The following is a 144,179-nucleotide window of genomic DNA, read 5'->3' as shown; positions in this document are numbered from 1 at the left end:
ACTTACTGGTCTCCAATGCTGGCCTATATGTATATAAACCGCTTAAATTAACTCTAGGACATACAAAGTCACCAACTGTTTCCATCATGCTACCCAGCTGCTTCTTTCAACTTGTGCCACATTAATTTGTAGAGTTTGCTGTTTGCGGACAGATTAAATAAGCCTTTGTGCTCTTGACACTGCTCAATTCCTCATATTGCACTTCTTTCTAGAGTGCACCTCTGACTCATTGGCTTTCTTTTTCCACAACTCTGTCCTTGGTTTTTGGTGTGGGTCTACAGGAAGCATGAACAGCTTACAAAACATGCTGAACAGGTATCAAACACTGAACAGCTACCAGCTCAACAGGTATCTGGTGAAAATTTCAGAGCTGCCTTACATTCTCTCACAGCTCATAGGGCTTCTTGAGACAAATATTGTTATCGTTCTTAGGACCTGACATTGTTAAGCTTTTGCATGTTTACAGAATGTATATATTGATTTTCACAAAGAATCATGGCCAGGTGGGGCAACAGCAAACTCAGAAGGGCAATTCAAACAGTTATACTTAAGAGGCTCCGGAGTGGCTCAGTCAGCAAGACAATGTCATCTGTGATAGGGATGGGTGGTACGTCAGTCAGCAGTTCCACCTTCTGCCACTCTCAAGCACTTTGTGATTTGTCAGGCACTTGTGAGCTGCTCAGCCAGCCCTGATGGAACAGTGGTAGGCACTGTTCCATCAGGCACCTTCAGTTTAATGTGGTTTGCTATATGAGGAAAAAAAGCTATTGGCTGTGTGCAAGTGAACCAGAGAATTTCATTTGCCTCACTTAAGCACTCCTGCATGAGTGTAGAGGCTGTCATAGAGAGACAATTAGTTATGAATACATACTAGAGGTTGTAATAATTTCTTCCAGGCAACAATTTCTGCCCCCTTGTCTGTAGAAAGACTGGCTAACATTAGCCTCACATAGTAAGTAAACTCTATTAGCAGTGACATATGAAATAAATGAAGTCAGGAACAATTTTGGCATTGAACAAGAAGTTTTCATTTGCTGTTATGTTAGGATCCTTGACAATAAGATCATCCTATGTCAACGTGCAATATACAATTTCTTCCAAATATTTCCGGACTGTGTGCAAATACCTATATAATATATAATATATCTTTCACTGATGTATTATATCCATGAATGAAAAGAATCCTACAGTATGTGACTATCTCTGTGCTGTCATCACTTCTATATTTCTGTGCTGGTGAAAATTAATACCAATGTTTTCCAGTCTTGTTGAACTGAGGTATTCCCCTGTCTAAACTTGGCTGAGACTATTGTTTGCTTTAGAGCACAAAATGTACTTTCTCAATATAACATTCAGATTGAAATTACTACTACTGAGTTTCAGTCTATAATGTAAAGTATGGTCTAATTTAGTTGTCATGAAATGTATGCTTTAGGAATTATTTCATTATGCGATTTTATTAAATCTGAAATATGATGAAGTCATCATTTTATAATGAAGATGAAGCAGATTAATATAATCTACAGTGGGGCTAAAATCAGAGTGCATTCACACAGAATTCAACCAATTCTACCAAATTAAAACCAACAATTGCTCCTGCTGTGTGTTCACACACACACACACATACTCCTCTGGCATCAGCTTCGTAGTCATTACTTTTTTTCATTACTTTTTCAATAACTTTATTTTATTACTTTTGGTGACTGCTGAACTAGCCAAACTCTGTTCAGGTAATAAAAAAATTGCAGTTGCTGTAACTCTGAGCCAAACAGACAAATGTTCACTATGTCCACGTGATGGTCTACTAGAGATAATGGGACATAATAAATCTCAAAATAAAATATGATAAACAGAGATTGTGTTGTTAATGGCTAACTACATTTTTCTGCTGGAGCTCTGTCATCTTCAGTAATTGTCCATGGAATGTTCCATGCAAGCAGAACAAAATGTGCAATATTAAGAGTATGATGTCTGATGTTTCAAAATGTATGGTTATGGTGAAAATTACACACTGAAATGGTTATAGCATGTTTAATCCTATACTGTAAGATCATCAGAGAAGTTTTAACAGCTTTTCTGAAGAAGAAAAATACTTATGCGTTTTCATTTTTACGTATAATGATTTCCTTTATCTCTTTGCTTGCTTAGTAACAGGCAGGCTAATGCAGTATTCAGCTAAAAAGGCACCACATTTTTCAGAATACTTAAATGCAGAGGCTCTGAATTTTTTTCAGAATACTTAAATGCAGAGCCTCTGAATTTTTTTCAGAATACTTAAATGCAGTGGCTCTGAATTTATTTCAGAACACTTAAATGCAGAGGCTCTGGCTGGTGAGAGAAAGAGCCTCCACTGGTTGAACACCAGGAGCAGAGAATTCACAAATGGAAAAAGGACACCTTGTAAATGGGAAACAAAGAGAAAATCAGGTCAGGCTAAAAACCGAGACTGAGGAAGTGTCCTCATTCATTCAGGATATAGAAAAAACAGTAATGATTTCTTATCTCATGGAAAAAAAAATCCTGATAAACAACACAAAACCTTGCTTCCAAACAGTGAGACTGTGAGGGAAGTTAATCCCCAACGACTGACAGCACATTACATGAGCATCATGTTTTCCACAAAACATTTGTGCATGCTGTCTATTTTCATTTGAAAAGGTTTCTCGGAATTACCTCAGGCAGCATTAGTAATACAGAGCGCACAATAAAGACAAAATAGTGGCATTCAGTGAGCAAATTCAAAGAGCATCGAAGAGCTTGCTGTCACAATCTAGAGGTGCATGTCACCAAGCAATTATCTACAGCCTGCATGGAAGTCACTGAAAGTATATAACATTTCTCTGCAAGAAAGTATGCTTCTGTCAAAATCAAAAATCATATGAAAGACAGCTGTAAACCTTCAACTTTTTTTCTTTAACCAAAGGTAGAATACGAAACTAGATCAGTAAGAAAGTTATTGCTCCAGTCATCTGGTTTCATTCTGTTAATGACCTTCAACATCTGGGAAAATATTGTGAAAAGCTAATTTTGTTTGCACTGAGGTGGTGCAATACAGTCACTGGCTGTTAGGGTAGGATATGCTGTAAAAGAAAATTGGCCTTCTGGGACTTGGACAAAACCCTACTGTATGGGCTCAATTTAGAAACTACATATTACTCAAATATGCCAGAATCTATCTGAGGTCAGCCAGTACCAGTTAACAGTAGTTGTGACTTTAGACTGGTTTAAGGGTTAACAACAGTGTTTGACTTGCTTGCTTTCAAGTTGAAAAGACACTGCAGGCTGACTTTCTGAATATTACATTAATCAAATCAGAGTACATGCACAGGGTGTATATTTCCTTGGACGGTAGTTACAGGCAGTCACTTGCTTAATCACCCTTCGTAATGAAAAATTAATACATTTTTATCAGGACATTAATCATTATTATTTTTCCCCAGAATCATACCCAACCATCTTCTGCGTTCTGATCTCTTCATCTTTTGTTGGCCAAAGTGTGGTGATGAGCTGGCACTGCGAGTTGTGGCGCTAACACTGGGTCTCTTCAGGCCTGGGCAAAGGGCCAGCATGGGCCTAAATGAAACGGTACATTCTGCCCTCAGCTGACAGCAGTCAGATTCACAGACCACACTGTTGGCCACAGCTGGTGTAAGAATGATTTTCCTGAAAATGCTGTATCCAAGCTGTAGTGTTATAAAACTGCAGCAGTATGACATGTCAGGAGTGCCTCATTTGAAATTTTCATTGCTGTCCTAAACATAATGTGATACATTTGTATATTTTGCATACCATATAACTCCAGAGTTATAACTTAAATTGCAGACACAGAAATTAATAAATTATATATATATATATATATATATATATATATATATATATATATATATATATATATATACACACACATATATATATATAATTTATAGAATATAATGTATAGACACACACACACACACCTAGGGCTCTGACCGATTGCTTGCAGCATAATGAACCATTGTTTTTATGGTTAAACAAAATCCAAATGGAAACGTTTTATAGTATATGGGAAAGTAGAATGTTTGTATTTACTAATGGTGCTACTTACGACTGATGGAAGTATCCCTACAAATGGTAAAGTCCCTCATTCATTCAATCACTCACTGTAATGGATAAATAAATGTTTAAAATATTTACCTGCCAGACAGATTATCTTGTACCTACCATTACAAAGTTTTGAGAAAAATAGCATTCCACTTCCCACACATAAACCAATCAGTTTTGGAATTTTAGAAGCTTCATGAAAATGTTGTTGGTTCCTTAATTTCATTTCAGGAATGCTGTTTTGAGGGATAATGAGAATTTGATGTTAACATAATAATGTGGAAACTTTGAGACAGTAAAAAAGTTTTTCCATTGTCCACTTGAATGTCTTTATCTGTTCAATCATATTTATCCACATATTTGTATGGTTTGACCACAGCTGGGAATTACCTTTCACATTAATTTACTTCTGTGAGGAGGAACCACATCTGCACACTGAACCTGAAATCTGTCAAGATGGATGCATATAGAGCAACCCTCATAATCATGAAAGACATACCTTTAGAAATGGGAATGGATCATTCCTTATTGTTTACGGATTAGCAATAAATCTGTTCCCCGCCCCATCCCGCTCTGCCATAATCAAAGTCGTCAACCTCCAAAAAAAATTAAAAATTTCTGTTCAAAAGCGTTAGATGTTTAGATTTGTGAAACAGTAGATGTTTTTGTTTGGCTGCATCCGTCACTTTTACATCTGTTGTCTCTTGACTTATCTGACTTGCCTTTGTTTTTAAGTTGACTTTTCATAAAAGTGGTTTGCTAGTTCAACAATCTGAAAATGTCACTTTTAAAAGAGTTCCATCATGCATATACAGGGCACACCTGATCACAGCACACTCTTCATTCCTTTCCAGAAAATCCCAAATTCAGTTCAGCTGATTTTTAAACAAACACAACCTGGCAACAAAATATAAAGTCGCTGTGGCAGAGGTGTGTAGAATTCAGTGGAATCAGTAAAGTGAACGAACAAATTACTTCCACCTGAATCTAAAACAACATTTCAATAATGCGTGGGATGGTTGACAGGATTGTTTTCCCCGGTGTCATACACATTCATGGTCATCTTGTGAAAATCTCATGTTCCATTCTGCTGTTATTTAATGTTCCAGGCACCCTCTGTACACTATGTCTAGCAGCACTCAACAAAAGCAAACCACTGTATACAATACAAACCGAAGTCAAACAGTCCTTGGAAAATGTTTAAAATTTACATCTTTCAGTTCATAATTCAAACATTACATGACAGATATGGAGTGCTTGGTTCTGAAGTAGTGTGACCCTGAGTTATATCGATCAATTGTATAACATTTCAAGCTATCCTGTTGTCAAAATGGGTCAGTGCTGTCGAAACAGGTCAAAATAGGAGTAATCACGAGACGTGAGAGTGAAAAGAAACACCCATCTGAGTTGGTGGAATTGTGTATGATGAGTATGATGACATCTTCAATTTTCACTAACAAATTGCTTTGCTGCACACGTGTCTGACACTATTTTAGTTCAGCTTTAGACAAAGACATAATGTTGCAGAGTGTCAAATGAAAATACAATTTCAGCAAGGACAGAGGACATACCAATACCTTTGGTAAGGCAGGGAACTGTTGATGAAGGAGTAAACTGAATCATGGGAAAATGAAATCTTTATATCTTGCACAGATGCTGTTTTCAGTGGAAGAGAGATTCAGACAGCAAACAGCAAACGCAATTGAAATTCATGGGATACTATATACAGGTTTGTTTGTAGATGAAAAATCACTGCAGCTGCTATGTTCAAGAATCAGAAAACCATTAGATTGCACCTTTAGCAAAAATATATCTTGTAATTTATATGAATTGAAAGACTACTAAAAATCTGACTGTCACACAACTATTCTTTGCCATTATGAAGAAAATTGCCCATTTTGATTTAATAGCAGATTACCTGGAAATATAATTTAATTTTTATCAAGTCAAAACAAAAGCTCTATTCAAATGAAATGAACTACATCATTTGTTGCTTATAATACTCAAGAAATAAAAAATACAGATGCATGATTCTATGACTTTTTTTTTACATAAGAAGTATAAAATATATATTTAGTATTGTGACTCACAATGTTGGACATTCATGAATGGCAGAATACAAAGAAGTGCAAGTCACAAATCTTTGGACAGGTGTTTATTGAGGCTTCCAGGGCGAAGACAATATGCACAAATCTTCCTCAGCTTCCATTGGATTGGATCATTGGATGAAGACATACTAGAATAATAAAGACAACAAAGCAGACTAAGGTAGGAAGGATAGGGAAAAAAGAATCTTTGGTTGTGTTCACACATGCACGATGTGACTAGACAATGGTAATAGCTATCCTCACATGAACCTGTTGCATGCCTGTTCACATACACAGAATAATGTGGAGCGAAGACTCTGACCATGTCAACTAGGAAAAGGACTCGCTTAGAGCAATGCGCAAGCTGTAGTCGTGTGAAATTCTAAAAAAAAAAAAAATGGAGCTCTCTCATTCCTACAAGTATTACTGAGTAGTGAGTAGTACTAAAGTGAGATTTAAAACATAGAGGCAGCATTGGAACATTTGTTGTTCGCTGTCTGTTCTGTTGTTCATTTCACATACAAATCAAAGATGGTACTTGTAGTTATAAGTGTTGCTAGTGTTTACAGTTGAACAAATCCCCTACCACCATGACAGATATATCTGATTTTCTGAGCAGAATGAGAACTCTTTCTGGTTCAGACACATACAATAAACCAATGCCTGTGCGCTGTGCTAAGCATAACTATATGTAGCTTCCTTGTGAACGGGGCCTTTGTTGCCTTTTTTCAGCTTTTAAGGCTTTTTCCTCTTAATGCAACTCTGTGATCAAATTGCCAGTTGTATACAAGGCTCATCTCACCACGATAACCTGTGCACTTGCATTGTGCAGGAGTGTGGAGGTGAGATAAATGCAATGTGCTGTCACAATTGAATGCAGCCAACAGCTCTTTTTCACACTGCGAGTTGCACAGTGAAATGCCATGTGAGTGCGGCTGTTGAACGATAGCCACCACCACCACTCCTCTGGCGTCACCCAAGAAGCTCTCAGGCACCTGACAAATGACAAGGTTGCAGAACTAATCCTGAGCTAATTTGTGTGGGATTCCAGTCTTTGTCAACAAACGACATGGCCAGTTTCTAACACAAGCTATAGGGCTCAGCCTGCACTCAAAGTGAACACCTTACTGACTGAACTATTCAGAACCTTCTTCTTATTATTTTTATTTCACCTTCTCCCCTTGCCAGCTCTTTTTCCCTTAATCTTTCTCACTCTCCACCTTCTCCTTCATTATAAATCTCAATGTTGTCTCATAAAATAATGAACATTTTTAATCATTCGCATAAGTGAAAATCATCCATCATTGAAAATGGGCACTGCACATAATCACTTTTAGAAATCACACTAGAAATGTAAATGAAATTACATGTAAATCAGGAATCAAGAGTTAACTATTTACAGTAAAAATAACAATACATTTATGCATCCAGCCAATGAAATTCTTTTATATGAACCATTCTAATGAAATGACATAGACCTTGTGAGGGAGGCAATTTTACCTAATTCTCCCAAAAAGATGTTTCAATTGATAATTGTTTAAATTCATGACTAAATGAGTTAATGAATTGTTTAAATGAATGAATTTTCAGCTTTGTCAATAATTAAAGCCATTTCAATCAAAAGCATTCAAGTGAGTTAATTATGTTATTGTTAATTGTCTGATTAATTGTAATAGTCTTTGCGTATAAGAGCCAGCAATTGGTTAATTAGCCACACATGTCTGATTGGCCTGTGGATAAATACAGTTGTGTGGCTGCAGAGCTTGCTTTCAGAAGTTTAACTGTGCATTATGCTCAAGGCTTGTTCTTGTATTTGTTGGTTTAAGAAAAAAATTGGCAATGGGTGGTTAGTACTGCTCCTTTTTTGTGTGAGAGGCATCAGCTCGTTTCTCCACAGGCCCTCACTTTCTCTTATACACTAATTTGACTCCCTCTTCCCTTCTCTCAGGCTTGCATTTCAACATTTTGTAATTCTGAGCTTTATGGGATCCACGGGACACAAGGACATTGTTTATAATTGTATTAGTAGGACCATTATGTTCTCAAAAATGAACAGCTGACATACTTTAATGATTTAATTGTAGTAGCTTAATTGTCTCAATAATTCTAAAAACCTTGTAAGCGGTTTTAGAGTGGTGCTAAATATTCACTGCAGGGAGTTGTCATGTTTACTTAATTACTTCTGTCCTCAAGGTTATCTATCATATGCCTGGAGACATCTCTGACATGAGGAACTTTGATTTTTAAAGTAAAGGCAGAAGTGTCCACTGAGAATAGATGGTTTGCATTCCTTTGAAAGGGTTCATTTAAAACGAGACCCATGTTATATATTATTCATGTCAAACCCCTCCTCCCCTCAAAAACGCATGTAATGTGAATGTCATTTCTGGTTCCAAATACGGGCATAAAATCTATCTGCAGAGTCCTGAAACAAAAATGTTTGAATCTGTTTAGAATATGTCATGCTAGTAAAAGCTCTGAATAGGCCTTGAATTTTCTTAGGAAAACAAGGTTTGTCTTTAACATAAATTACTTTCCCTATGTGTGTACAACATTAGATTAGTGCAGTATCCATTTGTGATAATGTCACATTATAAGTTTAAGATATCAAAAGTCTTGAGTTCCTTCTCTTTGAGTGCCAAAACTGTGACATGATTTATACAAGAAATTATTTGAATGAATGAACCTATAGGTGCTCTCACCAGAACAAAGAACAGACCTGACAAAGACCAGATTCTGTTCCAAATGTCATCCTGTCTCACTTAATAAATCACTTATTTTGGGAGCTGTATACCACTTTGGGAGCTGTATACCACTGTATACCTTTATTGCCATTTTCCACTTTTACCCTACACCTGAGGATTGGATGTGTATATGCTTTTGTAAATTTCATTAATTGACATGACTTATATAACCAACACATGTATTTTGCAGAGGATGTTACTTCATTTGTAAGGGAGTTACATCACAAGAAAAGTAGGTTTTTTTTTTGGCCTTATCCTGTCTTTCCCCATCAGTAGAGATGTTACATTATGTTCTTTAATCATTCAGTTCATGTTATTTTCTCAGTTGCAAACACTGCTCAATTTGTCCCAAACCTCTGATCTCCCTATCGCAACCTTTTGTTCTGTCATTTTCCATGGGTTCTCTTTCAGCTCTTGATACTATGTGACGCCTGCCGTACGTGTGCATGTTCATGTGAAAATGTCCAATTTAAAAAGTCCTCTAACAAAATATCAAAACCAGCTACAGTCAACGGCTCTACAAGTAATGGAAATTTACACCGAAAAGAAACCTGACACTTCTGCCTCATTATAAGGTCCCATTTCTTTGATTAGAATCTCTTGCGTCGACAGACTAAACCCTTGGCTTACTATACAAAAACTGGCTGTTTTTTTTTTTCTTTTCTTTTTGTCTGTCCCTTTTGAAATGAAATTACTCAGCAGTGCAAATGAAACGAGTCAGCAAATGAAATGAGCTGAATGTAACAATGTAATTGTTCATATTAACCAACAGAATTACCCTAGCATATCCACAATGGCACTCAGGAAACTCAGAGAAATACTCAGGGAAAAGTTCTTCACAGTATATCAAGCGAGGAAGCATGACAACATGGAAATTAGCCAAAAATGAAGCCTCCATTTTAGTAGTCATTACAATGGTCGGTTTACTTTTTCAGTCTTATAAATACTACCCAGGACACTTGTGGTTATCAGAGTCTGATTTTTTAGTTGTTTTGCCATTTCATGTAATAAAAAAACAACAAATATATCTAATCTTTTAATCCAAATTTATCACCACAGATGGAAGCTTCTGTTGAGCTAAAATGCATCATCATTTTTTTCAATCAAATAAATACTGAAATGATACAGATTTAAACCTCTATTTTTGTTCCAAATGTTTATGTTGATTATGGTTATGTTCCAAAACTTTAGTCAGCATCATGGCTTGGAGTTTTTTGATATAGTGTTGCAAAGAATATTTACATTAGCTAGAAAGTTAGCTACACATACAATGTGTTGAAATGAATGCCACTTCTGTCTAAATGAGGTTAAAAGTACTGGCGTGCCCTCTTTGGAGAGTGGCTCTTGAAACTGAAAACACATGCCTGTAGAGTTCCTCAATCACCTCTCACTATGGGGATAGACTATTGAGGCTAGTTGACATGTGTTCTTAGATATTCAGAAAAAATACTAAGCAAATGAAATAAATTCATGAATACAGTATGTTAAAAGTATTGACGAGGCTCCGATGAAGAAGATAAATTAGTGTTATCAATGAAAAATAATGTTCATAATAATGATATACAGTACATTTGTAACTGACAGTTAATTTTGCTGTGTTATTTTTACAGTCGCTGAAGCTCGGAATATTTATTCTTGCTGAATCTCACAAAAAAACCACACAGAAACAATATGTCATGGTTTTCTTGGATTTAGAAATTAACATTCATTTAATAAAATGCACACATAGCAGAACTCTAGAGAAATGCATAATTAATGTACATTATGAAAGCGGTATTAAATGATTGCTGAGAAGATTTTCTGAATATCTTAATGCTTCCAGCTTCTTTGATCTTCTTGGGCGGAAGATCTTTGATCTGATTTGCAAAGAAATGCAAGGATTCTCTTGAACATTAGCTTTTTGTGGAGAGAGCTTAATGCTAACAGAGACTGGATCCCATTTGTATGTGAGAGGAAACAAATAATATTCAGATTGATAGTGAAATATAACAGTAGTCATGAGTTTTAGGCCCATGGAGAGCACTAAGGCTGGGTGCTTCACATTGCAATAAACAGTTACCCTACCTGACCTAAAACACAGACAAACAGTATCTGTTCATAGTTTTATTCTCAGCGAACATATGGCAAAAACTTTTAAAAATAAACACTAAAACAACTGCTATCAAAACACTGCCATAATTAATGTCAATATGATGTCTCATGTTAATTTAGTGTCGACTATCCTTGATAGATGCCAAGCAATACAAGTACTTTTTTCTGAAGATTGAATTTGTCTTAACATCCTTCTGGTCTCTCCACATCAAAATAGTCCATGGTAGGTCACACTGCAGTCATCATATTTGAATCCTGTGGCCAAGGATTAGTTGAGCCAAATGTATAGTTAGTGCCAAAGTACTACCAATGTATAAACATTAGCTTTCTGCAGGAGTGCCTTCCTTTTTTACTTTATTAATACTTGACCATAAAATGCCATTCAGTTTATTTCACCTATATCATCCAGTTCCACACAGTCTGTACATGGAGTTGTGAGTGCCGTTGTAGCAGAAAGTGGACGAATCTGTGATCCAGTAGAGTGCCGGCCCCTATGGCCTAAATGAGGAAGAGCAGAGGACATGGAGGTTCTGCATTCACAAGAGGGAGCTGAATGTCTATGCACAAGGATGTCTGCCTCTGCTCAGGACTGAGAATCTACTGACGAGCTGGAAGCAAACAGAACAGCAGTACACTGGATCTTGCCAGTGGCTACTGGTAGGTTAAGGCTGGCCCTACCAACAGGGACAAGATATCTTACATGAATATACCAATATGAGCGACTTGGCTTATATTAATTCTTTAAAATGCCTTTTGGGTTCTGTAATGTGCCAGCTGCATTCCAGAGACAAATTCGGCAAAGCCTTAAGGGTTAGGTAAATGAGTGCCTCTTGTATATTTAGATTATATCATTGTCTGTTCTCAAAACAACAACTGTTTCTCAAGCTATGGCAACATGGGCAAAAGCTGCAGCCATATGAACTTTTGTAGCATCCATACGCAAGCTCAGCGCCTGCGTGAATCAGATGAACTCCAATGAGATGTTAGACATCTTTTAAGTACACTGAATCCTCTACAGTTTGGGTATGTCAAATATGTTAACATTAACATTATACATAATCTCTTGGTTACATACATGGCAAGTAATGATTACATTAATTTTGCTAAGTAGTCAAACAAATTCAATGATTAATATAAGTTGAACTGTAAACTGTTGAATTGGTCATAGGGTGGATGCTGTAAGATTTCAGTTATATTAATTGAGGTGTTGCTCAATAGGTAATTACATCCCACTCACAACCATCCTCATCATTCACAGACAATATTACTGTAGAGTGTCATCATTTCACATGTAGCTTTTTGGTATTGCTCATTTTGTACAAATGTTGCTCTAGTCTACACCCATCCCAAAGTCTTCTTGTTTATAAATAGATTAAATTAAATGAGGTTTTGATATATCAGTATGCTTCTTTCCCTTCATTTTCAAGCTAGCTCATCCTTAGAACTCACATTACAAGACTGAAAAATAGAGTGATATTGACAGGCGCTTTTCATGAATAATTGAAAATGTTGAGCACATGGATCATTTAAAATTTAAAAAACATGCAATAACAAATAAAATGTATTAACACTTCAAATGTAGTAATATTTTCCACAGTAATACACGCTTACCACAGCTTCTTGTAAAGCATCACAGGTGTTATTTCCAAATCCTTTTCCCAAAAGTTTTCTTTCAGCTTTGTAATCATTCTGAAATTAAAATTGTTTTTTGGCATAACCAGAGTTGAAAGCAAATCTGCACTCTAAAACATAACTTTCCTTAACGGTGCCAGTGAAGGTGCAGATGCTCGTTTCATCGGATAAAGAATAGAGAATTTCATTTATGGGTTTAGGTGGTCCCGCCGAGAGCTACAGGGAGGAAATGAAGGGGTCCCTCAGCCCCATGGAACTCCCTTTGGCCTTCTTAAAACCATTTATATGTTATTTTGGAAAGACCTTCAAAATTACTCATCAGCAACCACATTTTGCTGTTCAGCAATGTAAAAACAGAGTGTTATCCAAACATTGTTTTTACATTAACAGAGAACTGTGGTGTGGTCATTAGAGATGCAAGCAGAAAAAAGATGTTAGACTTTGGGCCAAAATTAATCAAAGGTACTTGCATGCTCACAGGATAATAAATTTGGTTTGGAAATTCCAACACACGACCTCAGACCTCTGAACCTCCTCAATGTAAATATCTAGTGGGGGGGGGGGGGGGGGGGTCACAACTGAACTTCTTTTATAAATTTCCAGCCAAGCTTATGGCAGCGTAGAAAGAGTAGTTGCATTTTATATTGAATTTGGCTCAAAGAATACTTTTAAATAATTAATATAAATAGATGTTGGAGAATGCTGTAACTTCTAAGAGGTGGAAAACGGTCAGACATTAATGGTCACATGACACCAGGCAACCCTCACCAAAAAATACGTTTCTTCATCGACCAGTGCCAGCATATGTCAAACTTACTTGAATCGACTATGCAAATTGCAGAATGCCATGTCTCTTGATGAGTGGCTGAACAACGGTCCCTCGATTCCCAAAAAACTCATATTTGTGCATATGTTGGTCATTTTTTCAAGTCTTACCATAGGAAAGTGGGCATATAGTGTAAAATTCAATGTTAATTTATGAAGTAAATGTCTACTGTAGAGTAGAAATGTCTTGGTATTGATAGAAACTACCATTCTGTTAGGTGATTGCTTAGTGTTATTTTGTTGTGAACAGTTTCTGTCAGTTATTTCCTCTTTATATCACATTTAAGATAGTTTTACACGAATGATATCCAGAAATATTGAATGTTACTTAGTGTTGTTATCATCACTGTTGCAGAGTGACAGTTTATAAGCATGTGTTAAAGATAAGCAATTGTCTGTTCAATAAAACTGATACTGTTTGTTTTACAAGAGACCGTGGTTACCCAGGAAGTTCAGGAATGGAAACCTTGACCTTGAAATAAGGTTACAGTTTTGATTTTTTTTTTTTTTGATAGTTGTAGGCACATGCATTTCTTGAATCTCAAGGCTTTGTAATGGAATGAAAACATTACATGCCCTGATACATGTATTATACCAAATGTATTACTCAGATTATTTACTCTCCTGTAAGTCTGGGTTCACTATAAACACATGGAATTTGAGAGCATCACTCGAGATAAAGATTCACAAACTGGTTGATTGAACAACTGACAAGCTACTTAACAGTTCTTAAACATAGCTCGTAATACACAGAGTTGTAAAATGCAAAGGAATAGAAAAACAAGGACCTCGGGAGTAAATTCCTATTTCGGAATTTTCTTTTCAAGTTCCATTATCAGCACTCGTGCCACAAAGCCAGTGAATAGGACATTGTCCTCCCAGAACTGAGTCTCAATAACTGGACATTTTCTGGGTCCCTGCTTTCACACAATCAGGTATCAGCTCCAATCTGTCTACATAATGCTCTGCTGGCTACCAGGAATGGCTGCAATATTGAAGGCTTTCAATTTGCATCACATCATTTGCGTGGTGGCGTTCAATAAGACAAGTCCCAATATAAAACAAGGTTTGATTTTTCGACTCAAAGCAATTTATTTGCATGCTTCACTTTTCAGTGGTCAAGTGAAGGAAGCAGTTGCTGTGTGTTCATTGATATGCTTATCGGGTCACATCTCTGAAAAACATGGCCAAAGCTCACACGGAGGCCCTTTAATAATAATATGTTTGGTTTTACATTTAAATCATGGAGGACACCATTATGTAAAAAGGAGTGTATTTCAGCAAGAGGGAAGCTTGTGAACGGCAAAAGTCTTTGTTCTCGGACAATAAGAAGTTCTGTCTTACATATTCATAGATCTCCTCAGGCAATTATGCGTTTATAAAAAGAGGGATTACATGAGGGAGTCAAGGGAAAGGTAGAGAGCTACACGAACCTCTGGGTCTAAATTTATGTTTTCTTGTGTTTCTTCAAGGGTTCCTTTCGGTTGTATGAGGTCTTGTTGCTATTTCAGAATCAGACACATTTGTGTCACAGCTGATTTCTGTTACATGTGCTTTCCCATGCATAATTCACTGGTACAATTCAGACAGTCTAATTGGATTGCTTGTGCTTCTTTTCATTGGCTGTGTGCATGCTGAGCATCAAAATAAATTATGTTAAATCTATATTTGGAAAACTAAAGCATACAAAGTTTGGATATTGATTAGATGTGCCTGGCATCAACTGATAACACATTCCTGGATGTGACATACTCTAATTGCTGTTGCATAAGCATTACGTCACCTCATGTGTTAGAAATGATTGGGCATAGGTGATAAGGTGACAGACTGCACTTGGCATTTTTTGGCCAGGTTAGATGTTCCTGGTTGATAGAACCAAAGACAGCGTGATAGTGAACTGAATTAGTCAAGCCTCAAATATATGGATATACCAATGGCACAAAAGCTTTGTTCTCTAGATAAACTTAGAAATTTAGCCACTTTCTGTATTTTCTCACTTGGTTTTCAACAGGCTTGGCATTCAGATGGTTTAATTACCACATTACCTGTGTCCAACCATCTCTCTGACCAATGATGTGATGTAGTACACATGCAACAGTCAAAATCACTCCAGCTTATCACGATGAGAAATTTAATCAGCAACCAATATCTCTAGTCTTTATTTTTCTTAAAACATACATGTGCAAATAAAGTGATATGATATCCTTTTCATGCACAACATATTTCATGAGACTAAAACGATTTAATGTAATCAAAAAGATGTTTTTGATCATTCTGGTTGTCGTTTGATCTATGTCAGCGTTAAATATTATAACTAATTTATATAGGTCTGTATGAATTCATTTAATCATTCTATTATGCATCCATGCTAAGTATGTCCAAGATTAAGTTATTAGAATAAATATGATCACAGACATGCAAGTCATTTCATGGGCATTTATTTGGCTGGCATTTAATTAATGAAGTGAAGGGTATACAGTTTTACAGATGTGTTTCTAATCGCAAAGTAAAAGGAATATTCAGAATAAGCCTGCTGCCTTCACCGCAAGGGGCTTAATCACTTGAGGTTGATTCTTGCTCTGCTGTATTTGGGGGGGAAAATCATTTGGATTATCATTCATAATTCATAATCACCTTCTCTTGTTATCTTAGGCTGTATGGTTTCTGTGTATGTTTTTGTTCAAATGTGGCATCTCGGTTTTAAACGCTTGTGGTGTCGCATGTGGTCTAATGTCTTTTACTAATGTGAGCATTATGTGCAAAACGAAGAACCTGGAAAAAAATCAGTAGTTAAAGTCGTCTGGCACTTTGTGACACCTTGCCTAGCAGCTTTGTGAAAAGGGCAATACTGAGCCTCTCTGTGCCCGATTCTCTTTTAACTGCTGAGCCCTCCGCTCTAGGGTGTGGCCTAAAATAGCGAGAGATACATAGGGATCTCTGCTTTATATATACTGTGTGTGTGTGTATGTTTGTGTTTGTGCTTGTGTGTGAATGTATGCACAGTAGTATGTGGTGATCAGATTGGATCATTTAGGATTTGAGCAGATTTCTTTCTTGTGATTTGGCATCGATATCAACACTTTGAGTGGCAGGGCTATTTTGCAAATGTGCATGTACTGGCATATGTTGAAAGTTTGATTTATCCTTGAGAGAAACAGCTGTGTTTGTAAGTGTTTTTTTATTAGAGATTGATGACATTATATAGATATATATAGACTTCAGTGTTTTAAAATAATGTATGATCTAACAGCCACTGCTTATATAAGAGGATGTGCTTATTTTCACTTAAAGTTGATGCTGCAACCCTGACAAAACATTGTAAACAAAGGGGAAATGCCTCTCTGAAAGTCCAGATTTAAAACTTTAAAAAATACATTTTTTACTTAGTTACACTAGGACTGTGAAAGGTAGTTTTTCTTTGCTTATAAATATTTTCTCAAAGTTTACAGCTGTAACTTTCTGCCTCGCTTGCATACTCGCTAGCATTACTTGTTGGAAGCCATGGTACAGCTCTATTGCAATAAAGGTGGTAATAGGTTGTTTAAGAAACACCATCAAAAAAACCTTTGAATCAGTTGAAGAAGGACATTGACACCCTACTCTCGTACATCAGAGCCAAATTATTCCTCTTTCTGCAAACAAGTCAAAACATACATACAGCAATTAGTCTGTGGTAAATAATGAAGTAGAAGCTATCACTAACATGTATACATACCTTTAAACCATGGCATAAAATAAAACATATATATAAACATATATACCTTTTAACCAATACGTGCTGTAAAATAAAACGTGTATATATAAGACACGTATATACTGTATGTATTTGAACCAAGACATAAATGTCTCATTTATGTGTAATGGCTGTCTGCATGTACAGTTAGTACAATTTGAAAGTTTAAGCCTCATATTCCATTATGTTCTCCTGTCAGCAATAGTTGACATTGCTATATTGCATAATGACAAAAATTCATGGTCTATCATGTAAGTGTAAAGTGATCAAGGCAGTGCAGAAAGGATAGATCATATGATTTAACCTAAAGTACTTTTTAATTTGTAATTTAGTGTATCTTCACAATAAGAGGACATTATTTTTTCAGCATGTCATGTATTTTACTTTAGAAGAATTTTAAGTACAAATTAATGAATGAAATAGGCCACTTGTTCGTGGACAGTATTCATGATCTTTTAAACAAATACTAATCTAGTTCTGCAAATCAGATGACTGTAATAATAGAAATGTCAAATAAGACACAGTCTATTGTCACTGATATTTGCCTTCCATCCGTGAAAGGCCATGCTTGATCTGAGAGCAAGATGCCCTGCGGGCCTTATTTTCCTACCAGCGAGGTTCTTGGTGTGCCCACAGTGCCCCCTAGTGTACAAGAAGCAGAGTTACAACCTACACACTGATAGGCAAGGTCCTTGCATTACTGAAGCACCCCCCACCCCCCCTTGTTTTCTTTGGAAGCATGTTGCCAAGGTCACATTCGCACTTCGCAGCAGGTTAAATAAAGAGGAACCGCAAAATGTAATTTGTGGCAACATCTGTTTTAGGTTAACCACGGGAAGGCGCACAACTGTTGCCATGTGCTGCATTTTTATTTGGTGAAATCTTAACCCTCACGTGTATCTGTGGCATAGAAAAACACTTCGAAATAAGATGTGTAAGGTTCAGTGCTAGAATTGTGCTTCTCAGCATCGAGTTGGTTTAAATGTCACAGACGCTGTGATTTAGCCTTTCATTGTCTGTTTTCCATTACAGTTATTAAAATAACTCAGTACTGTGGCATGGTCTCATGAGCAAACTGTCTCACTTTGTTCATCTCATCCATGTCTTTGATTTTCTCTAAACAACAGTAACCCACTCTGAGTGCTGTTCTAAATGAATTAATTAGGCTGTAATTGTGTTTCACTGGTCCAGATGTACTTACCCTTAAAACCTGAATTGCTTCAGCCTAATCTGTGTAACTAGATCACTTTTAGGAAATGTAAGCCATATTCGAAGTAAATGAATATTTTAATGGTTCTCTTTTTTCTGTTACCATTAAAGACTATTTAGTCCATTCCTGTTTACTGTTGTTGAAACAGCATGTCCATAAACATTCCTAACTGTGGTCCAACTGATGAGATTTCACAGCTTGTGTGTGTGCGCATGTTAATATTTCAACCAAGTAAAAATTACAGCCTAAGAAACACTGAGTTAACCAGAGATATGACTCTCTGCATATTTAGTTGACATCATAAAAAACACCTGTATCAACAAGAAAACATTGACAAAGTAAACTTTCCGTATTATTTCAACTGATTATTACATTGTATATAGAAATCTGAGGTCTGCAGTCAGTCCATTTTACACAGTGAAAAGAGATGCTACACACAATGTAGTATAGATGTCTCAGAATATAAAACACTCAAGTCAGTGGTGAGACTGGAAGATTATATGCCTGTCTTGTGTTACAGAACCCAAGTACGCTGAGAAGTTGTATTGTTTTAATGTGCCCTGTGGAGGCCCCTGTCAGAATTTTGCATTCAGCTTGACGTAATTCACTCCAGAGAGCACAATGTGGCACTGGCTTGGGTCCAGGTACAGTATGTACAAGCATACTATTCCCAGGACAGAGAGGAATAACACACTGATAGGATAACAGATCTCAGCCCTTTTAGTCCTGAACAAGGAAGGCTTTGAGGGGTTTTGATCAAAATGAGTGTTGGCAGATCTAGGACTGTGAAAGAGTCAGCTAATAAGACATGTTTCAAAGCTCTGTGGTTACTTCCAATTCATGGCCACGTCTTATTTTGTTCTGTCCCACTCTAATGTGAGTAGCTCAAAAAAGACATTGAAAGAAAAGTTAATTTTGTTAATTTGTTAATTTTGTTCTTCCAGATTTGGTCTCTGGTTAACTGAGCTGCTAATGAGTGGCAGCAGCTGTGGTTCAGATGAGTGACTGCAAGAATACTATTTATCAGTGTGTGCATGTGTATGCGTGTGTGTGTGTGTGTGTGTGCGTGCGTGTGCGTGTGTGTGCGTGTGTGTGTGTGTGTGTGCGTGCATGTGCGTGCGTGCATTAATTACGGGAGGTCTTTGTTTTAAATTAAAATCATAATTCTTCATTTCCTGATCAGGGAGGGAGACACTCACACAGATTCCTCATGTTGCTTGTTTATTCAGCATGCTTCTGAACTATCTTCGCATTTCTCCTCATTTCTTCCTAATTAGGTCTTAATGATGTTAAGGAGAATCAGGAATTAACTGTGATGAGCACAGTGTGAATGCTCTTGATCAGAGGAACGAAGCACTTAATTTAGCATGACACACGAGGTCGCATTAATATGACAGCCCAATTAAGCGCTCACTGTGAAGTCAGAGTAATAAACACGTCTCACTAAGCAACTCACATGGTAAAAAAGTCAACCGTAAGTATCGCCACCAACAAATCAGAAACAAATGCATAAATGGGGTGCTGGAACACTTTAACTGCTTTGAAGGTCTTTAAGAAGGACTAGTACATACACTTTGTATAAACATAAGCACTGGTGCACATCATCTCGCTATAAACTGGGGTGTCTGAGTCATGCCTTCTGTAAACCAGGACAGGACAGGAGTCACCATGGCAACCTTTGACTGAACTTCTTACTGGTTGAAAACACATATCCTATTCCTGGTGTAATGCATTTTAAGCGTTATCTGATGGGTGAGTGTGTGTGTGTGTTACTATATGGCATACAGACAGCTAAGGGTAACGCTTTTTCATGTTTATTATTAATAATGTTAGTTCATCTCAGTACTTATGATTTGCATCCCTGTAAAACATTGTTTTGGCTCTTGCACTTATTCAGAATGACATCAAATCCTCTCCATCTTCAAACATGTTCTTTAATTAAACTGTGCTGTTACACATTTATTTATTTATTTTTTACATCACATCACAGTTACAATGTTATTAAATAGCTTCATTAAAGTAGGCTTCTAAAACAGGCCTGGAACCCAACAACTGACAATGCAAAAAAAGCTATTTTTGTTAACAACTTTTTATAGCAATGAAATTACTTCAAATAAACAAGTTTGAATAAGATCTTTCATTCAGATTTTTACAGCAACAACCAGTACACAGCACCTTTGCTGACACCGAGGTCACTTAATGATTACATGAAAGCATCACCAGGAAATAAACATACTGCTAATAAAACAATAATTGCTACTACAATGGGTAATAAAGGGACTTTAAACAATCTTGACCAAAGCAGAATGTCTGGACACAATTTACATGATATTCTATTAATACTTGATAATGTAATGTGTTCTCAGATTTAAATAACTATGGTGTTAAACGTATTTTTGCCTGTTTTAAGTGAACAAGTGAATGAAAAGAGCAGTCTGAGAGTGGTATCAATGTAAATGAAAAGGTCTGCATTCTAATGCCCTTTTCCCTTTTTGCCAAAGCCGAGTGGTAAACACTGCCCTCTGGTGTTATCCATTTTTTGTGCATGTACTTTCTGGGCAGGTTGTTTTTGTGTGGCTTCCAGATCGGGTTTATAAGTATTTGTCCTGTCCTTGTCCTTTTCTCCATCTAGCCACATAATTCAACCCTGTAGAGTTTTGCATCACAAGTTCATGCAAGTGAAAAGAAAGGTTTTGCTGAACATGTGAATTAGCACTTTCATTTCTGCTCTGAATCCATCTCAAACCAGATCCTGGGCTCAAAAGTGTTCATCATGGAGATATTTATGCAAATAAAAATCTCACTAAATCATGACTATTAATGCTGCTCTGTTGTAAGAGATGACAAAGTTTTTAATCAAAAGATACAAAAAAACTCTCTTTGTATTATTGTTCTATGATGTTACACATACACGCATGCGCGCGCGCACACACACACACAAACATCTGTTAAGATTAACACAACTCAGATGAAAACATTGTTTTAATGGGTATAGCTTGAATGTTACTGGAAATTTTATTAGATGCTTTTTGTAACGTTCATCAGGACAAAGCTGGGTTCTGCACAACACAAAGTATCCTTGGAAACGTGTAAACCCAGTCAAGTGTCCCGGAGTATGGCGGCACGATGCCATGACCTCCCTGCTGTTCCGGCGAGAGGTGAAGGCCAGGGTCTGGAGGATGTGACTCTGTGCAGGACATATCTTCTTGTTTGCCTGCATGGGACTCGGGCGCTTCCTCAGTCTGCCCCCCCGCCCCCTTTCTCAAGGCAGACCACGGTGCAGTAAATCTGCCCTGTCAACAAAGCTTCCTCCGTAAATCTCACAGATAAAAACATTTACCACACAGAACCTTGCAGTCAACAGGAGGGACACAGAGAGGACAAAAATCGAAATAGTGCCATTCACGACCCCACAGAAGAAAAGGTCAGAGGATGCTCAGGTGTAGTGGAGACTTATCAATGTGACGCTCACTCTACGTTCAAATCTTACAATGAAGCCACATTTTCAAGGGAGAACACATTTACAAGTAGCGACATTTGTGCGGCCTTAAATCCTACAATAATTTATTATATTACAAAGCTAGCTATATTACATTATGTAGAACACATGATACATAACACCTAAACAGCAACACTGCATTTTAAGTAATAAAATACATATTCCTGGCATCTTGCCACAGGCAGTAAATACTCTGATCTATGACTCTGGATATCTATGTGGATGCTGCTCTCTACAGTAGGTGCTTTTCCAGTCCCTTCAGCCCGTCCGTCGCGAGGGAGAATGTTCCTGGAATCTCTCTCTCTCCCAGGCCACAGCTGTCTGAGCTGGAGACATTACTTTTAAACAATACAATGCTGTCTTTGTGAGGCGAGTCAAGGAGGCCCGTTTTACATCCAACAGGGCACTATGGAACCATTGTCTGTCTGTCTCTCTCTCTCTCTCTCTCCCCTCCTCTGTGAAAAGAAAAAAAAAAAGATACACTGATATTGGAGACATTTCTGTGGAATGCAGCACTCGAACGCACTGCAGTGAGCAAGGTCGACGAAGAGCAAGGCAGGTGGCCGGTTCCGTCTGCTGTCCTTGTTGTTTTTTGAGTAAAGTATTTTGGGGAATGTCTGTGGCACATTAGTATGGAGAGGAGCAGGCCTTTCCTTCCTCACAGGCCCCCTCAGCTGCCCCCCCCCCCCTCCCCCCAGGCTGGCCAGAGGCCCACTCACACATCCATCTCAGGGAGAACACTGCCTCGCTGACTCTCCTCAGCTTACTTCCTCCCTTTCACTGCAGTGAAGCCAGCTCACAAAAAGAAATACTTCACCACTGCAAGGCACCTTCATTTCACTCATGGTCACATGGAAGAATGCTTGCTCAGAACCTGAACTTGCTTGCTGTCATGAGGATGAAGTAAATTCAAGAGTCTTCTGTTTAATGAACTTTGAATATTCTAGAAGTATGCTTTCAAGTTAACCTAGTACTAATCACAAACGAGTAATGAGAATTCAGTACAAATAAGCACCATATAATCATTTAGTGAGAGGACGTCTAACTAATCAGACGGTGCTCCTCTGTGAATAATGTTTTAATTAGTTAGTAGTAGTGCCTGTTTTCTTACTTGTGGAGGTGAGATATGTGAATAAACCTTATTTCCCTGGCTCTGCTAATTAGGTCTTTAAGAATGCAAAATTGTAAAAGACCAGTTAAATCTAAAGGCAGTAACTATCACAGAGACACCACTGGCCATGCGTTATCAACATCCTCTCACCAATTTCACTGCCCTGTTGTTCTAGCGCTCCACAGTCAGGATGCATCTGGCCTTGTTATTATTGTTACAGATATCCTCAGATCTCTGTTTTCCCGGTTCAAAGTCTAATCCAAATATAGTGTAACCTGTTAATAAACTCTAACATTGATAAAAAATTATTTATTTTTCCCAAATAAACATCTTTCCTAAATAAACAGCCTTTCTGTTTTGCAAGGTACAATAGGACCAATTGACACAAGACTGCAAGAAAATTGTGATAGGGAGTTTTTGCAGAAATAGGCACCTAATCCACATGTCGTTTCAGTGAATTACTTTAAGAAAATCAACATTGCAGTTTGTTTGTGTGGTGTATAAAGCATCCGCACATCAAATTCACTCTGATTCAATGACCAGAACACCTGAGAAGGGCATGTCAGACAATATAACCTGCCACTGTTCCCCACAGCAGGAAAGACACAGACACTACCACCACACTTGTGACAGGCACTAGGAGTTTATATAGCAGAGCTGAGATAGTCACCTCAGCAGTGAAGGTGCTGAAATGGCGAAAGGGCTCATTCTCATCCTGGGCGTTTTCAGTTTGGGCCTGTTTATTATTTTGGCCTTGCCGTTTATTTAACTCTCTCCCCTCCCCTGTGTTTTTTCAGCCCTGGCCCTTTTCACAGAGCTGTGCCCTGCTGCACACTGGAGGTCCTCTTACAGAGCTGTTGCGTGCGGTCGGGTTGCCCCACTCTCCATTAAGAGCACGGGAGCTCTTCAGCCACCCGGGCGGAAAGCAGTGCCCGCTATTAGGTTTCTGAATCTTCCCGCAGGTTAATGCCACCTTTGTCGCGCGCTCATTAACTCAGCCGGCAGCAGCGACGCGCGATGCGCGTCACGTTCAAAGTCAGCGGGCACGATCGGGGCAGGGTGCTGACGTGGCTTGCGGGTCTTAGGTCGCACGTCTGCACGTGCGGAATGTGTGAATAAAACCCTGCGATTCCCTTTCTCATTCACTGTCGCCAGGCGCGACGTGATGAGACGCCGGCTTCTGTTCTGATTCATAGATGAAGCTGACATCATTTCTGTGTGCCCTCAATTGGGAACAAATGATTTCTATTTTAGAATGGTAATTCTGCACACAGACTTCAGGTGTTCCCCTGTGACCTCTAAAATAGATAGCCCCCCATTCAACACTGAAGAAATTCAACACAAGCCCTAGATAAGAAAGAAGTGGGTTATTCTTCTACTACAGACTTGACCCCGTTACATTGTTTTCTCATGCCAGGCACCTATGGGAGCTTTTGACCTCTTTTCATTAAAGTAAGACTCCCATAAGAAGTGGTGAAGTTATATATTTTTTTTTAATTATAGCTGGATTCGTTTGAGATATTATCTTTCATGTTTCACCTCTTCGTACATATCATATCTAAACACACTGATAGTTCTTAAAAATGTTTTTCGTGAGACTGGAGTGTTGTTGTAGGTTTCATTTGGCTGTGTTGTCAGTTGGCGAATAGACTACTAGGTCATAGTGTATCATTTAATTATTCAAACCACTTGATGGAATCAACTGACCTATATTCAGCCATGGAGGATAGCGCAGAGGATCTCCGATGACTACTGGAAGGCAGCCCTGACGACTCTGTCACTGAGGGGCTGGGTCGGCCTGAAGTTGTCCCCCAGCATGCCGTCACTGCCCTCCGGGAGGTCAGCCCCTTTGACGTGTGACCTTAGTCTCCGAAATTCCTCTATCTGGAAGTGAGAGGACAAGACACAGTCTCGTTAGCTCATCACATATCTCTGATAGACAGTATTTCCTCAGGTCTCCACAGATGTGCAAGGTCATACAGCATCCATAATATTTATTCATACCTCTGATTAAATTGACAACGAAAACATAATACAGCAGAAAAAATATATATAATGTACCATTTTTCCTGCTGAAAAGATAATGGAAATGTATATCTCAGTCATAATATCATTTTACAAAGCAAAGCTGTATCGCTCCCAAGTTTTGCTGAAAAAAAAAACATGAGGTTCACATTTATTCACACCCCTGCAGTTAGTATTTTGTGAATCCTCCTCTGGTATGGATTACAAGGTGCTTCCTTCTGGCAGAATGGCCCCAGGTTCTTCAGATCTTTAGGTTTTCTTTTGTGAACTGCTTTTTTGAGTCTGAGCCACATGTTTTAGATTGGATGGAGGTCTGGAAATTGAGATGACCAGTTGCAAACATTAATTTTGTGGTCAATTAAATCATTTCTTAAAGCTTTTGATCATTGTCATGCTGGAATGTCCATTTTTTCTCAAGCACCTTTTCCCAGGTAACTGAGTTTTTGACCAAAATGTCCTCGTATGTGGCGTTGTACACTTCTCCCTCTATCTTAAAAAAAAAACCCAGGGCCCATACAGTAGCTTCAAAACCACACCAAATCATAACATAACCCTGCCATATTTTTTCTCAACATATGCATCACTTTTTTTGGTCAGACATTAATCTGATGAGCAAGTCCAGAAAGTTCCGTTTTCATTTCATCTTTCAGTAAGGCATGTTCTGAAGTGTGATACAGGTATAGTTTGGTAAATTCAGGGTGCCTCTTTTTGTGGATTTTATTGAAATAATTACTTAACATTGTGAACAAGTGTGACCCTTGTGTTTTTGAGAATAATATGTATTACTTGTGAACAATCTGAATTTAAACTGTGCAGAGATATTAAGCATACAATGTAACATAACACAATGTTTAAGTCAGAAAAAATGTCCAATGTACACATTCTTCTATACTGTATATATTTGTAGGTATATTTTTTCCATGGCATATTTTCATAACATGTATTTTTGTTCCTGTTTAATCAGGGGTATGAATCATGTGTGAAGTATTAAGACTGTGAATGTGAGCAGTTTAAATAAATTGCATATGGTAACACAGGCAAAGGACTGTGGTATTTATTCCCGGAACCATTGTGAAAAAAAAAAATGTGTTTGCCGTCAGAGTTTACTGTAAACCCACGACACATGGGAGAGCAAGTCGCTAAGAGCTGAGTGTGTACTTGCAGTGAGTATGACTTTAATAGGAAGCAGCAAAGCCCACAAGTCTGCAGATGCCCAGTTTTCTCAAGCAGCCTGCTGCTTCTCTCCTTTACACACTGAGCGCAAATGGAATATTTTCATATTGTCTTTTCTTGACTGCCTTTGGTTTATCTTTCCTATCAGTTATGCCAATGACTGTATGTGATATCCCAAGGTCATCGCTATCAATGTCTGTGACTGTCTTTTCATCCTTGCTTCTGCTTCATGTTGTAATTTGTGACGATGTGGAGATGATGACACAGCACTGCAATTTTATATCAACACATCGGGTTTCAAAAATTATTTGTTGGTTGAAGCCATTTTAAAAAAAAATAAAATGGCATTTGATTTTGTGCATAAAAGGCTATGATGGATAGGGGATTAAAGCTTATTATTGAGACCACACGACAACGATTCCCGAAAGATGAAGCTGTAGAGCTTTGTACGGTCCATAAGAAGAATGGAAATCATTCTTCCTAATTTCCTACACTGGCTCAGTAAAAGAGTTTTACAGCCTCAATAGCAGCGCCGCATGAAACAGTCTCTCTTCCGGTGACAACTCTGCAGAGCAGCACTGCCCAAGGCCATCAGAAAGCCTGATCAGATGGTCAGCTGGGGGTGGCAGATTTATTAATGTGGATACTCACAGTAACCCATCAATAAAAACCACTAGAAGAAGCTATTCACAGTGATACATTTTACAGGCCGCACCTGGACTCCCATTGTTCCCGCATAACAGCTGTGTCAACGGTAATAAAACACTGGAATCACCCCACCAGCCACAAGGACAAGCAAACACCGTCCCCACAGTGACTTTCAAACTGCAAAAACTGCCTACTCACTTACTGTTGCAGTTATGGTCATTTAGCTTTTTTTTGTTTTAATGCGGGTGTTTAGCTTCTTTTCATAACTGTTTGGACTTCTGTGTGGGTGTCAGCTGGGGCAGTGGACAGTAAATTGGTCTGATGACTGCTTCTCTTGTGTACCATCCTGCAATCACACTGTCATGTAACATTCGTTTCCAAAGTGCAAAGCATCCATTTGGTATTTGTCGCATGGCATTCTACATGATTAAAAATTGATTATGATTAAAAGGCTTGTGCTACTTACATTAATTTGAAACGGGGCCTGCAAATGCTTCCTCAAAGCAAACCGCAAAGCCGTGATCTGATTTCTGCCACTTTAGCAATTACCCTAGTTTTTTAATCTTTTGTCCCAAGTGTTTTTCATTGATCACAATCTGAAACTTTTCCAGTGAGACACTTTAAAAAGGGTCGCCGGTTGTTTATTTCATCTGTGACATTTCGGCCTTTCCTGATTCAAAGGGACGGCAGTAACCTTCTCTTGAAAGAGGTGTAATGATCGTGGGCACTTTAAAGAGGGTCCAGCTGATCCGTGGGGGCGCATGTTCGACCGGCAGGCCCTGTGAGTCACGCGACCTGCCAGGGGCTTGAGTCACAGCTCCTACCTGCATCTGTGAGACGGTCAGGGGATAGCGGTAGAGGATCCAGGTGACATTCTCGCTGCAGGGTGGCATGGTGAGGGAGCCTTCGTACACCCAGTAATCCCGCAGGAGGGGGTCTGGGGAAGGGACACACAGGCACGGATCAGAGGCACCCACTCGCCCTCCTGCTCCTGGACACTTCTGCTTTCTTGCAGTCAAACTGTTTCAGGCATTCCTTTCCACAGCTCACAAAGGGCCATTCTTACATCCAGAGGATAGAGAGGTATGGAGGTATGGTCACACCTAAGATTCTGTGAGGGCATTAAACCCAGGGCAAGTGTTTGATTGGACAGCTCATTTATGAACTAGTCTTCTCAGGACCAAAGGCTTGCTGTATGATTGTCATCTCCATTCAAACACTTTTCCTAGGGTTCATTTTCAAAATGCACTGTATGACTATGATGAGTTAGCAACGTATTGCATTTTCTCTGTGAATTTATTTCCATTAGATCCGAATTTGAGTTTAATCTGCACTGATTTTTAGGGGTTTCACAATATCATTCAGCACAAGGTTGTAGCAGAGCCATACAACATGACAAAATAAAGATCATCCCTAGTGGCTGATGAAGTACTTACCAGGGAGCAATGTGTTAGGATTAAAGCAGGGTATTGTTTTAGTCTTCCCCTATTGAGAATAAATAGGAAAAAAGGGTATTCAAGCTCAATTTCAGTTGTTTATCAGAAACAATAGTCTCCCCACTGCCTGGAGATGTTATTGTGAAATACATTGTATGGAAATGCATTGTCATGGTCTCTCAATACCCAAGAGAATGCGTATTACACTAGAAGAATTCAAAGTAACCCGAGGCCTCTAATGACAGCAGACAACTCAGACTTGCAAGTAAAAATTTGGCGAGACCAAAGCCAGGTCTTCCCAGAGAGAAATGACTCAGTGCAACCCAGACATTAGCCTGATTATTATCAAAATCTCAGCGTGAATAATACATACTTTTAAATATCATCATTAATTTTTTTTCAACATTTCATATTCAGTGGTCATCCGCCTGTCCTATGCTGAAACCTTCATGTGGCGTTTGCAGCATATGTGCCGCAGTGCATGTGCATGCAAACTCTGTTAGGGCTCACAGCTTTGACCCGGTCACCCCTTGTCATGCTCCTTCTGTACACATCCAGAGAATTTAATCTCACACGTCTCCCATTGATCATAGATCCAATTCAATTATTGCAGGGGGGATGAATCCCTTTGCTGTTTTTACCGTGGCTCGTTAGGCAAGCTCCCTTGATAAGATTAAACAGAATATCTTGAAGATCTCTAAAATTTTCATCCGGCTGGTTTGTACAGACTAAAGCCTCTTTATGGTTAGGCACTGGTGGCTTTATGGATTTGCAGCAGCGATGGTAGTTGACAGTTTTTCCGGTGCTCTTCTGTTGTCAAGGAAAACTGCTTTTTTTTCTGAAATTAATTGCCTTATGAAAGCCTGTTTTGCCGCCTTATCTCACAATTCAAACACTAAACAGCAGATTCTTTAGTTACTGTGCCATTTCCTATTCAGCCTAGTTCTCACATTCACTTTGTCTATTTGCTGTAACAACAAAGAAAAGTTAAAATGAATCATTCACCTTGTACTGTAAATCCTGAAGGACCTCAGTTACTGCCTTCAGTCCTAGATGTTCCTTCCCTACCTGTAAGAAAATGGGCAGCATATTGAGAATGTTTTCAATCAAGAACATCACAACAAAAAGGGACTTCACAAATAATACTCCACAGTCTGTTTCTCTGTCAAATGTGATATGGACCAGGCCCTTCAAAGAGAATATATAAACAAGGTGATTCTCAAATGCCGGATACCAGAGACTAAAGTCTGCCTTCAGGATCTAATCGAATATCATTTTTGTGATTGTGCTGAAATAAGTTATATGTTCTGTGCGCTGAAGTGAGTTATATGTACTGTAAAACTGATATGGTTTGAATGGTTTGTCTGTATCCATTTCTGGACTGCTATAGATTGTTGCTGGAACATTTGTGTTGCTTTTGATTATGGATTTGAACAGATGCATAGTGCATGGAATGAGTAATCAATCTTCAACAAAAAAAAAAACATTTAAGATCAAATGCAGTTCCATTTGAAAGCAAAAAAACATGAGAAAAAAGTAATTTTCCCAGAATCATTATATTTCATTTTTCATTGTAAATGATTTTTCATCAGCATGCCAGCTCATACTACAAAGATTGAACAGAAAGTGAAGCCATACCTGAACAAATAAAGCTATAATGAGGATCCCATTTCTTTTCCCCAGGGCCTCATCAATACTGCTGAATAGTGTGCTGTTCCAGTGGATGAGATGCAGCTGAAAAAGACCAGGCATTTTATATTCAGCTTACGGCCCAACCATCTCCCAGGAGATGGCTTTCACGGTTTCAATGGAGAAGGAAATCACAGCTGACATTTTGTGGAGAATCTACACAGAGGTTCCACAAAGAAATATTTGAGGAAATGTATTTATTTATGGCAGAGGTGTATCTGCTCACTGAGATGTATGTATGATTTTATCAAATAAGGCACAGCAGACAAACAGGATGGGAGAGATATGGCGGGTACTAGTCTGCAGTAAACATAACATGTTCGCCGTTTGAATTTGTGATGGATAGGATTTGTAACAAATTTTGATTTCCTAGTATGATTGTGGATGTCATCATTAATCATTGCAAAACTTAATTGTGAAAACTTTCTATTTCTATGTCAGGGAACCTGGATCCCAATGTTAAGGAGAAGTAATTGGTAATACGTATAAACAGTAAGTAGAAGTAATCCTCTGACCCTCAGACTGGTTTATTATTGTGGCCTCTTTTGTTAACTTCTTCAAGTCAGCTGTACCCATCCATTAGAAGCTGGAGTTGACAGCTTCAAGTGACTCCATTGTGCATTAGAACTGCTGTTGATGGCAGGTTATTAAAGCCGTTCAAATTTATTTTTAAAAGGCTTTTTCAGACTCACTTTACCCATGCCAACACAAATAACATTTTGGCATGCTCTGTTTCCAAAATAAGTTTGCATATTAGTGAATCTATTAAAAGGGTATTCAAAGGATCAAAGGGCAGTTTAAAAGTCAGTATTTTCTGAGCTGAGGTTTATGTCAGCTTGGTGGAGGTAAGACCAGTCTGGGAACAGGAAGACTATTCTGACTATTCATGCCTTTGTGTTGGTTTGGTTTCAGCCAAAGCCACAAGTATAGTGCTCTCTCCATTCTTCAGCTGGCTTTGCAATGCATTTTTAAGCAAGCAACAGGCTTGCAGTGCAATTGAGACATTGAGAGAGTGCAACATCAGTGCTGCCCCCCTGTCTCAGTCTTAAGTGCCGTGGCGACTCTAGAAATGGTCCAAGACGGGGCCTCACCTCCATGGGAAAAGCCTTGAAGTTGACGGTGTGCTCTGAGCCGCGCTGGTTCTCCCTGCCCCAGTGGAAGCGCACCTCGTGCAGCTCATACTCATGGTCACTGGGAAGAGGGCCTCCAGTGACCACTGGAACCAGAGAAAAGCACCAGGAAGTACTCAAACATTATTTTTGCTCCTTGCATTATACAATAAGATTACTCGGTCATATGATTCCATATAGAATTTTCACCATTTGAGTATGAGACTTGAGCAGAAAGGACAGTCAATGCATGCTATTCTGACTTTTTAAGGTAAAAAACACAAAGCACACACGCAGTTTAGATTTAATAAGTGCAAAATCCAACTGTTAAATAACATAACTGCATTTGTTCGTTTTCGTGGTAATAGGCATGGTAAGGACACAAGGATTCCTTTTAAAGCCCAGATTCTGCCATTAGTTAGAGGACATAATGTTGTTGGATCATTCCATTAGTTTGGCAGAGGACATTCTGTTGTTGGATCTGGGCCTATTTCTCAGAAAGTGCCACTGAAGAGCTGAGTTTAACAGACCTGGCCTTGTATGGCAGGACATAGCATGGGCCTCATGGTAAAACACAACTGTGGCATGTATCTATTGGAAACACACATTCAGAATCTTAGGGACTAAGGACTTTTCCATGATTCTGGGCTCCATCGGCACATGGTTGCTGTAAGTTCAACAGTTCTCATGCACAAAACAATGGATGTCATTTTGAAGCAGTCAAAACAATAAACGTTTAAGTCATTTGAACGCCCACGAGAAAAACCCACACTGGAGAAAAACAAGGTTGGCTTTCCTGATGATGACCTTCACAAGCCTGTCTGTTCTGCTGTTCACACTTGAGGTCACAAAAGCGGCCAGACAAGAGCCAGGGGGTTTTTTATTCCTTGTCATCTTCCTCTCAATGGTCAAGGCTTCATCAAGCCTGAAGAGGTGGGGTTTTTTTCTGATGTCAAATTGTTTACCATTGGAGGTCTTGACCTTACCTGACTTTGATCTTAGCATTATCCGCACGGTGTGTCCATCGTTAATGACCTCACAGTCGCGGCAGACCACGTAGTTTGGCGAGAGTCGCACCTCCAGGAGCCTGGGGTCATAGCGGGCCTCCCTGGAGTTCAAGTTTATAGGAGACTGGTACTCTCCATTGGCCTCGGGGAACAGCAGGCCCCATTCCACACCTGGAATACAAATGTTCCACTCAAAGGGTATCGAACTGAACCACACGGCAAACAGTTCTTTCTTAAAAGGTCTACAGTCAGATGTTTCCAGGACTGAAACTAAAGGGCTTGAAAGTTTCTCATCATGTAGTATCTGTGATATTTTCTGTCAAATAAATGTAATCACACTTCATCAAAGCACAATCATTGCCTCTTGAGGGCTTCACAGATACAGTAACAGAGCACAGTCACTGCCATGTGTGTTAACCTAGTCATCTCACACTGTCCCAGAAACACAGAGCACAGTACTCAGAATTGTACTTATTTCCCATGTATAATGTATGACTTCCTAAATGCTCTTTTCCCAGCAAAGAAATAAACAGTTTAGGGAACCCAACATCCAAACTATGAATATTTGTATATCATTTAATAAGGTCTCTTCCAAGCCTCAGTCTGTTGGCTGGAGGGAGAGACCTAATAAGGTAAAAAAAAAAAAGCCAGCTTTTACTTATAGCCTGAGAGGAAGTCCACGAAAGCATGTGGTGAGAAACCAGGTTATAGAGAATTTTCATCATTTCCTTTGTGCTAGTTAAAGTAGCCAGGCCTCCTGTTGCTAACCTAATTTAAAGCCCCTTTGCACAAGTCCTGCAATACAGCTACTGCTTTGACAGAGCATATATGAAAGGAAAAGTGTTTACTCATCTACATGAAACAAAAAATGCTATTGATTTTGTTTGTGTCATATCCACATAGTCCCACATGACACCAATTTAAAAGTTATTGCCATGTTCTTTGCATGGTAACAAAGCAGTCAGCAGTAAACTTCCTCTGATGGTACTGGAGTGTAAACATTCAGGATTTCAGTGTGTCCTTCCTGGCCCTTCATCTTTCAGGGGAAGAGGCCTGCACAAATAGGGTAAGCCTAACCAGGCCATTTGAGGCTGTAGCCTACAATTTTGCTTGTTTGCTTGTTGCTGCTGAATTGAGATAGTGTATGCATTGACCCTGAAAGTCTCACCTTTATATAAACAGGTGTTTTGTTTGTTAGCACAGCATTAAACCTGTTAGTGTTGTTTTCATGACCTTGATGTTGAACCAGTTCTCAAAGGGAAAAGAAGAGTAATTTATCTCATTAAGAGGTTTTCCTGTTTCTTTTTAAATTGATAAGCATCTCATTGTGAACAGCTTGTTTAGAAATCTTCAGCAGTATAGGTACATTTCAACACCCTAATTAATATAATGTGAAATGTAAATGTCCAGAACTGTTTATATGCATTTATGTTTATTATATTCTTTTCTCAACAACCTTTGTGACAGTGATAAAAAGGACATTTGGATACATCTGTATACCCACCTTAGGTTTATCAGTGGCCTGATGTTCTGCAAGCTCAGGAAAAACCCAAGTGTATTTTATGATGTGTGAGCGTGCTCACTCATAAATGCTTTTAAATATTACATTAATCAGAAAATGTCACAAAATGAATAAATGGGACCACAATGGTATAGATATATAGATCAATGTTGCTGTCTTTGTATGGCCACGCATACATACTACAATATCTTACTTAGAAATTGTACCCCATCACTAGTAACACATTTTTTATGCATGAGTAGGATATATGCATGATTTTTTTGTTTGAGTAATTATTTAGACTTCCTGTTCATGTGTATGGAATTTAGGGTGGGCTGATATGTGTTTGATATGGGCTAACTGCTAGTACAAGTTCATGTTCTGTTACTTTTTCTTAATATGAAACTCTGTTTTGTTCCATGGGACCATGGCATGGCCTTTATTGCCAGACATGGTTGGCTCAGCCCATCCCTACCTTTCCAATGTGCATCCTATGATAGGGACCAGGTGTCAGGTGTAAACCTATAACTAGGGCAAGTATCACTGCATTCTGTCCACAGATGTGCCACTCCGTGAATGCAAGGGTTCATTCTTCTACAATAGTAGAGTTACTGCAAATAGTGCAAATACTGTGGCAAAAACAAATGCTTAATACTAAGAAAAAACTACACAAACACCGCGACTCGGAAGTCATACAATATTGTTTGCTCATTTCTTTACCTTCCACTTGTGTTTTTTTTTTTTTTTTTGGGGGGGGGGGGGGGGGTCAACTTTGTATGTTTTCATGTTCTTGCCAAGGAAAAAGTGTGAGAGCCTCCCCTCTTGTGACAGCAGGGGGCGCTCATATTCGTTATTGCAAAGAACGTGCTGAGACGAGGCATGGTACACTGTTAAATTGTTTCATCTTTTTCTTTCTGTTCACTTCTCATTGATAGCGAATGGGAATTGAAAAACAGAACTGAATTAGATTTGCCACTTTTCTGTTTTTTTTATATACTATACTTCTCCTTGCGCTTTGTTACATTTCTGGTTGTTGCATTTCAGACTGTCAGTGAACAGTAAAAGTTCTCTCAGAAGTATTAGCTGCCAACAAACAAATTGTCATGGCATAAGGTCTGTAGTGGAACAATCCACACATTGACTTGACCATGTCATCAAGAAAATCAGGGTCATTTAGAAGGTCCCCAGGAAAAATTCTTATTAAGCATTCATTCATTTTACTTGAACAGAGCTTTGTGTTAATGAGCAGGTAATGATGGAAAGACAGGTCACCAAGAGGAGGAAAAACATCTCCAGGAGAAATTAGTAAATTCAGTGAACTTTAACTCTGCTCACTGGAACATACAGACATTCATCTTTGTGATGTCTTGTTATTGCCCGCACAAACACACCCTTGTCCTTGCAGATCTATAATTTAGAATGTCAGTACACACCAGTGTGAACTGTGTAAAGAATATTTTTTTGTTGGTAGCGTTGAAGTTGTAAAAGAGCAAAAGAGAGCTCTGAACAGTATGGTTACACATTCTCTCCTTTGTGATTTATGTCTCCTGTGGTAACTCCTGTATGTGGGTCACTTTCACTGGATTTCTGAAGGACATTTATGGCATCCCCGGGTAACCACAGTGGATGTAATCAATTAAAAAAAAATTAAACTCATGTCATTAACTTATGATCCCAGTCACTGCTTAATAACAAGTCACTGATTAATAACAAAATTTACACTTTACTTTGAAGTTAATACAAGATACAAGGAAAGCTTTGTAGTAGAAGAAATTGATCTGATCTGATGCGAAGGGCAAAAAAAAGCCATCTGAATATAACAGATCCTAGATGCGATGCCAAGATTCCTGAACAGATTATGTTATGTGAGAGACAAAGCAGGGTAACCAACTGTGAACTTTACAGATTAAAAAAATCACTTCTTTCAGTTAACCAGATGGCCTTGCCTCTCCTATACAGTTGTTTGTCTTTTTCAATTAAGATCAAATTAGTGAACATAGTCATGAATTTCATACGTAAAGTCAAAAATAAAAACTGCATATTGCTGTACTGTTTAAGTGATTTTCCTCACTCTTTTCAACCATGCTGTTGTAGAGCTAAACGTCATAATTCACAGACTGTCCATTGAATATCAGGGCTGTGTCTATTGAAACCACATGCTCCTCATGGCCGGAGGCACCATTTAACTAGCATCCCACTGGAAATATTAAAATATTTGAAATGCAAAATACACAGCCAAGCCCAACTACGTAATTCAGTTGAAGACAATATGAAGGGCCTTGGCTAGAATTTCTCTAGTTACTTGCCATGGTAAAAAAGAGAAATTTTACATTCACTGTTACCCTCTTCATATTCTAAACCACCCTTCTTATAATAGTAAAAAAGGGGAGATTGATATATTTCATTCAAGTAAAATTCTTACCTTCTTCATATCCCCATTCTAAATCAGCCTTCTCTGGATAGTAATCAGACTCTTCAATCATGTTGTCAGCCATCAGGGTGGATGCTTGCGAGCGTCCTTTAAAAAAAAAACAAGCACAAAACTTTGTTTCCTTTCTTCCTTTTGTACTTATCAAAAGTTCAAAAGAGAACTGCTGGCTGATGGCGATAGCAGGCACACTTCTCTGACTCCTCTCCTGGCGCTTGTGCAGGTCACCTGTTGATGTATGACGTATTTAATCTTCAGGGAGAGTCTTGTAGAACCCACAATGCTGTTGTTTCTTTTGTTTTTTTTTTTTAAGAGAAAGAAGAGGAATTCTGAGAAGCTGGTAATCTGACAGACTGACTGCTTTCTCTCTCTTTCTTTCTTTTCTCTCTCTCCCTCCTTCTGTTGGTCTCCTTCTCTCTGTCAGTACAGTTGTACAGAAACTGCGGCGTAGTACCACCCTGGAGAGAGTACAGTACAATAGATCAAGCTGTAAACCTGTGTGCACTGTTTAAATCTCTCACTGAGGAAGTAGCTCACAGTCTGCCACCACAGGCTGCAGGGGAGAAGTGCTCCGATTGGCTGGGTGAGGCGTCTACTCCTCTTCAAACAGCAGCTGCTTAAAATATCTCTGCAACTTATTTTACAACTATGTAACAATTGAAAGGGCTACCTGTAGGTAAAGTGTAGACCAGAGCCATTGTAAAGAAATGTTTCTCTTGGCCAAGAGACCAGAATCACTCACACTGAAAGGAAACGTGATGTTTTTAAAAGATACCCTTTGAGGTGGGAACACACAGGAAAAAAAAATACCTCTCTGTTGTGTTATTGTTATCTTTGTGTAATTTTGAAATGGCTTACTGGAAATTAAACATGAGGATACATTCCCAGCCTAATTTTAGGTTGTTGATTACACAAGAGTGCTGTTTAAATTGAGCTTAGAGATTGTTTTTCAGAGTGAAGTGGTTGAAAAACAAGTACATATTAGCTATAATGCAAAAATACCTTAGAAGCACAGCACAAATTATATAAAACATGCAGTCCCTCTCTCAGATATGTGAGTGTTTGTGTTGGTGTATTTGTGTGGTTGGAGGGGTATGTTTTTATTGAATATCACTTTAAAAGATTACTTATAGGTGTCATTAAATGTGACCCTAGTGTCTCTTTGATAAAATTCAGTATTGGCACCAATTTGAATTTGTTCTATGCTCTCTGAGTTTTTAAGCAGAAAGAAAATTATTCAATTCATCCATGAATGATTAGAATGATGTTCTTAAACAGGGGTATGTTTTTACTGATATCTGAATATGAAATGTAATATGTCTCTAAATTGCTTTTATTTACTCAAATTAAATTATATGGAGTACCCTAAGGAAATGGAATGTTTTAAACTGTATATAGAGTAATATTCATGGGATGAATTAAAATATCACAGAATGAAAAAGTAGGCTTCCAGCTATAGACAATTCTTTCCTAAAATTAAACTAGAAAACGTGTTCAGTCAAATAACCTCTGTTAATGTCTTATAAAAATAGTAGATTTTTCCATATAGAAAATTGGATTAAATTAAATTAGATTAAGTCTCTCAATATATGTCCTTTATTTCAATTTTAATCTCACAAATATCACACCAGGCAATGTGTATCAGATGTTCAAATAAATGGGGGTTCATCTGATCATTCGAAGACATTCAGGGGTTGTTCTTTTGTTCACAAGAATGAGCTATTACATGAAACAAACATACTGACTCTCTCTGTTAAACTTGTATGGAGCTGTAAATCTTTCAAAAGGGAGAAATCTTATGTCTGGGTCTCATTGTAGGGTATCATACAAAATACTGTAGTATAGTCTGCCATCTAGTGGAAACAGCAATAGCCCACCATAGTGTAACTCAAAATCATACAGCCAAGCACTGCTACAATAAAATTCAAATTGTTTGCTTCAGTTTTGTATAGTTTGATGGGAACATAACATAAACTATTTTGGATCACGCATAATCACTTAATAATGCTTAAGGGGGTACTTCTATTTCAAGATATGCCAATCTTATGTTACTGTAGTAGTGATTATTATATGTCTGTTGTTCTTGATGGCACAGAATGCATTAACTTACACAATAAACAACCAGACACAGCCAAACAGAAATATGCCAGCTGATGGTTGAAAAAAAAAAACAAGATGTAATACTAACAAGACACCACACAATATGTTTGCCTAATTGTAAATTCAGGTTTTCCACTACATGATTAATTTTTTGTAATGTATATTATTTATCAGATAAACTGCTCTTGTGTTGAAATGACACATGCCATCTATTCGTAATTATCAATGGCTTCTTCAATGAAATCTTATAGACAATATCTAAAGCCAGTGTTTTACAATCAAAACTGATATTGGCCAACAGGGTAGGTACAGTCACTGAATTTCTATTCCTTTCTTCATACACACTTTTTGATGTTTCCTCTCGGTATAATCACCTGCATGTTTTCTCTAAAAAAAAATGACTGCACTTCACAGAGCTAGTGCCTTGCATTTTGAAACTCCCCTTCACTTTTTGCTTCAGAACACTTACTTTAATCCTCTTTTCTTTATACGACCTTGTGTTCCACATTGTATGTATTATAGTATGACACTGTTAATATCACCATGCCTGTACAGACTGATTTTGGAATTCTGCTAAAACACATTTTTAAATCAATGGCACAGGGTTTATGCAAAATTTGAAAAAGTCCCATAGGGTACTATGAAATGCCACAATGACTGAAATCAGCAGCACTGTTTCTACATACTTTTTCTACAAGTGGTGGTCTTCAAGTAAAAAGTATTGCTTTCATTAAATTAGTTGAACAAAGCTGTAATTTTACAACTTTGCATCAATTCTCGTTCTCTTTGAGAACCACATGTTCTGTGTGATTTGCTATATGATGTTAGATTTTATACACACAGGCCTGGAGCAGCTCAGGCCCGGCTGCTTGAGATGGCTGGCCTTGCTAAAAATAGCTCTGCTTCCTTGGCTTGCTTACCTTTTTTCTCTTTCCCTTCACTTGGCATTATCCTCATTCTCTGCAAATCTACTTGAAATGCCTTAGAGGTTGTGTGCAGTGGTGGTGCTTTCAACATAGAAAAAAGAATCGCCGCTTGAACACTGAAATTCTAAACATGAGTTAGCTTTAAATGTAAATTCAAAATAAATAGTTAATTTTTTGGGTGGCTATCGGCTGTAGACTATTTCCCCTTCATCAGCGATGCCATCACTCTTGAAAGACACTGTGGGAGGCAACACTGGCTGTGAGAAATATTCTGCCAGCTAAATGTGCCTTGATTACTGAACTGCCTTACACAGAGACACATTGTTTCAGGAGATTCATGAGGAGTATCTCTTCCTTGTATTCTTTGTGTTCTTACAGCCTCTTAAGACTGCTGGGATTAGTTAACTGCACACTTGTTGGTTTTGAGTAGGAATCCTTGAGAGCGTTTCAATTGGCTGGTGTAAAAGTCAAATTGGAAGATGTAGCAGAATATTCCTAGTTTTAGAAGAATCAACTCCAGGATCATACTTTGTAGAGTTGCATTAGGTAATGTAAGTGTAACAGCATACAGGGCATAGCTATTTGGTTCAATTAAAACTGGGCAAATGGTATGTCCTGGTCAATGCATATTTTTTCTTCACTGCATCATGCATCCATTTGTACGTCTTTATTGATATTTCTGTACAATATTTATATTAAATGTAAATACAATAAATAAGTGCAATAAACCCAAATTGCGGAGAAGAGGAGTAAAAAGCAGGAATTCAGTCAAACTACTCGGAATGAGGAATTCAACCGCACGATGGCATGCTCCCTGTCATAAAAATCGTAACTCAAATTAAAAAATAGTTTAAAGAATTCAAGCTAGCACTGGACAGACAATAGACTTCTGCCGATCCTAAGAGACGAACAATGTAAAACATGTATTTAACTTAACGCAGCTGTCTGAGTAAAGGTCTTTAACCATCACAAAATATCTTACGCATCGCCGGGACTTTCGTACTGCCACGTGGAATTCTAACGCTGCTGTTTTACTATTTCAAATTGACAGATAATAAGTCCACTGTACACGTTCTTTTTAAACTTTGTGCGGCAATACTTGGCGTTTCAGACATCGCATCGGGTGCTAGTGAACTAAACCCGGAAGAAAAGTCTGAGTAGAATATTTATCGACAGTTAAAACATGGTTCCACTTAATCTGCCACTTAAGTGGTCTACGCAGTCTTGCTTGTCTAGTCTACTCTGTCTATGAAATGTCTTTACACGATGTTTTACCGCAACAAAATCAAACCTTGGGTCAATTTTGGTCCTGTTACGGTCCTACTGCGAAAATAAACATGGCCTCGGGAAACCACTCAACATACGGGTTCTACGGCTCTGTCAGCAATGGTCCAGGAAGAGGTTCTCTGCTTTTTGCGTGCGTGGCGAAGGTGGAACGTGTGACGTAGGCGGTCGGACTCGGAGGGGTTTATTGTTCCTTTTCGTCGGAGAGCAAAAGAGGGGCTGGCTAAGCCTGTATTTGTTTTGCAGGAGGTTTGGGAGTGAGAAGAGTTAGCTAGTCCACAGTACGAAGAAAGGTAGACAGAGCGTCCAGCTGCCATGGCATACGCGTACCTCTTCAAGTACATCATTATTGGGGATACGGGTAAGCAGGCACTGTGTCGGTGGGTCACGTCAAGAAAAAGAAACATAGCTAATGTTAGCGGGATAGCTATAGCTACAGAGTGAATAGCTGGCCAATCAGTTAACTGGCTAACGTTAGACAGCTCGCTAGTTAGCGAGCGAGGTATCTGTCTAGTTTTATTTCCACCGTTTTGTTGACACTGACGTGGTAAAGCCGGGACCGTAGGGTGAGAGAGATGCCTACATTTTTGTCAGGTTACAAAAATAATTAGCTAGGTAGCTACGTGGCTAACGTTATGGTTGGATATTTTGTCACTACGCAGGTGTTTGACAGCAGCCGCGCTAGCCACAATCATTGCCATCCCAAGTGTTTACGCTGCACAGGCGGTGAAGGGTGCAAGCTGTAGCTACGTAAAATAAAACAACACCCAGTCTTTAACAGTGCTTCATGCCGACCACCTACTGGAGATGTCAGGCCTTCGTTAAGGTAAACAGACGCGGAGTGGGCTGGCTACAAAGCTAGCCTGGTATTCGCTGTGAAGAGAACTTACAGCCAGGAAGCTAGCTAGTTAGCAAAACAACTCATATAGTCTAGCTATCTAGGGAATGATCAAATCAAGCTACTGCCTTTGTTGAATGTGGCACTGGAAGTAATTTTGTTGCTAGCTAATTTGCCTCGTTGTGTACGTAGAATTTTTCGGTTATACTGTAAATATTCGGTTGTTATGCAGATAGCTAGACAGCTAATGTTAGCCAGAGGCTATTACTGCAACGTTAGCTACGCTGAAATGGTCAAATTTTCAGCAACGTTAGGCCTATAGTGTCACTTGTGAAACAGTCATGCTTTCATACGTAGCGAATCTAACATAGTTTGGTAACTCGTTGTCTTAGTTACAAACCCAGACAATACCGTTGCTGTTTCACGAGAGAGAATGCTTCTTATTAAGAGTAAAACCGTCCATCTGGGGATGTCATAACGCTATATTCCAGCTGTCAATTTGTGTTGGCTTGCTAGCTACTAGCCTACAGCTAGCAATATCAGCTTTGCTTGCTGTGCATGTGTTCAGTTTTACCGGGCCTTGCTTTTTGCATTCATACTTCTTGAAACTGAAAGCCAGAGCCGACTATCGGTTTTGTCAAAATTTCACGTTTTGTAATTATTCGTACGGCACCATCGAACCAGTATTTAAGATAAGTGGAAACAACCTGTACCGCGTTGTGTTCGGGACACATATTTGCCTTCTTGTAATCCTGGCTTCTTCATAATAGCCAAGTATAATAGCAGAGTGCTTGCCTCTTTCCTGCATATTAATAAATACCGATTCGCTGTTAAGTACAAATCCGCAAAATTATACGTTAAAATAAGTGTGTTTTATATCAGGATACATGGAATGAAAAATCAAGCAGAACAAGGTTTCTAAGCTACAGAAAGTTTGCAAACAAATGCAGTTTTAATTTGACAATCCAGTATATTTTCACATAAGCTCACTAATTATGGATAAGTTTTAGTTACTTTTTTATGAATGGCTACTGCAGTAGTTTCTCAGTGTCTAGTCTGGCTCTGAACAGGGATGATTGAACAAAGTAAGCAAAACATCACAGGGATTCTTCAGCAGGTACATGTAGTTGTTTGGCATTAAGGCATTAAGATTTCTGCTGTTGCTGTCAATGATCAATTACACAATTATTTCATATTGTTTCACGCCTTAACCAGACATACAGTCCCTGCATATACAAACCCACACACCGCCGATGGGTTATTTTCATGGGGCATTTGTACTCTGCGCTGTAGTTCAAAGCTCATGCCAAATGCCCACCTGGAGTGGGAGCACTTTCATGATGTGGAAATCCAGAAAAGCTGATGTGCTACGGATGATCTGTTTCAGTCACATAGATGGTTTATGGGGAAACATAGGATTACTTGCCAATGCACTCGCATAAGATAGATCATTATGGCAATATGCGTTAGGGGCACACAATGATGGTGGCTGTCTGGATCATGTACCCGCCCTTGAGACCTGGCATCAGTTCTCACTGGCAAGCAGAAGAGTCTTCTTGGTTCAACTGAGTCAGAGAAAACAGCCCATTCTGAGCTCATTAGTAGCTCATTAGTAAACCCACATTCTGGTCTCATTTTATGCAGCTTATTTTCATCGGTCAGTAACTTGGCAAATACTGTTTGTTTGTGCAGGCTGTAGGCCACTGCTTGAAATGCACACATCTGGACAACAGATCAAAATGATCACGTCCCGATGTATGCATTTAATCAAATATAGCTTACCTCTTTTGCAAATGTGTTCGTCCACAGCGATGTTACAAAAAGCGCAAGCTATAGTCTGCATTACAGGTCTCTTTCACTCCCATCCCTTTCAGGGCCCACTTAGAAACAACCATGTTTTCAGATGAATTTACTTTTAAGTTCCACTGTTGTACTTTTATATGAAAGGGCAGCAGTGCTCATCTCCATGTTTTTAATCAACACATACAGCCTATTTTATGATGTCTCTGGAGTCCAGCATGTTCTCTGCATAAGTACTGTAAGTTACTAATCAATTTAGTGGCCTTATTGTCTGTGTCTTCCCTGACATCGGAAAGTTGTGGATTCAGTCCCCCAAAATGCCAAAATTACATTATTGGCATTTAGCAGACGCTTTTATCCAGAGCAACTTACATCGGTTACAGTTTTTTACAATTTTAACCATTCATACAGCTGGATATTTACTGGGGCAGTTCTGGGTTAAGTACCTTGCCTAAGGGTGCAGAAGCAATGCCCCAGCGGGGAATCAAACCGGCAACCTTTTGGTGATGAGTCCTGCACTTCAAACACTATGCTAAACTGCCACCCCCGTAGCTTGTCTTGAATACAAAACATAAATGTGGATAAGCACAGACTTAATGAGCCGTCCTTACTCTTGTGTGTCTTACATAATGTGATCCCATAACAGTGTTTTGAGATTGCTGACTGCATCATACCATTTATGAGTAGCTGCATGTCCCAAGGCAAAAATAAACCTAAGTTCACCGGCTTGCCTGTTGTTTACTGCTCCAGCTGCAGACCTGGATGGTTGGGTGCATCCAGTGGTCACAGTACACTGAGTCGTCCTTTTTTTGTTCAGCTTGGACGTCTGGTTTATTTGTCTCTATCATTATATTATCATCGTTTAAATTTTGTACATTTGCTCGGCAGTTTATTGGAGAGATTCATTATATTTGCTTTGGCCAAGGGGTACAAAGGTGTACCCCACATTAGAATTGAGTGCTCAACCATGTGCTTATATGCCCATTTCATCAACCACAATATCCCATTGCATACAGACTGTGGGTTTGGTGTTTTGATGAGATCTGATTGATTGAGATACATATAGACTGTGCATTATTGCTGAGATGCTGTATAGGCTGGTATATAATGTTTAGCCTGTGTTGGAAAAGTTCTGCAGTATCTTTCTACACATGTATTTTTATTGATGGGGATTAGATTTATGAGATACACAAGTTGTATATCTGCTGATATAAATAGGATTTTTATTTTTAATCAGCAAACTTCAGTACTAATAGCTGTTGTTATACAGATGTACTTTGCTATGGCGAGAAAAATGTCATGGGGTTGGAAAGGGATAGGTATTTTCTGCTAGAGTAGACTGTTCCATTGGTGTTTCTCAATATTCCCCAGCCTGTTTACTTGACTACAATTTCTGTTGCTCTGTAAGTCAGCCTAGATCAGGATGTCTGCCAAATAAATACAGAAATAAAGTGCAATAGTGCTGGGTGTCTTGAACACCGGCGTGATGAATCACGCACTCTCTGACTGTAGCCTACACGCAGGTGCCTGCACAAAAACAAACGAGCATTCTGTTCAGATTTTTGAATGTATAAACTGCTGCCTCTGGTCATTTAAACGTGGATTTATAAAAACAAAACAGCATTGTTGATCCCGAGCTTTGTTTCTACCGTTTATGTTCAGACAAGCTAACTAACGTTAGCATAAACGAATCAGATTATTGAATCCAAGGCAGGAAGAAAAATGAAATGGAATCTCTCATTACAGTGACACGAAACACACATTTTATCTGACAGTATAAAAAATTTCCAAATAAAGAAGGTTGTCGCCTCTCCTTTCACAGGAAGGGCCGTTATGTCATATGTCATGCGCTTCTGCCGCTCACGTTCATGATGTCCAGTGCACAAGTAAGCACATTTCAGCCCTCATTGCAACATGCTATGGCTATCCATGGCGGGGTGTTGCTCAACCAGACTGCCCTCATGTGACTGCCTCTGAAACACAATCCTGCCTCTCTGTGTGTGCTCAGTCAGCGCGGCGCGTGTGAGCCCCAACTTTGTGTGCTGCTTGGATTGGAGGTCATCATTGATCAGGTTGATTTGGATCAGTGTTAATAGTTTTAGTGAATTTAGAACCTGTAAAGTTGGAAGAGGTGAGAGCACTGTCTTACATTCTGTAGCGGTCGTTTTGTAGACAGGAATTGTGTTTTTTGTTTTTTACAGAAACGTGAAAGGAAAAGTGACAGAGATTGCAACCAATATCATTCAAAAGCATAGTTTGTCTCACTAGACTGAGATGTTACTAGCTGGAAAGCTTCATCATCCTTTGAGATTGGTGGGGTCAGAGACAAATATCACACTTGTACACACACATTTGTAACTCTTTGGCCCCGGGAAGTCTGATTAGCGCGTAAACTGCAACTGAAATGCAGTGAGTTTGTAAATGAGAGGCTTCTTTAGAAGCTGCAATTTATGGCTTCGGTAAAGATATCCATTTGTCAGACCACCCACCACAAACGTGCTACATGAAGCTCGCTGTTCCACAAAGTAGCCCGGGTCTAACCGTGATGGAGGTGCCACCACAAGAGTGGATTTAATACGTCAGGTCAGTGTTTTCACATGTTACACCCCAGCATCAATCAGATGTCTGCACGTTCCTAATCAGATTGGTATGGTTTATTGCTGGATCAGATGTGTGTGATATTTTGGACATGCTCAACGACTTCTTGTGAATTTGTGTGCAGGTGCACCGCCACTCTAAAGATTCCAATTATTCCAACCATGACCTCTTCCCAGATTTCATTTGGCCAACCTGGTTATTCGATTTTTTTCTTTTTTGTTCGTTTTACAGGAGCCCTTCCACTTAAAGGCTTGAATCAGGTTCCTTTGGTATCCTTTTGCATGTATAGATCTTAATATTGTTAATATCCTTAATACTGTTAATCTTCACCAATGTTGTCTGCACAGTCATACGTGCATGAACTTCTGATTAGCTTGCGCTGTACATGACTCCCCTGTAACCTTTACCGGGTGCATTTAATTTAAGTAATATATACAGCAGGCATATCTTTACCTCTTTGAGGTGATGGACCTGCTGTTGGGTTGAGTGATGTATTAATTGCCTAAATATTGCCCTTCCAGATAGAAACAAATGCATTGCTTTTATGATGGCTACTTCTGGTTAACCTTTGGCATTTTAATTCAGTTTGCCCTATTCTGGCTGCACTCTCCTAATATTTTTCTGTTTATAAAGGAGCATTATACCCTGATAATGACTATGAATGAGGGAGAAAGGTGAATGCAGCCCCTTGGAGTTTGGGAAATAAAACACAGAAAACAAAGCAGCCATTAGCTGCTGTTACTGCTGTTACAACTTGTTATTGTCATGACAAATGGCATTTTCTCATGACTCTGTGGGAAAATGTTTCAGTCTCTTATAAGAGAGCAGCTCAAATGGCAAAAGTGTATCACTCATGTAGGCTCATTCAATTAGAGGTAATTGTGTCATTTATGTTTGCTTATTTACGTCACATCCACATGAGCACTTATCAGTGTTCCTGCGTAGCAACGGCTGTTGCTCTTAGAAACCTAGATGTATTCTGTTGTCTTAAACTGCAGCAAATTCTTAGATCTTTTCAGCTTTTTTCTTTGGTTTTTATATCTCCGACGTGGTCAGCTAGTGATTTAGGCTGACATTGGTTTGTGTGTTCCATTCAATATACTAATGACTGGGCTATATTGACGGTAAAGCGTTTTCAACATCAATCTTTGCGCTACTTTTTATTTTTATTTTGATATTATTTAGAGTTTGGTGTATTTGCATAAAGGTGGGGAGTAGGTCTATACTTCATTGGAATGACAGGTTGTACTTATTTCTCAGTTTTTAGTGTATGTACAGATATTTGAAAAAGCCTTTAACTTCACATCTCTTTTCCTGGCTCATTAAATGTTTCTCTCTCACACAAACTGAGACCTTGGCCAGGCAGTGATTAAATTGACAGCTAAGATCTATGCAGCAAGCCGCTGCATAAATCGAGTCGTGTGTTCAGATCATCATCCTGAGGAATAATCAGAGATTAATCACTTCCTTTCTGAGTTATATTTACAACATGACAGTAATGTTAATGGATGTTTGTGAAGGCTGGCTAATGCACTTAATAATGATTCATGGGGCACCAACTGTTGGTGACATCTGACATTGCATGCACATTATATTCGCTTCATCAGGTTATTGGCAAATGTATTCAAAGCTCTCCCTACACCAGGTACATAATTCTGTTGTTAACAGTCTGAGACATGAGTATGCATTGCCATAGTCAAAAGGTCATGTTCTGCTGGACAGTAAAGGCTGATGTTACATTTAATCTCAATTAGATTAGGCTGACATCTGAAATCTGCCTGTTGTGTCACGTGAGTTGGACGATTACTGTTGTGCTGTAGGTGCAAACCAAACCTCTATGGAGAAGGCAACTGTGATGTTTGGGTGAAACCCAATTCATGTCCCTGATTCATGTCATGGAGGACAGTGCAACTGCTCCTGCAACTCACAGAAGAATTAAATACTGACAGGCAGAGAGATTATTAATTACAGAAGAACATGGGAGCTGGGTAGGATTTACCAAGGTTCTGTGAATTGTTATAATGAACAATAAGCCAATTTACTTTTTGGATTAATAACATACTTTCTTACCTTTTATCTCATCCTATCTTATCTTAGTGACCAGCAGAAGTCTAGAAAGTAAGGTTGCCTCTAGAGAGGGAAACGTTGCTGTTTATGTCCGTGCTGTTCATGCTGCTGTATTTTATCCCTCTGAGATACTACCCCATAGACTGTATTCTGTTGCATCATCTGTGGGTATAACACTGTAGAATTTCATTCCATGTGTGTGTGTGTTTTTTTTTCCAGGAGTGGGGAAGTCATGTTTATTGTTACAGTTCACAGATAAGAGGTTTCAGCCGGTGCATGACCTCACTATTGGTAAGAAACCTTCAAATATGTTTTTGTCTGTTTCATCAGTTTTTGAATAGAAGGGCTTGCTATTTGTTATAAATGATTGTATCTTGTGTAGATTTCTTATGTTACATGCACAACACTGGGTACAATGTATCGCCTTTGAAATGTAAAGACATAAGTATTTCAGTAAGGAAATATGAATTGACAATGGTTCAGTTGTCCATGTGTATATCATTTCCATAGGATGTCACCATTCGATTTTTCTTCCTTTCAGATAGAGCAGTGTCTGTTTCTGACACGTAAGGATATTTATTTTTAGCTCCTGATCAATGTCAACACCCACTCTACAGCCATGCTGAGGATGTACCTGTTCAAGTGGAAAATGCCACTTTCATAGTGTGCTGAGTTAGATAGCCTTGCGAGTTTAAGAAAATTATTTAACATTTAAGTTATTGAACATTCTTCCAGCCTTATAGCTTTTACAAAATATTTTGGCAACTGTGTTTTCCTCATCATTTGTACTCAGCCTGAATTGAACATCGGAATCACTTCTGTCAATGGTTAAAACAGGAGCCCCTCCTCACCTCTCCCTTACCTCAAAATAAGTGCTTTTTAGGTGCTGGGAACATCAAGGAAATCCACTCTTTTCATGTGGGAGTGCAATTGTCTATTATATAATGTTGATACATTTTTTTTTGTACTTGCAAAGTGTGTGTAGCATTAATAGCTAATTCCCTACAAGAGCACTTGTAGGTGATGTACACAGTGACTAATGGATTATTAATGAATAGGCACAGTAAGTGTAGAGAAATACATGTTGCATATGCATATAATATTTGATTTTAATTGCGAGAGCCCATGCTATTTATTTGTCCATGTAATGCTTACATTTCCTCAAGGGCATCAAATTTACAAGGTTTACATTTATTCAAATTCCCATGTACTGTTTTAACAATACAAAGTTACCTATAAGTCTGTTTTTGATACTCAGTTCGCATTTCCTTGTGGTTCCCTTTCTCACTTTACCATGCGGCAGATTAAAGATACTTTGCATTGAATTCAGAATGCTCCATGAAAATGACAAACATTTACTATGAATCTGGAGTGTACCTAACTGGTTCTTGCTGTCCCATACCATTCTCACATAATGCTTCACTCATATACTGTAGTGCAAAGTACAACACAAAGCTCGTGCGACTGATACTTTGAACCCTTATGTGTTTGACACAATGGTGGCTTAAACAAACAAACTTCAGGTGCATTACCTGCATTTGTACTAACGTGACAAACCATAATTAATTAGCACTTATTTTCCTTTTAGCTGTTTTATATCATATTTATGTTTACTGCTACAGAGTACAAATTAATGGGCATGTTTCATTATTATTATTATTATTACAAAACAGGACTGTATACAGTGTTTTATTCATTCTTCAATCTTTCCAACAGGTGTAGAATTTGGTGCACGAATGATCACTATTGATGGAAAACAGATAAAACTACAGATCTGGGATACAGTAAGTGTTTATGTGAACTTGAATATGCTGTGCTGTAAATATCTGTACCACCGTAGCACAACCATGTTAATACACACACACACACACACACATACGTATGTGTGTGTATATATATATATATATATATATATATGTCTGTGTGTGTACACTCACACATATGGTGGATTCATACTATTTATTTATACTCTTGATAGAATATTAGATTACCAATGAATACAAGAAATAACAGGTGATAAGAACATAGGAAGTATTTTTGCATAAATAGATTATATCTAAAGGATTGTGAGATCATTATCAAAATGTAATAGTGTTTATTTAAAAAGTTGTTTTTTTCTGCAAAAAGCAAAATTATGAAATTTATTCACATTAGTGGCATGCATTTCCATGGTTAAAATCAGAGCTGTCTGAAAATGTCATGCAAGGGGTCTTGTCCGCATGTTGATTTGTGGCTATAAAGAACACATTATTCACAAAGAGCTGGCTACCAATTTTGACAGCTCTTTCCATTACTCCATTCCATTCCATTACTGAAAAAATCAAGTAGTTTGTCAGGCAAACACACACCCAAAGGTAACCGTTATACCTTAAAGAAAGTCAGGGATACTCTGGATTATTGGAATATAGGGGCCCTTAACAGTGTGTTCAATATTCAAATGCAGATTTTAGGTTATGTGATTAAGGGACCAGCAGCAGTTTCACCAGCAGAGGTATTCAGTGTCAGTTTTCCATGGATTAGCTTGCATTTAATTGGTCCAGTGTAGGTATATTTTCCTGTCACTGATAGCGTGCATCTTTGTCATGTCCACTGTCTGCCCTCGTGCATTGGTCCGTAGTAATAGCTGTTATGAGAAAGGTGCATCCATGCATGTCCGGTGAAAAACAACACATAGGCAATGTCTGACCTTTGAATAGTTGAAAGATTAGTACAGTGATTATTGATTGAACATTGTTAATGGAGGGTGAAATATGTTAAGTGACTAGTTTTTGTTTTTTTTTACCTTTTAATAGGATTTCACTGATAAAATGAATCGATTCATGAATTAATCAATTTGACCAATACATATCGCAGGATAAAAAACAAGAAAAAACGGAAGCAAATGGAGTTCACTTGATATAACTTTGGAAAAAAATATATACTTTAGACCTCTTTGAGCACTTTGCAGATTGACACAAGCTCTGTCATCATGCTTTATCACAGCAAGTTCCACCAAAAGAAGTCTGATTTGTTGGAAAATACTGATGAATATGAAACTGCCTAACCCTAAGCCTAGGCTTTTTTTGTCATGTCATTTTGCCACCTCAAGTAAGTTTCATAAAGCTTCACCAACATTAACATTACCTTGCTAGCTAACCAGCTTTAATGGCTGTCAAGGTTGGTTGCTCCTACCAGTACATGTACGCTGTACTCTTGCCAGCTTGCTAAATGTGATTTCAGTGCTGGGGAATCAGATGTTCTGTGAAGAGGAAAATGACATTTCTGCATAGCAAATTGTTTGCATTTTAACCAACAGAGCTAGCCTTCTTGCTATACCCTTGTGGTGGTGAGACTTGCATTAGCAAGCTAGTCTAACATTACTGCTGCCATCTAGGTCATGTAAAAAAACTTTGCACTAGCTACTCAGTTTAACAAGCACTTGTTATCTAAAAATGTAAAGTAATTTATGTTTATATAAGAATCTTGATGCTTTAGACATCCTAAGTATCTCTATTTAGCAAACTTGAGTCTTGTTAAAACATTTTTGCCCACTTACGTAAGTTGGACTGCACTGCCTTTCTATATTGTGAACAGCAGGCATACTGCATATTTCCTCTCCCATGGATATTCAATGATTATACTGGGTTTAATTTATGTTTAACAATCTAGTATACCAATTATATATTGATGTAGTTGTAAATGAATAAGCCTCGCATTAGAACTGAATTATGTAACAGCAATTCCTAAATGCAGTCTAAGTTATTTTCTGGCAAAGGACTAATTTCTCTGGAATCGCATGCAGTTGCATGTAAAACATGTAGTACTCCTGCGCAAGCTAGTCATCTGAAATGTTCTTCGACTGAAATGCTTGGAATGGGAACGAGAATGTCCCACCCCTCCAAGAATGTGGTCCAGTATCACCCAGTAACGTTTAACATTCCTCTTTTGTTTTAAAAGTTTTTGAAGGGAAAAAAGGGTTTGTCAATGACTGGCTTAATCAACAGAGTGATTGCATCCTTAACAGAAAGTTTACTGAACATTAAGCTACAGAGCTGATGGGAGTCACGTTGAGAAAATAGTGGCTTTATGTGAAACTAAACTTTTACTTGTGATTTCTTCAGCCTATGTAACATGTTTGTTCTTGCAGCCCTGCAGAAGGTCAGGGGGTTAGATACAGGGGACTGTGTTGTTAGGCAGAGAGTGTGTGACAGCATGTCAAGGACATGCACTGAATAGCATCAGCAGGGACAGCTTCTCTGTTATTATTTGTTCGTCTTGACAGGTAGAAGGCTGCATTGGTTTTTTTTCCTATCATTAGTATGTGTTAACTAGCTTTGTTACAACCTGGGGCTAGCTGGTTGCTACCATATGTAGCCATTGAATCTGAGTTTGCAGTGATTGCATTGCTGTTCAGCTCTTTATATCTTTGTGTTTATGTGTCTTTGTACTTTTGTATGATGCTATTAAGCATGTTTTGAAGTTTAGTGTGGTTATAGGTCATGTGAATTTAGGTTTGTCGTAAGGATTGGTTCCCCAATGCCCCCAATTAATCATAGACACAGTTAGCAAAGGTCATCTGAACATCTTCTCCAGAACTACCATTACACATTGGATGCATGCATTTGATGTTAATGGGAGACCTGCAAGGAGAGAGCCACAACAAAAAATAAGCAGTTTGAATTTATCATCTTGCATCTGAAGGGCAGTTTGGATAATGTTTAATGGTTAGATAAAGCGCAACTCATCACTGCTCTCTTAAGCGCTGAAAACGTGAAGCTTTTGCTAAAGTTGTCCTTATGGCTCTGTGGCCTTGGTAGGATCAAGAGAATGGTGGATTCACGTCTTTGCCAGGACATTTATGGCTGAACATCTGGTTCTTCCCACTAAAAAGTTTGATTGCAATAACATGTTTCGCTATGATAATCTAAAGCACCTACCAAAATCAGTAGGGAAATCTACAAGGTTCAGGGAAAAGAAAATCAGTCTTCTGGACTGGTCATTTTAAGCAGAGAACAGTTGTGGTTCCTACTCACGAGAGCATTTCAGAAGAGAGCAGCACAAAATGTGAAGGTGCTGGAGAAATTCTACCAGGAGAAGTAGTCAGATCCTCTCCTAAGAAGACTAGAGGAAGTGTGTTTTCAGTGTCATTAAAGTACAAAATATTTGCTGTAGGGGTGTGAATAAATTTGGTCTTTGTGCTTTTTTGAAAAATGTGCTGTGGTGTAAAACATGTTTTTCCTTGTGGTTTTTAGTTTTTAGTTTTTTTAAAACTTTCTTTTATTCATACATGAATCCTGACTGAGCTCTGTTGTTAACTGTTTTTGAAGTATTTTTTTAATCTGTCAAGGGTATGAAGACATTTGGAGGCTGCTGGGGGAAAGGAGAGAGGTAGAAAGGGAGACATTTACATCTACTAGGCTACACTTCACTTTTTTTTCAAGAATTTCAAGCAAAGTTGCTTCAAAAGCAGAATATTTTTATTTGAGTTCAAACAGTATTTGAACTCTTAAAGATTAAAGGCAGTTTTGATGACACATTCAAAGTGTAGACTTCTGTGAAGTTTTAACAGTTTAAATGGGATAGTTGATTTTACCACCCCTCATGAATGTGTCTGAACAGCCCTCGTAGTGCTACAGATAAGGCGACCTCAGCCAGAGGAACAATAATGAATTGACACTGAAATAAGAACCTGAGTAAAAAAACATGCAAATCAATAATCGTTCTGAAGGAGTAAGATGCAGATGTAGATGTTCTTAAAACTTCCTCATAGTGGAAGAGTTCTGCATCTAGTATTATGTAAATGGACAAAGTTGTAACCTACCTGTAAGTTGGATAAGAGCATCTGCTAAATGACAATAATGCAATGTACTAATGCAGTAGTAGATCAGAACCCAAATGACCAGCACACAAATGGTAATGGGACTGTCCTCTTATTTGAAAGTGGTTAAACACAGAGTACTGGTCCTTACCCCAGACAGATGATCAAGGCTGTGATGGGGTGTTCTGGACCTGTTTCTTTGAAAGCACCGGCCCACCCGCAGATCGCCCATCACAAACCGAATATCAGTGGCGTTCTCAGCCGAAAGACCAAAGACAGGTTCATCTTTGGTTGCATGAGGTTTAATCATTTTTTTTTGTTTGTTGGAGGTTTAAACTTTAGATTGGATTCCTCTTGCTTGGATAACTCCAGCACAAAGGCCAGTGCTGCCTTCTGTGAGTTAAGTCATGGTTTGTAAACATTAAACTGGCCTGTAGGTGGAGGCAACGTGCCAGAGTAGAGGAGAGCTTTCCTTTATAACCGTTGCTGGTGATGTGAGTATTCTGTGAGATTATTCATAACTGAATTCATTAAGAAGCATTTTAGTCAGCGGTTATGGTTCATAACTGGACAGTATTTTCTTTCAAACATGCAAAAACACTATGCGGAAGAGTTGATTCTTGTTTTACAGATACTCTTACAGATGAGTGTATTTACAAGTACTTTTGCAAATAATAGGGTCAGATGTCTGACAGAGTGTTTAATAATAACAGTTTCAAGTTATAGTATAGTAAATATGTATATACTTGTGTGCACATAGAAATTGGGTATAATGTGCACCCAATCCATTCACAGTAGTTGTAGTTTTCAGCCCATTGTCTTTCAGCTCTCATACTCTACATTCATATCTTCTTATGTTAGTCAGTACTGTTTTTTCTGTTGGAAGCTTGTACTATGGGTTACAGGTTGAGGTGTCCATGGCACTTTGTTGCTATGACAACAAGCTCACTATGTAGCTATTTTGTGTTCTAAAAACAGTTTATGATAGGCTTTCTCTGCTTTCTATATTATTAAAGAACATACTAGTTAAGTGAATCATATGTTTAGACTTTTATGTATCTGAAAGAGATCCACTGGAAGTATTTGTTCACATTTTAAGTAATTTAAGAGATTGGACTCTCAAGCAGATTTTACGATACTTTTTTAAGTGGCAATTCTGTTTTGACATACACCAGTGAAATCAAGGAAATCAAGGAAAATTCAGAAGCAACAGTGTTCTTTTAGCCACAAATTGTTTGTTTGTGTGTGTGTGTGTGTGTGTGTGTGTTATTCATTTTCATGCGGCTTACTCCATTAAGTGCAGTCAGATGAGTGATGGGGTAGGAGGGGGTGATGTAACCTGCTAAATTTGCATCCTTGGCCTTCCTGCAACCTTTCCTCTGGCAGCTGGTGTCATTCATCATTTATTTACAATAGGCTCTATTTATTCTAATGTCAACAGCTGCCCGGGGAGTGGGGCATTCAATTCAAATGCAGGGATCTGGCGTAGTCGCCGGCTTTCAGTGGGTGCCTCTGTGCGCAGTTGCTAGGAGTCCATTCTATGCTGCGGTAATGATTCGTGTATTGTGAGGCCATTCACGAAATTGGGTTGTCAAGGATCGCCTGGGAGAGTTGAGAGGCCTTTTTTTGTGTGGAGGGAGAATGGCAGTGGGCGCAGCAGTTGTGATGGTGTGTAGCCCACACTGGCTGGTGTCGAGAAGCACCCTCACGTTTGCGTGTGCTGGGCCGGTGCTGACGGGGATCCCTGCCCTCACGTCACGCGGCCTCGCGCTGAGGGAGCGCCGAGCCACTCTGAGCTCAGCGCCCCATGAACTGTCTTTCAGGCCGGCCAGGAGTCCTTCCGATCCATCACGAGGTCCTACTACAGAGGTGCGGCTGGGGCGCTCTTAGTGTACGACATCACAAGGTAAGGCCGCCTTTATTAATGAGTGCTGCCATCCACACTTTTACTCCTGTCGAAAACTTTGAGATGGTGCAAAAGTCTCTATAGTTGTCGTACGTTTTTATGCAGAAAGGTAAATTTTCATTATCAGTTTCAAAGTAATCTCTGGACTTTGCTTATATTACACAACTGTTTTAAGAACATGGTAAGGAACAAATTTGATCTTCTCCTTGTGTGCGCGTTAGTGTTCTGTTGAACAGATTAATGGTTCACAGCATCACTGCCTTGTATTTCTGTTGCTCTGCAGTTGTGAGGGTCGCAATGCAGTTGTGAAGTGAGTGTGAGCTCTGATCTGTCACTTCTTTACTTTGGCTCTCAAACAGAAGAGACACCTTCAACCACTTGACAACCTGGTTAGAAGACGCGCGTCAACATTCCAACTCCAATATGGTCATCATGCTTATCGGAAACAAGAGGTGACCTGTTTTTCTTAACTGCCTGTAATCAAAGCAGGTAGTCATAAAGCTTAGCTGTCGCATAGGGCAGTAATGTGGCACAGTAGTAAGGAGCAGGGCTTGCAACCGAAATACTGCCAGCCCAATTCCCAGGAGGGCCACTGCTGTTGTACCCTTAAGCAAGGTGCTTAACATGAATTGCAAAACCTATAAATACCCAGCTATATAAATGGATAGCGTGTAAAAATGATAAACTGTGTGACTTGCTGTGTATAAGAGTGTCTATTGGTCAAACACAATATAAATGGAATACATCATACAGGGAATTGTTGCAACTCCCATGCCTTTTGCTAAATGTTTAAGAGAGAAAACGGAAGTAACGTAAGGCCTGAACTCTTTCAGTGACCTGGAGTCCCGGCGAGAGGTGGAAAAGGAGGAGGGGGAGGCCTTTGCCAGAGAACACGGCCTCATCTTTATGGAAACCTCTGCTAAGACAGCATCAAATGTAGAGGAGGTAACAACCTTTTTCACAGTTATCATTTCTAGAGCCTGGATAATCGCTGGTAAACAATGGGGAAAAAAGAAAGAAAAAAAAAAACTGTCAGTTAACATGAAAGCTTTTTTGGTCTCATTTCTTGATAGATGCTACATTGTTAATCTGCATAGTATTTGTCTACTTTCTCAGGGTATTTTTTCGTAAACAGTTCAGATGAAAACTAGCCGTACGCCACAAGGTTTTTTCACTTCTCAGGAATGAGTCGTAGCAGAAATCCCGTAACCACAGGCCTAGTCATTCTGACTCTTGAAATCTGAGAGTGTGAAATGTGTAGGTTTGTTCAAGTAAAAGTTATGCAGCTCGTTTGTCAAGAGAACAAACATACAAGACATTCCTGTAAATACAACCTTAAACTTAAACGACTCCATGGGGTTTTGAGAGAAACCAAATTCACATGTAAATGATTGCAAGGCAAATTCCTGTAAATTTGCAACACCATCAAAGGAGGCGTGTGTTTGTATGGGCAGGGGGGTAGTTTTGTGGTACCACAGGCAGAAAATCAGATGGTGAATCAGAACAGTGAATTCTGGAGAGAATCGATTTAGTAGTATTTGTATAGTTCTGCTCGACTACTATCAATTGCGCTTTTTTGTTTCTGTTCTGTAGCTCTCTGATGTGAATTTTTTGGTTATTTGTTTTTGCATTATTTTGGCATTAACATAATGTACTGATTAGACAGTTTACATTTCATGATAAAGCAAACTTTATGTCCCAATGACTTTAATCAATGACTCCAGACATTTACTTCGAAAGACCACAGACTTGTACAATACAAATTTGTTTGAAAAGAAGCTGTACACCATCTCTTTCTAACCTGTTTCTCAGAGGAAAATCAGACTCCTTGCTATTGTTATTTAATCAGATTTTTCTGCAATTTTTGCAAAGATGCATAATTATAATTTAGATTGGAATTCTGCTTTGCTCAAAATGGTTACACAGTGACTTGTCAAATGCAGGGTGAATGCTCTTACATTGTATAACGATCCTAAAAAAATATAAATTTTTCTTTGTAATGTGTTGACGCTATGTCAGCACGGTCCTTTCTTTTACTGTCTGTCTGTTGTTGTGGAGGTATTTACATGTATGTACCATACTGTTTGTACTGAGGGTCATCAGCAATAGTACCTTTTCAACTAATGCAATTTTAATGTAATAGATAAAGGGATATTTTAAAAAGTTGATTGATTATTTTGAATTCTAAACAACTTGTCCTGAATCTGGATCTTTTATTCTCCTACCTTGTTTTTTTCCTGAGATGGTGAAAGGACATCCAAAGCTGTTCTCAGAAAGACTATCAGTAATTTACTTTATAGATGCACATCTGTATGAACATCTAACTTCAGTTTGAGATTCATTATATTATTTCCGAAAAGTCAGGAAGTATTTAACAGTGAGCCCTAGGTAAAATGTGTAGTAATACGTAGTCAGTGCACACCCAAGGCAGGACCAAATGCAATCCTCTGCACACAAAAGATTATGGCTGTGAGCCATACATATAGCTGGAACAGCTAATCCTCACTTCAGGGCAAGTCTTTCTGCTTGTGCACAGGTAGCTCACCTTGTAGTGTGTAACGGCATTCCCCACCAGGAAAGTGAAGCTTGATCTTATATAGTTTTGTATTAGATGTTCTCCCATGCCCCATCCCACACTGAAAGTTATTCTGCTGAAATCATTTTTGACTTGGTAGAAATTCAATCAGACCATGTAGATGCTCTTGAGAAATAACCGTAGATTGTAAATAGCTTGCTCTGCAAGCTCTGTCGTTAGCCAGTGTGGGGTATCTTCAGGCCACATTTCAACAGTAAATGCAGCAAAATTGTAATTGTTAATATCTGATTATGCTGCATATTCTAGGTTTACATGTAGCTTAGTCACATATGCTTGCTAGCCAAGTTTCAACAGAAATGTTTTGTAATTGCACTGATCCTGGAATTATCTTGTTTTAATCTTGAAGACTAAAGTGTAAAACAAGCCAGCTATCAACCATACTTTATCTTTCACAATCCACAGTAATTATAATTATTTGACCATTGAGCTGTAGCATACACTGACCAACAATCACATTTTGTCGTTAGCTGGCTGGTATGTCCTTTCTCTTGTTGACTCTCACTTTTTCAAGGAGAGCAGAAGTTCGATTGCTAATTAGCCAGTATATTTCAAGTTAATTCTAAAACTGTTCACATGACAATAAAGGGGATGATAGTGGTCATTACAGTGATTCTTATCCTCTCTGACTGTATGTCATATTATACAGCTGAATGGGTAAAACATTTTCTCAAACTTCAGACTGTGACTATAAGGAAGTAGAAGTATGTAATGTAGCTTTAAATTGTAAGCCCAGCCATCTCACCTTGAGGAACTTTAATACCATTGCATGGCGTGGTGGGATTTTGTCCTGTCTTTAGGCAGTGGCCCTGGCAAAGCAGATTAATTTATTTATACACCTAAGCAAGCACTTTCTTTGGGTTTTTCTTAAGTGACATTTAAATTAAATGTAAAACAAATGAATCACATTAAATAATTATCTCTTAGATCTGTGGCTGTATTTGCAACTTAATTAATGGTTTAATATATGAGTCCCATCCCAGGTATATACAGTTTTAAATGTTAAAATGTAATTTTTCAGGGTTCTGGATGGACCTCAAAAGGCATTATTTGAATGTACCACCAGGTGGCAGCAAAAAGCAACACAAATCAACTTTATTAAACACTGAAGCAGAGAAAGGTTGAAAAGTTTCAGATCAGATTCTGAGTGCATCATCTTAATGATTTAGTTTAATTTTGTACGCATATCTTTAGAAAATATATTTCAGTGTCCTAGGGATATTTCATATTATTCATATTGTTCTTATCAGAGTTGTGGTGAAGGCTGTTTCAACAACCGATGGCATTGAGGTGAGGTGAATCACCACAAATGCACTCAGTGAGGTGAATCACCACAAATACCCCCCCAATCCCCCCCCCCCCCCCCCCGTTCAGTAAGACTGTTGTGCATTACAGGGTGACATTTTCAATAACCGCAGAATTGGAACGCTCCACCTGTGGCAGAGATGACAAGTATCAGAAATATCAGAGGTAGATTCCTGCGCTCAGATGGCGTGTTTTCTCTACCTGCTCATCAGTTATGAACTGGGTCTGTCCATCCGGAGAGGTGGGCATGTTTGTTTAAGGTCAGGAGGTTTGTGAAGGAAGGCGTCGGTGGAGTCAGGACCCGTCTCTCTCCGCGGCGGTCTCTTCCTGGCGGGGTGCGAAAACCCTCCAGTGTGGCGTGTAATCATAGTAAAAAAAAAAAAAAAGAAAAAAAGGCAGTAAGGCACATCTGTTCCATGACAGGGGACCAGAGCTGGTGTCAGTTCCGCGCCGGCGTGGAGACGCGCGACCGTTTCGGTCGCTCCGTGCTCTGGTCTGTGTGTGAGGGAGGTGGGAATTCCCCAGAGAAAAAGCACGGCGGTAGAGGAATGCAAATGTAACTGCAGACGGGGTGGAAGCAGACGCGCTCGGCTTGCACGCCTCTGCGATAGCAGGTGTACTGTTTGTTAGGGAATCCCTCCTGTGTGAGTGTGCGCATGGGCGTTCGTGCGGGCGGGCGCGTGCGTGAGCGTGCGTGCGTGTGTGTGTGTGCACGTGTGGGTTTGTGTGTGTGTGCGTGTGCGCGTGTGCACGTGTGGGTTTGTGTGTGCACGTGTGGGTTTGTGTGTGTGCGTGTGCGTGTGTGTGCGTGTGTGTGTGCGTGTGTGTGTGTGTGTGTGTGCGTGTGCGTGTGTGTGCGTGTGTGTGTGCGTGTGTGTGTGTGTGTGTGTGTGTGCGCGCGTGTGTGTATATACGTGTGTTAACATTTCAGAGCGCAAGTAGAAAGAATCAATTCGCAGTTGGCTGCAAGCCAAGCCCACATACTTAAGATCTGAAACTGTTTGGAAACCTGTTCATTTCTGGAAGCGCCCCGAAACACCCTCTGTGATTAATTCATCTCATTAGTTTGCTGTGAATTCTCCTGACCCTGTATGATGTTTCGATCACACACTTAGAGTTTATGCATATTCATATCTCCCTGCGCCTGCCGCAGTCGTTTAAGGCTCCCGTGCTGCCTGCTCACCGGGCTTGCTGCAGTAATTGAGCTGCAGTAGATTGATTACTCTGGGGAGCTGTAAGGCCTTTATAGGTGAAAACATATCAGTCCTGTTAATTAGGAAACAAAGCTCTGGTGGCAAGTTCAGCCGTTAAACGCTTCCAGGGTACGGCAGAGAAGAAGCCCCATTTATTTCTCCTAATGAACTGCGCTTTTTATGCACTCTCAATAGGAAGAATGAAAACTTTACCAGTGAAGCGCCGGCCAGGAGAGGAGGGCATCCCCGAGCTTTCTGCACGTTGCTTAATATAGTCCATTCTCAACCTCTGCCGCAATTTATTGGGGCCTCTGATTAACAAACGTATGAGTTAGGCTTTCAGCAGAAGTATTTCACCTTTTGTAGTTCATAAATGTGCGGTTGTGTCTGTTTTTGTTCTGTGCGCAGTACCTTTGTTACTGTTTTGTGGGTATTTTCTAATAGCACTCCTGCACACTTGCCGTGCTGCAAGAGGAAGCTTATTTAACGTAAGAGTGAGCATTCACATTGTCTCAGGTCATAATTCTGGTAATTAGCAAGAACAATTAGTATTCTCAGGAGCTGTTTGCGACAGGTGTGTAGTACAGTTAGATATTTTAAGTATTAAATAATTACACATATGTCTCTTTTCTTATATTTCAGGCATTCATCAACACAGCAAAGGAGATTTATGAGAAGATTCAGGAGGGTGTCTTTGATATAAACAATGAGGTATGTTTTCCAGTGCGTCAAATATTCAGTGCATGATGTTGTTTATGCTTCATGGATGTGGTTAATTAGATGAGTATACAGTTCCATTTTTAATGAATGTTGATTCTGCGTTTTATACAAACTTTCTGAGTAATAATGAAATCCATGCATCTTCACAATGCAGTAGTTGAGGGGAAATTCTTGTTTTTTCCCCTGTGGTCACCAGGCATTGAAAATTCTGAAGAAGAAGGTATAACCTTCAGAAACAGTTGTGTCTGTTACAAATAGTATGGAGTCTTTTAGATTAATGTACAGCTCACTGTAGGATACACTTTCACATAGCCATGTATATGTGTTACACTGGGAACACTAGTCTTTGAGTTATCAGTTGAAGAGCATTATTTGCATCCACGTGGTTGATTACTGTTGCCAGTTGCTGCAGCTAGAAAGGTTTAGACTTCCTCAGTATGGTGCATTTTAAAATGAGGGATGTTGACTGAGAGCTGACACCAGCACTTGCAGTCCCTATCTTGTATATAAATGGTACATACAAATATTATTATGGCTGTGCAAGCATGGATTCTGTTGTTCCATAAGACATATACCTGTACAATACACAACACCGTATAGGGATTAAATTCTTCCACAAGTCTACAAATATGTTAAGTGTTTTGGCAATGCGTATATGGATATGTGTATAGATTGACAGATAGATAATAATTAAGATTTGTGTTTAATTTGCCCGCTACACAAAAAACAAAGAGAGTATAAGATGAGAAGATTTTTGAATGTATCTCCATCCGTATGCTGCAACCAGGAAAAGACAGGTGCTTTAAGAGAGAGGGAATAATATCGAGCATGAGCACGTTTTTTGTTTTTTTTATTCCTGTAAAACTTGCATTTATAGCAGAGATATCCAAAGCCTTTAGCGTCTCAGCCGTCACATTGGTGCATAGGCTTTAAAATTTTTTCCTGAAATAAGCATTTCACAAAAATCCCTCTGCTACTAACTCTTCTAAGAAAAAATATGTCCCATGAATTTACAAATTTTGGTGGAGTGTCCCTTTAAGATTGAGTGTAAGACATTGAGCAGTGGATGGGCCAGAGCAGAGGCCAGATTGTTACCAGCAGAGGGCCAGGCCTGTGGGTATTTCATAACACGCAGAAAATTTGCATAGTCTGCCCATAGTCACATGGCAACTCCAGCACAGCACACCGGAAGAGGGAGGGAGCCTCTAGGACGGAGAGGTCTAGTGAATGGGGCTCTTCAGGGATCAGTTAGCCATTTAACAGTGAATTTATCTTATGGGTGGACTAGTTATACATGGAAAATTTGAACTGTGACAGTGATAATTTAGGAATTTATATTTATATCTCAGTATGTACATTTTTTATGCCAGATGTCCAGGGCCTGTGCTAATTCACACATTTTTCTGTTTGAGATTTATATGATACCATTTAGAAAACTGATGTAATGAAAATTTAAAAAGCATTGCAAGGCTGCTGGTTAAATACCATTTTGAAGGGACAAGTCTGGAGATTCACTGCAGTTCTGCTTGGAGTTGTTTGGGGCACATTTTATTGTTCACATTTTTTACATATTCTAATGTGAAATACATTTATTTATTTAGCAGATGCTTTCATCCAAAGTGACGTACAAAAGTGCATACAGTAAGTATAGTGACAGTACGGGGACAGGATGTGTACAGTTCCACAATGAGACAGTTCTCAGCTGATGGCAAAGTCTTGCTAAAATACGAGCACCATGCGTGTGAAGATTCCCTCATTTGAATTGATACATTCTGAATAAAAGTTAGATAAGATAGATAATTGGTCAGATCAATACGGCAGATAATTGGTCTGGTCGATAAGGTATATAATTGGTCAGGTCAGCAAGGTGGATAATTGAGTCATAACGGTAGTCTTTGCACGCAGACACAAATTACAAACATCGAGGCCATTACATAAGAGAACAAATGCAAGTAATAAAGGGGAGGATGCAAGGCTGATGCTAAGCTAAATCCACACTTGCCCCTGATAATTGCCCCAGTCACAGAATCAACAGTACCAAGATTTTTTACCAATTTTTAACCTTGATGTGGTTTGCTGATATATTTGATAGTTCTCTGAAAATACTTCCCTATGCAGCTGCTTCATCACCCGCGGTCCATTTCAAAGTGTGCACATTAATACATGTGGAAGCTACTCTTTCCAAAGTAAATTGTGCACTTCTTGTGAAAATTAAACAATACAGACGTTTATTGATTTATTAACAAGAGGAAATTTGCACCTGTATTAAAAGTCTGACGTCTTCCAAGGACTGTTATTGAAGGGTTAATTAGCAAAACAGTCGACTCCTGTGATAGCATGAAGCTGCTTTTATCATTTCTTGGTGAAGGACCCACAGTGCCAATAACGGCAAACCAGTGACATTACACTGGCGCTCATTTTTAGAAATATGTCTTAACACTCATATTTGTGTAATGATGTCGGATTAGGATTTCTGCCTGATGGTTTAACTTGCTTGCTGAATGCAATGGGAGAGACTAAGCCTGCGTCAAACGTAGCATAAGGTACATGAAGGAAAAAGGCACCAGCCGCCTCTCCACTTGGCAACTGGCCAAGTCATAACTTCTCCATAACATCTCATAAGGTTACTACCTACTTGGAGGAGGTGAGACCCATTTAGCTATTGGGCATGCTTTTTATTAGGGTGAGAGAAAAAAGTCAAGGCACAAAGTCAAAACCGCATCAGCTGATGTCAATATAGAGGTAATGCCAAAACCCCCAAGGCTACTGGTGCTCTGAAACCCCTGCCAAGCTCTATAAATCTGAGATTTAGTGTGACGTGGAGTTTCCTTAAGAGCTTAATTTCAGTAACTACTGTGTTACTTCTCTTGAAGTGCTGTATTTTAGCCCGGAATCCACTTGAGGGAGTATGTGCTGAGAGAGATGCGTGTGTTTGATAAATGAAAGGGCTGCTTGCTGTGTGTGTGAGTTCCTGGCAGACTGCCATGTCTTTGGGTTATTGCTGAAATTATTGATGACATAGAACACTCCTATGCCCTTCCCCTCCACAGTTCCGTCCAACAGAGGGAAATTTATTGGTGCCTGTTGAGTTTGGGCCTGACCCTCTCATTTCTTTCGGATTTCTTTTTGGAATGGATTTATTGACATAACTGCTCTTATTTTTGCCTGTTTTTCGCGCAGATTTAACATTGTGATTGAGCTGTCTTTAAACACAAGTTACAGAAAACCTCGCCAGAGACTTCTTCCATCCGATGAATTCAGTTCAAGTGAAAGCAAAATACATCTCATCTGCATATTAATTACCATCTTAAAATGACATGTGAGAGAATTAATAATTAAATAAACAAACATAAATGATGAAAGTGGACAGCCATAAAGTGCCTGAAACTGTGTTAAAGGAACATGTTTAAAAAAAAAAAAAAAAAACTTTTTTTTTTTTTTTTTTTTTTTTTTTAACAACTTGAATATTGTGAGATTTTAATAAGTCAAAATGTGGCGCCAGACTGTAGCAGCTGATGAGCGTGAAGATCACAGAACATGCAAAAACAATGGCTTGGTGTGCATGCACTATGAAAGCTGTGCAGTGATACATTTCCACCTACTGTGCTCATTTACATAAAAAGAAAAAAGTACTTCAAAATGGGCTACTAATGTTATGAGAAGATCTGTCTATGATATTTAGTAGCCCTGGTTTTAAGTACTTTCCTGCTTTTTCTTTCACGTGTGCACTTGCTGCCTGTGCAAGACCATAGGTTGAAACGTGGCATGGAGAAGCTTTCACACTACGAGCATACAAGATGTTGTTTTTGTTGTTGTTCTGTGATCTTTCACATAAGAGTGCCTTATCACATGCAATAGTATGTCACCACATTCTGACTTATGAAAATCTCACCACAAGATCAAGGTTGCTCTATCAATAATGTGTGTGCGTGTGTGTGCGTGTGTGTGTGCGTGTGTGTGTGCGTTGTGTGTGCGTGTGTGTGTGTGTGTGTGTGTGTGTGTGTGTGTGTGTGTGTGTGTGTGTTTTTTTTTTTTTTTTTATGTCAAGGTGTAAGAAGTGAGACTTTAACTGTGAAGGGTGGGGTTCTGATGGGCGACTCAGGTTGTTGTTGCTGTTGTTGTTTTTCCATCCAGGCAAACGGCATTAAAATAGGACCTCAGCACGCTGCAACCAACGCGACACTTTCAGGAAGCCAGGGAGGACAGCAGGCTGGAGGAGGCTGCTGCTGAGGCCTCCGCGTTTCCACTTGACTGGTTGGGTGTACTAACCTTTTTCTTACCCTCCCCACTCCAGCCCAACCCAGCAATTCGACTCATTTACTAGATGGCTGTCCGTCAAGAGTAAAGCCAAGTGCTTCACAATCCCTGTTAAACCTTGAAGTCTGTCTGGGCTCCAACAGACACAGTTAACGTTCATCTAAAATGACGACATTTTGAGGATCGTATTGATATATTTTTTTTTTCCAGTCAGTTGTTGTGTTTCTTGATTCTTATTTTTTGTTATGTTGCTTGTGCCCTTTTGACTTCAATAATGGAATCATATTAAACACTACAAAGTCATCCAAGTATTTTAATCAGTTCATGTGGACAAAGTCCCCGGCTATTTCGGTTACCTGAAGTAACAAAAAAAACTGTAGGACTGTCAGCCAGCCATTTTCAAAGTGAAGACGAGAAGAAGAGCAGGACTGTTTTAATTCTATGATAATGTATTTATCATTCACCTTTTTGTAAATATAGTTATGATTTCTTGCTTTGGTGTATCTTGACCAAGTTACAATACTTTACAGAATTTGCTGATATTCTCTTACTGTACAATTAGAGCTATGAACTGCAACAGTATTGCTATACCTGCTTTGACAAACCTTTTTAATCCTACTCCGCAGTTTCCCCTGTTTGGTCTTGCCATCTGCCTTTTCCTTATCTCTCCACTAACTCCAAACTGCTCAGTGTATAGCAACGTTGGCTCAATATCCTTCTATTTTAATGCCAAATTATGTGATCTATAACCACATCTCCAGAAACAGATCACCCTCTCTCCAGAAATGGATCAGCTGTTTGCCTTAAAAGAGATGCTGATATTTATAGCAGAAGAAAGGTTAATGCATCATTCAGTCTAGGGAGATTCATGCTATAATAATATATCATTTCTTATCAGAATTTATTTTTCAGGTTAATCTGCAACAGAGTTTTAGTGCAGATCAATATTAAACTTTAGATGTCTGTGGTTGTGTAAAGATTTGCTTTTTTGGCAGTGTGTTCTGTTTATGGATATATGGTGAACAACTTGTCTATTGTGAAAAGGGTGATAAAAGCCAAACCTGGAGTATCTATGTGACCCTCAAATTTATTTGCTGTGTTGGTTCTTTTGAGATGAAATGTTACAACAATGAAAAATAAATAATCCTTGTGGATTATTTACACACACATACATACGGAATAGATAGAGACTTATTTTATGACAGTGTGAAAATTATGGTGGTCACTTTTTTCCTTTGCCTACTTGCTTTTTTTTGCATTAATCATCTCTAATTTATTTTTCTCCATACAAATCTGCATCCTCTGGCTCATGTGCATTGGTCATTATCCAGACATCTGTATAAAATAAAAATTCCCCCTGTCTTGGATTCAGTTGTAAGAACATGCAAGTAAAGTCATGAGTGTCAAGAGTCAAGTCAAGAGTGCAAAATGTTTGATTTAATCATGGTTCACATCATGAAATTAAAGTGTGGGTCTTTTGTCAGAAACCTGACTAGTACACTATTTACTATGTCAGTTTAAATCCATTTTGAGACACACTTGCTACATTTGGTGTTTGTATGTGCACGAAAAAACTGTTGTCTTCTGATGCATTATACAGCTCTTAAGATGTGGAAAGGTTGGAGCGGGCAATGATGATGCAGGTCTGAAAATCCGGTTCCCATATTGCACGTGACAGGATACTTAACTGTCTGAAATGCGAGACACTGGTTTCAGGAGCATCGTCTGTTACAGTGTTATTGGGGCAAGAGGTTTTAGGAACCAGGCTGATGAACTCACAAAAGGTGCAAAACTTATCTCTTTTCTGTTTTAGCTCATAGAGCAGCAAAAAAAGTAATACCCCTGGATTCCAGTTGTAAGTGATTCACGACCTTGTGAGAAATTTTCGTGTTTTGCATGCAGCATCTGTTTCTAAGCAGGGATGCCAGCATGAAGATGCGTATCTGATACTCAACAACAGTGCTCGGCTGAGCTGAACACCAGTTTGTTTGTTTGTTCAATTGGAGCAAGAATATTTTAGAATGCAGCAGTTTTACACTATATAAGCAGAGGATATAGACAGGTGGGTTTCACCATTGTACATTAAATTTTGGTCCATTTCCCCTCAGTACTTAAGGGGTATTTCCCTTGGAAGTCATCCTGTGTCACATTGAGAGCTGTCCTGATATCCCTCAATATTGAATATTTGTTTAGTTGAAATTCTCTTGAGGTGAACCGTGTTGATTATGATGACAGTTCTTGTTAATTTCTATTGCTTTGTGTACAGTAATTAAATTAGAAGATAATATTTAAAACATTCAGCATACAGAAAGATTTCCTGATAATGAATACAAAAGTGACAGTGCAAATTGTTTTCAAAACAGGATTTGCCAATTGTAAAATGGCAGCATCAGAAAGCTCCTTTTGCGTGTCTCATTTTATCACTGTAATGTTAGTTAAGGTGAAACCATGAACAGTAATTAGATGTGGAATAACTTGAAGATATGCCAAAAAAATGATAAATATTTTAAATCTGACCGTCAAATGGAGTTCCCCAGCATGCATAAAAGGGTTACGGTAAAAGGTAATGCGTAAAATGTCACGTCATGTATACCCTGACACAAGAGTGTCTTCATAATGATATTAATTGGATGAATGCTGAAACTAGCAAAACTCAGTGACATGCGGTATAAAAAGTATTCAGATCATTTTGATTGATCTGCAGATGTGGAGGTTGTTGAAATATGACAACCAATTGATCTCATAATTTTTGTCTCCTGTAATGTGTGTTTGTTTGTGTATATACATATATACATACATCATTTTTGTACAGTGTCCTTTATGTGGTAACTACTCTTTCAGTGAACCCAACAGTGCCTGCTTAACCTCCAGAAGGGGAAGACCTCTCATAAAAAAGCAATGCCTCTACACATACTGCAACACATCTGTACCCCATGGATCTCAACAGTTTTTGGTATTCCTGGAATGCTCCACTTGCCTTTGAGATCAATTTGGCTAAGTTAAAGCTATTCCTAACTCAAGCCAGGTGTTCGCAACAGAGTTTAAAAGTCAAGTGAAAACAAATTTTAACTTTCATTTGCAGAAGGTGGTCTAACATAACTTTCATTTGCAGAAGGTGGTCTAACATAACTTTGTGGTCTGACACTCTTACCACACTCACAAATACAAAACAATGAATTCTGGGAGTTTAAAGCATCCACATTAAACAAGAAATCACCATCTTAAACGGGGCTGGACCAAAACATGTCATCATTTTAAACATTTTTAATCATATTTACCAGTGTCAGATCAGCTTACTATTACCTAGTTTTACATAAAACTTTTTTTGTTAATTCAGGTATTAAAATGCTGCTGAATTTATGGAAATTTTCAACATGTACATCAATCAAATAATACAGACAACAGTAGCATTTTCCATATTGGGTGAGAGCCATGGCCTGCAGTTTGATGCTATAGTCCATGCCTGATGAATATTACAAATGTGAAATGAATGAGTAAATGCATGCATATCTATACACTATCAACAACACACGGGCAAAGTTGCAGCCTGATAAAGCAATTGTGTCAAAGTTCTGCAGAGATTGTGTTCTGTAGCTATATTTGATATAGCCAAGTATGAGGAGCTGTGACAAGCATTTTGCACATATTTACAGTCTAGGACCGATAGATATGCCAAGTGAATAGATTCAGAAAAAATATCGATGGGATTTGGTGGCCATGCTGAGTGTGGCCATGAACTAAGGGCTACAGAAAGTATCCCATGTACATCTACAGAGTGTGATCAATACGTGTGCCAGTTGTGTCAAATCAGGCAAATGTCATTAGTTATGTGTCGAAAAAAAATAAGAAGGAAGAAAAAAAGACAAAGGGAAAAACATACACAAAACTATACCCAAGCAGCAATTCCGTTTCGAAACCCCAATTAACTAATGCGGGCGTTTTTTGAGTGTCTGTTGCTTTAAATACTTTAGCATGTCAGGTTATGATAAGCAACTACTAATGATGATGAAAGAGACATCCGGGCTACAGGGGCGGTGTGTGTAATGCGTAAACAGGATTGGCTTGGGTCCAGAGAAGGCAACTTGTCGTAAATTCTAAGTAGCAATGAAAATTGTTCCAACTGTTCACATACACTGTTTCGTTACGGTTTATTAGAATTGTATTTGCTTCCGAAAGTAAATAGCATAAGAAACTCGAGGGATATACTGTTTCTACCGATGTCGCGTCGCGGACGGAAGACAAACCGCTGAAGTAAATGGCAGCAGACATGGCAGGCAGCGTGCTCCGTGCTGCAACCCGCATCTCTGGGGAATTTCAGGGAGTGCGTGCTCGCGCGTGGCGGGGGAGTGGAACGTGATACGGTGGCGCAAAAATTCGAATTCGGTTGCGTTTATTTATTTAATTCTGTACATTTTTTTGTACTAAAGTGGAAATGAAACCAATACAAGCAAAAGTTCCCGACATTTATCGATGAAAAATGTTTTTTTTTTTTTCTAATACAGCAAATCGCATGTTTTGAAAGGGCATGGCCTGGAGTAAAATAATAATGACATCCTTGAACTTTTTGAGAATGCAGTACATAGCGTTTACAGAGATGTTGCGCGTTGAATTTTTCGTTACACCCTATCAAATAAGCGTCAGTTGTTAAAACTACATTGTAGTGTCATAGTATATCAGTATACTGGGCTTACCTTAAGATATCAGACTACTCTCGATTGGATGGAATAATACAAATTCATCAGTGGGTATTTCTGTCCATACTCTGTGCACAGTCTTGCCGGAAAGTAAAAGGTTAAAAAATAAATTTCAAGTAGGCTATGTGGCTTCAGTGCTTCCACCGCTGAACAGTGAGAGATTCACAGACAATACACAATTTGGAAATGCATCCAGCAAATTTGGCAGCTGTCAGCCACAGCACATGAACTGCACACTGTGCTGCTGTTCTCCTCCCTGTGGCTCATAAATGTATGCATTCTGTGTGGTACCATAGCGCCACTATCACGCCTTTTGTTGGCTTTTCTTCTTGTTTGCTAAGGGGAAAAGTCACAAAGATCTCATCTAAAAACAGTACAACCAAATGATTTGAACACCTGTTTGACTTCACAGATTCCTCAGTGTTGCACAGACCCATGATGACGCTTAATAAAATAAATCTAACCTTGTTTTTAACATCTGATCATATTTTAAAATGTAACGCCAATAATTATTTCTAGTCTTTGAATAGCCTGCCTGGGTAGTACACTATTGCACCAAACCTACCCCTTTTTGTCACTGCAATCAAGACAGTAAATATTATAAAGAAGGACAAATAGGTCAGCGAACACAATGACTTATATTACATCCTAAATACAGTGACCATTCAGAAATGCCATTCCAAAAAGATTTAACTAAACAAGATAATTCCTGTGTATTTGTTAAATATCTTTCACATGACTTACAGTATACTACTACAGTAATATCTGCCAATGTTGATGCATTATGTAATTACATGCCTTCAGCTATTGTCAAGTAAGAATGATTGTTTAGCTAATAAACATTATACTAAAAGTGCATATAGAGGTGATGTAACTTCTAATGTATGCAACATTACTGATTTGAATATTTGCACTTTTTGTCACTGTCACATTTTACCACAGCTTAGTGGTGCATAAGTCTGTACTGGACAATGCACAGAAAGAGAAAGAGAGAACAGTTGATCCAGCTTGCTTGTATAACATTTCTACATTCTGTTGGAGACATAGCTATGTGTTAAGTTACAGCATGTAAAGGTACTCTCCAATTGATAGAGAATAAAAACGTATGTTTGTTTTCTGGGGAGAGAAGTTTGTGACGGTATTTTTCTTGAACATGATACTTGTAAACATAAAACAACAATCTGTAAAACTGTATTTTAGCACCCAAAGTTATTTCACAGCATAAATACTCTTCATACCAATGCAAAGTGTGACACATATTGTCTTCTCACGTAGGATGGTTTCAGCATTTTCTGCACTACAACATTGAATATTTCATTACTCACAACAGGAAACACCTTTCTGCTCTGTGGTCAAATGACGTGAATGTTCCTCTTTGAATTTAATGGCCGTTGAATAGAAAAAAATATATCCACGTTTAAATAGTTCTTCCTCATTGAATGCGTGTACATCAACTGACGATTGCGATGTTTTTATTTCGCAATATTTGCGTAATATAACAACTGAACATGATTTGTAAAGAAACTAACTTATAGTGAGAAATACAATCAATCATTCCGTATTTTCTGCTCTATATTACACTTCGTTGGGTGAAATGAGGCAGCAAATGTGTTCAAATGATCTACAGGATAAGGGTTTTTTCTGGTATGTTACTCTAATCTGTGATAAATGGAATTCTTCTTATACAAGGAAATAGATTCACGTTTTCAGTAGTAGGGGATAAAATGTACAGGTAAACGGTGAGCTACCAACAAGTGACCAAGGTCTGAGTACGAGATGCTTGCACAGACATTATTTCACCAACCCAAGCGCATGTTTCCTGCTACCTGTGTGCGTACTCTCACAGCTACAGACAACGGACGCTAAGGTAGACGTGAGCAACTTATGGAAGAGGAAGCCCTTTGCTGTCTTTGTGTCCGTGCATCTTATTATGGTAATAACAATAATAATAACGCAGTTGCGTCAGCGCCCAAAGATATTCACGCGCACGCACGTGATCGAGTAAGTCGTGAACGCGCTCCTTGCTTGTGGAAGGTGAGTGAATGTCTCGAGGAGAGGAATCGAGAACGCGGCTGCCGGGATCGATTGGATTAAACTTGAATCGAGTGAAATTAACACAAAGGAGAGAGAGAGTCAGCGAGGACGGGACACGCAGGCACTGAAACTAACATCTACTGAATCTGTACATTTAAAGAACCGCAAAAACAATATATTGCTGGAGATACATACTAACTACACTTTATTTGAAACAACCCTAAACTGACCCAGCTAGCTAGTAAGCTAATAACACGGTAAGTGAACCTTATTTTCTTGTTGCGCTGTGGTTGCGAGTTGTGAGTTAAGCTTAGTATCTAATGTAAAATACTTTTTACGATCTAACATATGATTCAAAACGTAAGATTGTATGTTTGTTTTGTGAGCGTTTATTACCTAGCACTCGAATACGTTCAAGCGGCTTTCTAATTTGGGGAGTAATGGTTAGATAATGAACGATATAGGGATCGCGGTAGTCTTTTTTTTCCAGCGTGAAATTGGTGGAATACTTGGTGTGGAGTATGGTTAATGTAAACTGGTTTGTTAACTAAAATGAGTAGGGGGAAAAGCTTCCAGATGGTAACTTTTTGAAGGGGGATATTTGGAAACGGGACATTTTTTCATTATCAGAAATTGTTCTTCCGAAAAATAGATAAACCTACCCAGCCACCTTGCGAGCATTGTTCAGATGATTCCGTAAAAAAGTGATTGGCTAGTCAACCAGCTAAGTTTGCAACGCCAACTGTGTGTAGTGGTTAGCTAGCTAGTTAGCCAACCAGCTATCTTACTATCGTAGCCAGCTTAGCTACCCCTCATTTTCACGGAGTGAATGCCTGAATGCTAACTAGCTAGCTATGCACGAAGTTTCTGTTCCATTCAGAAATGCACGAGGTGAGTAGTTGGCTGTGCGAGCAAACTGGAGCAGGAGGAAATTTGGGGAAAGTCTCAGTGATGAATGGGTGGCTATCGAAATAGTATTTTCAGGGGGGAAAACACGAAATTGGTGGGTTGCTAGCTAAGGTTAAGGTTAGCAAGTGGCTAGCTAGTTGTGAAGCCGAGGCGATACACGAGGTGGATGAGTGTGAGGTGAGTCAGTGAAGAGTGGAGGGGAGATTCCCTTTCTTTTAGGTCGTATTTAAACTGCAGCTAGGTGTATTTGAAAACTACCACGAATCCGAACATTTTTGAAACGCTTATAAACGTAGTGTCGGCTGCCATCCGGGACATGTTAACTCGGGTGTGGAGGAAGTCCTCACGGGCCGTAGAAATCAGGGAGAAAGGCGAAAAGGATAGTGGAGGTTGTGTGGGGCCAGACGGTCAATGAAAATGGGGTTTATTAATTTAATTCGGACGTGTAAAAGGATTTAGTTAGCAAACTAGGTATAGTTCTTTAACGAATGTAATTCGTAAATAAACGTCCTTCTGTCCGTTCGGGAATATCCTGGGAAAGGGAGAAGTACGTTTCCGCTGTAAACGTGCGCGGCGGTAATTAGTTGTGTGTTGGAGTAGCGAGGCGGTCAGCGAGAGGTGGCTATGGGGATTGGAACGGGAATGAGAGCTGCGGGCAATGAGCAGCCATCATTAAATTACATTCGTTTATCCTGATGGGATTAGACCAGAGAGGACACGCTCAACAAGACAAGAACAAAAGTACGGCGTTGGTTCGATGTCCAAAGTCAGGTAGATACGCAGAACTGTGCGCAACACCTTGTAGTTACTTTTTATTTCATTTTCCTTTTTCTTTTACGAGTCGCGTTCAGATAGACGCTCGTAGATTGCAAGCTAGCGTGGTCTGGTAGCTAGCTAGCTAACAATTTGTAAAACAATAGAGACGGGACATATCCTATGCTTTAGTGAGAATGATCGAGCTACCTAGCACTGTTGGATAGGTTTTGGGAGTTTTTCTTCACATGCATTTCATGGTTGATGCGTAACTAAGCACGCCTGTGCTATGAAGTACGTTTTCATTTTATTTCTATAATTTAAAGTAAAGTTCGATCGAAGTTTTGATTAGCTTTAGTGTGGCGATCAGATGCGTTTCTTTTATCCTTTCATCAAAGAACTCTTTGTTGCTAATTGGTCGTTGCAAGATAACCTTTTTCGTAGAACAAGATCGCAGTATTTTATCTGTTTTAACTAGCACGCACTCCACCGTCAGTATACATTCAGGGGGGGTTGGAGGCTAGCCACATGCCACTTTTTGTGGCTATTGTGTCCGCGTTTCGTTTAAGCAACTTTACTAGTTTGCTGGTTGAGAAAAAGAAGGTTATCTGTATCTGTTTTTTTGCTAATTTAGACCGCTAAGATTAGCATCACCCGGTTCGGGATTCCGATCACCGAGCATCCCCACGAGTGTGGGTCACTGTTTTCGTCTCCCTCTGGTGCACAAAGGGAATGCTTTCAAGTCTTAACCTAAGATGGCAGCTTTAATTTGAGTCAGGCCACTCGGTGAACAAAGGTGGTAATGAAGAGGCTGTCGGTTATGAACGCTATAGCAAAGGTTCTTCTCGTAATATGTGGATCCACGTGCGTAGCAGTGCACTTGGAGTATTTTTAAAGTTGAATTATTCCCTAACTTGATGACGGGCTTCGAGAAGTAGAAGTGTATAACTGCATGCTTTTTTGTTGCAAAAGTTAACATCACGTTAAGTTTCACCCTGTGGACCACAATTACAATTATTCAAATAAAGAACTTAAAGCGTAGTTTTGCACAGCAAGCAGTCCTTGAAGTAAGCTGTGCATCTCCTGACGATATTCGAAATCCTAACAAAGTCCGATTCTTGAACAAAAGTGCATCGCTTTGCTGTGGTGAAGATTCCACATTCGTGGTAGATGGTGTGTAATGGTGTCAGGCCTTGACATGTCGAATCATAACATGGCAGACGGTCGCGGAAAAGTTGTTCAACAGTGAGCAGCGTAAGCGTATTTCAAATACATAAAACGGTTTCACTGTGGTGAAAGAAAATGGAGTTCATTGGTCTACCTGGTCAGGTGTGGACGTTTTTTGTGTAGTGTGTGTGCGGCAGGGTCTCACTTGGAAAGGCCAAAGCGTTCTCATAATGCGAATAATTCTCCTCAATTTTGTCTCACGTTTTGAGGGAAAAAAGGTTATTCTTTATATACAGTGGTTATTTGTTCCTGCACTGAGTATCCTAAAGGCAACGTGTCCCTTTTATGAATGGAAAATGGAGCTTCATTCAGACGTACCGAAATTGATGTCTATAGGTTAGTAACGTTACCCAACTAAGGGACGAGAGGCACATTTCCTACTGACCAGGCCTTGAGTGTAAAAGTTAAAATTCTACGAGCCTTTCATCATTTTGGAGTTATTTTGCCATTAATTAAAATGTTAATTCTGTCCATGTTTTAGCATTGCACAGTCATACAAAGAAATGTTTTAAAACGTCATAATTACTCTTACTTTTGAAATGAAACCATAATTTACTAACATCACCTAACCTATTAAGCAGGCTTATGTTGAGGGTGCATATATGTCTCTTCTATATGTAAAGAAGCAATGAATATCTGCAGTAATTTGGAAGCTTTTTTCATGTAATTCACTAGTACTGCATGTGTTGTCATGGGGGCTGGAAGTCCTTTGGACTTCTTTTTAGATAACCTGTATGAATGTTTTACATATGATATTGGAACATACCTGGATTTGACCACTTACAATTATTGATTGTTGTATATGTTGGAGGTTCCCATTATTGAGGAATATGTAGCTTTATGTCAGGAAGTTAAGCTTGGTATGGGTTATATTTCCACCTGCCAGTGCTGTGGGGGCATGTTCTAAATTATTTTAACTATTTAATAAGACATGTTCCAGTTCTAGTGCAAACTAAACTGGAATTACAATTTAAGACATTACCCAGTACCTGACTTTTAACAAGAACTTAACTTAACTTCAGATGATTTTGTGTGAAAACCCCATTTATCAATGTAGAGGATAGCCATGTAGCAAATATGATTTTTTTTTTTTTTTTTTTTTACTAAGCTGCCATTTCCAGAATGTGTCAGTGAATCAGTATTTAAAGATTAAAACAGTTCATTGTCAAACTTGAGATGGCTGTAGAATTACTTTTTCTTCACCAAAATATGCATGTTCATAGAATTGTTAATAACTTATCATACCATTTGATGTACATTCGAAACCCTGGGTGTACCTGTAGTGATGGGGAGGGAGGAAGAGGAGGGGCTTGGAAATCTACTTATGAACCGGGCATCATCGTTAGCTGGCCAGCAGTGCACATACTGCACAGTAAAAAGAGTACTTTGCATTCATTCATTTTCCTGATTTGTCTACTTTGGGTTAGAAAAGTTGGCCATCACTTTGGTCACACAAGTCTCAACTCACAGAGCTATATACAAAACAAAAAAAAAAGTTCAAATAGATCATGCTGCCAGGGCACTGGTTACTGGCAGCTTTTAGAGACAGCATTCCTGGGGAAATTCACGCAATTTAGATTTGGTAGTATCACCAGTGTGTTTCAAAGTACTTAGGCAGCTTTAATGTACTTACAGCATCATGCACATGGTTCAGCTGTAGTGGGCCTGCTTTGATTCCCCCCCCACCCCCCACCCCCGCCCATTGAGAGGTCTTTCATACAGATTTGGAGTAGATGGTACTTGAAATTTACTCTTCTCTGATTTAGTGCATTCTGTAAAATAACCAAAACAGAACCTGTTCATTATTGTTCATTCTGTGCAATTGTTGTATGCATTGTTACAAAATTGAGTTTCTGTGTTGTCAAACCATGTCTTGAATGGTTTGAGAATTTTATTTGATAGTGCATATAAGTAGTCACAGAGAATTAACTTCAATTCACTAATTTGGCTACACTGAAGCTTTATTTATCAGTGTGTGTTTCTGTGCCAGGCAGGGCAGCATTTGAAATGTAATTGTCATGTTTGCAAGTCAAATTTTAAACAACTGACCACTAAAGCAAAGGTCTCTAAGAGTCGCATCAGGAATAAGTCATTTTTGAACGATGCAAGACTGAAGACTTGTTATCTTTATGATGCCACTTTTGTAAATGCTATTAATTGGGATTAAAACTGAAAAACGTATGATTTTTTTTTGATGACACAATAAATTCAGACCTCATAGTGATGATTGTTGCTATCAAGTATGCTGCTGTTATATTAATAGTCAAAATACTGATGTTTTTGTTTAATGCTATTTTTTCCCTAGACCATTAGTTATTTAATTTTCAACTGGAAGAAGTTCATTGATGCGGCATTGGGGGAAAAAAAACAAGTCAGTGGTATGGTAATGAAACCAGACTTGCAGATGCACTTAATTGTCAAGTCAGCTAACTCCAAGGGCAAAAACTGCAAAGTTGCTGGGAATTGCTTTCAATATCACATACAGTTGGCTACATATTCATAGATCTATTAACATAACGCGGCCAACTAATTTATTTTGACATCTTAAATAATGTACTATTATGGCAGATACCCACGCTGTGCACTCATCACTCATGAACGCATAAGTGTTTTCAGAGCAGGGACCAAAAGGAAAATGCTGTCAGATGTCTGGAGGTATGTTTCCTGATGAAATTAGTCAAAAGTGAAATGTGTGTGAACTATTTTGGAAGTTCTGCCAACTCTTAAAGGATAACAATGTGTGGGTCTGTTGATGGAAATTCAGTAAAAAATAAGGACGCTGAAACTAGGCCTTTACACAGGCTTGTTGCTTTCTTTCCAAGCTAGTCCACCAGCAACTGTCTGTTTGATGCTGAGCATGGGAGTGTTAGCCAGGAAGGTAGCATTACAGTAGAACCAGATCTGTTTTTCCTCACTTATGACGAGCGCTTTCAGAGGATTTTATTTTATCTTTGGACCAAATGCATTAACCTTATTCTTTAAGGCAAGGATTTTTTTTTGAACACAGTACAGTGAAACCACTACATGGACTCGCTATATGATAAAACTAAGTTATTTTCCATGTTTGTTGCCTTTGATGGTGACTGTTGGCATTGATGATCTGTGCCTTCAGGGACTCATTTTCATTTTTTTACTCAGATGAACTTACATTTTCGACGACATGGAGAATCCTGCCAGTCAAACCTAAAGTGAAACTTATCGACAAAAATTGTGAAAAGAAGGGTCTGCCGCCGCTTGTGCCCAGCTGCCAGCTTCAGTAGATTTATTGATGCATCTAAATGATCGGTTTGCGTGGAGTGGGGGCAGAAAAGGGGAAGAAAAAAAGTTTCTTAATTGCCCATGCGGCTGGCCCGGTGACATCCTTCCCCTTATGATTGGTTAAAAAGGAAAGAAATCTCTTGCTCGCTTTCCTGATGTTGATCAGCCTTCAGTCGAGTAGTTGAACTAAATTGCATATTAAAACATTCCTCCTGGCTTTTCGAATGCTGTAAAAGAGTCCCTTATTTTCTAGTTCACTGCTCGTGAGTGAGGTATAATTTAAAGTCCCCCCTCTTTATATGCTTAAATGTTATAGATCTTACTGAGTGAAAGATGCTTAGCTGTAAAAGCCTTGCTACAGAGGACCGCTCCATGTTCCACATTACACCGCCTCCACTGCTTTTTGTGGAATCGCTCAGGGTGCCAAATTCCTCATTGTCAACATCCAGAGAACGCATTTAAATTGTTTATGGTAGCTAATAAAACTTACCTCTTGCTTCCATTTGTGGCCCGGGCGCTCTGAGAAATGGAAGGAGCAGAGACTGATATTCCAGCTGCTGAGGCTGAGTCAGAGTAAGCGCTGTCTTTTCAGCTGGGAACCACAGGTCTGGAGTAAGAGGGGTGGGGAGGGGGGGCTTTTTCACAGCCATGGCTCCATCTTTAAATGAGCTCAGATACCCCTTCCTAAAAGTATTGGTCATGTTTTGTCTGGTGAAATTTGCCTCTCAGAATGTTGTTCGCCCCTAGCAAGTTTTCCCTAAGCCTTGCAGGTATTCTCTGGGTTGCCAGATTCTTGAATCGCACAAGTGGAAATCAGGACACCTAAGTCGTGTTTTTTTTTCCCCCCCGTACTTAATGCACGCAGCAGTCATTTAGCCTTTCATCCTGTCTTTCCAAACTGGTTATGGCTCTTATTAGAAGAACCCACTAAGTCTCATGCCAGATCTCGTTCCGTAGGCGCTAATGTCTGCTGTCTTGAGCCACAATGGCAAGCCCCTCTTTTTGGCACTCGTTCCTGAAGTAATCTGGGGTATAAACTGAGCTTGAGGTTTCAGATGTTTTTTAATCGGCCGCAGTAGTTGGGTTTCTTCCGAGCTTAACTGCGAATGCTCATCACGTTCAGGGATTGGTGATTATCAGACCCAATAAAAGCTGCTCACGTGTCCTGAGCAATGAAACGGCAGATGCTCTTCACTGCTTTGTGACCAACCAGAAGTTGCCGGCATTTACAGCTGTTGGCTAAAGCATATGAATCACAGGTTAAATTCAGGTTGAGTAATGTGGGACTTTTTTCTTCTGGTTGGTGTTTTCTGTGGTTTTTACCTGCAGTTACTATTTTCGCGCAGTTTTCATATAGGTTTTGCACACCATGCCTAACTGTGTGGAAAGTTTTTAGGTGAAATTTTGTGTCCCTGTAGAATCCAAGCAGTTGTTTAAAGGTGAAGCCTCTGTATGACAGGGCTGTGAACTTTCAGTGATTTCAAACTGGCACTTCTGAACAGAATTTAGAAAGTACAGGTTGTGCATGTTTTCCTATCACGACCCTACTCGTTTAGAACCAAAGATTCCCCTAATAGTCATAAAAAAGAAAGCTGTGCATTGTAGGTATCGGGTAACGTTTAGGAGAAGGTTGTGATATAACAAATTTCCATTGCATAACGCGCTTAAATATTGTAGCTTTCAGGCTTCTCGAATTGCTAGAATAGGTCTGATCTTGTGTCGTGAAGATGCCCTTTCGAGTTTGACTATAGGCTCTTGAATATACCAATCAATGTAAACTTTCAACATGATTCACATGTGCATTCATCTTTCCTGTATCTTGAAATTGCTCTGTCTAAACCAAATAGCACTTCCTCTTATTAGATTTGACAGTGTCACTGTCCTCCATCACTCAGTTGTCATTAAAAAGCATCTCTTAATGCTGCACTGTTGAAAAATGTGCTTTTGACCTTTTTCTCATAGTGGAAGGGATGTCTTTTCACCAGAGATGGATGTGGAAAGAAATGCATTCTCTTGATGTAAACATCCTAGTTCTTTTTTTTTTTTTTAAACCTACATAACGGAATGCTTTCTGAAGATGTGTTGGGTTATCTGAAATAGCCCAGAATAATAAATGACAGGGGCAGAAGTCTGCCTCCTCTCCCACTAGATGGTTGAGTGGGTTTACAGCAGTTCATTTCTGCTGTCCTGGGAGGAAGTGTGGGAGTGGCTGTGCGCTGCTCATCGTTAGCCTGGCACAGTGGAGAGAGAGCGCTGCCCTGCCCAGCGGCATGCTCTCAGTTCACCCCGGCATCACACAGCAAGACCCACAACTGATCTGAGTCCAGACAGCAGCCCTCTGAGCGCTCTCAACCGCAGGTCTTTTTTTTTTTTTTTTCTGAAATCGCATTGATGCGTAGGTTTCACCTGTGTACAGAGGCCTTGTGTGCAATATCCTTAAGAGACGTGGAGTCCAGAAGGGCCCGTTTCCTAAAAGTGCAGTCCGCTCCCGCCCTCGTCCGTAACAACCGAACTGGGAGGCCTTTGATCGCCGCCAGAGCAAGTTACTTTGATCCGTCCGGATTCGGTTAATCAAAATAAGCCCTGCTTTGACTCTGAGATTTAAACACAGCTGTCCAGTAAAACGCAGAATCAAACCGAACGGAACGATAGAAAATTCCATCCAGGTCCAAAGGTGACACTGCCGAGAATACAGTTGAATTTGACCTCTTTGAAAGGTAAAACGAAGGTAGGTCCGGAAAGGTCCGTTGCCCTACATTTGGAAAAAGCCCTAGTTTACACACACACACACACACACACACACGCTGCGTATGTGGCACTGCAGCCTGCGTGTGCTCCCAGCGCCGTTACCCTGGGGTGGTTCTAATGACCCCCATTTTTCCCTCTCCGCCCCCTCACTCGGTTGCTCTGTGGAAGCGAATGGCGGCTGGTCAGCGTTTCAGCCGCCGCTTGCCACGGGCGCGCACTGCTGTTCCGCTGTCTCTGTTTCTTTATATCCAGAAACTTGCTCTCTGCGGAAGCTGTGCGTGGTGATGCCCCCCTCCCCCCTTTCCCTACCACCCCCCCCCCCAACAGCCATGGTTAGCAGCAGGGCTGCCGTGGCCTGTTGTGCAGCAAAACAAGCAGCTTTTTTTTTCCCACCTTCCCCTCCCTCTCCCTCACACAATGAAGGACTAATGGAAAACCATTCTAGAAAGAAAAGGCATGCTATGCCTGGTGTAATTATATCAAATCCAAAGCCAGATACTCGTCTTTTTTCCCCCCCTTGTGCATATTTAACTGAAGATTCAAAAAGAGACAGAAATTGAGTATTGAATACAGTACGGTCTCTGCCTTTTGGATGAATGGCGAGGTGGTGAAGGCTTGAGGTTGTTTTGTGCGTCAGGTAAATATGTGGTAATTATCTGCTGATGGGGGTCTTGGTAAGCTGCTCAGTTGAACTTTCCCTTTTTTTGATTTATTAATAGAAGCCTTCTGTAAATTAGTCAGTGCTTTTCAGTGGCACGTACCGAAAAGGTCACAGTTGTGCGTAGCTCACCGTTGCGATGGTACAAAGGAGATGCTACCAGATTTTAGCAGTTGTCTCATTTAAAAAAAAATGCTCGAGCAAGCTTCTGCTCTCAGCATGCACTTTGCTTCCACCAATCTGTTGTGTTAATATTTACCTGCTGGTGCTTGTTTAATTATTCAGTGCTAAAGGATGAAATCGTCAGGGGAAAGGTTCCCAGCCCATGCCGCACGTTCTCAGCAGAGGTTTGTCTCGTACAGGTTTGTGCTCACTTCCAGTCCCCGGTTGTCGTCCAGGCAGTCTTAGCAACTGCAGCAACAACGTGGAAGAATACGGAGGCCCGGCTTTGTAATTTGTCCTGCTAATATGTTCGTCGATAAACTGATTCCACAGTGTAAAAAATGTGGCCGTGTATACCTTTAAATTCTCCTGTCTCGGGGGTTTGACCTTGTGGGGGGCGGTTTATTTTGGTCCCCGGGCCTGTGGTCGTCTTGCTGGTTTCCTCAAGAGGAATGGAGGGGCTTGGAAGGGCTTGCCCTGTCTGCCCCGGCGCAGGTCTCCAGCTGGTGGGCAGACAGGTGCCTGTGGCAGAGCCCGGGCGTCATGGTCAATGCACCGTGGCGCGGCCCTCTCCACCCCTCTCCACCTCTCTCCCTGTTAAACCCTGCCATCGCCCGGGTTTTTATACGACGGGGGGGGGACCAGCAGTCACTGAAAATGGATTGCATAAACAGAGCCTCTTCCTGGTGCTTCCCTCCCTTCGTCACTCTTTAAAAAAAAAAAAAAAAAAAGTACCGGTATATAAATGAGGTGGCCATCCATGCATAAAGCAGCCCGAGCCCCTGCGCAAACCCTGTAGCTCCGCTGCCGTGACCTCTGCCCTCCTGTATCCTGTGACACTCGGCCTGTCTTTGTGCTCAAGTTTATTCATGATGGATACGTTGCCCCCCAATCACATATGCTGCTCTCGCAAAGAGGAGCAGATATAAATTATTTTCAGCTGCAGTCAGAGCCTAAGAGGAGGGGGGGGGGCAAAAGGAATGCTGGTGGTGTGCATAAGAAGAGCCTGTTTGAAGAGGGGCCCCACTGTGGGAGAGTGGGCAGGATGCAGTCCTGCAGTCAGCTCACACACACACACACACACACACACAAAAAAAAATCCCACGGATGCTCATAGGCCTTTTTCTCTATTTATAGTGTTTTAAAGCTCCTTTTAGATGCGAGACAAAAAAAGCATTGCAACATTGGTTAATCAGTGACAACCACAGCTCGTGCGTTGAAAAAAAAAAAAAAAGCTCAGTGGTGTTAGAGATCAGTTGTGCTTGATTTTTCCCCCCCCCACTTCTTCTTCTTCCCCTTCCCCTGTGTCTCAGCATGTTGCCTTTTGGGCCCCACCTCTTGGATCCTCCAGTGGTTTAGTCTGCTTTGTAGTAAATGTAATTGCCAGGAGATCACTTGATGGTTGATAGGAATAATATAACCTTCCTCCTTCCTTGCCCCCCCCCCCCCCCACCAACCCCCCCCCCCCCCCCCCCCCCCCCTTGCTTCTCCATCCCTGCCTCCATTATTTTCCTGCTAGTTTGTCCTCAGCCCAAGCGCTGTCTTCACCCCAGTCACTAGCCCCGGCATACAAAGCATTTATTGTTGGTATGCATGTGGAGAATGCTTGCTTTGTGAAACCATTCTGAGGGAGATGGAGGGGGAAAAAAACTCCACACATTGGGCAGAAGCTCAGATATGAATTCTGCTGTGTTGCAGACCCCTGCTGCTGGTGCCTTCGGTCCGGCTCCGATGCACCGGCCGAGGCCTTGGATGTAGATAGACGGGGCGCGAACGTCACTCGCCGAAGCCTTCCGTTTATTTATTTATTTCTTGACTACGTTAGTCAGCCTTGGAGATAACTAGACCAAGGCAAAGCACAAGAGTGTCCAGAACATGGTGTCCGGAAAGTGGTGCTTGACGTGAGAGAGAGCACCAAGGATGAGCTATGACATTCCACATTGCGTTCTGAGGCTGGCGGAAGACCTGCAGCAGTACAGGGACATGTTTTCCACAGTCATGAAGACCTGATCGGCTGTGAATATTCCTCTGTTTCAACTCTCAAGCACTTGAGGAGGAAATGAATAATTAGCATGAACCGTGTTAGGTGGTATGTGGATGCAAAAGCCCAATAAGTGCAGATGTTTAAAGCAAAGGCTCACCATCATCTCAACTATGCATCTCAGGCAACCAGTTAGGCCCTTATGGAGCAAAATTAGGCTTTTGAAAAACACATTTTCCAAAACTATAAATGTTATTCTTATAAAGTGTCTATGTGTTGCTGATAAGTAGGCCAGATTAGCTAGCAGTACTGAGTCATCTGAGGCTACAGAATGACTAGTTCATTTTTTGACCGTCATGTGTGTTGCAGAAGACATTCATTTATGATATATTGACTAGTTAACATATTCAATTGCTTAATGTGACTTCAATCTGCATATATGTCGGTATGGTCCCTAGCTAGCGAAAAAGTGGTATAGCTATTTGCCGTATGCATCCGGTGTGCTCCGGTGAATGACGAAAACGAGGTTGCCTGGTCTTCTCCGCTGTCAAGAACAGAACACGTCAGCATTCCAGCTACCTGCCTGATGGCTGGGCACATCTCTGGCTCGGCCAACAAATCTCACTTAGTCAGCTCCCCCTCCACAGCCCTGCCTTTAATTGTACTGGAACACGTCTAGATCTCTGCATCATTTTCGTGCATCCAGCTGAAGGGGCATTTGTGTTTCTGAGAAGTGTGACCTTGCAAACACTTTGACAGACACTGTGGTGGTGCTCTACTTGACTAGCTTCGTCACAGACAGCCTAGCCACTCTTGTATGGTATTTTTTTTTTAAGCTCTTCAGGAACATCTAGTGTATAGATACCAGAATTTTACCAGCTCATGTTGTCATAAATGCACTATATGCACAGCACAGTTCAGAAAGCAATCTTACATTTATTTTTTGTCATTTCCTCTGACCCTGCAAACCATAGTGTATTTTCTTTTGATGTATTTGTATGGCATACAAGAAAAATAGTTAGCTTTGACAGGGTTTTTTTTAGAGACAATATGTTGCCATAAAATCTTTCTCCTATACACATGTTGAACAATTACTGTTAAATTCTGTTATGAATCCCTCATTTGTATTCTAAGTGTCTTGAATCTGCTTGCTGGGAAAGTACAGGGATATCTGGTTGAAACTTTTGATCTCCTCCCAGCAATACATCTCTTTATAATGGATTTCACTGGTACTTAAGAGGCTGAAGGTAGCTTAGCGTTTGAAATGGTGTGTTAATGGTTCACAATGCATGGGAAAAGATTTTACGTGTTGTCCCGAATTTAATTTCTCAAAATGCTCTCTAGAAGTGTACATTTAACACATTGCCCACTCTGTCTGCCTTAGCTCACCGTTTGCCAGCTTGGTACATTTTGTGAATACGTGAAACAGTTTAGGGCGTCTGAAAAGACTGCAATTTGCTGCTACCTCCTATACCGCTCTGGCCCATTAGCTGACATACAATACGTGCATAGTCATGGGTCTTTAGCTTCACTTGTTAACATGTGTCCTTCCTGGTGCACATTAAATTCCAATTTGACGATTTCCAAATCATTTAGCGCCGAGGCACATTGGCTTTAGCCCGAACAAATTCCTCAGCATCACGCAAGTCACATGGAAAGGCATTTTACTAGGGCTTGTGTTTTTCCCAGCAGCCCCCCCACCACCACCATAGCATAATTTGTGAACACTGGCTACTTTTGGCCGTATACAGGCAAGCCTCTTTCCCCCTGTGAGGATCAAAGATGGAGGGACGAGAGCAGCACACTGAGATCGACGCACGGAAAAAGCCGGCCTGTTTGGGCCTCCATTGCATCTCTTTGGCAGGGAGGCTCCTGGCTTCTGTTGTCCATCACTAAACTAAGCTGTTACACGGAGACTGAGAGGCTGCACATTTCTAACACAAGATGGTGGACTATAAAGCAGAAATGTCAGTCAGCATTCTTGGAGTCTGCTCTTAGATTGCTAATGATAATCTTTGTCTTGACAAAAAAAAAATCCTTAAAAATGTGTTCATGTCTGCTAGAAATGTAAAATGGCACCTTGCTTACGTTGTTACGACTTTCATAGATGTGAGAAATGCACTTTTATTTTTCACGATAACCTGCATGTTAAGTATCACCAGCAAGCAATAACTAAGAAGTGATATAGGTGGCATTTTATAATACTAGCACGTTATGAGTACATCTCCGATAGCGAATCGGATAATAAACATAAGAGTTATTTATACTTTAATCAACCGAAGAGGCGGTATTTCTGTAATAGTATTTATTTGGCTTTCAGACTTTTGCTTGCGCTGAGACCTACATCTTGTTAAGGAAATTGATACCAGTCACCCTCATGCTGATTGGCTGTGCTTTGCGAGAGGACAGCTGTGCCCATAATTCCCAGCTCCTGCTAGTTAGCATCAACTTCACTGCGGTGCCAAATTAGCAATGCGGAACAGTATGGTTCTAAATCTGTTTACAGAAAACGACGGAAGAGCAGGCGAAACCAGTTATAGCCCCTGGTTCTTTTTCAGACAGTGGGGGGAAAAAAAGTCCTTGACGAAAACTTAAGCATTGAGTGTGTATTGATCAGAATAGTTTAAAATGGATGACGTGACCAGCACGATTCCAGATATGCTGGCAAATCTTTTGCAGTGAAAAGTTTTTTTTTTTTTTTTTTTTTTTTTTTTTTTTTTTTTTTTTTTGAAAGACCTGATGAGAGGACAGGGATGCATACAGGTGTACAGTAGAGTTGTATGACCTGTCGAGACCAGAGAACTCTGCATTTCTCCCTGGGAGCTGGGTTTTTTCCACCAGTGCATCAAGTGTTTTCAGAATTCATTTGTTTCACCCTTTTCATTGGTCCACACTGTGAGCACAATTGTGCTGTTATAAGTTAGTCTGAAATAGTGGAAATAAAAGACAAAGGAAACGTATCCCTCTCATACTAAAGTTAGTTGCCTGCAGGAAATGCCTGCTATTTACTTTTTTGTCATTTCCTTGACTCTTCCTTCAGGAGGAACCCATTCAGCCAAATGGGCAGTTGAAGAGGTTGTTTTCTTTACTTGGTTTCTTTGTTCTCCATCAGGGAACCTTTGTTATCCAAATTTCCCAACCCCCCAATGCTCCCACCACACTCTTGCAAGTTTCTCCACCTCTTTCAGGGTTAAAATATCTTTCAGTTCTGTTGATCCAGCAGCGCTATTAATATAAAGACGTGTGTCACGCTGTACATGGGAGGGGGGGGGTGTGTGTGTTTTTTTGGGCTACAGCAGTGTTGCACCGTTGCTAAATCTCAGTTGTCCCTCTGTTAATGTAGAGGAGGTGGGGGGGGCTAAAATGGATGGACAGAGGGAGCGCTTAATTATTCCGGTGCGGCTGGGTAAGTATTTTAGGAAGGGGCTGCTGTGCCCTCACATCAGCCGTTGGGCCATGTGGAGGCCAGTAATGGCTCTGGCTCCGGCAGCGAGCGGAGCACCAGCCGTAAATGGTTTTCCTGCTGCTCTGCTTTTGTGTGGGCCCCGCTAACGTATCGGAGCAGCCTTCCAGCTGGAGCCCGGGGCTTGCTCTCTCTCTCTCTCTCTCTCTCTCTCCCTCCCTCCCTCCCTCCCTCTCTCGCGCGCTCCTGCTGCACGAGGAGCCGGGCCCCCCGACGTCACTCGCCACTAATCAGTTCGCCTCAGGCTGAGGGATGAGCCTGCCGACCGAACTTCCTCTCTTCGACACCCAGAAATCCTGGCGTAGATCTCGCGGGCGGGAGGGCGGGCGGGCACGGAGCCACACCTGTCACTCCGAGCAGGAATTAAGGCAGCCCCCGCCGCCCCGACAACTTTAAGAGGGCAGTAGCAGAAGCACAGGGATTCCAATTCGCGGCTTTCAGCGAACATTTTTTTCCCCCTTTTTTTTTCCCCCTTTTTTTTCCACACTTCAAAATACTTTTATAGGCGTGGGGGGGGGCGGTGGTGGTGGTCTTATAGTAGGCTTGTTTGGAGTTTAGAGCTGTAATCTGCAAATGAGATGTGATTTATTGTAGGAGAGGAGAATAGCAGAGAAACTCCTCCTCCACGCGTGTGATCTGATGAATGCTGGGGGCCCAGCCGCGAAGAGGTAGTCTACCTTTAATTCGGTGTCTTTTTTTTTGGTGTGGCTCTCTGACTTCTCGTGTATTCAGCAGATGTTACTCGGGGGGCTTTGTTTAGGGAGAGAGAGAGAAAGAGGGACTTCGTTTGAGCTGAGTGACGTTTGGCTCATTGGCAACATTGTGTTTTCTTTTTCACGCGTTTAGTTGAGTTAAACTGCTTTTTGTAATTGAAAATTTTACCGGCTCACTCTCTGTACAACTCGTCCTATATAACCTTGAAGCCATGATTCAGACACCTGCATTTATCACCATTTATTAACCTTTTTGATCCCTCTGAACTTGCATTTATTCTGTTACAAAAAATTCAATGAAGAATGTATTTGTAAAGGTTTGTACTTGTTTAAAAAAAAATGAAATTTTAAAAAGCGCCTTTGCAAGAGGTGAAAAGGTCTGAAGCCAGAAGGTTGCTTTTCTTCCACAGGTTTATGCAGTTCTCTCCCAGCTAAAAAAAAAAAAAAAAAAAAGCGCTTGATTTCAAAAGGAAATAACTTTTTCCCTCCGCAACTCGAGAGTCCGGTGGAGCCCTTGATTGAATTCAGTTTGGCCCTGCCGTGTTGGGAGGCTTAAAAGAGAGAGGGAAATGGGGGGTGGGGTGGGCTGGAGCGTTGGGGGATGGGGTGGGGGGAAAGGCTCCGCTCGCACTTTGCTGCAGGAGAAGTTGAAATGTGAGTGAAGTAAGGCGTCGCATTCCTCAGTCCCCCGGCACTGGCGGGTTCCGCAGGCCACCCAATCCCCGGGCCCCCCGGCCCCGGCTTTATCTGCGTTTATCTCAGACCCAGATAACGCCTGCTTGCTCATCTGATTACGCTGCTCGCGGATGACGAGGTTAAGGACAGGCCGGTGGTAACTAGAGCGTTTTCGGGGGGCTTAAGTTCAGCAGATGGGCTGCCTGCCTGCATTCATACATCTGCCTGCCTGGTGCGGCAGCTGCTGCCGCTGCCGCACTCTGGGTCCTTTTGTTCTTTTCCAACCAAGAATGAATTGCCAGGGATTGTAAAGAATGAATTCATTTGGAGTTGGTGCCTGCATGTGTTGTGAGTAACCTATTGTTTGAAAGCAAAGGAAAGTAAGGGGGTGGAGGTGGGGGTGGGGGGTGTTGGGCAGTAGGGAGGGGGATGGGTTAAAAAAAAAAAAAAGTTGAACTAAGTTAACTGCAGAAATGCTCTACACGCACAAACACAAGCTGTCTCGGATCAGTTTTAGCTGAACGCCGCTAAGGTTAAACTGAATTGAGGTGCTTTTATTTTGCTTTCAGGTTTCAGTATTCTAATGGGGTTTTTTTTCCCTTCCCCCCCTCTTCTCTTTCTCTCTCCCCAGGTCCCGTAGCCTGACTTTGCCTGACACTGTGTTGTCTGAAAGAATTAAGGAAATATGGAGTGACATGCAGGAGATTAGTTAACGGATTAAAGGCTTTGAGGACATACACCTCAGTGGAGGCCCAGATTCGCTCGCCTGTCTCTGAAGCGCGGCGGGGAGGGAGGGTGGAAACGCAGCCATGGCGGACCCCGGCATGATGAGCTTGTTCGGAGACGACGCCAATCTGTTCTCGGAAGGGCTGGAGGGCCTGGGCGAGTGCGGCTACCCCGAGGGCCAGGTGAACCCCCTGGGCCAGCAGATGCCCCTCGACCAGGGCTACGGCTCGCTCCCGTCATCCCTCCACCACCCGTCGCAGGCGGCCCCCGGCCAGGGCCAGCCCAAGCTGAGCCACTTCGACCACTTCGGCCAGTACGAGCAGAAGATGCACTTGATGGATCAGCAGGGGGGCCGCATGCTGGGCGGCGCGCCCGGGAACGGCATGTCCTCCCCGCACTCTCAGTACCACAACCCTCCCCCGCCGGCCGTCTCGCACGGCGGAGGGGGCCACCCCGTGTACCCGGGCATGCAGGGGGAGAGGCACGGCCAGCCGTTCATGGACGGCGGCTCCATGTGGGGCCCCCGAGCGGTGCAAGTGCCTGAGCAGGTCCGAGCCCCCTTCCAGCAGCAGCAGCAGCAGCAGCAGCAACAGCAACAGCAGCCTCCGCCCTCGCAGCAGACCGGCCCCTCCGGGCCCCAGGGCCACATGCAGCAGATGGGGCCCTACATGGGCCGGGGGGACTACTCCATGCAGACGCACAACCAGGCGCCCACGCCACCCCGAATGAACCAGTTCTCCCAGGTCGCGTCACAGGAGGGCGGCCGCGGGCCCGCTGGCAACCACTTCATGGGGCACATGGGCCCGCAGCAGAACCCCAACATGGTGGGGCCCCCCATGCGGCACCCGGTGCAGCAGCAGCAGCAGCAACAGCAGCAGCAGCAGCAGTTCCACCACCGGCCCGTGCCGGGCCCCATGCACCCGGAGGCGGTGGTGCACAGCCCGCGCTTCTCCTCCAGCCCCTCCCAGCAGCAGCAGCAGCAGCAGCAGCAGCAGCAGCAAGCGGCCGGCAGGCCCCAGCAGAACATGGGCTACAACCCGCGCAACCCGCCTGTCCCTCCCAACGCTGTGAACAACTCAGGGCAGTACCCACCCTACTCTGCGTACGGCGGCCTCAATCAGGGATTAGTGAACAGCGCGGGCATGAGCCCCAGCATGGGCCATGCCGGTGGCAGCGGCCCGCCCATGGCCCAGGTGCCGCGGTACCCCAACGCCGGCTTCCAGCCCGGCGGCCCGCAGGGACTCATGCACCAGCAGCCCCTCCACGTAAACCAAATCAACTCCCAAGCTATGCACCCCTCCCAGCAGCAGTCCCCGGCAAAGCAGCAGCAGCAGCCGCCTCCTGCGCCCCAGGGGCCCTACGGCTCTCCCTCTCCCATGTCGCCCCTGAAGGCCATGGGGACCCCCGCCGGCACCCCACCCCCACAGCAGGGCCGCCCGGCCAGCGCCGGCATGCCCATGGACGTGTCGGGCTACCCCGGCATGCCCCACCAGCCGGCGGGGCCCATGGGTATGGCCCAGAGGAGCATGGGGCCCCGGGCCCTGGCCCCGCAGCAGCAGCAAGCCCCGCCCCAGCCCTACATGGGGTTATCCCCCGGCCAGAGGGAGCTGGGCGGCCCGCTGAGGCCCCCGGCGGGGCTCGGGGGCGGTCACGTGGACCCGCAGGGCATGCAGGAGCAGCGGCTGCTGCCCGGGCCTCCCCAGCAGCCCCAGCACCCGGGCCAGCCGCTGCCACCCCCGCTGCCTTTCCCGAAGCAGCCCCAGCAGCAGCAGCAGCTGCAGACGTGCTCCTCCATGCAGCAGCCGCTGCCGCATCTGTCCCTGCACCACCAGAGCTCCCCGCCCCCGCACCCCCACCACCAGCCCTGGGCACAGCAGCACCAGTCGCCGCCCACCACCCAGAAAGTGCCTGTTCAACAGGTTAGTCGAACCTGAAACCCGCAAAAAGGTGGCGACCCCCCCCCCCCCCACCCCCCCTCGAAACAGAGGTGCCGTGGTGGTAACTCCTTGGAAAGTCCTTGTCTTTGAATGTGGTGGATTGTTGGAGGGTGGCGGGGGGGGGGGGGGGTGTTTGTGTCTGTGGGTTGGCCTTTTGAGAATAGCATTTTCCCCCCCTCGGCTGAGGCACCGGAGGATTTCTACAGCTGTTGGTATTCTCTATGCATTCTAATCTGGCCTTCCCCCAGACGTGGGCGCCACAATGCTAATTTCCCTAACCCTGTCCCCCTTTTCCCCTTAAGGGTCAACCGCTACCTCCCAGCTCTCTGTAAGCATCTCTTTCTCTCTCCTCCCTCCCCCCAGCTAGTCAGCCCCCCTCCCCCTCCTGCCTGTCTCTGTCCTTACCCCTCCCCCTCTCCCTCTTCTCTCTCTCTTTCCCTCCCTTTGCCTCTCTTCATGTCTCTCTCTCTCTCTCTCTCTCTCTCTCTCTCTCTCTCTCTCTCTCTCTCTCTCTCTCTCTCTCTCTGAGTGTTTGGCTAACTTGTCTCAGAGGACTGATGTGCAAGTTAATGGTGTACAGCAGGATGCGTCCCTTTTGGGAAGATGGCTTATGGAGGGGGGTGGGGGGTTGGTAGGTAGAAAAACGGGCTCTCAATAGCCAAGCGTGTCACGTGCCTCTGATGCCATTAGCTTGTTTTGCACTCCGAGCGCCTTTCTTTGGTGACCCGTTCCATTCACACACAATGGCCATATCTATCCCAGGGTGCACATCCAGTGTTATTATTTTAGGTGCCATGTATTCTATTCCCACACTGCCCCCCATTTCCTGGCTGTTCATATGGCAACCACATTAAGGAAAATAACCATTTGGCCGTGTCCGTGGCAATCACTAGGCTTTTTTGGTTGGCATTTCAGATGTAATTAGTATTTGGTAAACCGAGGGGATGGTGTATATTCCCACAAGCTGTGGGCCTTGTTTCCTGTGTACACACACTGTTCTCAGGCGCTTAGAGGCCCAGCCTTCGCAGACCACCCTGTGATTTGTTTGTCTCATTCAGAAAACGCATCTGCTGACAACTCTTGACCGTTTTTTAATCTTTTTTTTCCTGTGTGGGATAAACATCACATACGAATCTGCTCCACTGCCAGATATAATTGTCACTTGTGAGGCAGCTGTGTCTGGGCCTTATGATCATTATGGAGTTTGGGGCCGGGCGGTTTCACAGCGCTTAATGCCACAGAGGTGAATTCCTACTTGGTGGGTAATATTAAATCTATTTCTGTGATTGATTCGTCTTAGACTTTTCCAGATGCCCTTTGTGCTCCTTCCTGAACCAAAACAAAAACAGCTTAATTAGAACGTGAAGGCACGCGTGCTGATTAAGGCCCACATAAACAGCCACTTCCTGCAGCGATGTAATTGTTCAGAATTGGCTTTCTTGTGATTTGTGTGTTTATATTAAGTGGAGTTCTGGAGCGCATGGTCTGTCTTTGAAATGCTTTTTTTTTTTTTTTTTGCCTCCTCCTTTTCCACTGGGTGTCTTCCTGTTAAAAACATTTCACTGGAATCTAAAAATAAACAGGGGCCCCTTAAACTATGTAGGGCCTTCTTCAAACCTTTCGCTGTTACCGTCCGTCTCACGGCTAATAGGATTCCCACCAAGCGGACCGGCGGACGTCGGGGGAATCGGTCGGGTTAGACGCTAATGAACGGAGAAATCGAGCCCTGTGCGCTGCTCATCTGTGAAAGAGCTGATTTCATCCATGATCTGGCTCTCGGAAAAAGCGGGGCAGGGCGATCGCGTTTTCATATGCTGCAACCCACCTGTTTTCAGGAGAAACACGCGCTGCCTCATTTCAGGTGAAAACCCATATCGGAAAAGAGAGAGTGGATGGGTGGATGGGAGGAGGGGGGGAACCAGCCCTCGTGGCCGTGGCCAGTGAGAATGGGCAGTAGGCTCCCGTGCTAACTCAGCTTTGGGCCAGCGTTTTATTTTGGAAGCGGGACAAGTGCACAAGGCGTACTACAAGCTGTCTCCGCGCGTGGCCAAGGCTGGAATGGAGAAGCGGAGCGTGAGATGGCAGACCGGAGAATCCCGGCTCAGCCACCCGCTAATTCCCCCCCCTCCCCGTCTGCTGGGTCAGGCTGCGGCCCGGGCTGCACTCCCGAGAATTAGACCCGGGGCGAGCGACAGCACCACTTCGCCATCTCATTAGCGGGATCGCTCCCTTTTTCCGATGGGTGTCGGAGCGCGGCGGCCTTTCGGGGCGTGGCCCCTGCGTGGGGGCTATCGAAGCGTGTTTTTTTTTTTTTTTTTCTACAGCGTGTTACAGCAGTTCTCAAACTGGGTTATATGTGTTTCATTGACACTCTTCCCCCCCCCCGAGTGCTGCTCTGTGACCTGACCCATTTTTATCCCCCCAGGCCATTGGAGTGTAGCATTAGGGGCAGGTTTAGGAGCAAAGCTCCTGGCCATGCTATAGATTTCCACATTCTGCTTTTAATGTACAATGCAAGCGAGGGCCCCCCATTACCTCTGGCTAGAGGGAACGCTTGAATGCCGAACATGCGTTTGGCCTTATTAGTGTGGGATATGTGTTTTGTCCCAGGACTGTTGGAACCTCGGGGGACTGATTCAGATGGGGAATCCCCTCCCCCCCTTTGTACCCTCCCCCCCATCAGCAAAACAAAAGGACTGTATGCCGCCTTGTAAAGAGGAGATTATGAGATCGGCACTTGAGTCTTTGTGCCCTTCGGCCAACAAGTGGCTTTGTTTGAAAAGATGGATTTGAGATGGTACAAGTGGCATTGGTGTGCAACATTGTTCCGGTGACTCCTGCACCTCAGGTGTTGATTTGCGGGTGAGAGGTGGGGGTTGGCAGGCAGTGGCATTTATGACATTCATTTGTCTTTCTCCCAGGATCTGGCTGGAGCCAGTTTTCACTGTTTTGCATAAAAATAAAAGGAGCCTTATAGCATGCTGGTTCAGGGGGACCAATGCCTAGTTTCCACTCACTACATTCGAGTGCTGCTAAACCAGACCGTGCTGCTTAGGTGAACCTAGTAATGGTGCTTTGTCTTTCAGCTGCCTTTCCCCTACTTGGTGCTGTGCACACCAGAAATACCTTATCCAGACTTTCATGATCATTATTGCGCCTGATACATGTAAAAAAAAAAAGTTTGCTTAGGCCCAGATCCTATCTTCACATTTTATGAAGTCACTCAAGAGGCCCACTGTGGTTTGACTGCAAAGCATGTAGTATGTGTAAAATACACCAGGATTAAGCTTGTTGTGTTTGAATGGAAAGTTAGGCCTAAGTGTTGGGTTTTAAGTTGGATAGGCAGTTTTGTCCAGCGTAGTGAGAGTTTGGATTCTCTGAGGACCTGTCCACATGAAGACAGTAATGTGCATGTGTGAGAGAGCGGGGGTGTCCGCGGTCCCGCATGGGTGAGAGAGCGGGGGTGTCCGCAGTCCCGCATGGGTGAGAGAGCGGGGGTGTCCGCGGTCCCGCATGGGTGAGAGAGCGGGGGTGTCCGCAGTCCCGCATGGGTGAGAGAGCGGGGGTGTCCGCAGTCCCGCATGGGTGAGAGAGCTGGGGGGTGTCCGCGGTCCCGCATGGGTGAGAGAGAGGGGGTGTCCGCAGTCCCGCATGGGTGAGAGAGCGGGGGTGTCCGCAGTCCCGCATGGGTGAGAGAGCAGGGGGGTGTCCGTGGTCCGGCATGCTTTGCATTTGCAATCAGTACAGGCTGGATGCTTGGTACCCTGACAGAGGGAAGGCCCGTTTCGGGTGAGGACTGCGTTTTGTATGGCCGCCCTGAAGGGGGAGCGTTAGGAAACCAGTTACAGTTACAAGACTTTGACCCTCCTTTGGATACAGTCTGAAAACACCCCCTCCAACGTTTGTGCTAACGTGGCATAGGTGCCACAGAAATCCCAGTTTCTTAAAAATAGTCAAATCAAGTGAAATGGCACCGCTCACTGTCCGCTGTCATTTTGGGCTTCAGTAGGCACCATCCTTCATGCTTTCACTTCAGCACCAAATGAGACACAACCCTTAAACTACCTACATTTAAATGCGTTTAACATTGTCAGTGCGACTATGGCTATAGTGAGTCGGACCACATTTAAATTGACAGTAGTATTGGAGTTTAATGAAGATTATTGATATTTACATTTGTCACGGGGCATAATTTTACCACCAGTATGGTTTATGTGTTTCCTTCACCATATATCTTTAGTGTTTGCATTACTATGGCAAATAGGCTACCCCAGGTCCAGTTGGGTGCACCTTTTGGGGGGGGGGGGTGTCAGTGACACCAGAATGTTCCTCTAGTCGCCATGGGATTGTAAGAGTCGCGCGGTCACTTTTCTGGGAGAGCTTCGCTAGTTAAAACAGGTGGCCTGTTGATACTGTAAACACACAGGTGTATGTACCAACACAGAGCTGCGGTGAGAGCGCTTACTCCCGTCGACCCGAAGGGTGTCGGTGTGTACAGAGCCGAGATGTGGCAGGGATGCAGCTTGAAGGTGTTCAGAGAGAGTAAGGCGTTTTTACCCAGCCGTCCCCGAAGCAGAGTGCACACATTTCAGTTTCAGCCTTGATTTAGGTTACCTGTGTTTCTGTAGTTATATATTATAAGCTATAACTTGTTAGTCAAGCCAGACACTCCAAAATTGTACATCCTCTTAAATCTGTAAGTGTGCGGTACCTGTGAGTGGTGATCGGGCTTACGAGATACGAGTAGATTTCAAGCAGTTTTTAAATTTTCTCAGATTCCTCGTCAGAGTGAGGTTTCACGAGCCTTAAGGGGACCGGCCAATGAACAGCTAAGGCGAAAATAAACATTAAGCAGCATATTCTATGCAAACGAGAAACTGCTGTTTGCCGTAGAAGCGCAGCCAAAGGCACAGCGCTTTCAGGTAATAAGGATGCAGCGCAAAATGTGGGATCGTTGTGCCGAGAACGCACGCTAGGCTAGCACCACCGGCCAGCGACCGGCACCGCACTGCTCCGCCGAAGCCGCGACTCGGCGCCATTGCCCAATTTCAGACCACGTTCAGAGCGTTGGTTCCGACTTTGACTCCGCAGTACCCCGGCCGCGTGTTGTGCCTGGGCGTAAGGCTGGAATTGGAGCAGGGCATGACGGGAGTGGAGGGAGGGGGGAGGGGTTTCCGCAGGCTGTGACCTATGCTTCAAGGGTAGCATCCAGACAAGTTTTTGAGTCGACTTCAAAGGAGACCTAATGCCGGGCCTCCCCCGCGTCCCTCGGTTGTGCACGGGGTTTGAAAACCTCGCACGCAGAGACTGCGCACACGCTGGCACCGCACACGCGAACACGGGCGTTCAGACCGGGGAAAATCTGTTAAAAAAGATCACTTACCACTACCAAAGCAAAGCTACTTTACCTTTCCTTTGACAGGACTAATATTTCAAACATCATTAGACTGGCTGGGGAACATTGAAACACGTCCGTTTTAAAATGGTCCAGTATTTAGAAGTGGAAGACAGATGAGAAAAGAGCACCCTTAAGCTACACAAAGCACCTTAACATATAAGCTTCAGTGTGCTGTAAGCTCTTTACTGTCCTGAACAGGGGGAGCGCTTTCAAACTTGCGGTGCTGAAATCACATTCTGTATGTACAGTCAAGTGTAGAGAGAGAATATTTTTGGGTACGTGACTGAGGCTCTGTGCTTGATCCTCATGGCTCCAGCTAATGGTCTGGGAGTCCGGGTAGACCAGGTGGTGTTGTGAGTGTGCGTACCCACCAGGCTTCTTCACGCTACCTCATATCATACGGGATCAGAGGGAGTGGGATGAACTCGTGCAGCTTCAGTGCTTGAAGTTCTTCTGCATCAGGGCTGCGTTGTGCTTTTCCACAGCTTTGATATCCCAGCATTCTATGGCTCCCAAGGTTGAATACTCAAGCAGCCGAGCCCCCACATTAACACCCGAAGCTCGGTGTGAAACGGCGGTTCTTCTCACGTAAATGATGGCTCACTGCGAAGGCACCCGCACTTTCCAGCAGGAAAATTAATTATATCAATGGTCTGTCAATCTGTTAATTTATGCCGGCCTTTTTAGACTCCTTCATGAATATTGAGAAGACACATTGAGGATTTTTTTCATTATTCATTTCTGGTTAGTCAACAAGCATTTTAATACAGATCTGAGTCATCAATTAGTAGTCTAGTTGAATAATCGGTGTCATACGTAGTTGGGTTGTTGAACCTTTTAGGTGGAGGGATTGTCATTTAAAAACAAGCGCTTTCAGATAGTTTTGGAAGCATATTTGCAAATGGTACAAAGGTATTGCTTTGGTTTGGCCGTTATTGAGGTCAATAAAAATGTAGTGAATGTAATCATGCCATATAAATCCTTATCAGCCACCATTTGCTGCCACAAGGTGCACTACGAAGCCTCAGTGATATCAATTTGCCATACTTTTATGCTGCATGAGACCACTGTGGACAGGTCTGTAAACTCTGGGACCAAAAGACCAGTCTGGGCATCATCCACAGGGCGACTTGAACCCCTTCAGCCAACACGCTTTCCTCTTCAGCGTATTTACCGGGCCGTTCAGCAATGATGAATTTTCCCCCGTCTTCCTGTAATTTTCACGTACAGAGACGCCGAGATATCAGTTACAAATTAAGCCTAATTTACACCCCCAAATCATTTGGTGACACCACCTTCTGTTTTTTTTTTTTGCTTTTGGATGGGGGATGTCATCGCCCCTTCATTTGCAGCATTGCGCTCCTCTGCATTACAGACAGGCTGACATTGAGCAACCTTGCACTTCCCAGCCTGCTCTGCCTCTCGCGTTTTCATTAACTTTGAAGCCGCCGCTCGCGCCGTGGGACCGTTGCCACGGCGCTCTGACCGCTCGCCCCGGCGAGGTGATGCCAGAGTGAGAGAGAGAGAGAGAGAACCAGCTGCGCTTGTTTTTTTTTTTTTTTTATATCACGTCCGGAGTGTTGCTGAGGTCATTGTTTCGGCGCATAACTCCATATCTACAGATTCCGCAATCCCCTATTAGCGCGGACCTAATACCGTTTTTATCTAAGCCCTGCTTAGGAAGTCCCAAATTAGCCCTAATCAGACTTGGGAGACCACACCCACCGTGCGTGTACGCGACAGCGGGAGCGGAGCGCGGCCCGGCCGTCTCTAATGTCTCTAATGAGACACATCCGTGCCCCCGCTTCCCTGGGAATGTTGTTCTTTGCAGCTCATCAGGGGCTGCGATCAGGGGGCCAGACTGGGTGTAGTTGCGGCGGGAGGAAGGCCGCTGTAGGTGTGTGCGCGCAGCGGCCCCTCCCTCCCCCGGGCGGGGGCGGTGCGGCAGTATCTGCCCGGCAGGTCCCCTGTGGCCGGGCCGGGCCGGGCCTGGCCCCCTCTCCCTCCCTCCCTCCCCGCCAGGCGGCACGGAGCCACGGAGCTGCAGCCTCGGCCTGCCCTGCGCACTCCCTGCGCTGGCTCCCTCCCGCATGACCTCATCTGCTAGGTTTTATCTGTTAGAGTGGCAGCTAAAGTGTGGAAATGAATGGACTAGGTTTTTTTCTGTGCGTGTGTGTGTGTGTGTGTGTGTGTGTGTCGTGTGTGTATGTATGTATATGTGTGCGTGTGTGTATGTATGTGTGTGTGTGTGCGTGTGGAGGAGTGAGTGCTCCCCACAGCTGTCAGTGTGTTACCCTGGCCTGTTTTCGGCCGGCGTTTTTCCGTGACCAGCGCGCTGTTGACTTAGCATTAGCCTCGGTCGAGGTGTGCACGGTGGCCGCTGTTTTTGTGGCGTGGGCGTTTCCTCCCCCCTTCCGTGACCAGCGCACTGTTGATTTAGCATTAGCTCCGGACGAGGCGTGCGCGCTGTTTGGCACCAGCTGCAAAGCTGACATTTCCATGTGCCGCTGCAAATTTGCATGATACCATGTGATGACCTGACTTACTGCATGAATGCTATCAGCGTAAGGCCGTAGCTCCGAACTGACGCCGGCGAACGGCCCTCCGTTTGGGAACGGGGCGGCGGCCGCGCCTCCTCTCATGAGCTGTAAATGAAAGCGCCTCTCCCGGCCAAAATGCGGAGGAAGGTGAGCTCGTCCGCTGCATAGGCGTGGGGGATGTTAGCCCCCGCTAACCTGTTCATTTTACACTCCTGCTGCCTGTGGTGCTGACACAGGTAACTGTGCCAGGGAGTTTTTTATGTGGCAATAAACCATTCATAGTTTACTTGCAGGACCAGTACTTTTTCCAATAAAAAAGGGGCAAAATTATTTGGTTGAATGGCCAGTTCATTTTTTGCCGTCCTTTACTCTGCACTTTTCCTCCCTACGTACTATTAAAAATAATAACTTTATGCAGTAAATCCGAAATTAAATAATTAAATCGAAAGAGTCGTCTTCGTTCCTTTGACCTCGGGCATGATTTTGAAGCGCAGCTAATGAAAGTGTCGTGAACTTGTCCGAGACGCAGGCTTTTTTAGCTGCCGTTTCTCATTCGGTTGCATTGTTTGCATGCTTCCATGTCAGCCCTTCCGAAAATTAGTCAGACACAGTTTTTTGCGTTTCACGTTTTCTCGAAAAGACATTATTGCATCAGCAAACTTGCCAAATTGAGGAGCGTAACGGCATGGCTGCATAGCCAGTTATCACACGACTGGTCCCACCCCCAGTGAGGAGCAGAGCCTCCAGCTTCATTAAACATGTGCTGTGTACCTTTATAGCAAGCTGTACGTGCAATACTCACATGCCACTGCTCCAGTGTACTTCAGGCAGAAGTCATATGTAGTTCCCTTGGTTCTGTGATTCTGACTATGAGAAGTAGGGGCCTTAGAGCTGTGATGTGGCCTCTTGGTTTTAGGTTTAAACAGATGTTTTTCCCCACTGGAAGACGTATCGTTATAACATTGTAATTTTATTCCTGTTTTCTTACTGTGTCCGCATACATAGTGTGACAGTAAGCACTGTGTATTTGTTCAAAGGTGTTTGATGAAATAAGATTTCTCTTGGTGGAGCAAATGCATTCAGACATTATGTGAGCAAGCTCCAAAGTGCACCCCTATCTGAAGTGTTCTGATGAATCTCATGCCTAACACTGAGGTACCCTTGATCACAAAAGAACATCTGGGGAAATTCCAGAAGAAAAAAAAACTCAATCTGTTCGTAACTGTTGCTTGCCGCTGAACGGGACCGTCGAGAAAGCTTTCAGAAGTTATGAAGACACAACAAGTGTGACGTTTCTGTCACTTTCAATTCAGCCTGAATCTTCTCGCACTAAATCATCATTTCGGAAACTCCTTGCGCTGTCTGGTCTTCCCAGTGAAATAATGTCCTCAGCAGTTGTGTTTAAAATGTGCTCATTACCTCCTGTTTTGTGGCCTCGCAGAGAAAGGGCATGTAATTGGCGGGTGAGTTCTGTAGTTGCGCGGCAGAAATATCGAAATTATAATGTGAAATCAGAAATATTCGGTGTACCAGCTCTCCACTTCCTCACTGCGTGCGGCCTTCAGGCTGATGTGATGCCCTCAAAAATCAGCTCTTTAAATCAAACTCAAGATGATCACCCCAGGAAATGAGGGCTACTGAATGTTTTAAACCATCATGTGCATTGTTGAGCACATTGCCATTGGTGTCACAGTGTGGCCAAAACACTTGCAGGTTAATGGTTGACTGACAACAGTAAACTATCCTAAATCAAACAAAAGTAATTTGGGTGCAGGTTCAGTGTTATGAGCCGAGAATGTCTGTAATCGATTTTCGGTGTAAATCTGTTGTGAATGCTCGCTTTTCTGTTTGGAGATACTACTTATAGTCTTTTCAACTGAAATCCATTCATTTAGAAGTCAAATTGTGCGTCCTGCAGAAAGCTGCACTGAATACTGCCCAACGAAGTGTTACTCTACCAAATACTTACTGGACAACTAAATTGTTATATTGATTTATTTGTAATTTTTTTTCCTGTTCCTGCACGTTCACAGGTTTTGATTGTTGGAGAGACATACTGATAGTTCCTGGAGGAAGTTTCTAAAAAAACTTTAAGGGTCTTGAGTGTTGATGAATGACCAGACACTGAGTGGAAGTCAGGGTCAAACACAACATAAACAGCAGTGTTTTTTTTTTTTTTTCTTGTTTTGTTTTTATGGCTTCTCTGGAACACAGAGAGGAAATTAAGAGGTTTTCACAATGATAGCCCTTCTCCAAATTGCAGTGTTTCTGCGGCCACTCGCAGACAGAGCGGTGGAAGCTTCTTTGCCTGTGCTCCCCTGCCATCCGCAAGCCTCTGTCCCGCGCAGCCTAGAAGGAGGTCGGCCGATAGCAACAGCGAGGGCCCTCCGTCCCCGTGGCCGCCCGTGCGGGGCTGGGGCGGGGGGCGCGGGGGTCACCATTTTGGACAGCTCGGTGGAAGTGGAGCCGCTCGCGAGCCTTGTTATCGGCCAGCGTTTCAGGCCAGAGCGAGTGCGGGGGGGGGGGGGGGGGGGGGGGGTTGTTATGCAAAGCTGTTGAACCACATGATTCGCTGCGCTTCATCCGCTCACAAAACCTTAGACTCGGCGGCGACAGAGTGACTACAACAGATGGAAAAACAAGGCGGTGTTTTCACTGAAAGCAAAAGGTTTTTTTTTTTCTGCGCAACAAGCGCTGCTCATTGAGCTAAATTCGGGTGAGATTCATAAAGAAACGGGTGATTGGAAGGGGTTCCTGTGGCGGGTTCCTCGTGGAGAGGGGCCGAGAGGAGTAGCCCTGAGCAGAGGTGCCGGGTCCCGGTCTTGCTCATTCTCCTCCCCCCCCCCCTCCATCTGCTCCGTGTGGGGAGCTGTGCAGCACGAAGGCTCCTCTGAGAGCACTGGCTTACTAATTAGAATATTTAGGAGATTACAGAATGAATATTTTGCCTGTTAACTAGCATGTGAAATCCCCACCCCACCCCCCTCCCCACCCCGCCACCAACCCTCAGAGAAATGAAACCTTAACTAGAATCTCAAATGCTAGAACACTGCTGTCACATTAGAAATGCGGGTGGGTGTCTGGCAGTGGGCATGTTGTCATTGATGTCATTGATTATGGAGAGGCAAGGCGAGGGGACGTTTCTGTGCTGGAGGAATTAGCATCCCGGCCGCCATTCAGACACAGAATATCAACCATTTCAAATGTGTTGTTCCACTTACAAAGAGCCTGCCATTGTTTTGCTTCAAAGTACACCCAATTGTCTAAATAGCTGTTTACAGGAAACATGTATTGTACGCCACAATGATGTGGTTTTCAAAAGGTTACATTTAAAGTTAACGCCAGCCAATAAGATGAAAGAACTTACTACTAAAGTGAACATCAGGTCTTTTGCATGTGACTTTTTTTCTTTTTTCTTTTTTTTGAATCTACTTCCTTTAGTTTCGATCTATGGCAGAGTAACTAGCAGATCTCAGTCAAAATAGAGAAGTTTTTTTTTTTTTTTAAGAATTAGAGAGAAAAAGAATTAGAGAACACAAGTGTGTTGGAGAGAATTTGCTGATGGGCATAAGTGCCTTATATTTTTTTTAAAGTATAGATATAATTTATTAGTGTCATAATGCCCTGTCCCCATCTGCTACTGGGATTGAGGACAGCTGGACGGGCAGCACATCTGCCAGCACATTTTCTGGCAGTTTGTCAGCGCCGTGTCTGCCGCAGCGTAGCGTGGAATAGAGCCACGGGCAGCGGCGAGATTAATGCCGGCCTCTCTGTGCTCACTCTTTAAGTACAAGTCACTATTCTGTTCTAGCCACTGGAAGGACCTGAAACTGTGACCTTACCCCTCTTCCGGAACGAAATGAGAACTACGCAGTAATCATCTGAAACCGGCAATGACGTGTTGTAGAATAATCCCTGCCCCTCCCCACCCCGTTTCTTTGCATTCTGTGTTTTGTATAATTTCTTTGCACTGTATTATGTATATATCGCTACAGCATCCCCCTGGAGAGGGGAACGATCATGTACCGGTGCAGCCGCAGCTTAGCCTAATGGTACAATTCATCACTGCAGAGTGAGCGTTATTGTTAATTGTTTTGTAAACACTCGGAAGTGCGGTGCCCATCCTCCGTCGCGAAGAAGGAAAACCGGCAGCGGCGGGCGCGTGTGCGTTCTCTCCGCGGCGCTTCCGCCTATTTCACCGTGCATGGCTTCATGCCTCAGATGGTGACCTAGCGCAGGGTGCCTTTATTGTGGCGGAGGAGCCGAAGTGAAGGGGGGGGAGTTGAACGAGTCGAGGAAATGGAGTGCTTTAATATTCAGTCTCATCGCGGCGTGCGACCAATCGCAGGAGCGCAACTCCTTCCCCAGAAGTAGTTCTAAATTAAATTTGTGCTGAACAAGGTGTTTTAGAACGCAGGGCTTTTTAATAAATTATACATGAGTAAGATCAAACATTGTAATTAGATTTACTGACCGTTTTCTCGTGTGTGTTCAGGTTTTACAGCATAGGGAAAATGTCACCTTTTTCTCCCCCCTTTATAAAGAATGGAAGAGCATTTTTTTTTTTTTTCCCTCCAGTTCAATCTCTGAGCAGCTGCTACACTCATGGACATATTGCGCGGTAGGCTCCGTTCAGACGGAGTTAGCTGCAATTCAAACAGATGGTTTAAAAAAGTACAAGGGCTTGTGTTGTCTCACAGGAGAGCTTCAAGTTTCCCTGTAGTGAAAGCATGTGGTTTCTACAGACTGATTTCACAACAGATACTGGTTATGCAAGGTAGCGTAGAGTATTGTCTCACGCGCGGCGTCGTTTGTCGTCCTTTTATTTTACAGAAAAGCCTTGGTTTCCGTCCCTGCAACTTGACTGCCTTCTTGTGCCCCACCACTCCACTCTTTGCAGCAGGTTGCTTTTTTAGAGAGAGAGGGAGGGGGAGAGAGAGAGGGAGGGGGAGAGAGAGAGGGGGAGAGAGAGAGAGAGCAGGCTTGGTGCGTGCGGGAGGGTAACCTGCCCACCTCCTCTGGATGAATGGCGCATTTGAATATGTCAGGATCCCGCTGTGACGGTGTCCTCACTGCGGCGGCTCACCTCAGCCCGAACGCCCTCGCGTTTGTCATGTTTCATCAGGCGGGCCCCGCCGCCCGCGATGCCGCTCAAAGTCATTAGCCGTCCCCCTGCGCTGACGAGGGCCACGGCAGGGTTCGACTCGGACGGGGCGGGGGCGGGGGCGGAGGCGTCATCTCCGGGGCGGCCGGATGTCAGAATGAGAAAGGCGTAGCCCCGCGCATGAGCGGAAGTGCTGCAGACATGGCCAAACCTTTTTTTTTTTTTTTTTTTTTGGTCTCTTGGTGGACATTTTTTCGTGGCGTAACCCAGTGTGTGATTGAGACTGAATGTGCCGGCGCACTCTGAAATTTACTGGTGAGATGTGAATTACACACTGAAGATGAGACACTCTGCATAGAAAGACGCCACGGCATCTGCCCCTGAATGTGCGCGGTGCGTTATGCAGAGCTTAGATACGGCTCAGCTTAGCGTGCTGAATGCTTCATGGTACCGCAGAATGTGGACACACCGCGGCCTGCACGGAGACGCTCTTCAAAGAGCTGCCCTGGAAGCTGAGCCTCCTGAAGCTCGGCGTGTGTCATAAAAAGCCCATATTGTCTGAATTTTATCTTCAGAAGCTTAGTTCGTGCACTTTGAAAGAGGCCGTTGCTTGTAAACCGAGCAAGTTCCTTCACACCAGATGTTAAACTACCAGAGCTGACCCCAACTCACCATACCTTGGAATATGTGTTTGTAAGCCAGCCATCTCAGTAGTATGTTTTCTTATTTGGATAGGACTAAATCCAGCTAATGCTGTAGATACAGAAGCCTTTGCATTTAATTGCTTAATGTCACTGAAAATTTGGCATGATCCCAAAAGCACCTAGCTTCCTGTCAGTGAACGGCTTGAAATCAAGCAAGTGATCAATTTATTTTGACTCCCACAGTGGTGTTTTGTTATAGACAAGACCTGATTTTCTGGAACTTCCATTAGAAGGGCTTTGTCAGTCTGCGTGTAGTTCTGTTAATTCAGAGTGAGTTCTCTGTGCCTTTGTGAACTTCACGTTGTGCATTGCAAGGCCAGTCAGTTATGCAGAGTGCACTGGAAAGAGTTGACTGATACCCTGCTAACTATATATTTGTAAATGGTAAACTAACTATTCTTTACTCTCTTAAAAGTTTGAAAATCTGTTTAAAATGGCACCACACTTGCATAAGTCTAAGTCCCCAGAAGCATCGTGTCATGAAATTTGTCACAGTTTACCACTCACACTGACAACACTTCAAACCAAGATAGGGGCTTTCCCTGTCCAATTCGGTGATGGACTCCGAAACATGACTTTGGTTTTGAAAAACGGAAATTTTTGAATTACTATTCCAGACTCATCTTTATTCTAAAACGTACATTTCCCCCTCTTTGTCCCCTTGCAGCCTCCTCCATCAGATCCATCCATCGAGATGCCAGTATCTGACAAGCCTCAAGCGGCAGGCCCGGACGCCCAGTCACTCAACTGTGAAGACCAGCAGGCGGAGGGGGAACAGAAGCCAAAAAAGAAGAAGAAGAAGAAGGCGAAGGCTTGCCTGGAGGAGGGCAAGAGCGAGGCCGCGGGGGAGAGCGTGGAGGACGGCCAGGGCCCCCTGAGGAGCCCCACAGAGGAGCCGTCCTCAGAGGAGAAGAAGAAGAAGAAGAAGCCAAAAGAGAAGAAGGAGCCCAAGGAGCCCAAGACTCCCAAAACGCCCAAGACGCCCAAAACCCCGAAAGAGCCCAAGGAGAAGAAACCGAAGGCCACCACTCCCAAGGCCAAGAGCGCCAAGAAGCCCAGGTATGTGGGACAGAGCATGCTTGCTATTGGGAGATGCAGCCTCCTGATTCTGCTGTTTCACACATGTGAATATTCCTTAAATTAAAATCATTCATTTGAATGGAGGGTGAAGTGAGTGGAATCTGGATTAAAGGAAATGTATAGGCAATATTAAGTAGTTTCCCTGTGGTTTCATTTATGTAGCACTCAGTATTTTACAAAAGCTCTGGAATGTTTTTCCTTCAGATTATCTTAGAGCACTGCTATTTATCAAAATGCTTGTGAAAAAAACATTGAAAGACATGTCACATTTATTTGGTAGCTAGGCCTAAAGAGACGAGAGAAGAAAGCATAATGAATGTGATTTCGGTTGTGATGTGAGACAGCAGTTCCTTGATGAAGTTAAGAAATCATTTGAGCTCTTACACTATTTTTCTTCTTTATTTCTGCTTTTGCAGAAAGCGAACATACTCAAGCGACCACTTTTTCCTCATGCAGTTCAAATTTGAAAATTTGAAAATGGCCGTCCTTTCTAAGCCAATTTAACCCCTTGTTCTTCCTCTGTGATTATGCAAAACAGTCAGTGAGCACGTCCTTTTTTATTAACGTAACATGAGCTGGCTGAGGAATGTGGCAGCCCCAACCCCCCCACCCCAACACCCCCAAGGCCTTCCAGCCCTTGTCAGTCCACCTCTGACAGGCCTTTATCTTGCTGAGCAAACGCTGGGCCAAGCCAAGCATTCAGCACTGTCTGCTGCGCACCTCAAAAGCACCTTTTGAGGGGGGAAAACACTGCCCAGCCCAGACGTTGAGCACAACGGTGCTCTTGAGTTGGTCTGGCTCTTCAGGAAAATATTTTAGGCCCAGTTTGACTACCACTTCAGTGCAAATGGGCAGTGACTGGCTGCCTGGTTTGTAGGGTTAGCGTGGGATTGGAGGGGCCTTGTGTGCAGATTCATCTCACCTGTATGGAAGTAGATTCAGAGACGAGACAGTGGGTGACGGATTCCGATGGTCAGGTGCTTAGTGGACGGGCCGTGTTGCCCAGCACGTCTTGGTGGATACCTTGTTTGGGCATTCTCGAATGTGCGAACCGTGGGCAGATGTTCGTCGTCATCGAATTTGAGCAAATCCTTCCAAGAGGCCTTTAAAAAAAATTCTCAGCCATCTGATGTTAATTTGACATTTCCCTTGACTTTTAAAAATGGAAGCTCATCCCGGTGATTGAGTCTCCCTGCTACTGGCAGGGAGAAGGCAGGGGCTCAGCATACAGAAACTTGGAAGGGAATATTAATTGGTACCAGATCACATGCAAATGGAAAATGCAGCCCTCTATTTCTGTGGGAACCCCGGTGAGCTGTTCCCTAGTTTTCATTAGGCACGGCGATATGAGCCTCAGAAGCTGTACTCAAGAGCATTTCCTGTTTTCTGGTAGCACCAAAAGCCCTTGCTGGACAAAAACCGTTGCACCTGGAATTGGCACCAGTCATAAGCCGCTTCTGTTTGGTGGCGTTATGAAACCGTACCCAAAGGTATGAAACTGCAAAAATGCGTCAGGGAGCGCCAGGCCGGTTGTAGATGTGACGCACGGCAGCCTCATTACACTGGGAAGTCCGACATTGTCGTGAACCTCCGCTTTCGTCGTTCGCGGTCGGGGGGAGGGGGGGGGGGGGGTGCTCGGTGTGTGTGAGGTGGAAGAGGCGGGGACGCTGCTGCGCGCTGGCCCCTGGGCTCCGGCCCCTGGGCTCCATCTCCCGCCCTGCTGAGCGAGCGAGCGCATCGGCAGCTGCAGGTGGGAGCAATAGGGGCGGGATGCTTTTGATCGTCTCCTGGCGCCGGGGCGAGCTGGATGGGCCGCGCGGGGTGTAGACCTTTGCACCGCTGCTTCTGGTAGTCCACCTGCTCGTTCGGTTTAAAATCATTTCCCCGACACACAGGGAAAACATGAGAAGGGTATGTAGGTGCACATGCAAAAAAATTAAACTGAAAAAAAATGCGCAGGCTTACATAATCTGGTGTGGGGGGGGGATATTGTATCCTTTTAAATGGAAAGGAGTCCAACTCAGTATGGAGAGGACTGATGCAGTGGTCTCACTTGGAGTAAATAAGTTTGAGTTGACTCCATCATGGACGGTTAGAATTGAAATGTCAGCTCAAGTTTCACTCTTTTTTTTTCAGTTTAGCAAAAAATCACTGGCCACAATGAGTAACTGTCAGCAATATCCTGTTGCAGGCAACAGAATAAAGGCATATCTGTAACATTAAACTGCAAAGAGCGAGTGGTTGGTAAAACCTTGAGCAATGCTGGGCAGCAGTAAGAGGTGTTCATGTTTGTTTTCTCCCTGGATTGGCACTTTTCACGACGGACTTGAAGGGCTGGGGGGGTTTTTGTGAAGCTCAGAAGCACAGCCTCAAAGGAAGGTATAATGAATTTATTTTCTGATGTATTAGGCTGTCAAACCTACGCCAGGATCCCAGGAGGTCTGAGTTTAGAGCACGCAGATTGCTATATGGCAAGTTTTGTACTCTTTGATTTCTTTGAAATGGATTCCTTTTAGGCGCGCGGAGAAGATGTCAGGGAGAGTGACATCTTCAAAATACGAGGCGCGGCGTCTCCGAGCCGGCAGGGGAGCAGATTGTCCTAGGGAGGTCCCCCTTCCCTTCCGGCGGGGCCTTTTTTTTTGCCCTGCCGTTGAAAGGCCCGTTGGAAGAAGCGGGCGCCCGCGGTGGTTTTTCGCGTTTGATTTATTTTCCCGGCTGCGGCGGCGGGATTTGTTTGGAGAAGTGTGACTACAGTCCGAGGCTTGCGGGGCTGTGCGGATCAGACCTCCTGCCTGAGATTCAGGTAATAGACTTTCCTTGTCAGTGGGTAATTGAGTGGTTCCGCCATGTGCGTGACCTTGCTGTGAAATACAACACGGCACACCAGTCTCCTCCCTCCCACGCATGGGGGGTGGGGGAGAAACACCCGCATTCGCCAATATAGAGAATTTTGTCAGTCGATGGGAGGCACTTCCGTTCCTTTATCACGCCGGTCGGTGCCGTGGCGCCCCTTCTGACGGTGCGGAAGCCACGCCGGTGGGTCCAGCTGGACACAGCAGTGGGGATTGTGGCGTGGCGTGGTGTGCGAAGAAGGCTGGGAGCAGGGAGCGGCCGCAGAGCGTAAACGGGGGCCGACGGCAGGCCCGGTGCTGAGCGGCTCTGGCACAGAACCCAGCTGTAGAACTGAAGGTGACTCATCCTGTCAGTGACGGCAGGTGTTCTATTAACCCGGAGCCCCCCACCCCCCCCCGTATATCAGCGCCGCCTCTGCCTCTGGACTCTCACCAGGGAAGGAGCTGCAACATCTTCAGCGGCGATGCCTCCTGTAACGCGGGGCAACGGCCAGCCCTCGCCCCCGTTCTCCCTCCACCATTTCCTCTCGCTCATGAATTCACCCAACCCCCCCTCCCCCCCACCCTCCGCCTCAGAGCAGCCTGTGCTGTTTGGTGACCGGTTTTCCACTACTGGTGTCCCGGGGAATCTGGCGTGGGGGGTGTGTGTTTACTAATCTGATTTGTTAACTTCTGATGGCTGGCTAATCTAATGAAAGCTATATAAACCACCATGAAAGCTGTGTTAAAGCTGCAAGATCATATTTACAGTGTTCAAAAATACACAGCAGGATGGATGGGGAAACTTACTCTCCGTTTTTGGTCATTGCCCATGTGCGTTAGCCTGATGTTTTGATATTCCCTTGAGGTCTCGAGGCATTTAAAGGCAGTATCTATATCATGTGAATCCTTCAAGATTACCATAAAATACTACACATACTCTAAGCAGTCAGAGAGGATTTGATTGGTAATGGGGCCTTTTGTCATGTTCACATAAGCCACTATGCTTGGGATTATCTTTACTCCCTCACTGTTGATACTGAAGGCAAAAAAGCTTGTAATCTTATTGCAATTCACCGGGTGCAAACACTGAACAGTATCTTGGAGATTCCTTTGTAGCGAGGAAGAGACAGCCAGCCTATATTTTCTTGTCATTTCCCACCATATCGATATTTTATTATGCAGTCTGAGTGAGGCTTTCCACCAGACATTAAATCTGTTTCTCATAGCTCCTAGCAGTTGAGCCCGTGCCTTGGGTCCGCTAAATTCAACAGCACACAGCAGTCTAGGATTTATAGAGGTCAGCAATCAAAAGCAATTTGGTCATCTTGAAGCAGGCCCTTGCTCACTTGCTTCTTTATAAACTTGCCCTTTTTTATTTCTACAATACTAAGTTGTTTTTTTTTATCTTGTTTTTTGTTTGGGGAGGGGGTGTAGGTCTGTTTAGCAGTGATTGGATAAAAAAGAAACCCACAGAATGCTGTAGTGCAGGTGTTGAGTGTTTGAAAGATGATTGAGGGAAGCAGATGGCTTTAGTCAGTGGCATCCAGCCAAAAGAGCAGGTGCTGGTCATGTGACCGCTGGTTACCAGGGTAATCTGATTGCTCTTGGCGTGTAGATGAAAGGGAAGGGGCCCAGCGCTGAGCTCCTGCATTGTATAATTTGTGGCAGTAAGAGCGGAAATAAATGCTGGAAGTGGAGCCTCATGGTAGGGGTGGCTTCCAGCCATGTGTGGTGTAAACTCAGTCAGATGAGAGGGAATACAGTGTAGCCCTGTTTGCGCTTGCTCCCTTTTGCCTTTTTTTTTTTTTTTCCCCCCTCTCCTTTGTTAACTCTGACCGATGGTATACAACCATCGGTAGGTAAACAAATTAGGTTGAGAACGTAGGCATAGGCTAAAGATTAAACACTTGAAACAGGTTTGTTTCAACACAGTGTTCAGGGTTTTTTTTTTTTTTTTTTTGAAGGTGGCTGTTATGGTTGCTCCGCTTGTGAAATCTACAGAAACGCAGAACCTTCATAGATGGCAAAGAGGTGGAGTTTGTAGGCATTTGCAGAAAAATCAGTTTAAGGCACCTTGAACTCACACAGCTTTTGTTGTTTGTCCACCGAACCCTTCTGGCCAGGGCTGTCCCTGGTTAGTGCGCAGATCCGCCTTCCTACCCTTCACCACGGCCTGTAGCCCCTCCCTCTCACTGCGTCCTATAGGTCTCGGTGTGTGCGTCCAATCCTTAAAAACCTGAGGGAGGGAGAGCTGGGAAGAACCAGGCCCCTCCTGTGTAAGATCAGGCGTATGCTTTATGCACTGCAGACCTTTCCATTGGTAATTTGACTTTACCTGATGAAACCATCTCGGCTGTTTGCACTATGGGATAAATATTTGTTACTTGTTTTTTTCCCTCCTCCTATGAAGAATCGTGTGTATTTATTGTGCTTCCCCCCGCGGTGGCATTAATCACGGTATTGTATTGCACCACAATCGAAAACCTTTCATTGTGGGGGGGGGGGTTGTCTTGTTACAGATGGTCAGCTGAAGACCCGTTTCCTGCTCGGATATTTTAGATAAGCAGACACGCTCGTTTTTCTCTGATCATTAGCGTTTCCCGGTCATGGGAAAGGCAGAGGTTTCCTTGAAATGGCTTCCACCGAAAGTTAATGTTGGTGTGCCGTATCGGCCTGCCGAGACGAAAAAAAGCCTCAGCGTTTCAGGAAGCTTGACCCCGAGGAAGTACGCGGTTGACAGTGAGCGTTTGCGCCCCACAATCGCACACGAAATGGGTTACATTAGCGCTCATCAATCACTTCTTCCCCGTTCCTTTTCCGCAGCGTTAAGAAGGCTGACACAGAAACAAGCACTACAAAGAAGAAAGAAGTGAAACGTAAGCGGGAATCCTCTGACAATTCGGACGCCGAAAAAACGCCCCCTGCTTCACCGGAGGAGGAGGATGATCTGGGCGTTCAGGTAAAGATAGTCCATCATTCCGGCCGCGGGGAATACGGCGGGGGTGACAGAACTGGGTTAGCGCACCGTTACCTGTTACTTTGGCGGACTCCAGGTGCGGTGAAGGCACTCTGTCACGGCCACCTCTGGGATTAGCCCGGGCTGGGCCGCGCAGATAGGTGCATTTGCATGGGAAATCTGCATCTAATTGGGACAAGGAACGCCAACTTTGCATGCAGAGGTGGTCTAGTCCCCGCTGACAGAATCCAGGCTACACAGATGCTTATGTTATGCATAGGATTATTTTTGCACACTTTGCACTATGCCTGCATAATGGAGTGCATTTCACGTGACATTTCATTTATTAGATGTGAAACTGCTAACATGTATTTACAAAGCCTAAATAGTATGATTTTTCTGTCCTTTTGGGGCCATTGATATGTGTACATGGATGAAATGCCTGAAATCTGTTGTGCTTGCTGCAGACTGGAGAATGCGGTGATGTTAAGGTTGAAAGGGCAAAGCAGTAAACAATGGTTGAATTGTGTGTGGTTGCTTATGCATCTCAAAATGTTACCGTCAAAGCGATGGCTTAGGCCTTTTTTCAGTTTCTGCATCTGATGAAACAGGTCTTCATATTCAGTTAGAGGATGTACTTCCTTCCTTTTTCTCTACATGTTTATGCAATGCCCATCCTCAGAAGAAAACACACAAACCCCAACTGATCTCATCTCCCTCAGTGCAGAAAGGCTGCTGAATCTTGCCCTGGTGAAATCAAGCACGTGGAGGTTTATCGCCGCACTTGACGACCTGCGCATTTATTGTTCTGTTCCAAGCACAATAAGAGCAATACGGCCTTTCAGCATGTGGTAGCAGTTACACAATTATCGAGAAAGTCCACATGACCCAGGGTTTTGACATACAGTAATTGCCCCATTTCCCTACTATGAACGTACTTGACAAATACAATTTTTATATAGTTTTAACCCACGCAATTTGCATTAACCTCTCTTCTGGAGAAAAGCTTTTTTTTTTTTTTTTTTTTTACCTGACAAGATGTCAGCATGCTACTCGAGGGCATTTTCCTAACGCTGTCTCCTGCAGAGCGGCACCCTTTTTCCCCCTCCTTCCGGGAGTCTCCAGCCTCTTTTTTTAAAAAATTTTTTTTAACGCGTGATAACCTGTCATTGCAGAAGAGGCGCTCCAGCCGGCAGGTCAAGAGGAAACGCTACACCGAGGACCTGGAGTTCAGGATCTCGGACGACGAGGCCGAGGACGCCGAGGCCGGCGGGCAGAAGTCCCCGTCAAACGCCTCTCAGTCTGAGCAGCAGGTCAGCCCCCACCCCCCACCCCCCACCGTCGCCCGCCGTGACAGACACCTCCTCGGCTCTGACGCCTGGGCCCAGAGAGAGCAGGGGGATGCTAACGGTGTGTGCGTGTGTGTGTGTGTGTGTGTCTGCCAGGAGGCTCCCGACGCCGAGGGCCCCGTCGTGGAGAAGATCATGGGCATGCGCATGGGAAAGAAGGAGGTGAGAACGCCACTCTACGCTGTTTACACATTTCAGTTTCGGTCTGAGTGGCCTGCGACCGCACTTAGAGGCGAGCGGGAAGTTGCCTGCACAGAGCTCCGTGGGTGAGAAACGCTGAATCCCGCCCGAGGTTTGTATAGTAAAAGTCGAGGAGGTAATTAGAGCTGCTTTTTTTGCCCTGAGAAAAGAAGGCATTGTTCATGTATTGATTGACAGCTGACGACGTGAGCGTGTGGAGCGGGCGGGCCGCGAAGGCCGCACGTGCGCGCGAGCATCTTTCATTTCCACCCCCTCCATACACAAACAGGGCTCGCTTACATGTTCCTCCTCTGAGAAAATCCTCCCAAAAGTCAGTCCAGAACGAGCCCGGCCAAAAATAATACTTGCGGCTTTTAGTAGTGCAGCTGCAAATTGGCTGCTGCCTGAGGAAATGGTACGTTTGGCGTCTGCTTAACACTGTGGTTTTGGCGAGACGCCAAGATTCGGGTCAGGTTATTGTGAATGGAGCCGCGTGTGGTTGAGGAGGAGTTAAAATGATTCATGACTCAGTCGGCGCGGAGCGGAGTGGTGGGGATTGATCGTGTTGTTTTTTTTTTTTTTTTTTTGTCGAGGTATTACAGTCGAGTGAAAATTCCTCGCCTAAAGCGGGATGCCGTGCACTTGTTCCAAGGCTCACGCGTGGAATGGGGAGACGGTGTGAGCCGCCGCGGCCTTGAGGGAGGCGGCTGCGGGTTTGAGCGGCAGTGACAGATGGCGCTTTTCCAAACCCAGGCCTCTGAAAAACGTGCTTGTTTTGTTGCAGGTGGAGTCCGGGGAAGAAGTGGAAGTCGAAGAATTCTACGTGAAATTCAAGAATTTGTGAGTGCTCCACACTTGATTTGCGGCGTGTAATGAAATTTTCCCCCGTCGGACGCAAAGTGATTTATGATTACACAAAGAATTACGGGGAAATTAAATGTGAAACTTCATTCGGGGGGAGTGGCCTCCGCTCTGAATAAACAAGACTGATTAAATGTTATTTAATTTGCCTTTGAAAAGAAATTCCATGTTCTTTATGGAAACGGCAGCATGGCGATATTCGCAAGAACTTCAAAGGCTAAGTAAGATGTAAAGATGCCGCTTTCAATTCAGGCTTTCATTGATTGCACTCTCATCTAGGTTTTATGTCTTCGAATCCCAGCAATCGATTCCCCCTCCCCTTCAGCTGGTACATGCGTGTCCACAGCCTGAGTGCTGAGCTGTCTACGTCACGCTTCTTAGTGCCATTTCTTACACGTAAATTGAATTTTGAAAACGTAAACAACTACAAAAAATGCGAATGCAGTCCGTTCTACTTGGACCACAAATGCTTTATTTTTAAAAAAGCTTTGTGGTGCAACACTTTCCATTTTAGAGACCGTGTGTTAATTAATGAATGTCCAAATACGGAGGTGTGTTGGAAGGTGCCGCTGAGTGGAATTAGGTGGGCTCAGGGCAGTGCCATTAATGTGGGGGGAGGCCTGCTACTTCAGACCTGATGGTGCAGCCAGTGCCCATGCTTTTGACAGCCAGCCACATGCATGCACATTGTGTAACCTTGCCTTGCTTTATAAGTTGACATGTCTGGAATGATGCTCCTGTGCTGGCTTGATTTGCAATATGAAATGTGTGACTTCAGAATATTAACATTGATCAGAATTCAGGTTTGTTGTATTTTTGCCACAAATCGGTTAACCCTCCTGACATAACATTTACAACCCAGCTACAAAAAAAGCATCCATGATTTTTCCAGTTAACACCTTGAGTCCTAGTAGCACAGCATGTGGCTCTTAGATTTACCTGTCTATAATCGGGCACTTATAGGAACGGTCAGGGGTCAGTGGTCTCGTTCCCGAATGTGCGGTGAGGGGTAATGAAGCACACTCTGAAGGCCTGTCCCCCCCCATCCCCCCCACACCCCCCACACCCCCCACAGCTCCTATCTGCACTGTCGCTGGGCAGACCTGGAGGAGCTGGAGAAGGACAAGAGGATTCACCAGAAGATCAAGAGGTTCAAGGCCAAGCAGTCTCTCAATACGTTCCTCTCAGAGGTGAGCTCATGCCCTTCACCCTGCCCTTCCCTCCCCAGCCTGCGTCTCCCCGCCGCCACGGAAGGAGAGATGTTCCGCCCAGATATGCGTTTTAATAATGGCGTTCATCTGTCTCGCTGGCATGACGCTACACGCCCGTCTCGGCACGGCCTGGAAATGTTAAGCAACAAATTACATGCAAGTCTGTCATTTCGTACAGGCATTAAGAGATTGCGTTAAACATTTAACGGTATTAAAATACAGACTTGACGTCTGATCAAATTAACATTCCATTAGATTATATTGTCCAAAATTGGAGGCAGTCCTTGCTAATTTCCACATTGCGCACCGCACATTGAGGAATACCAAGCAACCGAAACGCATCGCATTTGAAAAGCCCCTTTGATTGCTCATTAGTGGATTGTAATTTCACACTTCATTTAAATTATTCTTAAACATTCTATCACAGCAAATAGGGTTTTGCACAATAATTAAGAGGCCTGGTTCACAAAGCCCGAGGAATTTGCTTTCCTCATGGGGAGTAATCCTGCTGAATTGTAACACTTTAATTAATGTGATTTGGGCTTTACTCTCATAAATTCTTCCAGAAATATGAAGGGGAAAAAAAAACCCGAAACGATCAGTCTCTGTGGTGTTTCAGATTGATGATGAGCCCTTCAACCCAGACTACGTGGAAGTGGATCGGATTCTGGATGTGTCAGAGAGCACCGATGACAATGGAGAGGTAGTCTTTCAGTAAAATGTCATGGGGTTTTATGTGTGTATCACAAAGAATTTTTTTAAAATTAATTATTCAGCATTAAAGGAAAGTTTATAAAGGGGCCTTCCTGCTGCTTCATGTTTTTTTTGGTGTTTTTTTTTTTTCTGGCCCTCTTTTCTCCCACCTGGTAATCTTTTTTTTTTCTTTTTCTTTTTTTTTGCTCACAGCCTGTCTGTCACTATCTGGTGAAGTGGTGTTCCCTGCCCTATGAGGACAGCACTTGGGAGCTGAAGGCGGACATCGACCCGGCCAAAATCGAAGAATTTGAGAAGCTCATGGCCCGAGAGCCTGAGCTTAAGCGAGTGGTAAGAACTGGCACGGTTCTGCGTTTTTCTTTTAATATGGGGGGAAAAGGCCGTGTTCTTGCGGTCACCAGGAAACCACTAATGGGAATTGTTTTATTTGAAACAGGAGCGACCTCCTGCATGCGACTGGCAGAAATCCGAGAGTTCCAGGGAATATAAAAATGGCAATGCACTCAGGGAATACCAGCTGGAGGGAGTCAATTGGCTGCTCTTCAACTGGTACAACACGTATGTATAAAATTAGCTTTAAGCACTATCGAGCTGCACACCGTGCTCTTTCTCACTCCGAATGCAGAGCGTGTATAAATGTTGCTAAAGTGATTTCATTGATTCTTCACAGCTTAATTGCCGCTGCTTAATGCGTTTTTATAGCAGGTATCGTAGAAAGAATTCGCAGTTTTAACTCGAGGGAATACCGGGCCCATTCTAAGTCTCTTTTCACAGCATTTTAATTTTTTATGTGCCCTAACCAGAACTGCTCTTCAGCTGCCAGGTTTAATTTTATTTCTCTACATTGTTTGTGTTTTTTAGACGCAACTGCATATTGGCAGATGAAATGGGTCTGGGGAAAACTATCCAGTCCATCACATTCCTCTATGAGATATTCTTGAAGGACATCCACGGTCCCTTCCTGGTGATCGCACCGCTGTCTACCATTCCGAACTGGGAGAGGGAGTTCCGCACGTGGACCGAGCTGAACGTGGTGGTGTACCACGGCAGCCAAGCCAGCCGCAGGACCATCCAGGCCTACGAGATGAACTTCAGGGATGCGCAGGTACGGATGCGCGCACGCTGGGGTTCGAAGAGGGCGTGCCAACTGAGCTAACGTCCTAACGCCTCAGTGTCATCTGTTTCAATGGCCGTTGCTCATGCGCTGTGTTATGAGCCGTTTTTAGAACGTCTTTCCTTTCAGAGTGGCCTTTCTTTCCTTTCCTCTGTATTGTGTAAAACCCTTGTTTTTAGTCACTGCTGTGACTAAAGTGATAATGGTTAGCCAGAAAATCCAACGCATATACAAAGTATCTTGAACTCCAAACCGGTGTCCTTGTGGCTGGTGGGAAATAAATGTTTGAGTTTCGATCCCGGTATCCGGGTTTATGTAAATATTTATGTTTTTAGTTCAGTAGTTTGAAGTCTGCTGTCTAAGGCCTTTGAATGATTTTTTTTTTTTGGTGGAAAAATGCCATTCCCCTCAGGGCCGTATGATAAAGGGAGCCTACAAATTCCACGCTGTCATCACCACTTTCGAAATGATACTGACCGACTGCCCGGAGCTACGCAGCATCCAGTGGCGGTGCGTCGTCATCGACGAGGCCCACCGGCTCAAGAACAGGAACTGCAAGCTGCTGGAGGGACTCAAAATGATGGACATGGTTGGTGTTGCCCTGCGCGTTCGGGACCGGAATAAACAGGCGCGAGCGCGTGACGGCGTCGCCGGCGTGGGCGTCGAGCCTGCTTTAATGCTCCTTCCCCCTTGTCTTTTTTTTTTTTTTTTTTGGTCTCCCACAGGAACACAAGGTTCTCCTCACCGGAACGCCGCTCCAGAACACAGTGGAGGAGCTCTTCAGCCTGCTCAATTTCCTGGAGCCGGAGAGGTTCCCCTCGGAATCCACCTTCATGCAGGAGTTCGGAGATTTGAAAACCGAAGAACAGGTACCGCTGGGATCAATTTTGCTTTCACAGCCTCACATTATCGCTGCCGAGTTTTTTTTTTTTTCCCCCTACTTACAGTAAAGCGTAATGAATTTAAAGGGCTCTAAAGCACTCTGATTTAGACCTATTTCGCCAGTCTTTTTTTTCCATGGCTAAAAGGTTGAAATTTAACCGTTTTGTTTCTATGAGTAGCTTTAGATGGCTTCAGAGGTGATGCTGGAGGAAGAGGAACAGATAGCCAGGTGCAGAGAAGGAAGGTTAAGCAGGTGAAAGGAAGGTAGTGAGTGCGATTGCATTGACAGAGAAGTGTTCCACGTGATCACTGTGACAAGCGCAGAGATATCTACACCTCACTTAAGATGTTAAGTGTATTTATGTTGCCAATAAGTGGATGGCAGTGGCACTGTGGCTGTTTGCCGTTTTGTAATTCAAGTGGAACAATAACCCAGGGGGTCTCGCCCTGGGGGACCCGGGAGCACGAGGGACCTAACGATACACGTGTCGCGCAGGTGCAAAAACTGCAAGGCATCCTGAAGCCCATGATGCTGAGACGGCTGAAGGAGGACGTGGAAAAGAACCTGGCGCCCAAAGAGGAGACCATCATCGAGGTGGAGCTCACCAACATCCAGAAGAAGTACTACCGGGCCATTCTGGAGAAGAACTTCGCCTTCCTGGCCAAAGGAGGCCCCGGGGGCGGCGGCGGAGGGAACGCCAACGTGCCCAACTTGCTGAACACTATGATGGAGCTGAGGAAGTGCTGTAATCACCCTTACCTTATTAACGGTGAGTGGCAGGGAGAGGGCTCTGACAGTAATGAGACAGCACAATCTGACTTCACCGGAGATTTTTACAGGCGCAGCTGGAAAGGAGCACATCGCTGGCCCTCGCTCGACCGAGCTCTGTCTTCTCATTATTTTAGTTCTTTCTCAGGAGCTCTGGACAGTGGCTTTTAGTGGCCTCTCAGAACGTCATTTTAACCTTCCGTGCTACCCCATGCTGTAGTATTCCGCGGTTGCCGTACAGTTTGGTGTCATTTGTTTATATGGGCCTTGGTGAAAACAGAGGCTGTACGCTTGCATTCCTGACTGACAGCCATGGTTGTTGTGTTGTGGTTGCGTGCCATTTTGATTACCTTTGAAAGTTATGTCAGAGTGGGGGAGGCGCAAGGCGTGAGAGGCCTGTTAAAAGGCTGCGTTTCGCATGGCTGGATCCACTCTCTGAATGTATAATATAAATACTCAGACTGTTTGTTTTTTCGTCTTTTTTTTCCCCCCATTTTTCACCACCCCACTCATCTTGCGTCCATGCAGGTGCGGAAGAGAAAATTCTGGACGAGTTCAGGGAGATTCATCACTCCGAGAACCCAGATTTTCACCTCCAGGCGATGATCCAGGCAGCGGGGAAGCTGGTGCTGATTGACAAGCTGCTGCCCAAGCTGAAGGCTGGTGGTCACAGGGTGCTGATCTTCTCCCAGATGGTGCGCTGCCTGGACATCCTGGAGGACTACCTCATCCAGAGGAGGTAGCGAGTCAGCCTCACACCTGTCCCTTCCCCCACAGACCCACTCTCAGCCAAAACAGGCAAACTCACTGGCAGCTTCGGCTGGCTTTGTACCGCTGCCATGAGGAGTACATCCATTAAGAATATTAATTTAGTGCTCCAGATGGACTTTCAGAACTACTTCTTTCCGTGTCGTGCAGTTTTATTGCATTAATTAATTAATGCCGTGGAAGTTTATATTAACAACCCTTGGCAAAGCGAAGCATAGCTTGAATCGAGTCAACGTGCTGTGTATTTTTTTTTTTTTTTTTTTGCAAATTTTAATTTGTTTATGTTTGGGGGGGACTTAGTGGATAATGACTAGTTTTGCCAGTCTGTTGGCTCCTTATCCAGGTTGATGCAGAGATACAGAGATAACGTACCCTGTGTCCTCTCTCAGGTACCCTTACGAGCGCATTGACGGCAGAGTGAGGGGCAACCTCCGACAGGCAGCGATAGACCGCTTCTCCCGGCCCGATTCGGACCGCTTCGTCTTCCTGCTGTGCACCCGAGCGGGAGGCCTGGGCATCAACCTGACGGCCGCCGACACCTGCATCATCTTCGACTCGGACTGGAACCCGCAGAACGACCTGCAGGTGAGGGGCGGGACCCAGGGCCCCGCGGCTGTCGCTGCTCCCGTTGCAAAACGCGTGCGGGGCTTAACGCGTGCGCGCATGTGTGTGTGTGTGTCCCGCAGGCCCAAGCGAGATGTCACAGGATCGGGCAGAGCAAGGCCGTCAAAATCTACCGCCTGATCACCAGGAACTCCTACGAAAGGGAAATGTTCGACAAGGCCAGTCTTAAGCTGGGCCTTGATAAGGCTGTTCTGCAGTCCATGAGTGGGCGAGAGAACGCCGCTAATGGGGTTCGTACACATGGCTTGTTTCTTTGCACTTCAGGAAACGGTATCAAGGGCAGACCAGTGGGAGCCGTGCATGCAAAGCTGGGCTCGCACTGAGCCCTGAATTTATCCTTGCAAGCCTTTCAGAGGTCACTAACCTACAATGCTTTCTTGTGTTAAAAGTGCTTCGTGCTGAAATGAGCACTGTTGCTCAGAAAATCTGGATCGTTCCCAAATGGCAAATGTTTTCAGCAGGGACTCGAAATGGCAAAAAGCATTATTCTACAGTGAACCTAAAGTAATTTGGCCCGTAGTGTGTTTGCTCTGTCTACTGATATGGATGCCTTGTGCCATTTGTTTGGAATACAGATCATTCATTCTTTTTGCCACAAACGTAAAAAAGTCATTAAAGGCGAGCGCTTTTGAATGCCAGGTCCAGCAGCTCTCCAAGAAGGAAATCGAGGACCTCCTTCGTAAGGGGGCCTACGGAGCTCTGATGGACGAAGAGGACGAGGGCTCCAAATTCTGTGAAGAAGACATCGATCAGATCCTCCAGAGACGGACTCAGACCATCACAATCGAGTCTGAAGGAAAAGGGTCCACTTTTGCCAAGGTATCCTAATTTTTTAAGAGGACGAAGCTGGAAGCTGTAGAAGTGCGTTTTCACAGACTAACCCTGGCCTCCCTCCCCCCTCCCTCTCAGGCGAGCTTCGTGTCCTCCGGGAACAGGACTGATATTTCCCTGGAAGATCCTGATTTTTGGCAGAAGTGGGCGAAGAAAGCAGAACTTGACATGGATGTGATAAATGGAAGGGTAAGCAGTGCTGTGTGCTTCTTGGGGGGGGGGAGTGAATCCTGGGAAAGGTGCCTTCCAGATGAGCTTTTATGTGTCTTTGCAGCTAATGACGGGGTAGGATTTAAGGCTGAATTTGTCATAATTACTTTTATGCCAGTCTCATGCATTATCTGCTTGACATTTGATGCAGACGGGTCTCAGATTTACATGGCTTTGACTTGTAATACATAATCTAGAAATGGGGGGGAAAATGCAGCCCCGGGTTGTTACATTACGCTGAATGGTATTGCACTCATAAATTTGCGATTTGCACATAATTAACGTAGGTATTTCCCCAAGCTAGCAGTGCACAGAGGATATTTTCTGTAATTGAGCGTGGGAGAAATTGTTTAATTTTAGCTTAGGGATTTTTTTTCATGATATAAATGTCCTTCCCATTAATGAGATTTGGAGCGAATAAGTGAATATTTTATAATATCTACTTTTAGAGGAACAGTAGAAATATTACCTGTATCTGGATGTCAGAGTAAAAGAGAAAGCCCTTATTAGAGGGTCCTTCATTAATGTGTGCAGCTCCTCTTTGTTAGCAAGACTGGGAATTAAATGAAGTATCTCAGCATTAGCATCCCTAAAAGGGTAGCCCCAGCCCCCTTTTCTGTTTGAGACTGGCCGCTGTTGTTTTTCACCAGTTCATGTTGTCTTCTCCTCCCCCGTGTGCCTGTCAGAACAACCTGGTGATCGACACCCCGAGGGTGCGGAAGCAGACCCGGCACTACAGCTCGGTGAAGGAGGACGAGATGATGGAGTTCTCCGAGCTGGAGAGCGACTCGGAGGACAAGCCGGCCGTCAAGCCCCGCCGGCCCCAGGACAAGTCTCAGGGCTACCCGCGCAGCGAGTGCTTCCGAGTGGAGAAGAACCTGCTGGTGTACGGGTGAGTGTGGGCTGGGGTTGGGGGTCGGTGGTTCCGGGGTTTGGGGGGGGGGGATGGAGCTCCAGATGTGCGGCCCTCTCAGCTGGCGAGATTGAGGAAGCACGAGATGTGATAACCGGAGCTAATTAAGAAAGGAACTGTTGACAGGAAGTTGGTCTCGCCGCTGAGGTATAGGATATTAAATTTCATCTTTTTTTTTTTTCTTCCTATCTGTGCTTACATTCCACGCCTACTCCTGTAGCATTAGCGGTCTGAACTTACTGAGGCTTGGAATGATGGTACATGATCCCCCCAGCGTCAGAGGCTGGTGTCAGCCCGCCCCCTGCCCTCCCCCCCAGGGGAATGAAAGATACAGTGCTCTCCGATGCAGACAGCTAATTTGGCTATCGACTCTTCTGCATATTACACTCCTCATGCCTGAATGCTTCCACCATATCTGACCAACATTTTTTTAGTTTAGTCTAGACCCTCAGGCTATACAACCAATTACATCCATCAAGTCTCAAATGGGTCGGTCCTCGCCTGGTTTGTTTTGCGTTGTGGGCTTGGTCAGATAAAATAAAGCAATGTGTCTAGTAGTGTGCTGGGTGTTTTTGTGAATTTTTTTTTTTTCTTTTAACTGTGCATGTTCATACATTTTTTTAACTGGGAAGAGCTGTCATGTCCTATAACTTCTTAATTGTGCTTACATATGCAAACAGTGTTTAGTGTTGTATGGGTTAAATTAGGGTACTACTTGTTGTTTTAGCCATTTCCAGAGCAGCACAGCCACAAGCCATCTTATTAGTGTGAAATCTGCTCAGTGATTACTCCTTGCACTGGCATGTATCAGATCACATCCCCCCTTAATGTCTTAATGCCTGGCAAGTGTTGAAACGCTCGACTCTCGCGCCGAGAGTCTTTCAGCCTTCTTTTAACACCACGTCCAAAAGCTGAGTCGAAAATTTTTCGCTCCTCCCCTCCGCCTTGTAGCTGGGGACGATGGAGCGACATCCTGTCTCATGGGCGATTTAAGCGTCAGCTGAAGGAGCAGGACGTGGAGACCATCTGCAGAGCTCTGCTGGTGTACTGCCTGCACCACTACAAGGGCGACGAGAACATCAAGAGCTTCATCTGGGACCTGATCACCCCGACGGAGGACGGCCAGACCCGCGCCCTGCTCAACCACTCCGGTAGGTCCCGCCTCGCCTCGCCTTGCCCCGCCCCGCCCCTCGGCGCCCCCGCTGGGCCGCCAGAACTGGGCTGGAGCTCAGGAATGAGATCAGAATGGCGTGACCTAATTCAGGATGACTCACAGTTACACCATGGTGTTTATGGGATCTGGAAAGCTAGACTTTTGGCTTCTGTTTTATGCTCCTTTTGGGGGCTTTGGTGGTTTAAAATCAGGTGTTTGGGATTTTTTTTTTTCTTAAACTGATCTTATGGAGTGTGCTCTTTGTTGGTTTATGGGGCAGAATTGTCAGGAGATGTGCAGAATAGGAGCTAAACCTGTTTAATGTAGATATCTGGGCTGTGCGCAGTGAAGCAGCCGGCTGAAACAGAGGCGGCTAGCGTAGTGTGCGACTGTTACCGAGGGCCAGATCGGAAGCCCCCGAAAATCAATATCCAGGCAGCAGCTTGCAGTAATGGCAGATCCCATTTATCAAGCTGAATAATCACGGATTAATACAGCATGTTCTACAGATGTTGCGTTTTGCCAGAGATAATTACAGGAGCCGCGGCAGGATTAGCCGGCGCAGATCCGCGCGGTCGGGCGGAAACTTGCGCCGAGACCACTTTAGGGATGAGCTGCCGTGCCGTCGCTCAGCGCAGCGCTCACAACCTCCTGCGTTTCCAGACCCGTAAGGCGCAGTCTCCACCGGCGCTCTCGTCTCACATCCCCCTGCCTCTCTCTCCCCGCCCCCCTCCCCTACAGGGCTGTCAGCTCCAGTTCCCAGAGGCCGCAAAGGGAAGAAGGTGAAGACCCAGGTGGCCCAGCCCTACATGCGCCAGGCCGACTGGCTGGCCAGCTACAACCCCGACGTGCTGCTGCAGGAGGACAGCTACAAGAAGCACCTGAAGCACCACTGCAACAAGTAAGCCCCGGCTCGCTCGCTCGCCCCCCCCCCCCCGCCCCCGTCCCGTTCCGCTCCGCCCGCCCCGCTCGCTGGCGCGCTCCTTTGAAGCCGATTTTACACAGGAAGCCAAGTCCACGCTGCGCAGTATAACTTTACTAGGCAGGGATTACGCCTGGCTGCTGCTTTGGCACCCCTTCAAACCGCTGGGAGAGTGTGTAAATCCAGCCGAGTTTAAAGTGCCATTTCCAAGCGAGGCATTAGTTTCATTGCGCACAAGCCGACAGAGTGACAAAGTGCTTCCACCTGTAAGTCATACCTATAATAAAATGTGCTCGCCGGAGATCCTGCGTCGGCGCCCACACCTCTTTATTTTCCCATTTTAAGTAATCGCTGTGACAGCACCGTGCCAGCGCAGAGCTTTTAAATGGCCCTCTATGTCAGGCAAATACAAAGAAAGCAGCCCCACCCTGGATATACACACACTGAAACAGGATTTTGCCTTAACATTGTTTTTGTTTTGTTTGGTTTCTTTTTTTTTTTTTAAAGCACAAATGTAAATATTACACCACGTTTGAGGAGAGGACACTAGCAGCCTTAGGCAAGACCCTTGTGTAGAATCCTTCAGTGCTGTTCAATCCTGGGAGCTGCAGCCACAGCCATACATTTAGCGCGCGCCCTCTCCGTCCACCTTCACTGTCAACTGACCTTTTTCCGCCGGGGCCGTGACGATCTCTCGCTCGCCTCATTGCCACAGATGCACCAAACAAGGCTCGGTTATGGACGTTTGTCATGCAGGCACACCGCATGCTAAGACACCGCACTGTCCCCGTCGCATCAGAGAGCGCTCGGCCCGTTCAAGTTGGAACGTGCATTCTGTAAATGTTTTGACGGTGTTCGGACAGCAGTGGCCATTTAAAAATATAATCGCCCAGATTCCTCGTTATTTTTAGACGTAGCATCTAGCGGCGAACGTCGTCACCAGTTATCCGGCGTTATTTAACAAAAAACGTGTCCTATTTTTGTGAAAAGAAAATCATTTTCAGTTCATATATACTTTTTTTTTTTTTCCAATCCTGTAGCCAGGTATTGTTTTGTCGTGGCAAAGCAATAAAAGGCGGGTTTGCATAGCGGTTTTTACAACTTCTGATGTGGCTCCAAAAATGGAATCGGGCAACAGCTGAGGAAATTTTACGAGATAATGAAGCAGAACACTTACTGCCAACCATCTGCTCGCTTGTTTACAAACTTGCCTCTGTACTTTGGAGGTACTGGCAGGACGTGTCCAAACTTCACAAACTGCATTAGGTGGAAATAAATGAAATGCGCCTGGGCTCCGTGTGGCTTGCTGCTTCTCTGTGCAGCGCAGACCGGTTGCCAGGCAGACCTGTTGGAAGCCAGCGAAAGGCACCACACAGAGGTGATTATGTGCCACCATCTGTCATGCTTCAAGCCTACCATACAGCATGGCTAATCAGCCTTGGCAGGATGATGGATGAACTGTAGCAGATGCCAAAAGCTACTGTTGGCAAACAGTCCCAAAGTTAAGAAGTTTTCTCTCTCTCTCTCTCGCTCTCTCTCCCTCTCTCTCTCTCGCTCTCCCCCTCATCCCTCCCCGCTGCCTCAGAGTCCTGCTGCGGGTCCGCATGCTCTACTATCTCCGGCAAGAAGTCATCGGCGACCAGGCGGACAGGATCTTAGAGGGCACGGATTCAAGGTTGGTGTTTGTGGCTGCTCTCTCTCTCTCTCTCTCTCTCTCTCTCTCTCTCTCTCCCTTCCCCCCCTCCCTCTCTCTCTCTGTCCTCCCTCCCTCCCCCTTCTCACCCCCCCTTCTCCCTTCGCCCTCATCCAGATGCGCATGCATATACAATTTATGGACGTGTACACAATGCAAATGCACACAAGATGGACTTTGATTGTAACAGGCACTCGTGCTCCGCCGTATTTATGGTCACCTTTAGCGGGGCACGGCTCGCTCATCTGTTTGATTCACTTAAAACAAGATTAATCCTCATTTTGCCGATAAGGTTCGCGATGAGCCGGATTAGAATAAATAAAGGCAAGCGGGGTGGCAATTAGTCTCCGGGCGCTAAACAGTCACGTTTCCTAGCAGACGTCTGTCGAGATGGAGATGTTTCTGCTTTTAAGAGCCCACGCCATCGCATTGTTTTAGGAGTCCGTGGATAACAGTATTAATTGATAAGATCGCCGATTTTACATGCTGATTCTTTTGGCCACAGTGAAATAGACATTTGGATCCCGCAACCTTTCCACGCGGAGGTGCCTACGGATTGGTGGAACAAGGAGGCCGACAAGTCCCTCCTCATCGGAGTCTTCAAGCATGGTAGGTCACGTGCTCCCCGACTTCATGCCTCACGGGCTTCGAAACGCACTCCCGAATACAGGTCGCAGCAGCGGCTTTGCTCGGACGGGGATCGGGGAATGTAATTCAAGTGTCTAGCCAATCGGAATGCCAGAAGGTTTTCTTTTTTTTTTTCCTTCCCCCCCTCCTCGTTTGTGGTAAAAGGAGCAGAAGCACCATGTGCGCCGGGATCTCGCCCAGGTCCTCTGCTCTTACTGCACTTGCTACCTTGTCTTACCAGCCGGTGTCAGAGTAGCTGGTGGGTTTAACCTCTGTTATTAATCTATACAAGTGCCTCATGGGCTTTCTTCCAAGCAGTATTTCACAAAATGTCAGCGCCGAGACCTCCCCGTTCCCCGGAGTGGGAAGCTGCCTTGTTAACTTTGAAGGGCTGCGATGTGTAGCAGCCATGATATATACAGCAAGCCGTTCCTAATCATAATCCCAATTCACTGGAGGTCATGGAGGAACTCTCAGCGGCACGGCCCGACTGCAGGAAAGAATGATAGCTTATAAACCCTTTCATGATTACAGTTTGGCTTCAGGCTCTACAGCGGTTAGAAACAATGTGTCACAGTATAAATCCTAATTGAAATGTGATGTTCTGGTGGGAGGGAAGGGAGGGGGGCACTCGGGGGCCTGTCTGATCACGGGCTCAGCTGAAGTGGGTCCAGTCTGGCAATCATCTCCCCGCAGTGCACTGTCGGGATCTGCCGTTTCAAATCTGTTCTACTTGGGCAGTTCCAACGCGTTTTCCCCTTTCAGCGTGGGCGTTTTTTTTTCTTTCTCTCTTTTTTTTTTTTTTTAAACCGATGCAGTTTTTTGTTTTTGTTTTCATACAAAAAAATACAAAAGCCCATTTCTTTTTTTTCCCCCATAATGCTTTGTCCAAGGAGCTAGTTAGGTTTAGCCATACTCTTTGTCCTAATTTGGGTACAGTTCTTCAACAAATAAACTGAATTTTTTTTTTAATTTACCGAATGTTTCGAGTTGAATTCTTGCACGTGTTTAACTCAAAATCAGGCTTGTGCTCGGCCCACATGTTGATGTTTGTGTGCTCGTCTTGGATTTGCCGTGAATTTTCTTTGTGTAAAAGGGCACGCCGGACTTTTTATAGCTGTGAATGACCTTTCCAATCTCTGCTCTCCCTACTTGATCTATTTTTAGCCCTGTTTACACTTCTCTGTTTAAGCCAGCAGTAGACGTTCAGAACAGAGCGACGTGGGCTTTCCGAGCTGCTTGTAGCAAAGAGCAAAACGTCAGTGTCTTCAGTCCGCGTGGGTTAAGCTTCGGTGTTGGATTGCGCTGTACTGAGAATGTTTATAAAATGACATAGGGGGGACCTTTTCCCCCTCAGGTTATTCATGTTGAAAGGGACTCAAAACGTGCTTTTTTTTTCCCTTCCCTTTAAGCGTTGTGTGGGTTTTATGTGTTTCTGAGTGGGAAAATAAGTCCCTGTAAATGACATTCACTTCTCCAGAAGTGCTGTCTTGCAAGTCCACAAAGAGATGCCAGCTTGCGCGGGGAAGCAGGGAATATAAAATGATGAAAATGACAATGAAAGGACACATTAACCTTTCCATCTTCCCCAGCCCACGGTTTCCGCTGCCAACCAAGCGCGCGCGCGCCTGCTTGTTTAGAAAACACCGTCTCCCGAGATGTCTTATTTACTTGTAAATATATATGGTTGGCAGTAATATTTTGTAGATGCCTGCCCTCGGCGGGGCTGATTTATCCCCACTCCTCTCGCTCTCTCCCGCACCTGCCAGGCTACGAGAAGTACAATTCGATGCGGGCGGACCCAAGCCTGTGTTTCCTGGAGAGAGTGGGGATGCCCGATGCCAAGGCCATCGCTGCAGAACAGAGAGGAGCTGACATGATGGCAGATGGTGCTGAGGGGTAAGATGGGCCGCAGTGCATTTCCTCAGCAAGGATACTTTTTTTTTCCTTTTTTTTTTTTTTTTTTGTTTAATCCCTTTGTTCCTGTTCGGCTTCTAATGTTTGGCGCTCTCTATCCATCTTCTCCCGCCCCCCCCCCCCCCCCCCCCCCCCCCCCCCCCCCTCCTCTCAGGGGCGATTTTGACAGGGAGGATGAGGACCCTGAGTACAAGCCGGCCAGGATGCCCTTTAAGGATGAAATGGATGTGAGTGGACAGCCCGAAAATACAATGCTTTTTTCGCAGGCATCGGAAGAGTTGTCACGTTGTTGTTGTTTAATAATTAATAAAAATGTCTGCCCCTCTTAAATTCTGCAGGAGTTTGCAGATTCACCTCTTGATGATAAGGAAGAGGCCATGGAGACTGAGAATTCAGGTGAGTTTCCAGAAAAACCTATTGCATTTAATTCAAGAATAATTAATTTTTATTTTGAATAGTGTAAGCTGTCTGTTAGCGTGTGAATGGTGAAATTAATTTCTTTTGTGTGGATACGCAGCTGTGAAGTCGAGTGAAAACCAGGAGTTCGGGAAGCTGTACTGGCCCAACAGCTCGGCGCTGACCACCAGACTGCGCCGGCTAATCACGGCCTACCAGCGCAGCTACAAGAGGGAGCAGATGAGGCAGGAGGCCATGAACAAGATCGACCGCCGGAGGCGCCGGCCGCGGGAGGAAGTGAGGGCCATGGTGGCTGAGAGGGAGGCCATCATCACGGAGAGGCGTCAAAAGTGAGTTCCCCCACCCCCAACCCACCCCACCCCACCCCCCACAAACACTGCGGAGAGAGAGCCGCGCTGCCAGCTGCCGTCTCTACCCGGCCTAACAATGCCTCTGTGTGTCGTCTCAGGTGGACCAGGAGGGAAGAGGCCGACTTCTACCGCGTGGTGTCCACGTTCGGCGTCATGTACGACACCCACAAGAAGCGCTTCGACTGGAACCAGTTCCGTGCCTTCGCCCGCCTGGACAAAAAGACCGACGAGAGCCTGGAGAAGTACTTCTTCTCCTTTGTGGCCATGTGCAAGAGGGTCTGCCGCATGCCCGTCAAAGCAGACGAAGGTAAACGGCCACCTCGCCCTACCGCGGGGTTCTGGATGAACGGGCGTGCAGTCCTGTGATATCACTATCCGCGCTAATTACACAGTCTCGGGCATCGTGGGCGGATGTGTTGATGAAGTATGTAGAAACTAGCAATAGCAATGATCCCGGATTTAATGAGTAAGTCGTATGAAAGGATCGGTGTTGTATTTCACACATCGGTGACATGAGCATTGGTTTGGCTTGCATGAACGTACATCTGCATGCGCTGGAGGAGACACCGGTGCTGCAGATGCCTACACACCTCCCACCAACACCCACAGGGGTCATATTTTGACACAATATTTCATCTCAAGTTATTTTAGTGACACCTTAGTGATTTGAAAAATAAACATTACTCTAGTACACCAGTCCACCAGTAGCTCCTTGTATGTGTGTGAAATGGATGTGAGGTGGTTATTTCTATATTGTGAGCCTATTCTATGGGCCGGCAGCGTAGCATAGTGTTAAGGAGCAAGATTCGTAACTGAAAGGTTGCCGGTTCATTTCCCTGCTGGGGCACCGCTGTCGTACCCTTGGGCAAGGTACTTACCCCAGAATTGCCTCAGGAAATATGTAAGCTGTTTAAAGCTGCTAAATGAATAAATGTAAATGTAAATGGGTAATGTTAAAAAAAAGTAACTTATGTAAGTTGCTCTGGATAAGCGCATCTGCTAAAATGCCAATGACGTACTGTGGGTATATTACGTGGGACAGCGGCAGTGTTGGTGACGTGCGTGCGCTTGCCCTGCAGAGCCGGCGGACCCCACCATCCTGATCGAGCCCATCACCGAGGAGCGTGCCTCGCGCACACTGTACCGCATCGAGCTGCTGCGCCGCATCCGCGAGCAGGTGCTGCCGCACCCGCAGCTGGACGAGCGCCTCAAGCTGTGCCAGGCCAGCCTGGACCTGCCCGAGTGGTGGGAGTGCGGCCGGCACGACAAGGACCTGCTGCTGGGCGCCTCCAAGCACGGCGTCAGCCGCACCGACTACCACATCCTCAACGACCCCGAGCTGGCCTTCCTGGAGGCCCACCGCAAGTTCGCCCAGAGCAAGAGCGGCCAGCTCCCGGGCGGGCCCTTCCCCGGCCAGGGCCAGCCCCTGGCGCCCGCCGTCCCGCTCAAGAAGGAGCCGGAGCAGGACCCGCCCGGCGCCAAGGCGGAGGACGCCGACGCCCCCGAGGAGAAGGCGGAGAAGAAGCCGGAGGCCGGCTCCCCCAAGGCTGAGGTGAAGGAAGAGGAGGAGGAGGTGAAAAAGGAGGAGGCGGAGGTGAAGGAGGAGCCCGGCAACGGGGAGGAGGCGGCTCCCAAACCCGAAGATGGGGAGGGGGAAGGGGACGCGACCCCAGCGAAAACCCAGCCAGAGAAAGAGGAGCACGAGGTGCAGGAGACCGGGGAGGGCCCCACGGGCTCTGAGCCCAAATCGCTGTCTGAGAAGGGCTCGGAGGAGGAGGACGAGGACAAAATGGACGAGGATGACAAATCGGAGGAGTCTTCCCATGCAGAAGGTATTCCAGGTCCATTTCTACTCTACGTTGTGTTGTGTTTTCATTTTTGAGTAACTGAGCGGCAGCATAGCATAGTGATGAGCAGAACTCGTAACTGAACGGTTGCTGGTTTGATTCCCCACTTGGGCACTGCTGCTGTGCCAATGGGTAAGGTACTTAAACCAGAAGTACCTCATTAAACATCCAGCTGTATAAGTGGGTAACGTATAAATTGTAACTTTTGTAAGTCACTCTGGGTAAGAGCGTCTGCTAAATGCCAATAACGTAATGTAACCTGTAATTAATATTACTTACATAAAACAAACAATTCAGCGCACATCTATTGGAAAGAGTGTTCCGGTGCGCTGGCAGGCATTTGCATCGCCGCACGCTGGGCGGGGGAGAAGCCCGGTCCCCTCAGCTCCGCTCTGCTCCGTGCTGAGAGCCTGTTGTTGTTTCGCAGCCGGCGCCGCCTCTCAGGGGAAGCACTTCGACGAGGAGAGCAACGCGTCCCTGAGCACGGCCCGCGACGAGACCCGCGATGGCTTCTACGCCGAGGACGGCGAGCCGTCGGCCGCCCACATCCTGCACGAGCGGTCCTTCTCCTACTCCTTCTGGCCCAAGGTCGGTGCGCGCGCCGCGCTCCGGAGCTGGACCCGCGCCAGCTTTGTCGCCGCTCTCCCCGCTCCTGCCTGTTTGCGTAAACACAGCCCCGCACCCCAGGGGCACATCTTACAGGGCTGAAGTGTTGTTTTCAATCGCTAACTGCAGGCAGGCCTCCATTACTACCTAAAGCTTTTATTTTCCTTCAAGTAATGGCCCCTCGCTGTATAACAAGCATGCGTTTTTAAATTAATGAATTCAAGCCGCTCTTGTTTTTCTGCGGGAATTTTGCTTTGCCGAAGCAGATTCTCATCATGTTCTTACAATAATGGAGCCTGCAAAAAAAAAACAGCGTTTCCCTAAGGAAAATTGTCAGCAGCGAGGTCCTACTCGTTAATCGCATTCTAATTGACAGCAACCGTGCCTACAGTAGACATTTCAAACGGCTGCTTTGAAGAGCTAATAGTACATGCCAGAGCAGAAGTGGGTCAACTGTTGGAGACATTGCAAAGAGGTGCTAATATTGGGGGCACTGGTTAATGATGGTTAGGCCACGCTTCATGAAACAACTATGGGTAAAGCATCTGCAATATAGTGTCGTAACCACTGAACCGCCGTTCCTGAACTGTGTAAACCTAACAGCACAACCAGCTTTTCAGCACTTCCTGTAGCATTTATTCGCCTTTTCTTTTATTGTGGGCAAAGGATGATTCAGTGCACTGAAAATTTCATTTTAATGATAATGAATAGTCGGCTGTATAGTAATAAAAAGTACTGTTGTGTGTTTAACCTATTTACTGGCGTGTTGTGGTGCTTGAATCAATAGTCTGTCTGGTCTGGTTGTCATAAGCTGGGGTCTGATAGTCAAATCTCTCTTGTCCTCCAGACTACTGTCCTAGGGGTAAGTCAGTTTAACCCTTAAACTGCCCTTCAGAAAGGGAAAAAAAAATAACAGCAGGACAGATAATTAAAAACTGACTGTTGTGACAACTGCTTTGGTGTTAGAAGGGGCATGAACCCCAGCCCTCCCCCCACATTCAATATTGCTGTCTGGTGGAGAGGGGAGCCAGGGCAGTGGCTCTGATGGTCATGACAAGATGGCAGCCAGACATTAGTTAGAAACATTGCAGTCTTCGTTTTTCAGTCACACCCCTCCCCCCCTGCCTCCTCTTCACCCAGTCATTTTTTTTTTTTTTTGTGTGTGTGTGTGTTTGCTCTGGTGCCTTACAGGACAGGGTGATGATCAATCGCATGGACAACATCTGCGAGGCGGTGGTCAAGGGGAAGTGGCCGGTGAACAGGCGTCAGCTGTTCGACTTCCCGGGCCTGTTGCCTGGATACACTCCCGCTGCCATGGACAGCCCGCTGCAGAGGAGGAGCTTCGCCGAGCTCTCCATGGTGGGTCAGGCCAGCTACAGCGGCAGCGAGGACGTCACCCTCTCTCCCCAGATGGCCAAGGCAAGTCGGAGGGGGGCTAGCGGGAAGCGCGTGCGTCCGTGCGGTGAACCTGCCTCAAACGGCCTGCTGCCGAAATGTCGAGCGCGTTATCGCGTCAACGTGGAAGGCCTCGTCACTAATCCTCCTCCACGCGTGTCTTGCGTTGCAGCGGAACTGTGTGTGACACTTTGTTCTTACAGTTTATATTGGAAGGCTATTAAAGGTTTAAAACCCTGCAGAGGCCTGGGCTACCAGTTGACATCTAGAACTTGAAAGCTAATGACATCTTAAATGGGTCTGTTGATAGAAAGAATCAGGGTATCTGGCAGCAGTGTAGCATAGTGGTAAGGAGCAGGACTAACTGAAAGGTTACCGGTTCAGTTCCTCGCTTGGGGCACTGCTGTTGTACCCTTGGGCAAGGTACTTAACCCAGAATTGCAGTACAGTAAATATCCAGCTGTATAAATGGGTAATGTAAAATGTAACCTGTGTAATTCACTCTAGATAACATCAGCTAAATATAACATAACATTTCAAATCATGATTTAAGAGACATGCAGTTAAAAGCAGTGACCGTATCGGTTGTTTGGGCTGATGCTGATTCCCCCCACCCCCCCCTCCCCCCCCCCCCATCTCTTCGCGCGCAGGACGAGGTGTTGAGCATGACGGCCCCTCGGCAGCGTCGCCGCAGGAGGAGGAAGGTGGAGATCGAGGCGGAGCGGGCGGCCAAGCGCAGGAACCTGATGGAGATGGTGGCCCAGCTGAGGGAGTCGCACGCCTCCGACGGCCACGACCGCGCCGTGGACTTGACTAAAGCCTTGCGGGAGGCGACCACTTCTACCTCAAATCTCTCTTCCAAGTTTCTTTTGCCCAACGCCTCCACCCCAACTGCCGATGCCTTTAAAACTCAGATGGAGTTGCTGCAAGCAGGTCTCTCAGGGACCCCCACCAGGCACCTCATGAATGGCTCTTTCCTGGAGGGAGACGTGCCCATGAAGAGGAGACGAGGCCGCAGGAAAAATGTGGAGGGGCTGGATCTGCTTTTCATGGGCAACAAGAGGGCAGCGCTAAGTGCTGTAAGTCGCCCTTTGCTGGGGTAGAATATATATACACATCGGGACGAACGGCTCAGATGCACCTTTGTGTGTTTTGCAGTTGCGCGGTTCAGCTGTTGGCCAATGAGATGTAGGCCTAGCACTTTTAGTGACCAATGGGACTGGGTTATTTTCTCAGAATAGAAGATTGTGGTTCAGTGGAGCATCTGAAATTAGCTTTCCCGCGCAAGACTTTTGATTGTTGAGGTAGCGTTGATGTTAGCCGTCCAATGTGAAATGAGTGATGAGCTGTTCTTTTTGTTGTTGCTGTTGGCATGGATTCGTATGAAAAAGCACCCAATGGTGGGTGGTTGGAGGACGTTAAGGCCGCGCTACTAAACGAGCTCAGTGAGATTAGCGAAGTGGGCCAGCCAAGGCAAGTGCAAAGGGAGGATTAGGCCAACACGGGACGAGAAAAAGAAAACGGGCCGAGCTGTGACCCAACCAGGGTACCAGCCATTCTGATTATTCCAGGTGCATTTCTCAAAGTTGCTAATGAAGATGGGTCCGTTGTTTTTGTGTCTTCAGGAGGATTCAGAAGTGACCAAAGCTTTCGCAGAAGGAGTGCATATGCCGCCACAACCACAGAGAAACATTCCATCCCCAGGCCAGCTTGACCCCAACGCCCACGTCCCAGTGATCAATCTGGAGGACGGGACCCGGCTAGTGGGAGAGGACGCTCCCACCAACAAGGACTTGATCGAGTGGCTGAACCAGCACCCCACTTACACTGTTGACATGCCAAGTTATGTACCAGTAAGTACCCTCTGTTCGTTTCAGAATCATTCTTGGAAGTGCTTGGCTGTTAAACCGCTGACTACTGCGCAGTACGAGGGCATGTGGCAGAGGACGGCAGTGTAATTTTGTTTTTCCATTAGCTTAAGATACAGATTAGATATTTAATGTTCGTTGTGTGGGCTCACGGAACACGTTGCCGCTTTTCCTTCAGAAGAACGAGGACCATCTCCTCTCGCCGTTTCAGAAGCCCAAGCAGAAGAGGCACCGGTGTCGCAATCCCAACAAGATCGACATCAACACCTTGACTGGGGAGGAGAGGGTGCCGGTAGTAAACCGAAGAAATGGTAAAAAGGTAAGGCTGTGCTTAAGGCTTTCAGGAAGGGTTAAATGAGAGAACGCTTTAGCCTGCCACCCTCATAGGATGCACTTGACCCATAGGACTGAAAAGCAGGATTCTCAGCCTTTGCGCTTCATTTTTTTAGATGGGAGGAGCAATGGCCCCTCCGATGAAGGACTTGCCAAGGTGGCTTGAAGAAAATCCAGAGTTTGCAATATCTCCAGACTGGACAGAGATTGTCAAGCAGTCGGTGAGTACATGGATTTAGTGGCTGTGAATTCTGGTGATTATCTGTCCTTTTGCATTGACTCTATGCTGAATCGTCTTTAAACAAGGTTGATTAAGCCTTAAAACAGAATTTAGGACAATTGTTACAGTAACTGAGGTAGATCAGTCAGACCTAAATGTGCGTGTCTGGTCTTAGGGCTTCCTTCCTGAGTCCATGTTTGACCGTCTTCTGACCGGCCCGGTGGTGAGAGAGGAGGGAGCCAGTCGCAGAGGGAGGAGACCAAAGAGTGAGATCGCCAAGGCGGCAGCCCAGGCGGCCGCCGCGGCCGCAGCCTCGTCCTCGGGCATCAACCCCTTGCTGATGAGCAGCCTGTTTGGAGGCATGGACCTGGCCAGCCTGCACAACCTCCAGAACCTGCAGAGCCTGCAGCTCGCCGGCCTCATGGGCTTCCCCCCCGGCCTGGCGGCCGCCGCTGCCGCCGGGGGCGACGCCAAGCACGCCTCCGCCATGCTGCCCCTGATGCTGCCCGGCATGGCCGGCCTGCCCAACATGTTCGGCTTGGGCGGCCTGTTCAACAACAACCTGGCGGCGGCGGCCGCCACCGTCAGCAGCAGCGCGGCCGCGGCGGCCGGGCAGGGGGAGTCCGAAGAAGGGACCGCGGCGGCCAAGACGGAGGAGAAGAAGGAGGAGGAGGGGGAGGAGAAGGAGTCGGAGAAGCCCGCCGAGGCGTCCTCGGAGGCCAACGGCGAGACCTCCCTCAACTCGGCCGCGGCAGCCGCCGCCGCCGCGGCTGCCGCCGCCGCCGGCATGTCCACCAACCCGCTGGCCTTCAACCCCTTCCTCCTGTCCACCATGGCCCCGGGCCTCTTTTACCCCTCCATGTTCCTGCCCCCCAGCCTCGGCGGCCTGGCCCTGCCCGGCTTCCCCCAGGCCACGCTAGCGGGCCTCCAGAGCGCCATGGCGGGCGCCAGCGGCGGGGCGGGCGGCGAGGAGAAGGAAGGAGCCGGCAAGGAGCCCGCCGCCAAGGCGAAGGCGGAGGACGGAGAGAACGCGGCGGAAGACAGCGACACAGACGAGAGCCAGAACAAGACTGCAGAGTCCTCCGTGCTGGAGGACGAGCTGGGACCAGCGGAGGAGCTGGACTCCCTCGACGGAGCGGAGGAGGCTGAGGAAGAGGACGACAACGATGAATAGTCCAGCGTCCTCCCACTGCTTTCAAGAAGTGTTTTAAACTTTTTGACAAATGGTTAGCCCTACTGTTTACATGCCAGTTAAATATCCAAACATTTAGATTTTGGCTTTTTTTTTTTGGTTTTTTTATTTTGTTTTGTTTTTTGAATCCCCCCCCCTAGTTTTCATTTTCAAAGGCAAAATGAAATGGAAAACAAGAAGCTGTCTCTCTAACATAGTGTAGCAAAAACAAAAAAAGTCATGTTACATGGATGTCCAAATGGTGTTTCTTGGTCCTTGAGTATTGTGCAGTGCATTATTTATTATCCTAGGAGAGGTATGAAATTTCAAAACTTCATCTGAAATCTTTTAGGAATTAATTGCCCCAATAGTGCTCTGCTGCTTCTTATTTTCTTCTTTCCCTACCATTGATATTGTGTTGACGAGCAGCAGCTTTCGAAATCCAGTGGCATACAGTTGAACGACATTAGCAACCGCTGCTGAAAAAGGATTAATGAAGATGTATATTTAACTTTTTTTTTCTATGATTTTTTGTACTGTTTTGTTTTTTGCTGTGAAGATCAGGATGAAATTCATACATATCATGCCTCCAGACTCCGACTGTTCCGAGTTTCACACACTGACAATCTAACCAGAGGTGTGAAGGACTCCGCCTGAGGAGACAGCAATAACTAAGGCAGCTGTTGAATGTTAGATTATTCTCAGAAAACGACACCGGGAGGGTGACCGCAAGATAAAAAAAAAAAAAAAAAAGAAGAAAGAAAGAAAAATACTACAGTCAATTTGTCTCGTGATATTCTTGTTCATGCACTGGTATAAACTAAAAAAAAAAAATCAGGTACATTTCTCTAATGAAAGGACGTTTGTTACTTTAGCCACAAGCTGAACAGCATTACCTCAATTCTAAACTAGCCTTGAAGTTTACAGACATGACTTTGTAAATGTTTGTTTTTTTCTTATTTTTCTTTTTGTGATGTCTTATTTTTGTTTTTGTTTTTTTTTTTTGAAACCATGTATGATAAAATGTAAATTGCTGCCAACTGTAGTAATGACGCTTTTAATAAAAGTGACCCACGATATTCATCTAGGAAACCAAATCAGAACGTAAGTGGTCTTTTCTGTAGGGTTTCTGTCCTTAGAACACACTAGGCTGGCAGTTGAGCTTGTTTAGATGAAGACGAGGCCGATTATGCGATCGCCTCACCAGCCGGCAGAAGTACAGCTGTATGGGTTGTTATTAGTTGGCAGGATCCTGACTTGTTTTGCTAGATTTTTTCCCCCCCCCCATAAGAACTCAACTAATGGATTGGGAAACTGGCTCCAGACACCTGAGTGCAGCAGTTTAGAGCGACACTTCATACCACTTCCCTGCTGCCGTTACTTCTTTGAGCGGGACGATGTGTCCGACCATCCATTGTATGTTGTCTATTTAATTTCCTCTATTTTCCAATAAAAGATCTAAAACAATCCAGTAACGTTTTGTTTAAGTGTTGCTTCTGAAAGGATAAATGTCGGTAAGGCAAGGTCGGTTTCTTCCGCATTAAGCGGCAGCCGATTTAATTGCACTGACACACTTGTATTATTGCACAGTTTTCACTCTTTTTTTTTTTTTATGGAGGAATGTTTTTACATGAACATATTCTTAAGTGGAATTGGGGAACCCATTATATGCTGATTTGTGCATTTGTCCTTCCCCTCCGGTGCTCGTGAGCGGATGCGGCGGCTCACAGCACGCCTGTGGTGTTGAAGTGCTCTGGTGCAGTGCCTGCCCAGACCGCATTTGGCTGGAGCCGTTCTAGAGCAAGTTAACACTTTGATTTCATAGCCCAATATGACCACTGTAATAAAAATATAACTTTGAAATGGGTGTGAGTGGGTACCTTTAACATCAAAGAGCACTGTTCTGAGAGCTGTTACCAGGAAAGCATTCAGGTCCTCTTTGTGCTTGTCTCCTCTTACTGGATATGAATTTTTCTGTGTTATTTTGGGGGAAAAAAAATCAAGACCTTGTACCTGACATTATCATTATAATCTGATACAGGGGTGGTATAAGGACTGTTGCACTGACTGCTAGATTAGTAACTATGACAACATTCCTTTTGTTTATAACCCATTAAAGAGGGAAAAAACAAAGTAAGTTTTCTGATAAGCACTGCTGTTCTGTACTGAACCATCAAGCTGTAAGATGTACCTCTCCTAATGGCCTTTAGCAACTACAGAGCTGGTGTGTCTGGTGTAGTATCACTTGCCTAATTGTTTCCCAGTATTTCACCAGCTGCCATTGCCCTTTTTGGACAAAGTGAATGCATGGTGGCTTAAATGGCCTGGTCATTTGTCTTGCCTAAGTTGGAGTCTGATGGCAGCAGTGACCAGTGCTGGGTCTCCATCTGTAACATGAAGCCAAGCTCCAAGTCCTTGTGTTCCATCGCTACAGCTGAACCATCCTGCGCTGAAACCTAGAGAACGTTGCCTGTATGTCTCAGCTGCACGGAGTAATTTGTGGCCCCTTTTTCCTGTCTTACTTTGAAACTAGCGTAATGGTCGTTTGCCCTACAAACTCTGGGATGAGCTTTTCTGTGGTTGGTTGTCCTCTTTCACCCCCTCCTCTCTCTCTCTCTCTATCTCCCCCTCTCTCTCTCTGGCTGGCTGGCTCAGTGCCTTCCTTCTTTTGTCCTGTGCATATGGGCTCTCCACAAGTTCACTTCCCCTCCATGGAGTTCTGCACTGTGTGAATCCTGCCAGCAAACCAAGAGCTGGGCTTTTGAGTTGATCCACACACAGGCGCCAACACGTCTCAAAAGTTGTTTTGTCAGGCCTTGGCTGAATTAATTCACCACCTGTACCAAGTGTTGGGCTTGTGTCTTCGGAGGGACCGGTGCCCAAAGCCCATGTGGGGAGACCTAGATTAGGTATTTGTTCCTGTGAGGAATTGTATTTGCCGCTGCAGGATCATTTCAATATTTGCAGTTTTTCCCCCCTCGTACTGGCCGAACTGACACCGCACCGGTGGACATGCGCATTTCCGGACTTTACTTCATGCGCTTACACGGCTTGTGCTGGCTAAGCCGCTGAAGCCATTCAGAGTACCGTATTTTTGCTGTCTAAACTTATCTTGCCCTGTCTGGAGTATTTTTCCCCCCTTCCCGGGGAAATCTGTTTTCTCTCACTTCTTTTCCTGTCAGGCCTCAGATACGCCACGAGCTAAATTATCCTCAGCTGTGTTTTCTGGGGCACTTTATCTTTTAACTGGATTAGCCCTCCTAGCCTATTTGGAGTGTGCTCCTGCAGTGGGGGGAGAAAAAAAATCCAAATTCATACTTGTCAGTGAAGATGAGGGTTGCCTACATCCTTATATTCCAAGCTATCTGCATCAAGGTTGTTCTTCCTCGTGCTCTACTTGTAACTGCCGTTCTTGTTCATTGTGTTTTCTGACCGTGAGCAAGCAATTCTGTGGCCCCAGCAGAAATTTCTGTAGGGCCAAGTGCCCTGAGTTCTAGCACATTGGTAAGTTGAGAATTCTGGGCAGGGGGGGGTGTCTCTCCTTCTGTGCCTTCCTGCCTTGCACCCCGCCCAGTAAAGGAGATGTTGGCAGTCACTCCGTACCATCTGTGATAGGCAAGTCAGTCATTTTTCAATCCCTCACCAACAGACACCCTAACCCTCAACTGTACTTTTTATACTATTTAACCTCATATCCCAGCCTACCATGTTTAAAATTATTGGGTCAGTTGGCATTGACAGTATTATTAAAGGGGGATTGAGTACCTCAGGTGTATAGGTACTCATTGTAGCTCCAGCTTGTAATAGTGTTCCTCTGCCATTTTTTTTTCCTGTGGACCGAATATGATATGAATTGACAGGCAGGCAGGGGTTCCAGGCCGTGTGACATTCATGTCCCCCGTAGAGGCACTATAACATGACTATATGTAAAGTGTTGAAACCTACTAAATGTCTGCGCCAGCCTGGAATTGAAATTTGCGTCCGGCCCAACCCACAGATTTTAATACTAGAACCGAACCCTGTGTGAGGATGATAACTTTGCCTGTTACCCAACTTGGCCCAAACCTGACCTGACGAGGGAGGCGTTCGTGTGAAAATGCTGTTAATTTACCAAACTGGTTGCTGGTGATGGGGAAATCAAATCAAAATCACATTCAGCAACTGACATATCAAAATCAAAATCCTCTCCTTTTCAGTTGCTTTACAGTGCAGTCAGTGAATGAAGGTCTGTGCAAAAAAAATAAATAATAAATCTTACAGTGCTTTTCTGACTAGTCACTTTACAGGTTTTTGGAAAGGGTACAATATCAAAGATTACAACTTCTGTAGCAGAGTTCCTAACAAACTCAGTCATGCTGACCGTTTTTGCCTGAAATGGAGCAAGGTGCAGCAGTACTCATAGCCATTACTGGCCTCAGGATAACTGTAAGTCTTACGTTCCCGTAAAAGCACGCACCCATTTGTTTCAGTGGCAGCATCGATTCCTTCCTTATCTTTGAATTCTCTGAATTTCAACCACTGATTTCTTCAAAGAGGAAGTGTGGCAATTTGCTTTAATAAATACAAAAAAGGTGGTTCATGGTTAGATCAGAATCATGTTAACCACATCCCCCCAGTCCACACACCCCCTCCTCGTATGCCCAAATGATCGTGGGCCCAGGTTTTCCACGCAGGTTGAGCGAGAACCAAACAAGGTTATTTACACTCTATTTTTCTCTCCACCACCCAGCACAGTAAAATATCCAAACAATCATATTCTGTTTCATATTGGACTGCATTCACTGGAAATCTTCTCTGGAAGAAGAGGCCTTCAAGAAAGTCTTCTGTGGAGAAATACCAAACAGCACATTCATATACCCATGTCATAACCACACTGGAAACAGGTTATCATTCACTCTCGATGATATCCAGAAGTGTCCCTGGTTCCTGAAGCCATTCGCATTATCCTGCACTGAAAGGGTCCATTGGGATAGCGTGTCTCTGTTTTGTAATATGTTATTTGCTGCATTCTGGAGGTAGTGCCCAAATTATGTTTGAGCCTGTTTTTAGTTCGGGCAATTTCCATTGTAGGAATAAACTAATAGGCATGCATTGATTAATTATTAAATCATTAAATAGCTCATGAATAACAATTTAAACATGTTGTACACACATTGATAAATAATTTAATTTTCATAATTGACTTATGCAGCATTTATGAACCTAAACCCATGACTAATTGATTAAAGGAGATAAAGAGAAATGCGAGCCAGCAGTTTGTTGTAGTAATTATCACCAGATATACAGACTTCCTCCGGTTGAACTACAGCATGCATCTTCACAGTGCTGAGTGCTGCAAGACTAATGCAATCTCCACTTGTTTAAAAAAAAAAAAGGGTTATAAGGATTTGTACTTATTTCATTTCTCAGCTGCTTCTGCCTATGCAGCCATGGATGTATGGCTCTTACTAAAGTAGAGACGAATGTGCTGAATTTCAAATATTACTTAATTTAGGGATCTGTGTTTGGCTCCACATGTCATTCATGTGCAATGGAAAGCAAAAAAACAAAGGGTTATTTTTTTAATTAGTATTATTGTGTAGGAGAAGTCAAATTAAACACAAATGTGATGACCTGCAGACAAACGTTGCGTTTTCACCAGACAACATTAGAGAAGGCCACATGTGTGATTCCACATGGCTACGGCATGCCTGGAAGTGGGTCACTCCGGCAGTTCACTCAGGGGTTATTAGTGTGGGCTAGCAGTTTCTTGAAGTGGAAAACGAAACCCAAAATACGCACGGGACTAAACGGATTTGACACGGTGTTTTTAAGCGGTTATGACACGTCGTCATTGTTATCGTTTATATTGGGAGGACAACGTCACCTTGTCTATTGAGATAAGCGCTGAAGGTTATACTATAGCTTTCAACATTCAATGACATCCCTGAAGTAAATAGCAAAGCCTGACAGTGTATTTTAATTGTATGCCATGGGCGTTTCTGGCAGTGTGTTTACAGCAGTATTAAACATACAGCCTCTCCACATTTCCCTGTGCCAGTGTTAAAATATACACAAGGAAGCATACATCAAAGCAAGGAGAGGAAGCCAGGCCTCAGAAGGATAGACACCGTCTGTCCTTGCCAGTGTTGTATCATACACTGCATACAAAACAACAAATATCCTCACTTTTTATGTTCGGTGTACACTGTGTAGAATTCAGTTTGCTGCACACGTGAAGGGTGAAAATGTAGGAAGTGTGGTTAAGATGCAAAAACATAAAAACTTGTAAGTAAATATTTCCATAAACCAATCAATAATGAGCGAATTAAGAATAGTTGTATTGCTTTGCATTTTTCATGTATTTGCATGAAATAAAATACCATACTCTAAATACACGAAAGAGACTATTAAAGTCTGAAATGCGTTTTCTAAAAGGTTAAATCTCTCCTTTTTTATTATTTGGAAAGAATTGTGTAGCCCTTGCATTGTTGTTTTTCAGGTAGTGGGAGGTGGCTTTGTGGGAACTGGGGCAGATGTGCTGTGAAGCCTTTGGTAGGCCCTGTTTACTGGGCCTCTCGACCAGCCTGCTGTAAACACAATTACTGTGATGGAACTGTTGACGTAATGTGTTCTGACAGGAAGAGAAGACATAGCAGGGTTTTGTGCACGCTTGAATGGTCAACTATTATGGGTCTATCGGATTTAACAAGGAAATTTACAACAAACGTCATTAATAATTGCACTTTTCAATGAAGTGGTTCATGAAATCTAGAAGTCTACAATGTGCATCCAGCATGCACTGCGCATATAATGGTGAATGCCTTGTGATTAGTATGGAGACTGCTGCAAATAATAATCAAAATGGTGATGATATTGTAGAGTCTTTTGTAGGAACTCAGTCTTTGATGGTATGAACGGTTACCAGGGAAGTACCAAACATCATGTGCCAATTAAAGGTTTTAGATCAAGAGTAATCTTCATATTGCTTCTCTGTGTTCCAAAACAAAATTATTTCTTTACATCAAATAGATATTTAAGCCACAATGTATTATCTGTCAAAAATATCAAAAAACAATGCACTTTTTAAAGTACGTACATTAAACAAGAACAGTGCAAACGGCCCTTTTAAATTCATTCTGCTAATGTGATGATTATATATTCTGTTGCGGGTTTCTGCTATTTCCTCCACTCCCACAAGATGAAAGAATACAGAGCTCAGCCGTTCAACATCGGGATTGTGCAAATTAATGCGCATGAGAGGAGCAAGGCGAGTTGGGCCACGGAAA

The 144,179-nt window shown here is 43.5% G+C and overlaps 3 protein-coding genes across 3 annotated transcripts; 2 read left to right on the top strand and 1 right to left on the bottom strand.

Annotated features, from left to right (window-relative positions):
• Positions 1–21,231: 21,231 nt before the first annotated feature.
• Positions 21,232–36,522, bottom strand: ca8 (carbonic anhydrase VIII). The gene is made up of 9 exons (XM_036521910.1): positions 36,023–36,522; positions 32,079–32,270; positions 31,075–31,199; positions 29,933–30,028; positions 29,300–29,362; positions 28,295–28,343; positions 27,683–27,795; positions 24,720–24,896; positions 21,232–22,356 (listed from the first exon to the last, which is right to left on the bottom strand). The coding sequence occupies exons 1-8, from the start codon at positions 36,093–36,095 to the stop codon at positions 24,762–24,764; spliced, it is 846 nt and encodes a 281-aa protein (XP_036377803.1). The 5' UTR covers positions 36,096–36,522; the 3' UTR covers positions 21,232–22,356; positions 24,720–24,761.
• Positions 36,523–40,486: 3,964 nt separating this feature from the next.
• LOC118772607 (ras-related protein Rab-2A-like) lies at positions 40,487–66,779 on the top strand. Its single transcript, XM_036521096.1, has 8 exons — positions 40,487–40,699; positions 47,861–47,932; positions 49,358–49,425; positions 55,262–55,344; positions 55,704–55,796; positions 56,178–56,289; positions 61,078–61,146; positions 65,290–66,779. Exons 1-8 carry the CDS (start codon positions 40,654–40,656, stop codon positions 65,383–65,385), a joined length of 639 nt encoding a protein of 212 aa, XP_036376989.1. The 5' UTR covers positions 40,487–40,653; the 3' UTR covers positions 65,386–66,779.
• A 5,341-nt stretch (positions 66,780–72,120) lies between these two features.
• Positions 72,121–137,664, top strand: chd7 (chromodomain helicase DNA binding protein 7). Its single transcript, XM_036522547.1, has 38 exons — positions 72,121–72,397; positions 89,319–91,332; positions 105,764–106,155; positions 111,834–111,969; positions 113,142–113,279; positions 113,412–113,477; positions 114,280–114,335; positions 115,432–115,546; positions 116,187–116,270; positions 116,474–116,611; positions 116,718–116,839; positions 117,143–117,386; positions 117,808–117,984; positions 118,121–118,264; positions 118,774–119,047; positions 119,575–119,785; positions 120,204–120,399; positions 120,501–120,668; positions 121,078–121,257; positions 121,348–121,458; positions 122,166–122,371; positions 123,344–123,543; positions 124,287–124,446; positions 126,053–126,142; positions 126,666–126,769; positions 128,557–128,686; positions 128,859–128,931; positions 129,043–129,100; positions 129,222–129,450; positions 129,570–129,778; positions 130,551–131,303; positions 131,746–131,906; positions 133,116–133,343; positions 133,970–134,398; positions 134,945–135,172; positions 135,366–135,506; positions 135,637–135,741; positions 135,916–137,664. Exons 2-38 carry the CDS (start codon positions 89,497–89,499, stop codon positions 136,912–136,914), a joined length of 9,291 nt encoding a protein of 3,096 aa, XP_036378440.1. The 5' UTR covers positions 72,121–72,397; positions 89,319–89,496; the 3' UTR covers positions 136,915–137,664.
• The last annotated feature ends 6,515 nt before the right edge of the window (positions 137,665–144,179 follow it).

Source organism: Megalops cyprinoides, chromosome 2 (genome assembly GCF_013368585.1).
Source record: "Megalops cyprinoides isolate fMegCyp1 chromosome 2, fMegCyp1.pri, whole genome shotgun sequence".
NCBI classification, from domain to species: domain Eukaryota; kingdom Metazoa; phylum Chordata; class Actinopteri; order Elopiformes; family Megalopidae; genus Megalops; species Megalops cyprinoides.
The sequence above is the reverse complement of the archived record's forward strand: the minus strand, read 5'-3'. Positions and strand labels throughout refer to the sequence as shown.

Excerpts from the sequence above, each read along its gene's own strand:
- ca8 (XM_036521910.1), bottom strand. The coding sequence starts at position 36,095 with ATGGCTGACAACATGATTGAAGAGTCTGATTACTATCCAGAGAAGGCT. Across the intron at positions 32,271-36,022 it reads AGAATGGGGATATGAAGAAG|GTGTGGAATGGGGCCTGCTG; the intron begins GTAAGAATTTTA and ends TTTGTATTCCAG. Across the intron at positions 28,344-29,299 it reads TTCAGGATTTACAGTACAAG|GGGAAGACTAAAACAATACC; the intron begins GTGAATGATTCA and ends TATTCTCAATAG.
- LOC118772607 (XM_036521096.1), top strand. The coding sequence starts at position 40,654 with ATGGCATACGCGTACCTCTTCAAGTACATCATTATTGGGGATACGG. Across the intron at positions 40,700-47,860 it reads CATCATTATTGGGGATACGG|GAGTGGGGAAGTCATGTTTA; the intron begins GTAAGCAGGCAC and ends TTTTTTTTCCAG. Across the intron at positions 61,147-65,289 it reads TCTTTGATATAAACAATGAG|GCAAACGGCATTAAAATAGG; the intron begins GTATGTTTTCCA and ends TTTTCCATCCAG.
- chd7 (XM_036522547.1), top strand. The coding sequence starts at position 89,497 with ATGGCGGACCCCGGCATGATGAGCTTGTTCGGAGACGACGCCAATCTG. Across the intron at positions 133,344-133,969 it reads TCTCTCCCCAGATGGCCAAG|GACGAGGTGTTGAGCATGAC; the intron begins GCAAGTCGGAGG and ends CTTCGCGCGCAG. Across the intron at positions 135,507-135,636 it reads ACCGAAGAAATGGTAAAAAG|ATGGGAGGAGCAATGGCCCC; the intron begins GTAAGGCTGTGC and ends TCATTTTTTTAG.